Source organism: Amblyomma americanum, chromosome 2, assembly GCF_052857255.1.
Source record: "Amblyomma americanum isolate KBUSLIRL-KWMA chromosome 2, ASM5285725v1, whole genome shotgun sequence".
In the NCBI taxonomy this organism is placed as follows: domain Eukaryota; kingdom Metazoa; phylum Arthropoda; class Arachnida; order Ixodida; family Ixodidae; genus Amblyomma; species Amblyomma americanum.
In genome coordinates, this window is record NC_135498.1 from 14453265 (window position 1) to 14597443 (window position 144179).

Below are 144179 nucleotides of genomic sequence, written 5' to 3' on the forward strand. Positions count from 1 at the left end.
GCAGCGCGAGTGTCCCGTAAAAAAAATCAGAGACACACTGCTATGTTAGACTCGCAACGCTATTTTGGCCTCTCAGAAGGCTCTTGCTCCATTGACAGGTGTGCGATCTCCTACGCTGTGTCGTTAGTCGCGCTCCGGTCAATGTCACCTGGGCTGTGTGTGAGAAGCAATTAATTAAAAGCCAAAACTACATATAAATACGATCGTACTGAATAAACCGTCTTGACTGGCGGGTACATATGGTCTGGATATTGATGGGAGGGCTCGAAAAAAAACGGTAACTTAGGAAACAAAAATATTTTTGATTTTTTTCCACAAGAGACGGAAAACAGGCAAAAGATTTGCAGACGATTACACGATAGTCGGTAACGCGAAGTTTGAGCGCAGCTCTTCAGTCGCAGATGGCGTGTTACGCTGCTAGCCACCCTCAGGAATCTTCCCGTAGCAGCAATCCTCCAGGTGGCGCTTCGCTCTGCTAATTGGACAACCGGTTACGCCGACAACGCCAACGCCGATTACGACGCGGAAAGCAAGAATGGGCAGCTGAGAGCTGCGCTCTAAAAACCGGACGTCGTTTAGAGGGCCCGTGAATGAGGTGTTATCACTTACTCGAGTGAACATTCAAGCTGCGGTGGAAGCCCATCTGAAAAAAAAAGCGCAAATAATTTCGTTCACTTGATAATATGCTTCAGTTCTGAAATAATTCATGGCCGATCCCTTGCATCTGGCGCACCTTTCAGTTGGCAAAGAAAGGCTGAACGATATATGCTGCGCTATTATGTTCTACATGAAAATGCGGCTACCTGTGGTCGAAATTGTAAAACTGGGGTTTTTAAACAATTTCTCCATTCTGCCTTCTATCCTTTATTTCCGCTGCTCCAGCTCAGGTGCTTCAGTATCAATGGCACATGCCGGGACGAGCAAAAATCTTGTCCTTCCTTTATTATTATTACTTTTGATAAAACCACTTACTACTACTACTACTTATTTTTTAAACAGTTCCTGCTTCCTCGCTACAGCAGTGCCAAGCATGGTGATGAAAGCGAAAGAAGTGCGATTACACGAGTAACGTGTGCAGTATTCTTCTGCATTGTAACGTGTGCAGACACCGTGTGAGAGTTCCTTATAATCTTTTACGATTTTTTCTACTACCTTTCGTCATCATCCTGTCATAGTCAGCCGCCGAGGGTCGCTCGCTTAGCGAGTATAAGTGACGTAATGCGAGCCTTCGAAGCTCGAAGGCTTGAAGTCAGTGTAAGTTGTTAACAACAGAGCTGTCCCACAGACGTATACCGCCTGCATCAGCTACTCGTCAGATTCATGTTTATTAGTATGTCAAAATAATACAACATATTAATAATAAGCTTTCCCATAATAAAAAAATAATAACCTTTGCCATGATAAGAGCACTGGACGTTCCTAAACTCCGGTCCCCACAGTCGACGCTCTATAACCCGCCAAAGTCAAAGAAAGGATAGAAAGAGTACGCGAGTTCGAACCCTATCGTGGCGGCCGCGTTTCGATGGAGGCGAAACGCAAATGCGCCCGTGTGGTGTGCGATGTCAGTGCATGTTCAAAATTCCCAGGTGATCGAAATTATTCCGCCGCCCCCCACTACGGCACCTCTTTCTTCCTTTTTCCTCTAATTCCCTCCTTTATCCCTTCCCTTACGGCGCGGTCCAGGTGTCCGCCGAGATGTGAGACAGGTACTGCGCCATTTCCTTTTCCCTAAAAACCCAATTATCAATTTAAAAGATGCGCGCGCTTATCTTGAAAAGGTAAAGCGAACGAAAAGCGTCTGAAAAGAAAAGGCGCCAGATTCAGTGGGACAAGTTTCGGACGCTCGAGCAAGAAGAGGACCGAGCAGGGCACTCCGGACGGAGTCGCCCCTTCTGAGCGCAGAGTGGAAGAAAAGCACCGCTCTGATTGGTCTATCGATCCCGGCAGCGGGAGTCAGGAAATCGCGGCCGCGCGCCCCGCGTCAGTTGATTCTCGAAGGCGCACCGCGTAGAGCGCCAAGCGCGCGACGACGCCGCTGCACCTGCCGCTGTTGCTTCTGCTGCTGGCGGCCGCTCTCCTCGCGCAAGGTGTTGATTCCCAGGCCCCCCCGACACCGCGTGTCAGGCCGCGTGCCAGCGCCGGACGTCGAGCTTCGGGCGTCGCCAACACATCGCCTCTGACTCTCGTACGCGCCGGTATTGCGACCCCAGGCGCAAACATGCGGCGTGCGTCCGAGTCTCGGGTGAGTGCTGTCGTCTGCTCGAGCAGACGCTGTCGGCTGCGAGCGCGGATGTCTCCATGTCGTCATTCTCGCGCTGGCGAGAGCTACACTTTCGCGCCAGGATTGTAACTATCTGCAGATTGCACAGGAAGTGACGTCAGTAAATGCTGGCGCTAGTATCGAACACCAAACGCCAATTTCACAATAATTGTATGCGACGCCTCTCGAGTTTTTTTTTTTTTTCAAAATCAGTGCTACGAAATAGACGCTTGAAGGGACGTCATAACCGCAACCTTCCCTAAAGGTAACATGTTCAATGCAAACAGGAAGCTGTAACAAGTACAGCCTTCGACAAGAATATACAGGCCGCGATGTTAGCTTTTATATCGCTCCATGGGGCTTGCTTCAGGTTGACTAGCGTCCTCACCTCTCCACAGCTTAGGAGTTCTTAGAGTCCCACAATGTGGCCCTCATGCAAATCATGTGACCTACTAATTTCGCACAAGTGTCATTAGGGCCGCTTCGCAGTCACGTAGTTTGGAACACATAGGAGCGCATAACAGCTGAGGATATAAAAGAGTAATTGGTAGAATTTTCGGACGTATGCTGCCATAATCTGTCATGCAGAGTTAGTCATTCACATTCCACTTCTGACGATTTCCTCTTTCACGTACCAGCCTAACCTTGAACTAACTGTCGCAGAAAATTTGGACACGGTTCTAACTGCGAGGCTTGCATAAGAACAAAGTTGCAAGGTGCCTTGGCCTGTTTTTATTTATTGAAAGTATACAAAGAAAACATTTATCTCGCTTTAGTTTTTCCTATCGTATACTTTAAGTGTTTGTTACCGGCGAGAAAGACACTTTTTTCTATATTTATTTCTCATTGTCTGAGACTATTAAGAGGGCGCCAATGCAAAAAGCCAAGAAGCCTGACGTGGCCTTGTACATCGCCTCGTACAAGCTGTTCTCATTCAACGAACAATATTCACAGGTGTGAAAGCTCTGACAGCAGTTCGAATATTGACAAAACACAAACGAAAACATATAAAATGTGAAAATTGTATTGCTCCGTACAGAGACATCAGGCATAGGTGATGGAATTCGTAATCACTCAAAAGCAAAAAAGACGCGACATCTGGCAACACTTTTCAGATCCATGCACAAAGAGCAAAGGAACAAGCATAAGGAGGTGTGAAATCAACGCTACAAAGTGTTAAACGAAAACCAAAACATCAGGAGCGCAAAATCCGCATTAGACAAAGCAACAGTTTATTCAACGGCAAGTATTGACTACACCTGCCATATGCAAGCCTCGGACACATCAAATTTGGTGATCAAACGTATTTGATGTTCGAAGTCCTAACTATATAAGTCGTCACAGAGTTACAAATGAATAACCTAAATTTTCAAAAAGGTTTCTACATTCCTCCTAAAAACAGTGAAGGTCCTATTAAAGTTGATGGCTATTTCCGACCTGCTTAATAGTTTAGTAGGCTGAAAAGTTAGTCTCATGAATATAATTTGTTCTTATGGCAGGCATCCTCCTTTTATGATCGCGGATTGGGCATGTACCGTTTCTTTTATACATCCACTATCGTAGCTTGAGGCAAAAAAAAATCTGGTTTGCTTTTAGCGTATTTTATTTGGTGAACAGTGGCGAACAGTTCATAAGTTACCTATGACACATTTATTCTCACATATACGCAGTACCTCTTTTTGTGTGCCAATAATTTATGATAATTACAGGCTGTGGGGGTTCCCCAAAAATAACATTCCATAACTTAACCTAGACTAAAGAAGAGAGTATCATAGTACGTATTTTAATCACGCAGGAATGATGTTCTTGATTTTATATATGTTACCAGTTAATAATGCCGAATCAGTTTTCAGTTTAAAAACATGCTTGGTCTAATGAAAGTTCTCCGAACCACAAATAATGTACTTCGCTTTACTTGTATTTAATCTAAACTGGTTATTGAATAGCAATTGAAAGTGTTTAAGCAGGAATGCATTGGTAGTTTCTTCCAAATTTTCTTTATTTTAGCCAATAAATATGGCATGGCGGTGTCATCAGCACGCAACACTATGTCAGCAGAACCAGCTATTCAAGGAATCCCATTAATGTAGACTGTAAATAAAAAGGTCCCTAAAATTTAGCCTTAAAATGGAGCCCTGCGGACGCCGCATAATATTTTATTTTTCTGACGACATGCCACTAACGTTAACGTATTGAGAGCGATCACTCAGGTAATATTTAAATGCACTCAGTGCTATTCCACGTACGCCGTAAATGTCAAGATTTTTCAATGCGATATTAAGCTGCGCAGTAACAAATGCTTTTATGTCCAAAAATGAATTAAAGTTTGTTCTCCAGATTTTCACCATATTTTTTTATTATGAATCGCTGCCATTTCTGTGTTTTTTATTCTGGGGGGGGGGGGGGGGTGTATTGCGCAAGAGCAATTATCTGATGTTTTCTAAAAGAAAAAAAAAGAAATCAGTCGATTATTGACAACCCTCTCAAATATAAAAGCCAGGAGAACAGAAACTGGGCGGTAGTTACCCTTTCTACACAGGCGTGTTTATAGCAGTCATTAATTCATCAGTATATTCTCCAGACTCAAGCACTTGCCTTCCACTTTTCTGTTTCTTTTTGTTGACATTCAGTATTCTGTTCCTTATAAGTCTAATTAGTGAGAATTAATAATGGTGTGAGCTGGCAGACAATAGTCTCTGCGCTTGCAATCCGCACGTATTTTTCCACATTTCGACAAGCTTGCAATTGCATGCAGCATAAGTGCTTGTTTTTATACACGCTCGATGAGAAGAATCATTAAAACGCGGAGCAGCAGAAGTAACTTAACTGATTTGATATTGGCTTGAATATCTTCAAAATAACGGGCATTGTGGGAACGAGCTAAAAAAGAAGTGTGGTAAAGAAGTAAACACTGTTCTTTTCACTGCACTGCGCGCAGTTTACAAAACTGTCAGGACGGTGTCATACGTACTTTCTCATTTACGAGCCGGCCAAAACAATCTTCCGCTGCAACATCGTAAACATAAATTTTATATCGGTCCCCCTTCCCTAGTAATTAATCAAATACTTTTTATGTGGCAGCTAGTTGCTCGATCGACGCGCAATTTTCGTCGCGATCATGTCCCTCGGGAACGCATCTCGTAGTTTTCATAAACTTTTCATCAGGATTTCTGTTCGAGTCAGGCCGATGCTAAGTGGACATCGAGCAACTTTCGTAAAAAATGAAATTGTAAACTCTTCTTACGTAAGGAGTTTCGTTGCTTAATTCACTTCGTGGACTCCTGTGCAGGTTATATCCTTTCAAATCATTACTCGCGTTAACCTCTCTGCTTCGTGTCGTGCATGCCTTTCGCGCATCCGCTTGCGTAAGTGAAAAAATAACAATACGAAGACGGAGGTGAAATATAGAACTTCTGGAGGAAACTTACATAAGAGAAAAGCGTATTTTTAAAATATAGAGAAAATAACTTTTTACAATTTCGAGCACATAATTCGTTTTCGTTCTTTAAACCCAGTAACAGTCCGAAAAGGCTGACAGTGCCAGTAAGTGAAATTGTGATGGAAGTGACGCATCGAAAACGGTTACGTAAGGATAAAAGTTCGGGCGAGTTGGTTGTTCATGATCAGGGTAGACACAGCTGGAAAAAGGAAAGAGGCCGCAAGGGGTCCGAGCCCGGAATTGTTTTACTTTAGCATGACGTGCTTATTCTTTTGTGAAAGTGCGCACAACAGAACTTTCATTCACCGCTTGCAATACAATCAGCATAGAAAGAAACTATAGACGTCAGTTAAATGTACTACATTATCACCCAACATGATCTGCAAGTAACGGCATTCGGGTTATGGGCGGCATTTGCTCCTGGTGTGCAATTTTATTGTCTGGCGCTACTCTCGTGGTAGTGTAGTGTAGCGCGTACTGTTCACTGCATTTTACACACTTTGGATAGCGTATACAGCAACCGCTTCAGCGTGCTGCGTGTAGCCAGTGCGCATGCGTAGATTGCACTGAGATTCCAGGTTTCAGCAAACTTCAAGGCCACACATGCGTCAGTACCATCATTGCATGCATCCTGGCGGCTGGCGGTACGCGATAGCCGGTGGAAGTGGCTGCATACGCTATGCTAAATGAATCTACTAAGTGATCGCTGGTGACCACCGGTGCTCGCATTGGGTGTGGCCGTTACACCAAACACTAACCGGGAATCCTTCCTAACGGGCCGGAGCGCTGCCTTGGCACTGAAAATTTTATTTCCTATTGTTTATTAACTGAGGTAGGAGATCATTCCACCACGCTTCTGACTTCACCCGTGCCCTAACTTGCATGGTTACTGCTGTCCCTCGTTATATACGCCGAGCAATGCAGCCTATTCATCGAAAGCAGCATCAACACAAGCATAATAGTATTGACACATGTGCCCAAATGCAGTCACAACGCGATGGAGCTTTTTATGTTTACGGTTATCCCATTTAGGATTAGCGCTGCAGAAGCGAGAAAGAGCTTAAGGAAAAACTTGAGTGAGCCAGAAGTACAGGGGGCCCAAATGCGGTCAGTGGACGGATATACAGGATGTCCCAGCTAACTTTAGCCAGGGTATAAAAATACGCCAAGGCATTTTAAGACGACGAGAAAAAATGCATGCTGCTGGCTATTGTATGTAGCAAGTCACGATGTTTTTGTATTGTGTTTACTTGCATAGTTAGTCGAGATTAATTAACCAACTTCGCAAGCAACGAAGATAGGCGAAAAAGTCCAATGAGAAAGTTGTAGAACGGTCCGCGAAACGTCCAAATGAAGTTTCTAACGTTCCATCTATTACGTATCGGCTTTTTTTCTCACATTGCAGACGCCCGCGAAATACAAAAAAAAATACCACGTGACGTGTTCGTCTGCGCGCCGCGATTGCAGTGCTCTCGAACGTTTCGTGTAGGAACGACCAGATCATTTAGTCCGGTGTGCTGCCGCTTAAAAGGGGGCAGGACAGCGACGCAGCAACCGGCTCTGCGATATAGGCCAGCGGTATGCTTCCCGGTGCTTGATAGCGATAAGCAGACGCAGTCCTTATCGCTTGCGCTCGCGTTAATCGCGCAACCCGCGCTTGCGTCGCAGCCCTCTCAATTTTTTAAGCAGCATTACACCGGGCTAAATGATCTGTTCGTTCCTACGCGGGACGTTTGAGAGCACAGCAATCGCAGCGCGCAAGCAAACATGTCACGTGGTATTTTTCGTATTTCGCGGGCATCTGCAGAGAGCGAAAAAAGCCGATACGTAACAGAAAGTTGAAAACTGTTCAATCGGATGTTGCGTGGACCGTTCTACAAGTTTCTCATTGGGCTTTTTTGCCTATCTATCTTCATTGCTTTCGAAGCTGGTTAATTAATCTTGATTAATTATGCTATTAATTACGATAAAAATAGTGCGAGTATCTCCATACAATAGCCAGCAACATGCATTTGGTCGCGTCGTCTTAGAGTGCCATGGCATATTTTTGAACCCTGGTTAAAGTTAGCTGGGACACCCTGTATATGTCCGCCTCTTGCATAATAGTCAGGTTGACTGCTTGTTCTCTCGCTATACGGCTGCCATTAGGGCTGGGCATTGATTATTATCTGAATCTTGGTCAAATGTTTAGGGAATCCCCCAAGATGAAGCAGGTTTGTAATAAGAGAGTAATTGCCCACTGGCATGCACCCAAGCGCAGCCTTACAGCTACAAAGGAAAGCTCTGCAGCTTTATTGCAAAATTCGCCTTCGATTATTTCTTTATTCAACTTTTTCCCGATGCCGTTTACTCCTCAGATAGTTATTTTTGTTACCAACATTCGGTGGCGGCGAGGCTTGTCAAGCAGCGGTGGAACACTGCTTTTTCTCGCCGTCCTTAGTTTTTGGTATTGCGCGAAAAACTGGAATAAAGAAATGAAATGAATGTGCATTTGATTGGCCAGCACATCATGCCTTTCAACACACCATTTCCACGTTTACAGCCAGCTGCGTGATTTTTGTAGTTACAAAGGAAGGTCCGTAAGGAAGTACTTTCTCCAGGAAGAACGGCGTCATAATATTTCGTAACCTAGCGCTGCCGCATTCCCATGCAGTGCCCAAATAAAATGCTGCATCGTTTTCGTAGCGGAGTGTTGGCATGTGCCAGCTTGCCTAAAATAGTAACGTTTTTTAATGTTTTTCACCCGCTAGCTGAGAATGAACGCTAACTGCATTGCTTGGGTTCAAAAACTATGCTACGAAGAATATAAACAGGGTTGTTTAGAGGGCCTAGTAGGCCCGATTTCATCTCCAAATTAATTGGCTGTAAATTATACTTTCGATGGTTTATTAAATAACGTACCTTTGTATATGCCCTCTAGGCGCACATTGCACGTGGTATCGGCGCGACCGTGGGGCCCCACCATTGTCACGGCAGCCTTCACGGTTGCTAATCTGGCCGCACCGATCGCATGCTATTGTGATTTCGTAAACAATTATTTCGTGAAAAGGGTAAGAAACAAGTCACCCAACTGTAGGCTCCGTTGGCTTACCCAACCAACATGTTTCTTTTTTGCTTTTTGTTGAGTCCAACAGTTCAACACCTTAACTCGCGCAGCAGACTGTGCAAGCAAAGAAAGCCGTGAAAACTTCAAGCGTTCAAGGGTTCGTAGCAAACCAACGTGCGTAAAAGCTCTTTTTCGTCACGCAGGAAAGCTGTTCCGCAGAACAAAAATAAAATGCTTAGTTAAAAGGGAGAAGAAATAAAGGTGAAGTAACTTCGTCTTTTTCCTTGTCGATTTAATGCGCAGACATCGCCGGATAATCTCTTCAGAAAACAAGCGCGCTGCTCAGCCGTCGCGAAGTGTATAACAACGGCTGGGTGAAATTCGGCGTCGAGTGACACATCCCTGTTATTGTTCTTAGCTTTTGCATCGCGCCTGGAAGTATTAACTTCTTCAAAGTTTGCCGGGGATGGAAGAGGGAGAGAGGGGGGGGGGGCACTAAGAAGGTAAATTTGTGTTGCACGACACATCATGCGGTGGAACCTCCTTATCCATCGTGACAAGAAAAAAATAAGAGCAGGCGCTATTCAACGTGTGCAAGGGCACTTAATACGACATGGCAGAAAAATGCTTTGAGCTGTTATGGGCCCCTCTATCAGGTACCAAGAAATTGTCCCTCATCTTAGAAGCAGGGATTAATTTTATTCTCTCATTTCGCAGCCGAAAAGGCTCCAAGCTGATGAAAGGAAAGAGTCTATTACGTAACGAAGTGTTTTCTTTGTGCGTACGTTCATTCAAGCAAGTTCGAATTTTGGGGAGCAAGAAATATGAGTAGGCGCGTTATCGTGGGAGCTTCATGCGAGTCGTGAAAGCCTTCGAAATCAAATTTCGCGCCTTTGTAACGAGAACAAATTAATTTCATGCAATACTGGAACTTTATGTGAATTCTCTGTCTTTTTGTTTCGGGCTTTCCTTTTGTCTTTGAGCTCCGTCGTGCGCCGCGCATGATAGTGAAGGCGAGAAAAAAAAAGAGAACAGATCCCAGATATTTCTCATTGCCCAATGACGCAATGCGAGTATACCTGGACTATACAGGACGCATGGTCCATAAGAGCTTCGGATTGCAATAGGCCACCTTTGCTTGTATATTCTTTTTCTGAGGGCCTGAACCTCCCTGCACAATCGATTTGGCAGTTCGGCCGTACGAGGCAGAGCCGTCCCATCCGAGAATCTTGCAATAGCCTCAACCTGAGCCACCACTAACGGTTGCCCTCCTACAGACACGTTTTTAACGCGGCAGCGTTAGAGGCGCCGTTACCCAGAAGACCCGGCGTCGGCGTTGTGAGCGAAAAAAGGATGGCATAGGGTGGCCCATATGGCCACCCGCTGGAGAAGCAACCTAGGTGGGCCAACTAGATCACGTGACTTTGTGGCGTCATCACATCCTGCTCACCGGATTTTGAGCAAACTGACCACCGTGACAGGTGCTCGCGAAGAGCAACTTGGGTCGCACATGCCGCACCGGTGGCAGCACCTGCCATCGTAGGGCAGTGAAACAACCCTTAACCGCTGCGCCATTACGGAAGGAGTGATGTGAGGACTGCCAGTGACCTATGAATGTAAATTTGAGAACGACAGATTTCGCATATATGGGCATTAGCTCATTAACGCTATCACGTTATATCTTTAAGGCGGAGCATAAAATGTCCCATTCAATTTTTCTGCCAGTGGAGGTCTCAATACGCGTATAGCAGACGTAACTGGTGCATGCACACTGCTGCTTTAGAGTGATCATCGTCCATTAATTTTGTTGACCTTGTGAAGCAGACAGAACGTCACGGAGGTATGAACTTTGAACTTTGTTACGCAGGTGTACAGACATTAATTTTCGAGACCCAACAAGGCTGAATCAAGTGAACGAACTTTAACGGGTTGTCACACTGTAAAAACGTCGGTCCCACTGCGATGCGCTGCCTCGTTTCGCTACGCACTGCGCCCTCAGAAACTCTCAGGAGCTGAATGTTTTGCATACCGCATTTATTCGCATAATGAACGCACTAAACGAAATCCCTCAAAACTTGGGGGGTGCGTTCATTAAGCGTCGCAAAAGGTTCAAAAAAAATTTGAAGTAAAAACGAGAGAAAAAGTATGCTCGTGGAATAAATACGTACGACTCACCTGATGAATAACACAAAACGCACTCTTTAATACGGTTTTCGTGTTCGAGAGCATAGTAAACAACTTTTACCTGAAAGCTCTGCGTATAACTAACCTAGCGGCCCGTAATACTGTCTAAACATAGCACAACTAAAGTTCACTCTAGCAGAGCTCAGCATTCATCGTGAATCGTAACTACAACAAGTTGCTGCAATCCGGAGCGAAGAAAGAAAATCTTTGTGACCAGCATTGCTTTATATCGATTCTCGACTTCCTCGGGGAAAATTCTTAACGGCTGGTCTACCCTTGGATTGAGGTATGTATAAAAATCTGACATTCAATAGATGGCGTAGGTGTTTCGTTGTTCAAAAAATGGCGCCTTTAAGCGGACACTGTAACCATGATCAGACTACGCATCAAAAGAACGAGGTGCGTATATTACCCGAGAGAAAAAGTACTTTTTGACAGCCGAAATAGGGAGTGCGTACACTATTCGAAATCGTCTGTTACGCGAGTAGATGTGGTATTAGCTGCTGAGAGGGAAGAGCTGCTTATGATCTTGCTTGCTTCGCGTATAAACATCAGCGGCATGCACTTAAATCTTTGATTCCTTCAATTCAACGGACGCTGAATGCGTTTTCTGAAGTATCCATATATACAAGTGCACCTGCTGTTATGTGTACAGTTCTTGTATTCACAAGTGTTGTAAGACAGTGCATGCATCAATAATTGTAACACCGACACAAGGAATTGTTATGAGTTGCACAGGGCCGCCAGACCAACGGATAGCAGGCGGATGTAGCACCCAAAACTATGCAAAAGCGTTTTCCGAACTCTCCTAAATTTAGAGCTGGTTAAGCTAAGTTAGCCTAACTTAGGTTGTTAACAAACTAAAAGTGCAGCAGTTCTCTTACTCTTGCTGAACTGCTGAACCGCGCCGTGCGGAAAATGATTGCAAATCGAATGTTCCTCGAATCGACCTACCAGCATTTCTTCCATTTGTTCCCCATGCTTCTAGGCTGATAGGATGACATTTCCGAAACAGTACGCGCAGAACAATCGCTTTGATGTGTGTGTGTGTGTGTTTTGCGTATTACGTCAAATAAATGTGCCGTACGGAGAACCACTTCGTATGCGAAACTACTCTCAGTCCAGTTGGAGTCGCTTGAGTGCACAGGGCGGAACTTTTTTTTTTCTCGCGAGTCGAGGAAAGCCAGTGAGTGCAGAGTGTGTAAAAGCTGGGGCGACTACGAATGCGGACAGAGTCCAGAGAGGGAGAGAGAGCCGACAATCGAACTGCGCGCATTCGCGCGCGCACGCCAACTTATATCCGCTTACTGGGCGCTGCGCGCGCGCGCGGATTACCCGCGCTTTGCAACTCGCGGCCGTCACGCATCGTTTGGACGTGGAAAATGTACGATACTCGGGAAGAGACCGGCTCAGGGATTGGGCGCGGGATGGCGAATTTCCGGGGGTTTTACACAAATCGCTGTGGAAAAATCGCATATCACGGAGTGCGCGCGAAGATGGTGGCTGCGCATTCCCATCGCACATGCATACACACAAACAAAAATGTTTTTGCAGCGATAAACTTCCACGAGCTCTTGGAAGTTCTTTTAGACTATTGTTTCCTCTCGATGTATTGTCTTCATGAAAACTTTTATCCATTACTTTTTTACTGCGTAAGCAGCATGAGTGTCATTAGGCGAAAATATCGGTGTGTGTCTCTGCGTGGCCATCTAGTGAAGCCTCCAGCGTCTGCAGTGAGCCGACAGTTCCCATGCATTCCAATCGCACATGCACACGCACAAACAAAAGTGTTTTTGCACCGATAAACTTCCTCGAGCTTTTTTTAGTTCTTTAGATGTATCGTCTTTATGAAAACTTTTATTCATTATTTTTTTTTACTGCGTAAGCGGTATGAGTGCCATTAGGCGAAGATGTCGGTGTGTGTCTCTGCGTGGCCGTCGAGTGAAGCCTCCAGCGCTAGCAGCGAGCTGAGCGCCCCCCGACGAGAGGCGCGAGGGAAAATCTGCAGAGGTGGGCGCAGCGATGCCCCCAAGTGAGCGGCGAGTGCGGAAAGAGGGAAAGCGGCGCAGAAAGTGAGCGCGCGTCACCAGCTGACCCAACGCGGCGCACCAAGATAAGGCGAAATATACACAATGCAACAAACGTCAAAGCACAAAAGAATCGCTAGCGGACAATAAATCCAGCCAGAATAAAGAAAAATGTAAAAGCAGCAAATGTAAAACATAAAATCATTAGCAAGCCATAAAAGCCAAGCAAAGTACAGCGAAATTATTTGGCGCAGCTTTCAGGTAATGAGATGCTGCAATAAAGAAAATAGTCAAAAGCAACAGCGTTAAATAGAAAGGCATCATCCTAAAACCTCGTTCTGCTTACGCAGTTCATCGCGTCAAACCACCTAAGCGTCAGTCAGGTCTTTTTTAGCGTCTTTTTTCTTTCTTGCGTATGGCGCTGCAAGAGCTACAAGGCGCCTATGGAAAGCAGGACTAACTTCGCCAGTGTGGTATAACCACTGCGGATACGTTTGTGAAGGAAGGCGGCTCCACTTTAATTACGCGTTGAATATGGACAGTGGTGCGAGACTTGAAATTATTTCCTTTGTGCGAAGCTCGCGAAGCTAGCAAGTGGCAGTGACTTGATTAGAATTTAAATTGGTTTTGGGGGAAAGAAAATGGCGCAGTATTAGCCTCGCCAACTTCCGCGTTGGGCTAGGTAACAGAGAACGCGTCAAGCCTTTGCACTAGAGGACGTGCGTGCGGTCATCCAGGGCCATCTCCGAAAGCAGCACCCCAACCCACGCATCGCAGGAGGTGAGCGCATCGACAGCATCACCGGCTGTCGCGCACTTACGTGGTCGCAACCTGCGATGATCCTCCGCGCGGGCATTGGCTGCGTGTGGCCCGGGGAACGACGGGTGCGTCACGGAATCGCGACGAGTGATGTGTGTGACGATGCGGTGCAGTGGAAACGCTAGAACACCTGCTCCTTCACTGTACCGCTTTCGTCTGTGCTCTTCGCGATATGCTTGCGGCATATAGGGCGCTGGGTATACTACCACACTCCATCAAGACGCTGTTGTGGCCGCAGGGCAGTGCGCGCACCCGTGAGCGAACCTTGGTGAGCCTCTGTGCATTCCTCGAACAGACGGGCTTGACGTCCCGTCTGTTCTCCGCCAGGTAGTTACACGCAGTGACCGAACGCTCCGCGAGTTCTACCTTGGAGGATTAATAACTGGACGCCCCACTCCAGTTGTAGTCAACACAGTGCTGTGCGCGTGTGTGATTTAATTCCTCTAAAATGAACTAATCACGCGCACAACCTGGACACATTGCTTATTGTGTAAATAGTTTGTGTATATTAGCTCTTCCTCCTACCCTCCCTACCCGTCCCTTCACCTCTTTCATTTAATTTCTCCATTCTGCCTGTTATCTTTTGTTTCCGCTGCCCCAGCTCAGGTGATTAAGTATCGATGGCAGATGACGGGGCTAGCAAAAATTTTTTTCTTCCTTTTTATTATTATTTTAATAAAACCACTTACTACTACTACTTTGCTCCGCCGTGGTGGCTCAGTGGTTAGCGCATTCGGCTACTGATCCGGAGTTCCCGGCTTCGAACCCGACCGCGACGGCAGCGTTTCGATGGAGGCGGAACGCTCAGGCGCCCGTGTGCTGTGCGATATCAGTGCACGTTAAGGATCCCCAGGTGGTCGAAATTATTCCGCAGCCCACCACTACGGCAGTTCTTTCTTCCTTTCTTCTTTTACTCCCTCCTTTATCTCTTCCCTTACGGTGTGGTTCAGGTGTCCGCCGATATGTGAGGCAGACACTGTGCCATTTCCTTTACCCAAAAACCAATTTTCATTTTTTCTGCGCCTTTCCCTGCTCCTTTATCTCTCTTTTACTCTTCGTCTCTTCTTTATTAAAACAGCCCTAAACGAAAACGCTTACACCGTCAGCACAGAGTATCCTCGAAGCTGATAAGTTAATTGTCTGTGCTTGTCTCATAAGCAGTCCCGTTTTGAGTGCGTAGCCACTAATGCAGTATCTAAATACTGAATTACTGATAGACACAAAGGAACTTAACCTTATGGCGTCAGCGTGCATACAAATCGGAGCGGTACTTTTAAGTCACATCTTTGAAGCAAGCAAAGAATGCAGTTACACATTTCAAGCATGTAGGCGAAACGTCTTGAGCTGTCCGGGAAGTAGAGATTATTTAGTGATGCCAATGCGCTTCACCACACTTCTGTATATGCTCTACAGCAGGAGCATTTTCACGTCAAAGAGCGAAAACTCAAATCAGTCCTCATTGCACAGACTGCGAAGAAAGAAGGAAGCAAAAAAAAACTATCTAAACTCACATTGTTCAACAGTGAGCTAATAAACTTGCATTCATGCATTTCGATGTCTCAAGTGTGTGTAGCATCCATCGCTGGTGCGTAAGTGCAGTATTACGACAATGGCGAACGCAAGCAGATCGTCTAGTTAGAATTTATTTTTAGTTCACTATTGCATTGGTATTTTAACTGCACTCTTGTACGTTGCGCCTTATTAGCACCATCATAGAGCAGTAAGGTAATAAATATTCTGCACGCAATTGAAGAATCGAGGATTAACAAATCACCAAGACTTTTCTGCAAGCACGTATCTATGGATTTTTGCACAAGAGATATGATTTCCTTTTCGACGGCGACGTTAATTATAAATGCGGTCCACTATAGTATGACGTCAAAAAATAATAATGAACACGGAAACTCATTAGTGCGAGTTTTAGGGGGTGGTACTTCCTGAGAGAGCGTTTGTTTGTTAACAAGGTCCTTTAGAAGCTCGCATACAAGTTTCTCGGTCATTTTCATCTGCGCTTCCAATTTCCGGAAACATCCTGTAGCGCATACTGTTGCCTTTTGGCGACCGCAGTTCTAATTGTTGGACACAGTTTATAATGATCAAATGATTAACGGTTCTCTCGATTGATAATCAGCTATAGAAGAAACCTGAAAATCTCCATCGTATTGAGCTCCGCATGCAGCGTTGAGGGAGCAGCATAATGGAGTAGCTTTTGTAAGAGCACCCTCATTCTGGAAGCTTTCGTTTTTGTACGCACTGAACAAAGTTATTATCAAATGCTTCAAGGAAGAGAACTACTTATTCAGAAAATCTTGAGAGGCGAACTCCATCAAATATTCTGGCTGCTTCAGAATACTGTTGCTAATGACGCAAGCAAATAACTATCCAAAAATGTGAACCACTTACAAAAAAAAAAGAAAAATAGTAGAACGCTGTATGTGCAATTTTTACACTGCGAACAAGAGCTACACAATTTACACCATGTGCACTATACACTATACAAACCGGACGTAGAAATGAAGCACGCGTGCTAGCTCGAGTGCGCGTCTGCGATTGCGCGAAAAGTATGGCGCTAAGACAACATCCAGTGAAAGGTGCAATCACCAGGCGGTCACACGATAAAATATATATTTGAATTTGGCGCTCTTTTTTCGGTTCTCTGGACATCCCGCTTGGAAACTGCACGGACGTTCCTCCTTGCTTTCTTTTTTTATATTGCTCCCTACAAAATAATGTAAGCAAAGGTTCGCATAAATTCACTAACCAGAGAGTACGGTCATGACAAGCGCACCACATTATTGTTAATTTGACCTGCAAGGTTTACGACGTATCACGATAGGAAAAATCGCACGTAAAAGGTAATATATATATATATATATATATATATATATATATATATATATATATATATATATATATATATATATATATATATATATATATATATATATATATATATATATATATATATATATATATATATATATATATATATATATATATATATATATATATATATATATATATATAGAGCTCTAACCGCCCTATATGTCAACGTGTGCTCAGATAGCGCATGCAGACAAAGTATCGGTCAAAGTTTAACAACGGTAGTTACGAAAATGCTAAGCTTGCAGACTTTTATCCTTTAAATAACTGCAATGGAAAACGAAATATCAACTTGGTGCTCGGGCAAAATAGCGGACCGTTCATTAGCTTGTTAAACATGATTTTTTTTCTCATCCTTTCTCACTACAGAAGCAGAAGAAATGTAGTGAACAGTTTACACAGTCTAAAGGTTTTCACGACGCACATTTCAAAAGAACACCAGACACTGCTGCAATGGTCGCTCATTGTACACAGAAATGTATGGTCTTTATCCGTTTTATCGAAAAAGCGCTTGAATGCCGCTGATTACTTTGCGCAATCAATGCGCGAGTATCTCAACCTGTCATTGAAGTAAACAGAAAATTTTTGATGCTGTGTTGGGTTGTTTTCAAAAGCAAGGGCCACACAGTTATAAGTTTAGGTCAAAGTTCTGTACCTCGCGATATTGCCTCAAAGTTAATACTTGTTCCGGTCTGGTTTATCCTATTAAATAAAATTTGGGCCCTGAAATAAAAGACGAGCATTTTTTTCCGAACCTATGAAGTGCAGGGGAAGCGGCAGAAAAAAAATTAAGCCCCTTTGTCCCATCTGAGCTGGGTGTATTTTTTTTTTGTAAGATGAACGCTGACTAAGCTGATTCTCTTCAGTTTTTGAAGACTATGCCAGCTCTTAGAGCAAACACTGGACAAAATGTAAAAAAAAATCGCAGTTCTTTCCGCTCGGTTGTACTTGCCGACTTCCACAATGATTCAATTCGCAGCAAAGCCGAAAAAAAAAACTTTTTACTGTCGCTGGTTTCTGTAAAACTTCTACTACATTACCGGATTTCATCCTTTTATCTTTGGACCGCACGAAATGCGTACACACAGGCTCTTTAAAATCAGGATTGCTTTCTCCTTTGACGAGACTACGCGGAGCACACTGTTATCAGCGATGGTGCATTCTCAGCTTGATGTTCATGCCAGATCTGTGCTATTTTTGTTGCACTACTAGGGAATTGTCTCATTTCCCACTTGGTCTGAACATCCACTTCCAAAATGTTTATGCTAAAGCTATTAATAAAGATTTTCAAGAGCAGAAAGTCCGTCGCTTCTTTGTGACGGCGGAGCTCTTGCTAGTAATCCGTTGCTCACAGTTCTCAGAGCTGGAACTGGCACTGCTGTCTACACACCATAAGAGCCAACGCTGAGTAATTATTAATTATAACCTCCAATATGACCCTCAGAATTTCAACTTCCACTTCCATCTGTGCTGACACGTCGTGTTGGTATAACAGTAGAGGGCAACGCAAAGGTAAAAAATAACCTGACGTCATTCAGTTTCACCGTTATCCATGGCAAACTTCGTTCCTCTTTAGGACGCATGAACTTTTGCCGGCCTTTAGCTTCTCGTTGGGGAAACAGGTGAAACCACCAACCAGCAGCATTGGCAGTAAAATAGTAATCTGTAATATATAATTATTTTGAATATGTCGCTCGATTTAACAAAGATGTCTTTCTGAGTGAAACTTCTGTCTGTTGCAAATTGTTCTGACCAGCGGCCGCCAGCACAAGCGTGGTAGGAAGCTTTAAAGCTGCTGAACCTTGCACCAATTCAAACTTTGTGGACGGTACGAATCGCTTGCATCATAAGCCTTGCAGTTAGGATATTTTCCGTCCTGCCCGCTATTTTACTCGTTTGTGCCCAGTACCTTCGACTTCGTTTTCTAGGCCTATTATCACGATGATGAAAACGAAAGTGTTCCTTCGAAGCGTGCTTTGTTTCGAGCAGCAAAGATGTGCGGCAAAGCGGTATTGCTCTCTGTGTTTTTGGAAAGAAGCGTGGTATTAATTGGAATAGAGAGAGGCTGCAAACCCCCCCCCCCCCCCCTCCAAAAAAAAGAAGAAAGAAGGAAAACAGAAATGAAGAGGTGGTTTAGATTCAGTCTCGATAGTGTCGATAGTTTAAAAAACGCGGAGAATAATACCGGCGTCATACCTCACCTTCGAATTCTGGAGCGACATTCAACACTGAGTTCAAATTTAAGCTGGCCCTTTTTGATAGACCATGACAGTCTAACGACAAAGAGACCACTCTCACCGCCGCCGCGGTGGCTCAGTGGTTATGGCGCTCGGCTGCTGACCCGAAAAACGCGGGTTCGATCCCGGCTGCGGCTGTAGAATTTCGATGGAGGCGAAATTCTAGAGGCCCGTGTACTGTGCAATGTCAGTGCACGTTAAAGAACCTCAGGTGGTCGAAATTTCCGGAGACCTTCACTACGGCGTCCCTCATAGCCTGAGTTGCTTTGGGACGTTAAACCCCATTAACCATAACCACACTCACCAAAAGCAGAGCTTTTATAAGCTACAAAAGGGCGAAAAACGAAATGCAGGTGTCGCCGTCACCGGCTGATTTCACAAGCGAAGTGCGTGCTTCGGCACCGAATTTCTTCGGCAGATCTCAGAGGCTATGCTACACCGCCAATTCACTTCTCTGTATGGACGTCAAAATTTTGAACCAAGTGGCGGGGGAAAAAAGTTTAAAATCAATTTTATTAGTCACAATTCCTTCTTCTGCCGAAAAAACGTTAATTGGATGATGTCATCATTTTCTCTTTCACATGAAAATGACAGAACCAGTGGAACAGAAAAGAACTGTACAAATTGTAATGCTACCTACAATCAGGGTTATCTATAGCAGATCTATAGTATACTAACCTCAGAAAGAAGTCTCTGGTCGTTCTGGCTGAAGGTCGTCCTCAACGTGAGGCGCCGAAACGGGGACAAAGGTGGAGGGCGTGCTTGATGGCAGACGTTCTTCCTCTGTCGTGCTTGCCTCTAAAATGAGCCCGACTAGATACGGACTATTCTGCTGTTCTTGGCTGAACTGAGTTCGGGCACGAAGCTGCCAAGACATTAGTAACTACATAAACAGAGAATATTGCACATGTACAAAATATACGCACATACCTTCACTAAATCACTCTAGACGGACGTTTTTAGCCAGGTAGGTACTTTGCCAGAAGGTCCCAAAACCTCTATTCTCAGTTCTTGACTCCTGCTTCCCAGCATGAACAGCGATTTATACAAGACTGGCCATTCTTCGAAACAAACGGCAAAACCCAAAAATTGATAGCAAGTCAACTAACGAACTTCAGATAGCAAAACTTATAACTTTGACAGTGAAGTTTTAGGAGACACTGCATAACACGAAGGTACACCTGGTAGAGACATAAGACTCCACATCGTGTTGTGCGTCAGTCTGGAGAACGCTTCTTTCGGTGTGGTAGTTGGACTACGCAGCCTACTCCGTCACGCATTCATCTGGTGCCGATGCTGCAGCTAACACGGTCGAATCCTCGAAGCTCTGGAATATACACGAGGCGGGAACAGCTACACGAGGCTGGAACAGCTACACGAGGCTGGAACAGCTACACGAGGCTAAAGCAGCTACACGAGAGGGCGCACAAGAGAGGTAAATACATTACAAAAGCTGATAGCAGGGCGCGTTTTCACCAACATAGCTGGCCTTCTGTGGCGCGTGAATGTGCAGTGAAGCATCACACGTGGCTTACAGCCGTTCGCTTCCGGTTCACTGCTAAGGCTTTGGAATAACCTTCAGCAACACTATAGAGGTGGTGCCGCGCCGCTCCTAAGCCTAGACAGGGCACCGTGATTTAGGGCTTTAATCCCAGAGTCAAGGAATCCGCTAATTGAGAAACAGCGAGGTGCGTTGAAGTATTGAACCGCACTGACCGGAAGAAGACAAGCGCAGCACAAGTAATCACGTATAATATAGTGTCGCATGTCGGACGGCAACATCGAACCGGATTCTTATTAACTGCTTCAGATTCGTTCTTTTTTTTGTTGCTATCTTCTTTTTTTGTCAGCCGTTCTAGGCATGAAAGAGAACATGATAGCTTACTGTAATGGGGGCGCGATTGTGCTGTTTTCGTTTTAATATTCTCGACTAATCTACATGGTTAAAAATGCTGCTAATCAGTGCTTAAACATGGGATTCGGATTGAAGCGTGCGCTCAATATTTCCTCGCTGTTGAACTTCTTACAAAAAATGCTATTGAACGTAAAGTGCCTTTTGCTGCTGCGTCGACAGTCAGCCTGTTCTTCGAAGGGTTTAGAGAAAACAAAGAAAAAATACGAAAAGAAAACGCGGTGGAGACTAAGTAATCATCGGAAGATTTCCAGAGAACATGATGTCTTAAGAGAGAGAGAGAGAGAGTTTATTGACTTGAAAGGCAGAGAGGTGTTAAAGCAAGCAAGAAATGAGCAAAGTTCGCGACCGAAAGTGTCGCCACAGAGAAGAGCAATTAAGGAAAACACTCGTGCCGTGTAATGTTTATTCAGAGCCGTGCGACAGCATAACCCCCGTGATGTCAATCCGCGCAAAAAAAAAAAGAGAGGGAAAAACGCAAACCCGACGTTGTGTGTTGCGCAGCAAGCGCGATGCGAGAAAGGTTTTTTTTTTCTTGTGCCACTGACAAGAGTCGAGTCTTCACTCTGCCTCGTGTTTCGTTTTTTGTTGTTGCTTCCAGCTGGAACAGATCGTGCAAAGTGTGCTCAACAATGTCCCCTGACATGTAACGTTTCTTTCAAATAAGGAAACTGAAAGTTGTCACATTAAACTGAAAGTTAGAGTTTGAAAATTTTAGAGCTTAAAAAAACAGCACAAATTAATGAGCTTTCTGATAAGGCAGTTTTATTCTTAGCATTCCTTCTCTCTTTTGTGTGCAGTGAAACGTCGACACGAAATTTTGGGCCCGGATAATCTAACGACTCTATTACAACTGTGATCCTTTGTGCTTTTCGTCATTGACGAAGATGCCGCCGGGATTTCGTTATCGCCACGATCAGCCAGTAGGCGCAGCGGACGGTTGCACTCTGGAATAGAATCGAGTGAGAATAAATACTACGTTATTCGCAGATTTACGATTTTTTTGGCACCTGGTGCGTGCTTAAAGCCACTGCAAACTGCTGAAGCCGAAGAAGATGATGATGATGATTCTGGTAACGGCGCAAAGACACCTTGGCCAAAGAGTTGCTTGGGTAATCTGGAGGTCGAATCGAAGACTCATTTTCTTTTACTTTCTTTTTAATCATCTCACTGTGCAGATGAGCCGAGCACTAAGCCCTAAGCCGAGCACTAAGTTGTACAGACCGGAAAAGCCGTTGGGTATTCAGCGGCACTAAGGATAGGACGCGACACGTCCCGGATAGGAGACGGATGCTCAAGCCACAAGGCCACCGCTGCGATGAAATTCATCAGAATCATCACCAGCTTAGCTGCGTCCACTGCAAAGCAAGGGGCCTCCCCCTTATCCTTTCAATGAGCCCTGTTCAGTGCCAACTGCGATCACGTTATCCGCGCAAGCTTCTTAATCTCATCTGACCTCCTAAATTTCTGCTTCCCCTACTATGCTTGCCTTCTCTTGGAATCCAGTTCGTTACCCCTATACGACTATCGGTTATCTTGCCTTTGCACTACATTACCGCCCAAGCGCATTAATTCTTCTAGATTTCAAGAATGATTTCACTAACTCGCATTTTTTTCTTTGACCCACTTTGCTCCCTTCCTGCCTCTTAATGTTGCACCTATCACTGTGTTGTCCTTAAACCTAATTTCATGTTTTTTCGTTAGCCTCCAGGCTTCCGCCCCCATAGGCTAGTACCGGTAAGATAACAGCTGTTATATACTTTCCTCTTCAGGGATACTGGCAAGCTTCTATTCATAATCGGAGACTGCCTGCCAAATACACTCCTTCTGATTCTTGTCCCTATAGTTATTTCGCTGACATAGTCCGGATCAGCGGTGACTGCTGCCTACTCAAAGGAAATGTATCCCCTTACCAATTCCAATGTGGCGCTGCCTACCGCGCACTGTTTTTTCTCTGCTTCTGAGGAGTTATTGCTTTAGTTTCCATCACATTAATTTCCAGAGCCAACGTACTACTTTCTCTGTTTATTCCTCGTCAAGATCCTTTGCATGGCCAAGTCCTCTGAAAATTCTCTTCCTCTCCTTCCTTCCATTCATTAAATTGCGCTCTCTCTCTCTCTCTGCAAATCTTCCCTGAATTGGGTTTGAAATCGACTCAGGCTATGAAGGGACGCCGTAGTGGAGGGTTTCAGGTAATTTCGAACACCTGGGGTTCCTTAACGTGCACTGACATTGCGCAGTACACGAGTCTCTAGTATTTCGCTTCTATCGAAATGTGACCGCCACGGCTGGATTCCAACCCGCGACTTTCGGGGTCAGCGTTTCAAGCACCTTAACCGCTGAGCTACCGCCGTGGCCCGTCTTCCTGATCCTTAGTTTAGGCGACGTCGCCAGAAAATCTGAGATTACTAAGGTTTTCTACATTAACTTTAACTGACACCTCTACGAAGAGGCGAAGCTATTGCGCCGCATGTCGCTGGATTTTTAAACCATGTTCTGGAGCTGCAAACAATTTGACAATGCTGTCGTGCTGGCAAGTAGACAAAACAAAACAAAAAATTCGCAATTCAGATGGGCAGTGCTGGTGATGGTGCCGACTACTAATTCGAGCGACTTGCCACTACATTGCTTAAACAAACGAGAAGAACTCAGTAACAAAATTCAGGCATACTGTAACGCAAACGCATACGCTATATAATGCAAAAAATACAGCGCAGTCTGGCCGCTGCATGAAGCACACAGTGAAGTTACGAATGAATTCGGCGTTCACAACACAAGCGAACAGGAATAAAGGCAGCGGAGTAAAAAAAAAAAAACGCGACTTCCGCTGTCTTCCAAATTCGCTTCGAATATTTGCTTTGTCCCATTACGCCGGCATATTGCGAGATACGCGTCAGGGTCTCCACCCCAAGGCTGTTGATTTTAAGTAATGAATGCCGGGACCAATGCCTGTTTGTTTCCGGACCACAAAACAGAAGAGACTTGATAATACTCGCACCCTGCGAAAGTTTAATTTCGGAGGCGCCGCAGGAAGAACGCAGAGCAATGTAAAAGCGCAGAGTGACGTTTAATTTAACGGCCTCATGGTTCGTTGCCAGCGAATCTCGTTTTATTCATTACTTTCTCTTCCTCCTCTTCATTTTCTTTCTACCGGCTTATGTGCTTCGGTTTTTAATGTGTCACATGCTGGTTTTCTTTTTTGGCTGAAACTGGAGCGTTTTTTGTCCCCTCAAAGCGACGCATGTGCTCCTGTCTTGATGTCGTCACAGGCGACGTCTTTTTTTCTTCTCTTTTTTAGTAATTGTAGAAACACGCTGTGCTAATTAGATTACGGCATAAATTCGCCTCACTGCGGCTGAAGATGGTGGATGTATCATTAAGTATATATGCTCGTTTCTGATGTTTTGGAGAAAAAAATGTGGTCACAATGCTCGTCTTCAGTGAGCATCAAATTAAGTTACTATTGACCTGCAGCGCCGACTCGGCGAATATTTGGCTTTCTCGTACTGAGCACGATGCTGTGGTTTCGATTTCTGGCCACGGAGGCCGCATTTTGATGAGCGAAAAAGCACAGGGAGAGTATTAATTAACGTCCATCAAAGATTTTGCTGCAATTTCAAAAAACAGGGCCCTCGAGAAAAGGAGTGCCTTCTCTGCTGGAGCCCGTTCGTGAATGCGAACGAAGCCAATCCCTTCAGGAGAGAGACGGTTAGTATTAGGGAAATAGGAAAAGGCAATGGCACAATTACATGTGTATAGAATGCATTCTGTACCTGCCCTGGTCTTTATACAGCTGACAGTAAGAACCGTTACATGCCTTCCAAAGCTGCATAACATTAGTCAGGCGAGGAGAAGGTTATTCTGAAATTTCCGAAGGATGCCTGCTTGTTCGGTGTTGAAAATCGGAGACTTCCACTCCAGAATGCCTGACTGCTCCTCCCTTTAGACTTCTGAAAGAAACAATTCTTAAATTTTTATTACATTTTTAACGGGGATAATAATCGCACGTTGTGTCCGTTAATCAGAACCAGAGTAACGTTTATTGTTTACTTTATTATTTGTCATGCGATTCAATCATATTTCAACAATTCACAAAAAAAAATCAGCATTTCTTTTTTTTAACAGAGCGAAGGGCTCAGTGGATAGTAGCCATAAACTCACTTTTTAATGCCAGCTGACTCGCCAGCTTATGTGCTAAATTCGCAGAGAGCATCCCTAGATTGTACTGCACTCTAAAGACGAATACACCTATATGGGAGACGCAGGGGAGTAAGCTGTCTTGTAGCACACTCTCCCTTTTATGAAAGGGAATGCGCTAGAGGATAGCTTACTTCCTTTTCACTACTTTCTGTTTAGAGTGTACATTCACAAGAAGCATACCCAGATTGTGAATTAAGCACACTGTCTCTGCTTTTTCTTTCCCTTCTGCGACCCTGAAAAAAAAAGAGAACTATCCGTCAAGTGACCTTCACTCGCGAGTTCTACCACTGGCCGACTCGTGCGCGAGTTCTCAAGGACGTGACCGATAGCGGTCGTCGTACAAAGGCGACGAAGGCGCTCGCTTCGATGGGCGCCAAAGGAAACTGCCGAGAGAACGAGAAAAATAGGGAAACATGGAAATATGTCGCCAGTTGTGCGAGCGCAGTCGAATGGAAACTCCCGGCCATATCCATTGTGGGGCCGCAAAAATAACATCGCTCTTCCCCCACGCGCGAGTCGTCCTCGAGGAAGCGGACGAGCACGCCTCATCGCGTCGCTGCGGCGAAGCGCGCTCGAGCAGCTCGAGCACGTACCGCTTCGGAGCGCTAGCATGCTTTCCCGGATCGCTTTATGAAGGCGCAACATTTATGGACGGCCGAGTGCGAGATACGAATCTTTCTTCCCATCTCTAACTTTCTCTTTTTTGTCTGTTTGATATCGCCCGTGAAAAAACAGCGCGACGGGACATTCCGGCGTGCAGATAAGTGAGTCTCGGCGCTTCGCGCGCGAGCCCCGACTCCGCGCCAAGCGTCCTTGGCCGCAGTGTACACGGCGACTTCGGTGCGTGACGCCATACCGACGTGACCCTATCGCCTTGCGCGCCTGACTGCAAGACGAACGTCTCCGGAGCTGCGTTGCCAGCCGTGCTTTATGAGCGACGCGCGTGGACTTCGAGGCATCGGCAACAAGATGGCGGCCAGCGATTAGAGATATTTTTCGCTCTGGTTTACGTCGTTTTGGTCCGGGACCCCTGCGAGGTATAATCCCGCAGGAAAACTACGTGTGCGAAGCCAAGTGCGTGGCCTGCCAGGGAAACCATCCCACGGGAGACAAGGTCTGCAAGCAGTGTTTCAGGACAGACACCGGATCCAACAACAACAACAAGTACAAAGCCAACGAAAAGAACTACTACAACAGAATCCTCTCAATCAATACGTCAGCAGGCGAGATCAGCAGATCGAGCCGATGGAGTACCGCTCGTTCCCGGCAGAGGCAGCGGAGTGGCAGCCGACGGGGAAACCGGGATCCCAGTCCCGGTCGAGATCCAGGCCCAGGTTCAGGAGCAGATCCAGCTCCAGTGGCTCGAGGAAGGAGGTCTACCTGCCAGCCTTCCATCCTCAACAGAATAAACATCCGATTAAACCCAACCACCAGGGGTACACAACCTCCCGAAGGACGACGTCAAACCACAAGGCGACAAAAGGGTAAGCTGGGGCTCAAGCTGCCTCTCGCGCTGCTCTAAACGAGTATGGCCCATGTCAGGATTGCGCAAGGCGCGAAGAGCTAAACAAACAACTAAAAATCAAACTATCAGAACAACGCGAAAGCCTTCGTAAGGTATAACAACTACAACAGCTCTTACAAGCTGGTCAGACGCAGACTACCCTTTCGCCCTCACCACTAGTTGTACCGGTAAAGTCAAAAGTGGAACAAAAAACACAGCCAACACCTACACAACTCCGCCTCAACAGGCCAGCGTAACCAAAACGCAAAAGCAGAAACCGCTAACGCCAATATCCGCACTTCTAACTAAGGAAAGCACACAAAACATTCGTACTCAAGTTCAACAGATTATCAGTCAAACTCAATTGACCATGACACAAAAACTAACCGAACAACTCCAAGGCCGACGGATGGCCAGACTGGCTCAATTTGTGGCTGTCAAAGAATAATTCAACTTGAAATTCCAAATAATAACTCGAGGGGTGCGACAACGCACTGGAATCATCGACAACTCACGCCTGGAGGCCCACCGAAGGTCTGCTGGCATGACTGATCTCAGCGACTGCAAATCAGTGACAAACAACGCTGATGGCCACCGCTCCAAATTGGCAACCAGAACACCAACAAATCTGGCAGTAGAACTGCCGCTCTTTCAAGAGGAACATCAGCTCCCAGCAGATGTTTATTCTAAGTCAACTGATATCCACGAACGTCCTCTGCCTCCAAGAAACGGGATGGCCTAGACGGAAGAGAGGTAGTGAATGATCTAGCCCAAGCTGTCACAAACCGGGCGGATCCCCATTCCTACTCCACCGCCATTTTAGGACCTTTACTGTGACAGGCTTGAACACACCAGGCTACGAAGAAGTCATTTCTCATCACCACGCAAACTATCCTCCTCGGACGCCATAGACTGGAGGAGAATACAAACTAACACATTTCCTAATCATCACATTTTAAACAAGATTAATCCCAAAAAATACCCGTGGTACTGTCCTTGGTGCGGAGCAAGGCGCACGCCTTATCATACCTCTTGGATATGCCGGAACAAACCGGACCCAACGTGAAATGTGCCATACCCGACACACGAGCAGTGGAAGATAATAATACAGATGATCTATGTGCGCAAAACAGTAGACGAACCACGTACTCGAGAGAAACACAAGGACAGCCGCGACACTAACAAGTATAGTTATTGTTGCGCCTGTCCTTGTGTTTCTCTCGTGCACGTGGTTCGTCTACTGTTTTACGCGTGTTGCGCCTGTCCTTGTGTTTCTCTCGTGCACGTGGTTCGTCTACTGCTTTGCGCGTGTTGCGCCTGTCCTTGTGTTTCTCTCGTGTACGTGGTTCGGCTAATGTATTGCGCACATCGATAATCTGTATCATTATCATGCACTAACCAGGCCCAACAGAAGTTTATATTGGAGCGGTGGAAGGCGGTCCTAACCAGTAACATGTACCAGCAAGCGCCTAAATCATCTAGCAAGCCCGCAAGTCAGCTGCCGCCAGTGAAGCCCTGGACACACAGCTTCTGCGAATTCTTCTTTCGGATAAAAGTTTTCTCTCTCTCTCTCTGAATGTGTGAGGCCTACAGTGGCGACACCTGCAGAGACAAGGAAACAAAAACAATATCATGCTAGAATATTTTTCGGGCTAGTAGGCGCATGCTTAGATGGGAAGGTTTTGCCATAAGGAGACACGGACTACTGAAGAAACAGTGCAAATGGGACACAATGCCCCCAAGCTCTCTGGTCTTGCGTGACACTAAGCCGATGACAGGGCTAAGGCTACATAGATCAGAGGTGTCGCCTAGTTTATTTGTTCGTTGCCATTCACATGAGTGCCTCAGGTGAGCCGAGGTGCGAGCTTCCGCTGAAGCCATGTAAGCTCTTGCTTAGTTAGCTTCACCCGAAGTGTTTAATTGCTCTCTTGAGCTGTACATGTTTCGCTACTGAACACGCAATGCCTTGAGGGAAATAGAACGACAAATAATTAGTGGAGGTCGGTCAGGGTAGCCACGCGCACATTTTGTTTGGTTTTGCGACTTCTGACGATTAACATTCGACAGCGTCAAAACCAAAACGATCCTGCAGAAAAGCGCTTTCGAACGAGCCAAAAGGTGGCGGTATGCTCTCTTCTTTGTGATCGGCGAGCCTATAGCTGCACTCTTTCGTCCGCAGTAACGTTTTATGACCTGACCTGTCAGTCATTCACCGCTTTGTTCCATGCTTCCAAACCTGCATCTCCACTGTTCACGTGTGCTGATACGCGTTCCCTATTTCGAATTGAGAACGGAATCCAAATTCCTCTCAACGTCTCTCCGTGAATGTCTGCCCCTTTTACTGCGATTCGCAAAGTGCTTTCAAAGACTTGATTATTGTCTGCAAGTGTCTGTGGCGTGGATCCCAACGGAATGAGCCGAGGGGAAAGGAGGGGTGCCTATAGTGGTGGACAAGAAGGGGGTGCAATCGAAGCCCATACAGAAAAGACAACGTGTCGTATTTCAGCTGGCTGCTGTACTGCCTCATGTTGGCCCTTCTTTTCTCTTGCTTCTCGCAAAGAGCCCGCTCTTCTTACCCCCTTCCCCGCGCCTGTGAGCGCGGCGATAACGGCTACGTAACAGCGCCGACATTTTTATGCGCTTTTGCCAAATAGCCCGGCGCGCCTTTACACAAGTACGTTCTCGCGCGCCTTAAGCTTCTCTACGGTCGTTGGAGGCTTCGTTTCTCGCCAGCTTGCATGTGATTTGAATTGGGACGCCTCTTATCTTATTTGTATATTTTGCTGGGAGTCTTCGCCCTCCGCTGTACTATTTCACATGTTGCAAATGAGCAGAGCTTTATTAATTCGTATACAAACCAGTGAAATCCTTGGGGGTGGTGTGGATCGCTTTTCTTAGATCTCACTTTCTGTAATGAATAACACTGCAGGCTCAGAAAACGCGCCCGCAGTGGCATGCGCATTTGTCTAGGTTTTTTTTTTTTGCAGAACATAGGCACAAGCTCGGCTGTTATTCTGTCCTGAATTTTTATGATGAATATAAACTGTACACCAAACAAAACTGCATTCAGGATTGCGATTTTTTTTTCAGATTATTCTGTTAAGCTTCCTGTTGTTTTCCTATATCATGAAAAAAATATATTCGTATACATAGTCTAACCTGTAGCCTCAATGAAATTAGGCAGGAGACAGTCATGCGCCTATAGCCATGTTAGATTTGGCGCCATAACTCTATGTTCTTTGCTACTGAATTTAAAACTGGATTGGCGACTAGTTCCTCCTGCGAGATTTTCAATGCGTGCAGGATGCAAAAGATTTGAAAAGTGCAAGCATTTTAGAGAGGTCTTGGCTACCATCTGTGAAAAAGAGAGATTTCAGAAGCCAGCTTATCCGTAGAAGCAGGGTGCCTACGGGGCGGAACGTTGGTTTATAGAGGCTTGTCTCAACATGCGGTAGATGTGAATATTACGTAGTCCAGTATGTCTTGTATGATGGAAATATCCCTTGATAAATACAGGGGATTTCAATGCTCAGATACAGTCGAACCCGGGTATATGAAAATCGAAGTGCATCGCGAAGCAGTTCGATATATCGGTAATTCGACACATAAGAAATCATTATAGATAAGTTTATTTCTAAACTAGAGAAAGTACACTGCACCCACGCGCGCGCGCTTCTTTAAGCGGCGTGCCGTCCGCCGGTGCAACGCAGCGCAACGCTCGCTTAGCGTCACTAATCCTAACCTACTCGGCATCCAACCCGCAGCAGACGGTGCTTTGTTACTAGCCGCTGCCTATCAGAAGATATCTGATATTGTCACCAGTACACTATAATTAGAACATCATCAAAATTAACGTGCAGTTGGTTTCCGCAACGCCTTCAGCAGCGAAGCACGATAGGCGAAGACCACCGTTAGGCTTTAGTTTGTTAAGTTGTCTACACCGCATGGCAGCGCTGCGGCGTGGAAAATGAGTACATGCTACCGAAGGCCATCCTCCGGCACACGCCGCGTTCACCTAGTCACGCGGTTTCAAAGTGTTAGCGCTCCCAGCTGCTGCCCAAGGTCGTGCAGCCGAGCCGCCTGGTCGGGCGAAAAATTGTCGAAGAGCGCCGTTAAAAGAAGCGCCGCTTGATATATCTTTATATCGAAGGCGCCACTGAACACTGGCTAGGCTAGCGCGTACAGTAGTGCTATACTTTCGTTTGCGATTTTCAATGGAGTGTTCTCGAGCGAAGGAAAATAAGCGTACCCGAGCAAAATAAAGTAAACGTAAGCTCTATGCAGCAATCAACTTGAATTCGTACCTTCGGCGTCGGTCCTGACTGTGTGCTGTCTTCGCGTCTAAGCTTGCGTCGATTTCGATTGTATCTGCTGGTTTTTGTTTGTTTTCTTTTGTTATCTATAAATCGCTTGTTTATTTGTTTATTTATTTATTTATTTGCTTGTTTGCTTGTTTGTTTGTTTATTTGTTAGCAGAGTTCGAACTTCACCAAGAAAACAGCTACGGATTTTCGACCTTTCGAGAGCGTTTCCAGCCCCTCAGATTGTACCGAAATTTATTCACATTACTTCTTGCACGTTCGGTGTTGTTTGGCGTCGCCAGTGGTCCTTTCGTTCCAGGTCCTCCCTCTGCCGCACAGATGCATGCCGTCACTTACGACAAAAACGCAATAGGGCACACGTCAGATATCATCATTGGGAAGCGCCGTCATCTCCACTGTTTTGCGCCTCTCGTTCCTTATCCATTTTCTCGTTCTGCCACAAAATAAAACACTTGACCAGGTAAACCTTGTTTCGCACGCGTCTGTCCTCTTTGGCTATGCGGCAGGTTTTTGTGCCCCTCCTGCGAGTCTTATTTGTGACGCCCCCCGTCAGAGGACCTGAAATTGCGCATGGGCGCGCTCTTCTTACGCGGCAATTCCCCCTCCCCATCTCCCATCGTCTGTCCTTTTCATCTATTTCCTATTTCTGCCTCACGCTCTTTCCTTCCAATCGGCTCCGTCCGCACAAGTCACGACGAGGCGAAATGTTTTCGCGCCCATCGCGTCTTCGAACGTCTTCCGATTCTCTTTTTTTTTTCTTTAGTCTTTAGCTTCGTAACCGCAGCAAACAGAAGCACTGGAAGCGTAAGCCCCGAAGTCCCTGGGAGTTGCAACGAGCGTACGTAAGCATGCGCTGACGTACTGCATATACGGACGGGCAAGTAAGTACGCGCGACATACATTACATATATATGCTTCCATACGCGCACTTAAAAAAAACAAGAAAAAGACGTCATGTACGAGAATTCACACGTCGTAATCTCTCCTACCTCATCTTTTCCGCATTCTGCGTCTCTTTTTTGTTTGTTTGTTTGTTTGTTTTACGGAGCAGCACCCTTCGCTGGCGGCTTTCTCAAATATGAGAATCCGGCTCCATCATAATAAAAAAAGAGGAGGAGAGAGGAGGAGGACAAATACGTAGCGCGGAACAGATCGGCAAAAGAAAAAAAAAGTAAGAAAGAAAGAAATGGTTTGGCACAACAACAGGAAAGAAGCCAAAGCAGAATCGCGCCCGGCTCCACTTCGCTCCGTAGCTTGCCACGTAGGAATACTTGCGAAGAAGCACTGCAGAAAACATTAAACTCTCTTGGGGAAAAAAAACAGCAGCGAATTCAGAAGAGTCAGATAGAGAGAGAGGGAGAGAAAGGTGCCGCGATGCAGGGAGCCGTTATCGCCGGCTCCAAGAGCGCTTCTCGCCGAAAGGTTCTCGAAGGGAGCCTCTTGCTGCTTCCAGCGCCCTCCCGCGCCGCTCTCTTTGGTAACCGCTCGGCGGCGGTGGTTGTGTTGCTTCGCCAGCCGTTGAGATGCAGAGAGAGTTTTAGAAACCAGCAGCAGTGCGCCTTTTGAAAGGAAATCGGGATGGGAAAAAAAGACTCGCAGCAGACTGGAGAGACGCAGTACAGCGTGGAAGACTTAATATTGCTCCTCTTTGCTTTTCTCCCCGAGAGACGGCGCAGCGAACGGCGAAGTACGACCGTGAAGGTGTGCGACGCGACGACGCTTACAATGCAAGTGATTTGGAGAGAATAAGATAAGAGCTCCGAAATAAACTGCGCGCCGGAAAGGGAGCACTGCGCCGTCGAAGGGTCTTTTCTTCGCACATGTAATCGCTGCTTCACCGCCAGCGGACACGCAAAAGCAGAGCAAAAAAAAAAAAGTAGACAAGAAAGGAAAAGAAAATATGAAGTTAAGTTCGGATAAACTTAGGTGCGACAGTTTTGGTCCAAGTGCCAACGTAAGGCAATAAAGTCGAAATCTCAGTCATCCTTTATCGTCCGCGCGTTATGAAGGTCTTCACCAGAGGCTAAGCGCATCGGCTGAGGCTTAGCAGGTCTAGGAGCTGCAGATAGGGAAAAATTGAGGAATTATCCGTGGTTGCGGTTACAGCTTGTGCTGAGACGGACGTTAGTCGTCCTTAACCGCGACAGTAGGTATGCCATCGCGTTTAGAATTACCATTATAACACAAAAATAAGACGTAACTGACTGCGGGAGAGCTGGAAGTCGAAACAATTTTTTCGTCGTACTGTTGTGGACGCGAGCGAACGCAACATTTGCTGACAGCACGAATATTATTTGCCAAATGCCCACTTTTGTTATCACCGCTATATAAATGAGTACATGCGCTGAAGTCACATCGTAAAGTAGCCAACTTTTTAAGCGACATTTATTGCTTCCAAGGCGGGGTCTTACAAGAGTGCCAATCGTGGAATGACATTCGGCGCGAAGCCAAGTACGAATCTCCTCAGCGCTCAGCAGCTGGCCAACCAAGGCCTCGTTCGCTTGATCGCCTGACGACACCCTCGACTTCCATGGGGAGACGGGACGTGTCTCCCGGTTGGTATTCCCAGGATAACGGTGTGTTTTGTGGGCTGGCTTCCAGATTTTCAGCCGGAGGCGATGTATTCCTCGCGTCCCTCTGAGTGCCGTTAACCATGTCCGAAGCTGCTGTGTTTTGTCTCCTCTTCCTCCTTACTCCCTTTCTTCCCCTTTCCACTCCTGGCATAAGCGCTTACCGATGTTCAGAAGCTAACCTTGCACCTGACACTAGCATTGCACTCATCCCGCTTTTCGTAACCTTATTCTGTCGTTCTGGCGGCCAGAATCAGTCTACATTATTCATTATCTGTAAGCTCCAATTCTTGACGGATCAATTAATCTCTGTCTCGATAGCCTACATTGCCAATGTAACAACGGCGAGTAACGACTCCTCTGCGATGCCACGTATTTTCTTTTTTTTTTCTGCACAAATTCACTCCAATGCTTGCACGCCATTGTTTCTTCTTTTAGGGCCCGCACTGCGGAGCTCTCGTGAATGACAATAAAAGCTACCCGCGCACTTAAACGCCCACGCCGTCCATATCGCCATCTGTACGGTTTGTATACATGACGGCGTAGGTAAACGAGGCTAGAGTATCTGTGTTACTCGGATGGAGCTGGAAGAACAGGAAGAGGAATTAGTAGCCGACGAAGAAGAAGGAGGAGGTAGCCAGCATGTCTCACCCAGCTGCAGTGATCCGTTGCTCACAGCACTAAAAGTACCCCTGGATTGTCCGGTCGTGTAAAGCAAGGCTGTGTTAGGTGTCAATGGCGCTTTCTCGTGTTCTCTAGGACAAACATTTGTTGCACATGCGAGGAAGTTGAAACAATAGAACATTTTATCCTCTCTTTCCGGCGGTTCGCACTTCAGAGAAAGACTTATCTGGAGGTCCCTCTCTCGGGGTTAGTTCTCTCTGTGTCATTTCCAGTTCTTCTCTCGTTCGGTGCGAGTGTCAAAGGATTCGTGTCAAGTGGAGTTTGAGGATACCTTCACGGCTACATTATTACAACTGCAAGGTTCCCTTGTTAACTGCATTCTAAATTATTTCATCATCATCATCAGCCTGACTGCGCCCACTACAGGACAAAGGCCTCTCCCATATCTCTCCAATTAATCCTGTCCTGTGCCAGCTGCGGTCACCCTATCCCCACAAACTATCTCATCCGCCGACCTTTCTGCCGCCCCCTTCCCTTGGAATCCAGTCTATTACCCTTAAGGGCCAACGGCTGCCTTGTCTTTGAATTACATGCTTTGATCAAGTTCATTTCTTCTTTCTCTTTTCGACTAGTATGTCGTTAACCCGTATTCGATCCCTCGCCCATTCTTCCCTCTTCCTGTCCCTGAACGTTACACCTATAATTTTCCTCTCCATAGCTCGCTGCGCTGTCCTTAACTTAAGCTGAACCCTTTTCGTATGCATTTTCTTTTTGCCTCGTACTTCGAAATTGTTACATTTATCTTTACGTTTCCTCCAATTATTCCTTTTATAGTCTGAATCATTTCACTATTCTACTTCTCTGCCTCATGCCTCTCTTTTCATCACAATCGCCGGTGTGATTTTCCTTGAAATTAATCATCAAACCCTGGCCAATCCCTCCGCGTGGGCATGTGCCATGTACACTGAGGTCAACAACAACAACAACATACAAGAGATTCTATGGACGTTGCATGAGAATGTATTTCTGCAGCAGATGCTTCCGACGTTTAGCGTGTGCATCTCCAATTTTTCTTTCTAACCGGCGTAAACTGCCCGCGCAAGATCTTGGAGCTAAAGTTCGGAGTCGTCTTCCACTGCCTCGCGCGGCGACTTGCAAACGAGGGACGGGGGGAGGAGTCGTTCTTCCCGAACCTCTCAAGGACGGAAGACTTGTCCGGCAGAAGTCCCATTCGGAAATGAGTCTCTGCGCTGCGAATCTGCGCGCATAGGCGCGGCGCGGATGCAGCGAGCAACGTTGCGTAAGAACGCTGAGACGAGCGGGAGGAAGAGTCGCTCCTCCCCATCGCCGACTGTATACAAAGCAGCCTCAACTCTGCGAACCAACGCGCGACTGCGACCCCCAGCGCGCTCTCCTCGCTGGCCGCCGGGAACCGGTCATTTGCGAGGAGCCGCCGCCCGGAAGAAGACAGAGGGAGAGGAGGAGCAGACGAAAAGTGGAGAGGAGGAGGATCAGGATCGGAGAGAGGGCGTTAATTAGAACCGACTAGAGAGAACAAGTGGCTCGAAAATCCCTCGGTTTGACTCCGCGTCGGCGCACGCGCTGTGTGGTGTGTCCCCCGTGGCGGAGAGTGCGCGACTAATTACATACGAAACGTCGAGCTAGCTCTCGCATTGCATCTCCGGAACCGCTATTTGGCGTTCGCTGAGGCTTTGCTTTTCGGCCAGCTCTCGCGAAAGGATCAGTTGTTCTCAGCGAGCCTGGAAGGCTCAGCTAACACCAGCGCTTGTCGGACGCGCGCCTTTTTCGTTGGTTCATCCCCTGAAGCCTCGGAACCCTTAAGCACGCCTCTAAAGACAGAAAGGCACAAGAACCACGTGCAGTATACGAAGTGAGTATAGAAGATCGCATAAGAAAAGGCACCGTAAACAAGACAGAGAGGATGACCCATTAGGCAGTTCTGGCCGTGTGTTATATGGTGTCCCCTGCAGGCTTCCGTGGCTGTATACAAGGTTGATTGTCTGCACTGAACGGCGGGTCATTCATGCGCACACCGAGGCAGCCACGCGGTTAATTTCGCGGCACTCCCGTTTCGTTTAAATCCGAAGGCGAAAACTTGCTACGATTTAAAGTGCGCAAGCAGTTCTTGCAACGGGCAAGCCGATGTGAACAATTTGTAACTAGGCAACGTCTTGCGGCAGAATGTCAGGCTTGAATTACGCAGCGGCTTTGGACGCGATGTTGCGGCCATACAGAGTTGCAGCGGTTGGCTCAGCGCTCCGCTGCACGATAAGCTCTGCAGGCCACAAGTCCGGCGCACAGTCTTCACACTAGCCGCAACCTATATCCCATAGGCTCTTTTTGAAGCACCCACCGCTTTTGAGTAATAGACCTGAAATAAGGCCTCTCTGCCTTAAATGCTTTACTCCCTCTAGTCTCAAACTTCTAGGCGTTAGAAGCTAAAGAGGCGGGCCAGGCGTCGTGTGGCCAACGGGCGCAATTTTCTGGCCGTTTATGACTTGATGGGGGACGTCTTTTCACGACAGCTGTCGAGAAGACGTGGAGACGACCTTGCTTGCTCGAGCTGTGGGCAGGAATTCCGGAGTCTGGCATCGAAGAAAACAAAGTAATGGAGTGCGTAGTACTGGCGGATTTGGCGGGGGGGGGGGGGGGGGGGGGGGGGACTGAAATCATTTCACCATTTCTTTTTTATGAGCGTACGCTCGTGAACATGTTGTCGTCTCTCTTTTGTGCCTGCCAAAAGTATACAGCATAGTTTAGTCGGTGAAGCGCTATTAGCCGTCCTGACGCAGAGTCATGTACTACGAATAATGACAAGCCGTTGAAAAACATAACGGGCAAACAAGCGTGTTTGCTGACATAAGTCAGTAAAGCGTTTCAGGCAAGCGCGGGGAGACTCGGCGCCGCACTGTGCCAGTAGCGTGTGCAGAGTGAGGAGACAGCGGTTGCGCGGCATATGGACGCCGCGCAACCAATGACCAATGCTCCCGACCGGTCCCCTTAACCAACTAATACCGGCAGTTGGCATTTTACCTTGCAGTTGAGCCTGCAATGTTCCCTGTCACCATAGAAAATTCTCTTATTTAAGCTGAAAATTTCTAATTTAGACACACTTTCCCAGTACTAATTTGGAAAGCCTGTGTATTTTCCCTGATGAATTATAAAATATATTTTTTTCATCTTTGCCGTTCGTACGAATTATTGAACGCCAAAGTTCAGGATTTCGAAAAGTACTGCGCTTTGTGTGTTTGTATTCCTTTTCCCCAGCTCCACCACGTATCTGTAGCCGGGGCGACTCGTGAGAAGTGTTGGCTTCTATCCCCACCCAAAGTTACATGTTCAAAAAGAAAAAGTTAAGAATCCATTTTCAAGCCTAATTAAATCTGAATGAACTTCTTAAAAAACTGAAGGAAACAAGCGTTTATATGACTAGCTTGAGCTCTTGTCTTGTAGATGACTTTTACAACTACAGCTAGTGTGTCAGCTCCAACATGAGTTCTGTACTTGCTCTCAAACTGGTCGACCCGTCGTGGTCATCGACGTCCCACTATAGAGAACTGAAAAAAAAAAGTGGAGATTGGAACGTAGGATATAGGTCGCCCAACGAAAGCTCTGAGTCGCACAGTTTCCAGGCAGAGCGTATCGTATAGCCCTGATGCGGCGACGATGTGAGAAACGCTCCGCCAGAAACAGCGCTGTATTGGGGTCCGCGCAGAATACGCGAAGCGGCAGTACCTCCTTTTCGTTCTATTAGTGCTCGGCAGAGAACACAAACGTCCGCTTTACCTTAGTAATATGTCCAGCAATGAAACAGCCATAGTGAGTACGCGCTATAGGGAAGAAGACGGTACGGCGGTGTTCTGTGCCGATCACCGTGCACCATCTTATCTCGGAATCATTTGCGTGGTTCTACTGAAAATAGAGGGCGCTTGAACCTCTCGGAACTGGCAATGGTAGCGACTGCCGAACCTTGAGAAGCCTCAAGGCGACCGCCAAGAAGGGCTTTTCGCGCTGGCATGGATTTGCACTCTTCTCCCGCTTCCTTTTCTGCGTTTCAAAACGGGTTTGGGCCTTTCCCTGGTTGTGATCTTTGTTATTAGCCTAAAATATCTTCGACTGCAAAAAAAAAAAACACCTCATCATCTGCTAATTCTTATAATTTCTTGAAAACCCATGAAGATTCCTTTTCTCATTGGGCCTATTTTTAGTTCGAGAATTCAGTGAAAAAAAAAAGTGAAAATCTTGGACTGGAATCGTAGAAGCGTAGCCTTTTGGGCCAGTTGGTGCATGGTAGCTGGTAGAGAAACCAGCAGAACAGGATGCGTACACTATTCTCTACGTGTTCTCGGACTGGAGCATTGCTTGGTTGAGCTCTAAAATCCGTATTCTTTTGCGATAAGACCGCCAGTTTGTGTTTCGTCTGCCACAAGTCAAGTGATTACAATTACCCGCGAAACGTTAGGTTAGAAGTGATTATTTTGTCGTACACGAAGCAGGTCCGCATTTTAGTAGTAATCTCAAACTGGAAGACAAATGCCGTTGGCTTCACCCTACAGTTACGGCATACGTGTTGTAATGAATCAACGGTTTGTACTGCGCACGGGAATCTACCACAGCGCACTCAAATGTTTAATAATATCAAATCCAAAATTATTTTTTACTATTTATTTTCAGAGAGCACAACACGTTGCGGGAGCGAGCTCGCGCATAAGTTTATTAAGCATGAAAGCAGTGAACAGTGTTTACTTTGAAGTACGACCACGATGAACCCATGAGCCGACCCGTCTGCTTACAGCGAGCAACACTGCAAACGGCTGGCACTGACTAATATCTCCCGACTACAAAGGAACTGTACACACACTTCTTACACACAAACCTCGTAGCTGAAGAAAACTTTGTCCTGGTTCGCGGGGTCGAACTCGGCTCCGCCGCCTGTCCGGGGCAATCGCTCTACCAAATTAGCTAGCCGAGACGGTTAGCAGACGGCAGGGCGAGACTAAACTAATGCTGCTCAGAAGCAAACCATGCACCAGGGACTTTTGACCAAGGCTGTACATGAGGTTGTCCATGAAGAACTTAAGTTCAGTTGGAAGCATCGCTTGTGTGCGTGTCTTCCCCGTTACCGTGTTCGTCTTGCGCTCCCCAAGCAGTTATTTGCCAATAGAGAGAGAAAAAAAAAACTTTACTGCGACTCGGCACTAATAGCTGAGTATATCCTGCACCAGGTATGGAGTTTTTCAATATTACCTGTAGATGGAAAGCTGGCGCCACCATTTTAGCGAGTTTCTCGAACAGCACTATTCACCGTGGGAATGCTGGGAAGGCGAGGTTTTTCATAGTAGGTTAGAACATTGATTCTGCCTCGGAATCGGCAGCTGCGGTGCGATTTCCTCCTCTGTGCCCTGATTAAATTATTTTAATTCTGTTTTTTTTTCACTTTTTCAATGAATTTAACCTATGTGAAAGCTATATGTGTTACCCTGGTGTAAAAAATCTCACATCATATCCTCAAGGTTTGTCTCGTGAAAAGTCACACTGTGACGGATGAATGCACATTTCCGCTACGTCGGGAGAGAGGGGTACGTATAGCGGGGGAATGGAATGGCGGCGGGGCATGAGAAATAAATGTTCCAAATTAGAATTACAGGGCACTTGCAGCATGCAGGTGAGGGTACGAAGACGGTAGAGGAAATAGAGGGCAGGAAAAAGAGCGCGTGTCAGGAAGGGTACTAAGAACTTTAACGTTGTGATAGTGTAAATTCATTTGGTAATTGGGATGGATAGTAGTGTCCCACCGTTGTGTTCCACGTCGGTGTATAAGGCCAGGGGATTCCCCGCTGCTCTTGCGCAGTGCAACTGACCCAGTGCCGGCCTGACCCTGGAGTGGAGCGAGGCGTCCACGACGGTCCTTCGGCTGGAGCAGGGTCCGCTGCCGGACATGGCGTCGCCCGAGGACCCGGTGGCCGTCAGCTTCCGCACCTCGCCCAGCGGGGGAGGGGGAGAGCGCATGCCCAACGGCCTCACCTACCAGGCGACCCAGGCCGGCCTCAAGGTCACCGTGCACGAGAACCCGCTCAGCACGGTGCTCGAGTACCGCAGGACGCCCTCGCCCGTCACTCCGGTTCGTCTCTGATCTTTTACAGTCGCGCTGCGTTTGGGAAACGCCTTGGGTCCTTCAAGAGAGAGTGGCAGTAACACGTTACGAATAATATTTTGCCTTTGCTGAAACAGGGGCTAAGCAAGATATTCTAGGACGAGAATCAGAACAGCGCATGCAGTGAGCGACTGAAAGCCAACTGATAGCTGTAAGGTTAACAGACAGAAAGAGACCAGAGGGGGTTAGAGGATCAACATGAGTTGATGACTGAGGCAAAGAAGACGGTTTTTGTGGGGCATGTAGTATAACCGGAGGTCTTTTGCAGTGATATAGTGGATACCGAAGGAAGGGTAACATAGTCAAGGGCAGTGGAAGACAAGCTAAGCGATTAGAGAGAGAGATAAAAATGTTTTACATTTAGAAATGAGGTGTGGTGGATTGAGTTCGGGCCACAGCCTATGTTGGCCGATGGTGGTTGAGTCTGCCCCCTACGCCTCCTAAATAGTTTGGGCAGAAAGGTGTCAAGAGGGGAGCCGTGGGAAGCGCACAGGGACAATGAGGTGCGAAATAGGGTGGGACAGTCCCTGCAATGCGAGTTACAAGACGTGCGCGGGTAACGTCGGGGAAGAGAGAGAGGAAAAGAAAGGGCGGGTAGGGGGGGGGGGGGGGTGATCAGAACAGGGTTACAATTGGCTTCCCCGCGCCGGGAGGAAGAGAAGAGGCGATGTAAAAGGGGGAAGAGAGGGATGGGGTAAGGATCAAGGGTGTTGAAGTCGTGAGAGCAGAAAGGCTGGAATAAAGATGACCACAGGGTGTAGCAGGCCACGGGTATCTACAAATCTCCAGAGGCGCAGCAGTTCGCTTTCTTTTGGTGTCGTTGACCATGAGTCTATAAGGACACGCTGCAAGCATTGGAAAGTGAGCATCATCGCGGCGACCCCCCTGGCTCCACGTGCAGTACCAGGACGCCAGCCGTCCGGACGCCGTGCTCAGCCTGCCCATCCTGTCGACGGCAGGCCGAGACCTGGCCGCGCTGTCCAGCAAGAAGCCGTCACGCGACGAGTCGTGCGCCAGCTTCCCCGGGGGCGCCCAGCGGCTCAGCGACTGCCACGCCAAGCCACCGGCGGCCTCCGCAGCGCCCTCGGCTGGCCAGCGCGCCCGGGACCTGTCCTTGCTGGCGTTCGTCACCCTCCTGGCGGCCGCGTGCTGCGTGCTCGCCTACCTGGCCTTCGTGGCCCCCAGGATGCCCGCCGACAGGCTCGTCTTCCACGGTGGGTCAAACCGAGGAGTGACTGCCATTAGCATTTGCCCGAACGCAACCATGTCTGCTACGAAGGGAACGTATGCAAGTTTCAGGATCTGCGAGGCTGAAGAAAAATCCGTCCTGGTCCGGAGCCCGGACCTGAGACTGTGCGCGGCTGCGGTTCTGTCAGCTAAGCTAGCTGTTATAAAAAATACTGTTAGGCCAGTTGTTTGAACGTAGCTAACGTAGCTCGCATTTAGCGACGCAAGTCGAAATCATCACTCACAGCCAGACGAAAAACACAACAAAAAAGTTTCTGTCGTCACAACAGATTTTATGAGATGTTTTTGACCAAGAACTTGTTAAAACAATGAAAATTTTTGTAGTGACAACAGAACTTTGTGTGCAGTTACTACGGAAAAGAACCTCAGACTACAGAAAAGTACTACAGAAAAAAAGATACAGTACTGCGGAAAAATTCTCTGGTTAAGACAAAACTAGAAAACATTTTGTCGTATTTTCGACATAATTTTTTAGTTTCTTTACTGTGCATTTATACCTCACCTCTACATAACCTAAGGACCACCTTCTTTATATTACTAAATTGTACCACCATGTTGAAAAAGGGAAATAAATTTATTTCAGTTTGATTTGAACTCAATGGGATCATAGATAGAGGATTCATCCCGTTGCGACCTGCTCTATTCGAACCATATGCCGACAACAAGTTTTATCCTCCTCCTCCTCGAAGTGGAAACTCTATTTGTCCAATGTGCTTCAGAGGAAAGCCCCCATTGTGGTGTACATTTGAAAGAACCGAATGATTTCCACTACTATCCACTGGGAGCATCCACTCGGCTACGGAGGAACGCTATTTCGTGCGGAACGCATCCTGCTCACTGCAGCAAAGTGTGAATTGGGATTACGAAAAATGTGTGGAGATCGCGAACACGGTGACCCTTCGACAAGAAGCTTGTCACAGAATGCAACCTGCAAGCCACATTTATGGCGTGCACGGGTCATTGCTTTAGAGGCAGGATTTCGTTTTACCTGAGAGTGAACACCTTATTTGCATTCGGTCGCTTCTAATTATATAATTGTTTTTGGAAAAGTGTCAAGAGGTGTGCGACACTTATTGGTTCAAGACAAGCCGAACCTTCCACAGTGGGCGTGTCCTCAAAATGTCCAGTTCTAACCTCGAATTCCGCGGTGGAAAATCGTTTACCTGCCATCACCACAGCATTCAGTGCCAGAACTGTTGATAAACTGGTGATAATTTTTTTTCGAGCCGCGTTTGCTATGACTCATTTGTAGAGATATCGAGCACTAGTTCTGCTGAGAACATTCTGTGGAGTAGATGGCGCGGGCATCGCCGTTGTTTGTAGTAACCAAAAACTGGAGCGTTGACGTGCTGCCCAAATTAAATGTTTCTTAAGTGATCCTGTGATCTCAGGTGAAGTCTGGAAACGGCGATGTCGGTTCCCTTCCTCACGAGCCAACATTCTTCAGTTGCATTCAGCTCCTGTGGTTTGTGCGTGTGCTCGTAATAACTAGATAGTTTGAGATAATATTACTAATTGGAAACGAGTGGTAAGTATCCCACTGAGCTGATTTCTTCTGCTATTTTTTTCAGACCCCGCCGCCAGAATCTGCCTGACCCCAGAGTGCGTAAAAACAGGTGAGAAGATACATTAAAAATTAGTTCATTTTTATGGAAACATTTATTTGATACGCAAAAAAAACCCTCAGATATTAGGCGATATTATAATAGGCAAAGTGCGCCCCGCTCGCAGTCATGATTTTGCTTCCTCAACAAGAAACTAACAATGATGCATAGCTAACGTCAGCTACGAAAAACGAGTTACTCGACCATGTCATGCGTATTGAGCAGTTCGAAAAAAAAAATTACGCTGGTGAAGTAATTCATTCATTTATTTCAAAAATACTGCAACACAATCGCTAAGCAGAGAGGGTAACTATAACAACAACAAAAAGCTGGCGTGATTATAATGCGAAACAAAAAATAAATTCTGTACAAAATTCATATAAGTCACGAGATTTTCCAATATTTAGCTATTAAATGTCATGTAAGATAACACCTTTTCGTACATAAATTCACAATCCCGAAAAAAAAAAGATGCACAATTGCACCCGGAAAATAATTATTCAATCACGTACTTAAACACTTCTGTGGGCATGTAGTTGTTTAACTGCCTCTTCAAGTAAAAATAAATAGCTGGAAAATTGAGATATTCTTCCCTTCTTCTGACTTTGCTGAGAAAACAGCAACCATAAAACCTTTCCGTCGACATGTCGCTTGACGTCTGAAGTTCCGGCATCCAGTGCAGACTTCGGTTGCGGTCCAGAATTGGCAGGTCATTTGCTGACGAAAAAAATACCGTTTTATTTTACAGCTTGTTCTGCCCTCGATAAAAGGCCTGGCAACAACATCGGGCTTGCGTTTCCTCACACTTTGCTATAAAATGTGTGGCATGCCTCTTTTCAGCTGGGTCCCCTTACAGCGAGGATTATTCAGATGGTTACCTTCACTGGATAGAGTAAAAGAAACAGTGTCAAAAGGATAATTGAGTAATGGAACGCAATTTTCCCTAATAAGGAAGGCAAATCAGTCCCACATTTCTTTTCCGCTCAAGTGCCACTCCATCCGTTTCATCGCGAAAAGAAAGGGGAATAAACAAAAAAGAGGTCTATCTGTCCTCGTGGCTGGGCCTGAGGAGAACGTCGCGACAAATGAAAGAAGACGCCACCTGTCGCACGCCCTGTCGCCCACGAGAAAACAGCTCGCTGTCGCCCATGGATGCAAGCACACGACAGCACTGGCACCTACCGTTTCTCGCTGCTTGTTTACTTACTTACATCTTACCGTTATTCTTCCGACAGCACCTTGTTTCTCTTCGCTCCACCCAGAGCCAGATGCCAAACGAATACGAGAAAGAGAGAGGGAAGAATGGTCCTCGCCTCTCTCCACACTGTGCTTTCCCCACGCCTTCTCCGTTACTCTTTGCACACCTCTTCCAGGTCCTCGCAACAACCCATTCACTCTCTTTCCCTCCATCTTTGTGCTTCTGTCCATACAAAAGCACCCAAGCCAGGACAGCAGACGGGAACAAGACGACGCCCAGAGCGACTCGCATTCCTTTTCTTCCCGTTGGCGCACCTTCTCCCGTTTCCTTTCCGTCGCGTCACTCCGCAAGACTCAAGCGGAGTAAAAGAAAGCATGCGAACAATAACAGCCCCACTAGGGAAGAAAATGGGGGAAAAAGGAAGATAGTTTGGGGAGCGTTGGCGCAGGAATAGGAATCGCAGAGTGGGGAGAGAAGCGTTCCTCTTATGCCCCGTCAGCTCGCTGCGCCCGCTCCCCACTTCCCGGGCCGCGGCGACCGAGTCACGCGAGCGTGGTGGACGCACGCTAGAGACCCCGTTCGCGCTCCATTGGCGCGCGCCTCCCCAATCGCATCGGCGAAGCCGGCCAGGAGGCAGCACCATCGCCCCCTGGCCGCTCGCTTCATTTGCGCGCGAACGGGCCGGAAAAGAGGGGGGGGGGGGGGGGGGGGGGGGGGGACGCGCGCTGGCTGTCCGAAGAAGCACGTCGGAGCCGTAGCCGCGTCGAAGATATGGGTGCGCAGGACGCCAATAGCCGCCAGCCGGGCAAAACGCCACGATCAGGCCCAGCCAAGTCAAGCAGGACACACTCCGATCAGAGCCCCTCTTTTTCTCTGCGCACAACCTTCTCTTCGCACTAATCCAATTGCGTTCTCTCTTTTCAAGACTGCCTTTAGCACGTAGCCTGTCTCTCTCTCCTCCCCATCGAGCACCCAGCTCAGAAGAGGCAAACAAACGCCACGTTCGGGCTCGTCGTATTGCGAAAGTCCGCGGCGTGTTCGAATCACGGTCCGGTGGCTGCTGTGCTCGAAGCATCGGGTTCGACGTGCGACGCCCTGCAGAGGAATGGGTGTCGGCCGCTTCCATTTTCTGAGCCGTCACGGAATGGACGCCGTAGGCGATTAGTGGAAGTAACTTGGCCTTCAAGACGGAAGACTTGCCTGCGCCTGCAGATGGCCTGGGCTGTATAGTGTTCAGTATTTATTTATCGACACCTGGCTGGAACGCATTTCCTGTAAACTGGTAATCCGTAGAAAGCGTTGAAATATTTTTTTCAAGTAAAACAGCCGCACACTGATCTATTTGTCATAGCGGACAAATGCAGCAAGAGCTCCAATATTCAAGTCACTCTTCCTAGTCCGACCGATGTGCAACGTGCACCTTTCTTTCAGCCTGCCTGCAAGAACCAGAACAAGTGGTTTGGGCCCTCTGACCTCGAAATTTTTCACCTGTAACGCTTTCCAGGCCTGCGAATTACTACAAGGAATGAAGTGCGCAGCTTGCAGCGATTGGCCTGACCTCAACAAGCCACAGATATACTTGAGCAAACCTGAGTCAGACCCTGATACAGTTCCTCACTAAATGCGTTACTATAGCCGGATACAACTCACGAACGAAGCGGCAAGTGCACCTCAAAGGAGGCCTTCGAGCCAATAGCGTCAACCGATTCTCATGACGTCGTTGTTAATCCCCTTTGACCTTCTAGCGTCAAATCACAGGGGGTGTCAGATGAAAACAGATTAACCACGGCTTAGTCGGAATAGCCGCAGCGTCATGAAAATCGGTCAACGCTATTGGCTGGAGGGCCTCCTTTGAGGGGGCATCTGCCGCTTTGTTCTGGAGTTGTATCCTACTAAAGCAGTGATGCACACTGGAAAGGATGAGTGCCTCCTTGTTTTCATGCGTGTCGCATTGCAAACTTGCGCATAGAAAAAAAAAAGGCATGCGCGTAAGGAATTGAGTGCTGCCTTTTGTTATACCAAATCGTTCGGAAATCCCTCTCAACTAAGGAGGAAAATAAGCGCTGCATCATGTAACACCAAGAAGCTCATCTGCTCTTCAGCATTCGAAAGTCCGTGAGATTCTTAACTACAGAACATGCAGCAGTCGCAACCGCAGCACTTCTCGATAAGAGTGCAGGGCGGAGGCAGCATGCACTTTGCTTTCGGATCCCTGCGTTTTAACAGGGCGCCAACGCCATCATAACGCGGCCTCGAAGTAGGACGTGCAGATTTACTCGACTCAGAAGCAAGAGTCCCAGGTGCCTTTGCACCTGGAGTTGGTGACGGCTGGCTACAAGAAAATAAAGAGGCAATTACATCTGTCTGCTAAGCGCACAACTGCACACAACGCCAAAAGAAAGCTGCAGCACTGCGCCAAGTATGAAGTTGCTTCTCACTAAGTTGCCATCCTGGCTGCCGGCTCTCGTAGCTTCCCTCCTTCGTCATTGACGATCTCGCAGTTTCCAGAGAACAACGCGAAAAGTATAAAAAAAGCTAATAAAAATGCTGCATCACGTTGGTAAAAATTTCAATTTCGGTTCTCGTATGTAGTATTTGAGACGTGAAGCCCATTCGAGGCTCAGCTACGGAATCAATCTCTAAGGCGGGGAAAGCTCTGGCTGAAACAGACGGTTTTCTTCGTCATTATTATCTTTTTTTAGACAGTGACGCAGGCCTCCAAACTCCTTTCTCTCTGATCAGAGCCGAAAGTTGGACCAGTTGTTTAACATGCGCTGAAGACAGCAGCGAGTCAAGACAAAGGATAGGAGTTGAGTGAGGAGGACAAGCGCTAACTCACAACTCCCTCAATTCGTTTTTCTCCTTTGCATTTGAGCGATTTATGCCGGACCTGTGACCATGAAGGCTTTCAGTACGAAGGATGAAATTGCTCTTGATTCTAGAAACGGCGCTGGCCACCTTCCTTATAATGATGGTCGAGCATTACCCCTCCACTCCCACCCCTCCTCCCCCTTCCAGCCTCTTCCCGCGATGACACGTAGAATGTCACCGTCCTGTATCACCCCTCCCCCGCCCTCCTTCCCACTCATCTTGTTTCGTCCTTAAAGTGTCGTCAGCCTCTTCCCACGGTGACACGTAGAATATCACCGTCCTGTATCAGGAACGAACGTGCCAGCTTAGTGTTGTAAAATGCTCCAAACCCTAGCCGTCAACAGGTTGGAAGTGCAAACGCGTCTACTTCACATCCAGGAGGCACGAAGCACACACGCCCCGCACCCTTGGGAGTCGGTGGATCGTGTCCTCCCCGAGCCGCGGGGAAAGAGGGAACCGCCTTCGGTTTAATTATTGCCCCTGCTTCGGCAGCTGCAGACCAATCTGCATGCGAATGGCGTGGCTCCGCACTCGTCGTAATCCTTATGTAAGGCAGACCGGAGCCAGCGAGCAGCCTGCGCGGCCGAGCGTACGCTACGCCAGCGGGAAAAGCTATAGCGCTGTACGGACGTGGTAATCGTGGCGCTGGACATTATCAGTTGAGGCTGTATTTCTGTTCGCCTCAGTGCGGTTCATGGCTCCCTGAACATTCATGAGCACTGCCTTTCGTCAAGTGGTCGTCTTTTAAGACACGGTGCGTGGAAGCTACGTGCCTTCAGTGCCCAGAAGCAAAGTCTGGGCGATGCCAGCCTATATTCAACCGCCCACTGAACATTCATGAGCTCGTTCCTACGCTGAACGCTCTTTGAAGACGCCGCGTAGCAGTTGCATAGCCTGTGGTATCGAGTGCAGCTGTAATAATCACCGGCTGTACGGCAGTATATTCATGAGAAAGGTATGTCGACCTGCGAGCTGCTCCTTAATTATTGGTCCTCGTCTGATCTTTAACGAAAATCGTCTATATATAGTATACACGGCTCTTTTAAGTCTATTGCCTTCCTATATATATTTTTGTCTATTCATAGTCTATAGACTGTCCATAGACAAAAGTTTACTAAAATTGTACGGCAATAAATCCATAGATTGTCTATAGACTGTGTATAGGATTTGTATTGCCTATAGACTATTCTCTACCATTTGTCCATTGCAAATCTATAGATTTTATAGACAGAAGTCTATGAACAGTCTGTAGGCTGTCTAAAGAAATCTTTGTAAGGGATGAGCGATGTCATATCTGCAGCAAGAAGGTAAGGAAAAGCGGGACCCTCGTTAAATACCCGCTTGGCCTCGGGTATACCTTTGGGGAGCGGATGCGGGTGTCGCGAACGCCGTCTGGTGGCGGCGCTTGTGTCGTCCGCAGCGTCGTCCCTGCTCAACGGCATGGACCAGAGTGCGGACCCGTGCGCCGACTTCTTCCAGTACGCGTGCGGCTCGTGGAACAAGCGGCACCAGATTCCCGAGGACCGGCCCAGCGTCTCCACCTTCGAGGTGCTCTCCGACGAGCTGCAGATCATACTCAAAGGTCTCTCCGCTTTTCTTAGTATGTTTTCTTTTCCTTTTTGTAGTGAGAGCTACACTGTAATATCAGTCGAGCATTTCGCGGTGCATTGGAGTGGCCAGTTGTGCGCATGCGCCGTTACCATGGCAACCGGGGAGGAGCTGCAGGTGCGGCGTGCGCTTCGCCGTCGCTTCGCATACGCAGCATCGCGTGTAAAAGATGGAGATGTAATGGGCGGCTGTATCAGAACGCTTGGCATGGATTAGTCCGTATTTATTGACAACTATCCGGTATTCGACAAATACCGAATTTTGCCACTTTATTAAAGGTGGCATCGAAATAAAAAAAAAATATGTTCACACACTTGTATTTCCGTAATTACTGCAATAGCATCCGAAGCAAAATTGTGCTTTCGTTATGTCGGAAATTTGCAATAAATGTGGACACGCCACAAAATTACGCAAACAAGCTCGCATCCGCATCCATGAAAAAAATAACACTACTTTCTTTGAATTAACAATATGCTACTTCTTCCGCAGTATAAATACCCATGTCATTTTTCATCCTAGCAAGAAAGAGGTAATGGGAGATCACTAAAGGAGTCCTCGGCCAGCAGTGGGGACAAGGTTGCTGATTGGACATATGAGCGACGAATACTGGATATGAGTATTTCTTAGGTACTTAGTATTATCAGTTAGTACGACAACTGCGTCGGTGTACCATCTTTGGTATTGAAATTTAAAAAAAAATTGCGTTCTGTGACGAAATGTGTCAGTGGCGTGCGTGTCAAGAACGTGTGACAAACGCATATCGAAACTTCTCATAACATTCAATGCTTCCTCGACTGCTTTTTCTTCTTTATGCAGCAAATTTAAATTTAAGTCCTGCGTTCATACTGTATGGGCATTTGACGCGTTGCGTATAAATATTAACTAACTCAAAATAAACTAACCCATTCGAGCAAAGCAGCCGCACAGGAGAGTGATTCAAGAAATAATAACCCTCGTACTGCAGTTTCAGTGAACATTATATTTCTGATGGTGTTAAATGAGGTTGTATTGGTGGAGTTATATGCAACACTTTAGGTAAGGCCGACAGGACGCAGGCAACCCTGTGAGCTTACCAGATGGTCACATGTTGATCAGTATATTTCCGACTTTGTTTAACGCAAAATAAGCTGCCGCCCGGCCTATAACGAACGCTTCATTCTCCCTCGCAGACCTGCTTGAAGAACCACCCAACCCTTACGACAACAGCGCCACCATCAAGGCAAAAACGCTTTACAACTCGTGCATGAAACTGAGTAAGACTGTTGTTCCTGCTCTTTTTCTTTCCCTTTGTGTTTGTGCTCTAACGTTGGTAGGCCACTTGCATTTCATTTCATTTCATTTGAATATCTTAAAGACCCGGTGAGGGGTATAACATAAGGGGTGGGTACAAATAACATGGGGGATCAGTATTTAACACAGCGAAAGCGTATTACCGGTGTATTTATCAATCAATCAATCCATCAATCAATAAATCAATTTTATTTATAACACAGCAAAAATGTGCCCGATATATGGGTCATAAATATATGAGCCACCAGTTTCAGATAATGAGAACGCTTTTCGACGGTGTTAAAGAGGTGCTTTATAATTACAGAGTACGTTGTTAAAACAGTGTTCGTAATTTACAAATTGTCGTGAAAGAAACGCATGCAATCGCTTTTTTTTTTCGTAGTGTTTTATGATGCCATTCAAGATACAGCTGATACATTTTGTCTTCTGGGAGGACACGGTTTGGTTGACTTAGAGGAAGTAATAAGAGTATAAAATTATCGATCGCACCTTGATTCCGGCGATATGTGTGAAGATATCAACGAACACAATCGAGAACGTGTGCAGCAGAATGCCGCGACTCTTTTCTGCGCCTATGGCTAATTGCCCTCCGCCGCAGCATCTACAAGGAAACTGAGCAGCTCCTCAACCGTACTATGCAGTTACGAAACTCTCAAGGCCTCAGCGCAGTTCAAATTCCGCAAATTGTCGCGTCGCTAGTGGCTGCCCAATTTACTGCTCAGGAACGAACAAACGTTTTTCAAGGCAGCGAAGATAGTTGACGCACGTGCTCATAAGTGATTTGCATCCGCTGGTTTTCACTTTTGAACGAAAGCTTCATGCACTTGGAGGCATTCAGTATTCTGCACTCAAAGCGGTCGCATGCTGTTCAGTCTGGGCGTACGGACGGACGAATGAGCGGACCAGAGGCGTGCTCGATGGGTGGGCGCATGCGCAGATGTGATCGAGGAGATCGGCGACCAACCCTTGCGCGTGGTCCTCAAGAGCCTGGGCGGCTGGCCGGTGACGGAACCCAACTGGACGGCGCCGCCGTGGGGCATCGAGCGGCTGCTGGGAGACCTACGCGGCCGTTTCGACCAGGGCGTCGTGGTCGAGCAGTGGGTCGGCCCCGACGACAAGAACTCCTCCGTCAACATCATACAGGTGGGAACACACCCTCCGCGCATCACCATCATCAGCCTGACTACGCCCGCTGCAGGGCAAATGCCTCTTTCATGTCTCTCCAATTAACCCTGTCCTTTGCCAGCTGCACCACCATCCTCAAGCGGTCCGCTGACTGCCCGGAGGCGATCGCAAGCCTTCCACACAAGAAAGGGGAGGGGGGTGCACCAAAACTTGGATGTACAAAGTGAATGACCAGACGCATTCATGGACGCTTTGCCTTGTCCGGCTCTTGGCGCGTTCCTATTCGAAAATTACATGGAGCCAACCCGATAATAAGGTTCAACCGATTCGCACGCTTCGAACATTTGGGTTGGTCAGTGGTAAAGATTTAGCACTCAAGCAGAAAGAGTGACTCTGCTTACCACGAAGCTCGCGGGCGTCAGAGTCAGCCTCAAGTTGCGCCCCTGTATTGAAAGAGAGAATTAATTTATTTTCGGTTGCCGTTTGTGCGTGCACCGTCACGACGCCGGACGTAGGGTCGAAGCCGACGGTAGCGAAAAACAGCGAGGCGTTAAAAAAGCATGAAGGCGAGGCGCTCTCGTAGGCGAACTGGAGTGAATTTATTTACATCTTTGAGGTTGAGGTTTCAGAAGAATGCCCCCCCCCCTTCCCCCACCAAGCTGAAACCCCGGATGTTAAGCCATGTAGTGTCCCTAGATCCCTAGGCAGGTATTCAATTGTCCTTGGGCGCGCAACAATAGAACACCACAAATTGCCATTTTCTGCACACGGCACCACAGAGGACAGCGCCCGAATTCCTGCACGTAAACACACACACCACCAGCCTTCCGCAGGCAACCACGGTTTCTCACGCTGCGAAACGGAATAATAATAATAATAATAATAATAATAATAATAATAATGATAATAATAATAATAATAATAATAATAATAATAATAATAATAATAATAATTGGTTTTGGGGGAAAGGAAATGGCACGTTAAAGATCCCCAGGTGGTCGAAATTATTAATCCGGAGCCCTCCACTACGGCACCTCTTTCTTCTTTCACTCCCTCCTTTATCTCTTCCCTTATGGCGCGGTTCAGGTGTCCGCTGCGAAACGGAAGATTGTGTTCTCGGCGTGTCCGTTCGTCCTGGCGTATGTCTGTACGCCTCCTTCTCAGCGACGAATGTGTTGTTTTTTCAACCGCCGTGTTACAGAAACCCGACTCCCGCGCTGACCGGGCGATGCTTTCACATTGCCATTCCGCCGCACCTTGGTGAGGTCGCCGTTTCAAGGGTAGCCGCTTGTAGCTTCTACCTTATTCGGATATCCAATACGACGCGAACTGGAGCTCAGTATACGGTCACGCGCGACGGCAACCCCCGTCGACGAGTGCTTGTTGCGAGGTCAGGGTTCCGATCCACTTCTAAGCTCACCAAGGTGCCCTTGGCATCAATGAGACGCACCGGCGCCTTCGAAGGCGCACAGCTCAGACATAACAGCACCTTCAGCTCAAGTTAACAGTGATACGGAGTTACGTGAGACTTGAGCCGTAATGCTGCTGATGGCGATGATTTATGATGACAACCATGGCCGCGTTTTCACTGCGGTGCACAACTTTCATCTAAGCGTGGTCCATTATCCAACGGCTGGACTACGTGCATGCGCGCTTCGCATACACGAGGATATTTAATGCAAGGCAAATACTTTATCATTAGAAGGGCCGCGCTGCTTTGGGTGTTACTCCGAGAGCTACTCAGAGGGCTACTCAGAGGGCTACCCCGAGAGGAGATGATACAAATACGAAGACGCTTGTAAACGCAGCTTCTGGGTGGCGCAGCGAGTAAAAAAAACAAAACGTGGCATTCCGTCCGTCACCACATCACAGCGCGGCTGCTCCATGCTCCCATGTATGCGTCACCACTGGCGGCACTTGGGACTTCCTAACCAGCACAAACCAACACAGACACAAGGGAGGACACGACAAAAATTTCCTCTCCCCCTTCCTTACATCTGTGCGTTTTTCTTCTTTTTTTTGCTCTAATTAGCATGCCTTAAATGTCGGCAATGTCGGCAAAACTAGCCCTATACTAAAGGTTTTACCACCGGCGGGCTCAGTCGAGGAGACCTAAAGGGGTGTGGATGGCACCGTTTCGGAACTGAACGGGAGACTCACGTAGCTTCCTAATCTCAGCGCCTCAGGCCTCTTCTTCTGCAGCAGCAGCAGCAACTCCTATAGAGCGTCTGACGGCTGGCGATGCATGTGCGCGCTCCGCCATCTCATCGAAGCCCACACACCTTAGCGGCCAAACGGTGGAAAAGGTGGGGGGGGGGGGGGGGGGGGGGCGTAATGTATTCATCTTCTTCGACTCTCAGGGACTCGCTCTCGCCTTTCACAGCCTAAAAGTTATCGCTTCATTTCTCTTGCCTCTTTTCTTTTAAACTGCCCCGCCTCCATTTTTCGCGCCGCCCTCGCAGTGGGAGAGTCCTCGCAGCGTGGGCTTATCGCGCGGTATACCTGTCAACCAGGCGCGAATTTACGCGCGCCGTCGCTCGCAGGTGAAGGGGGGGAAACGTCGGGGCCATTTACTTCCGTCTCAATGGCCGCATTACCCCTTCGCGACTGCTCCTCTTTCCCCACTGCCTCCCTGGCTCCCGAGCACGTTCGATATATACGGGCTCCTTAGTTTCTCCTCGGCTCCCTTCACGATTTCCCATCCCCTCTCCCCTCCCTCTCTGCCCGTGCGACCCAAGTCCGGCGCCCTTTTAATGCCTCGATCTCCACCTGTACGCTCGCGATATATGAGGCGGCTGCCTGCCAAGGCAATCTTTTCCGCGCCGATACGTCACAGACCCGCCTTTTTCCACTGCTTCAAGAAAAGCGTGTGAATATAGCATACACCCGCACACACTCGGTTGCCCCTGGCTTACAGCTGGAGAGGCAGGGTTGGATGCGTCTGCACTTCTGTGATTTCGTTATGTCACTGCTGTTTTGACGACCTGTTCTGCCAGCGTGTCGATTGTTTTACTTTTTCTGGCATACACACATTGCAGCCCCCCCCCCCCCCCCCCCCACCCCCTGGAATTTTATGAATACAGCCCCGTGTCGTCGTTGCCGTTTAGGAGCCATGCGTATGAGTGCTTCATTCCGTTGGCCTCTTTTTGCGTTTTCTTTCCAAATGAACGCCGAGACGGTTCCGTGGTTCTTAGGCAGTGATTTTCATTGCGACCGTAATTCGGTAGTAGTTGCATACGGCGCTCATTTTTGTTTTGCGTTATTCTCTTATGTTTTCACGCCCAAATTACTGGAAACCGCTATGAGTGGTCGTTATGCGGCATCGACCTTGCTGTGGTATTTCTCTGCTACTATCGTGACCTTTTTTTTTTTGTCGTGCTTTATCTGTTTTCGGCAAAAACAAACAAAAAAACAAACTGCCTGTCGTCTCGGTACCTCTTAAAGGTGTTTTAAGAGTCCGTAATTCAAAGGTCCTCGTGGAACTCCATTTATAAGAGAAACTGCCGGATATGAGGCTTAACGGCCAAAGGCGAAGTACAAGCAGCTCCGATATGAAAGGGGACATTCAGTTCAAAGATAACAAGTGGGACTTCTGGAGTTTGGAGCTTGAGGGTTCTCGCTTGGGCTAGAGGCTTCACTTCTGCAGACACCAGATTTCCGCGATGTGACAGTAGCACTGATTTCGCAGTAAGAGTGTGCTTACACCATACTTATAGAGTAATCATTTATTTTTCATTGATCTTTCATTTGGAGCTACCTCTACGCCTTGCATCAGCTACCTTTTGCCTCCTTACAAGCATGCACTGTGCTAGTGCAGTGTGGTGTGATATGCTGCGACTCTTTCATCCCACGTACCGGCATGCGTTGCTTACCCGTACACCTGTTATTATGTTGAGCACAGATCGACCAGCAGCTGGCGTTCGGGCTGCCCAGCCGCGAGTACTACCTGAAGGAGAGCAGTGAGAAGGACCGGCGCGCCTACCACCGGCTCATGGTCGAGGTGGCCCAGCTGCTGGGCGCGGAGCCGCACGAGGCCCACCCGCAGATGGAGCAGGTGCTCGCCCTCGAGACCAAGCTCGCAAACGTATGCACAATGCCTTCGAAAGCGTTCTCGTGGTCCATGCACACACGCGTCCAGACAGGGTGCCTCGCTGCGCCGCTCTTGGTCGCTGGCTTCGTTCCTCTTGCCTCCCACAGCGGCCTTTATGATCTTTTTCTTTCGAAATTCGTCTCAACCTGTTTCTTTTTTCCTCTCCCAGCGGTTCTCAAAGCTGAGCTTTATCTTTTGTACTTTGTTTCTTTCCCCTTCATTAAGTTTTCCCTGACAGTCACGCTGTAGCCGACCGGCGAGCACAATGAGCGCTACTCCGAGCAGCCATGCACGAACGAAATATTGTCAATTTTAGTTATTTTTTATTGTATACACCCAGGGGCGATTTGTTAAATGCCTTCATCAAGGCCCGTAAAAAATTAGGATTGATTACCAGGCTGGCGTATCGGTGGCACGCCGCGCACGTTTCCAGTAAGAAGCATTTATAGGTTTCCACAGGAAGACTACGCATTTTCAACTTGCTCTGCTGAAACAAAAACTGAAAAAAATGGACACATAAAAAGATTGCATCAGTATTGTCTTCTTTGTATCGTCTCTTCAACTTTTTCTCAAAAAAGGCTTTCTCGTCTTCAAAAGTGTGTAATGTGGGCCAAATGAACCAGTCCAGAGTTTTGTTGAACACGACGTCTTCGCAGTTCGCCCATAACTTCAAAGTGCGCGCGGTGATATATGTGCGTGTTTTCCTTTCTTCTTTTTTTTTCCAGATATCGGTACCCGAAGCTGATCGACACGACACGGGCTCCATTTACAACAAGATGACACTGCGACTTCTGTCCGAAATGGTGCCCGTGGTAAGACCCTGCATACAGTTTCGCATTTTATCCGCTCGCATTATGACTTGAGCCGCAAGTGTTGTATTGCCGTTGTATTGGAAGTGCGTTGGCACTCTTCTCATTAGTAAACACGGAAGCTAGGTACAGCGCTCGTCGTTTATAATAAGGGAGTAATTACAACACATTAGCAACCACTTAAGCGCAGCCATACTGCTCCTATACAGCTAACTCACTGTACAACTGTACGGAAATTCTATACAGCTTCTACATAAATTTCGTAGTCGAAAATTCGTCCTAGTCCGACGTTCGAACCCTGGGCCACCGCCTGTCCGGACAGTCGTTCTACCAACTTAGCTAACCAGGTCGGCTAGCAGATGGTAGGGCGAGAGAGAATTGATCAACAACTCGAAGTGGTAACGGTATTGGTCCAATATTTAGGGGAATCCGCCAATTTTGAGTAGATTTGTAACAAGGGAGTAATTACTCACGAGCATCCAGGACTTCTGTCTGAAGACACGACAAAGTCTTCGTTCTTCGTCTTTTTCGCGTTGTGGTTTCCGCCACTTGGATATGCACCAACCAGCCCAGACAAAAGTCCTTATTCAACGTATTTCTCCTACATTGGGGTCTTTTCTATGTTGTCGAGCTGAGCACGATCCAGCCATCACCATTGTTAACCTCATTGCCTTAATCATCTGTCAGTCGAGAGTTCAGCGCCCTTCCTGTCTTGTGCGTTCCTTCTTGTCTTCGCTCTTTTCACGCTGTGGTTTCTTTCATTTACTCTCGTTCCCCTTCCCACGGGTAGGGTAGCATACTGGGGGACACGAAAGAGCAGCACACGCCAAAATAGCATGCGTCAAAACAGCGCACAGAAAACAGCACAGCGACAAAAAAAGTACAGTGACAAAACAGACAGCAGAGTGACAAAATAACACAGGGAAAAAACGACACAGCGACAAAATGGCTCCGGGAAAAAACAGCACGCGTCAAAACAGCACGCCGGACAAAATGGCACAGCGACAAAACAGCACAGCGCCGCATACTGGGCATCGTCAAGTTAACCTTCCTGCCTTTCCGTTAATTTCTCTCTCTCTCTCTCTCTCTCTCTCTCTCTCTCTCACACACACACACACACACACACACACACACACACACACACACACACACACACACACACACACACACACACACACACACACACACACACACACACACACACACACACACACACACACACACACACACACACACACACACACACACACACACACACACACACACACACACACACACACACACACACACACACACACTCTCTCTCTCTCTCTCTCTCTCTCTCTCTCATTTATTCCTCAATTTAACTAAAAAAAAAAGAAAAAGGTCCCGAATGGAATATCATTGAATTACAGCGATTAAGCAGCGCCGCACAAACAGAAGGGAAAAACACATCATTGTATTCACGGTGTGCTCTTCGTTTTGCTATTTTCTCCCTTCAACATGCCCGATCTGATCCGTTGGACGACACATACGGGTGCGCAGTTCAACTGGACCGAGTACCTGGCGGTGTTCCTGCCCGTGGAAGTGACGCCAGACGAGCCGCTGGTCGTCTACTCGGTGCCCTACCTGCAGCAAGTCGGCAAGATACTCACCGACACCGACAAAAGGCGAGGCAGGCTTTCAAAGCACACGTATGCACGCCGGACTGCACGCTTGCTTAGAACTGTTCCCAGATGCTTCGAAGGTGTCGTCAAAATTTGGACCTTAAATACACACAAATTTTAGACAAGCGCATTTTTCAGCGGGAAATAGTTTATGAACGGTATTTTTCGTACACCGTAAGATTTCAGAGTAACAATCAATATATGCTCAGATATCCTCTCTGCAGAGTTGCATTTTTTTGCTATTAACGTTTTCGCTATCGTCAAAAACCTTGCCCATTGGTTTTCTACGGCACCTTTAACTTGTCTATGCGAGACATGGATAAAATTAAAACGTAAGATTTTGCGACGCATCGGGAAAATGGACCATTACCTTCAATATCTTCATAACAATACCTTGCAATTGATGTGCAAGATTCCCAGACTTAAAAATCTCGCTTATATCAGGCACGAAAGGCATAGGGAGTGGGCATGATTCACCGTATGCCACACGATGTCGCTGTCTTGTCAATCAAAGCTGCCATGTGCACGGGTTAGTGGTAGTAACGCATTACGTATGTATCGGAAATATTATCGTTGCTAAGGATGCATTCGGGAAACCTTGCAAGCTTTGAATATATCATGAGTCGAAACTACTGCGCAAGCAGGCGGCATTTCCTGAAACTTTCCACTAAACAGGAAATGAAAGCCTATTTGTGAGGTGGTACCGCTTTACACTTGGTTCAGAGGCGATACGAAAGGAAGCTGCGGGTGCTGTGGCTATGCTGCTCAAAGCATATAGACAGCAGTGCTCCCTGCAGGGGGTCCACATGCCTTTACTTCACTCTGAACACTGCACATACTAAGTTTCACTAAACTACGTTTAAGGGACTATGCATAATTTTGTTAACCAACAAACGAACTAACGAAGATGCTAGAGTGGTTTGTGATTGACGAACACTGAGTCTGTCGTTACACTTGCTTTGGTAATCGCCTAGAGCACACGCACCGCTCAGCCTCGAACCGTACTCCCGTGGGGAGCTACTGGAGTAAAAATTGGCAGTGGCTTAGCTCGGCTATGCCAGGATATACGTAGCGAAAGCTAAGGCATAGCTTGGTTAGCCTACGTTGATCTTGATTGCAAGTCCAGGTTAGTCCAGATGGCGAAGAAGTGGCGCCGTGGCTGATCACGTGGTTCGTCACGTGGCCAGTCACGTGGTTGGTCACGTGACCACGGTGGGAATGCGAGCACGGCGAAACTGCGAGTTCGTGGCCAATGTAGCTTTCGCTACAAAATAACTCCCTTAGGAGTCTTATTACGCGGAGACTAAAAGAACTTCCGTAGGGAGTAGTCTGGGGCAAAACAGAGTGAAGTGGGGACGTATGCTGCGCAGGACGCTGCACAACTTCGCCGTGTGGCGCCTGGTGAACTACCTGCTGTCGTACCTGGACGGCGAGTACGCGCACAAGCGCAACGCCTTCCGCAAGGTGATGCTGGGCGTGTCGGCCGACAAGGTGCGCTGGAACCACTGCGTCGAGCTGGCCAACAAGAAGATGGGCATGGCCGTCGGAGCGCTCTTCATACGCGACAACTTCGACCCGCACAGCAAGGAGACCGTACGCACAAACCCCCCTTTGCCTTTCTCTCTTGTTCACAAAAAAATTTCTGTGGCCGTCATTTTGTGGCAGGAATTGACAAGTGTTCGGTGAACCGGGGCCTCTTGGCCAAGCTAAGGGTCGTGTAACACCACATAGACATGGAATTGGTTCCCAGAAACAGATATGTTACTTTCGGGAAATTTGTGAGGTAAAATTTGGCGAAAAAGGAACTTTTATAAAGTTTCAATGAATTTTAAGACGTGAAATTGTCTTACTTTCTCTAAATTGGCGGAGTTTTCTAGCTTCTGCGAGGAAAAAAACTGCCTGAGATGGAGAATTTTCGCCAAGTTGAGGAAATTTTTTATTACGGCTTTGATTATCCCTGCTCAGAAAAGAATCCATTTAGAATACATGAGAACCACGGTAGCTAATTTGTTCTTGAAATGAATTAGGAATGCATCAGAACAGTCACCCCAAAATCATTACACAGCAAAATGAGCGTATAGAGAAGATAAATTAAATTTTGATATTCACTGGTTAGGTTTTTTCTTGAAGGCGACTTTCGTGCCTGGGGTCGTTTTTCTAACACCTTGATACAGGTCTGGTCGGTCGCCGTGTTTGGCCAGCTCAGGTGTGCCAGACAATCACAGCCTGCCTTGGTCATGACAAGCTTTGTGCATTCGACATGTGCGAGATTCGTTAAAGGTTATTGTATCTGAAGGTACCCTCCGTTTAACAACGTTTACCCGGTGCATTTAACATAGCCTGCTATGTTACTTTCGGAGGTTCCAGGTTTAGTTGCTGCTACTACGATTGCATTGAATAAATCGGCTCTTCCGAAGACTTCACTAAATTCCCAGTTCGTTTAGTGCAGTTAGAAAAAAGTCATGCCACTGCTGAGTCTTTCTGTTCTGCAGGCACTGGAGATGATCCACAACATCCGTGAGGCCTTCAACGAGCTACTCAAAGAGAACGACTGGATGGACACCGAGACCCGCAAAGTGGCCGAAGAGAAGGTGCGTCCCATGCCTCTGACCAGCGCTTTGCAACCTGAGGTTATCGATTTCCGAACAGAGCAGTTTACTTGTATTCCAACGACGAAAAACGAAGCACCTCGCGCGTACTTTTCAAGGCTTGCATTGCAGCGTGATGACTAAAGGATCTGCGCCTTTGTTCCTGTCTGCCCAGGCCAACGCCATGAATGAGAGGATCGGCTATCCGGAGCTTCTCACCAATCCGTACGAGCTGTCCAAGGAGTACGACTCGGTAAGCCGCCTCTATCAGCGAATGTCAGTCGCTTCCTAGGCAGCCCGAGGAGACAGAGAGCGTTATGGATTAGAATAACCGAGCTTAGTGTTTTATGAAGTCGAAGAGGAATGTATTTACGACTCCCGTTTCGAGGTGTGAGACGGGTGCTTGTTACGAGTAATTGGTGGCGAGTGTTGGAAACATTGCAAGCATGTTGCGCATGTTATCCTATGATATCTGAGGATCTAGAAAAGGAATTTTGTGTCCCATTACAAAAAAAAAATGGGGAGCATGGCAGAAGATCCTGCTTCTTTGGATTGATATAGAGACTATATGACACACGAAGTGAAGAATTGACGATGCAATGCAGACACTTCAAGGATACGATCGCAGGGGTAGAGGGGTTAGGTTTATAGAAGACAAGGCACAAGAGGGTGAGAAATGTTGATCATAGCCACGTAACATGAACCTGGCTAATTTTCTTTGAATGCTCTTCAATCCATCTGAAACCTTATATGAAAGCTTGCTATCTTATCGTGCCTTACCGTTTCTCGTCTTTGTGTTTTGTTATTGCAGTCTTAATTTTTTCCTCCTTTATACCGCGGTCACAGTTTGGTCGCGCAGTCTTTTCGCATGGTCTCGCTTCGCTCGGCACCATTGGATCGACCAAGCGCTTTCAGCTGCCAGTGATCGATGACGTCATCTCTGCGCTCTCTCACAGCTGGTGGTGCACGAGGACCTGTACCTGGACAACGTGTTCAACATCCTGCAGTTCGAGGCCACCCGCAATCAGCTCAAGCTACGGCAACCTGTCAACAAGGAGAAGTGAGTTGTGCGTAGCGATGTCTCAAGCTGCGATTGCAGCCACGCGCACATCACAGGCACCTAGTCTACAAGCTGAACTCCAACTGCTCGTCTCCTAGGCTCTCGCTGTTGAGCCTAATGTGCTTTCAAAGCCAACGCCCCATTAAAAAAAACGTATAAAATACCTGATTCCATACAAAACGCGGCTTTTGGGCAATCGTATAAGTTAAAAATCAACAGTTCAAAAAATGCAAACAAATAATAGCACTGCGATTGCATCCTAAATTGATTAGATAAGAAAATAATTTTTAAGGAAGCTTAAAATTTCTGGAAAGCTTTAATTTTATTGGCACTGCATTGCAGGCCTTCATTCCAACGGATTCAATTAATATTTCACCGTATATATTGTTATGGCTCGGAAGGTTTTCATTGGCCCGTCACCGTATATACTTTATGCTCTTTAATGAGCATAATTTTGGTCGCAGTGAATAATCTACAGCCCCCCCCCCCCCCCCCCCCATTTGTCGATGGGAGGTGTAAGCATAAAATTCTTTGCGGAAGGAAATGTGTTGCCAATTCTAAGACAACTCATAGATGATGGCAGCTGTACTAGGGTAGGGGCCAGGTCCCCTGGCTGCTGGACATGCCACCACATTCGCTCACTTCCGTTCATTAAGCTTGGCAGCACGCTCTGTCTTCCTGGCAGCCTTCGCGGCTTAAAGAGCCGCCGCGCTCAGCCGCTTCACTTTTTTTAGTGCTGGGCAGCGCGATAGGGGTCACCCGCTGCTTTCGCTGATTGATCCGACGTAGCACTCGTCCACTGTTCGTGAGCCTCAGAGACACGTTCGGCCGCCTTGGACACCTTCTCAGCTTTGTGTGCGAGCCTTCCTGTCTTTTGGCTCAACCGGCTCCTCTCCACAGACCCGGTGGCAGCACTAATAGCACCGAGCATTTGGCAGCACAGAAAGAACGAATCAAGTCACGAGCAGGTGTTGCGGGCATTACCGAGTGGTGGTCAGAGTCGCCGCTAAACGAAGCTTATATCCTCCGGTTCCGGTGCTGGTTCGAATCCCGCTCGGAAAAGTTTTCTTCTGCTAGATAATGTTCGGGCGGAAAACTTTGCAATGTTTCGGAAAGGTTCGGCCTCAGATTCGGCTTCAAGTTATGGGCGACGTTCGCCTGAATTTTGCTGAGAGTAGGAGCTGAAAGCATTTCGCGCTCAAATCATAAAATATACAATTTTGGAAAGCGAGCTTTTTTGCAGAGCAGTAGGTAGTGTGAAGAAGCGCACTAGCAGGCTTTCAGGAAGACGAATGTGCATTAGCACACGCAATTTGCTTCTGTTTTCTTCCCAGCGCAAGGCAACCAACCGGAAAACCCTGTGCTTAACTTCTGTGCCTTCCCTATTCCTTTTTCTTTCTCTTCTGACGCAACTTTGCCAGCACTTTTTATTAATCTCTTATGCGCTACCTGCAGGAAAGAACAACCTGTCGAATTTAATAAATTGTCATTTTATGTACTTGTTGAGACACCAATAAGTCTTAGGATTTTGTCTTTGTTTATTATGCTGCGATGTAACTTAACTATCTTATTCATCGCACAGTTATTGAAATCACTTGTCTTTAGGCAACGGCGACACAGTGAGCATTAATCTGAACAATTTTTTGCAAAGAAGCTTCTCGAGACAAGACGTCGAAAAATTTTGCGCCATCCTAAAATTGCTTGCCTATCCACCTACATCTTGAAAAAACGAAGCAGCACGAAAAAACGGGGACGAAAAAGACACACATACGACAGGACGAATGCTGCACTTCCAACTGATTTTTATTGAGAATACCAAAGCTTAAGTACAGCGCTACTATCGCCTCGTGGCAATCAACCGCAATGATTCAAAAACGCCATTTCATTATCAAGAAGAGACAAGGAAGCGGTGCTGACACACTGACCACCTGCTTTTCTGAAGTGATATGCTTCAATAATTTCTCTTTCCATCCGATCTCTTCCACGCCCAAGAATTTTAGCTTTCCGAAATATGGGTTTACACTTACAATCCGCTTCCTGGTCTCTTCTTGATAATGAAATGGCGTTTTTGAATCATTGCGATTGATTGCCACGAGGCGATATTAGCGCTGTAGTTAAGCTTTGGTATTCTCAATAAAAATCAGTTGGAAGTGCAGCCTACGTCCTGTCGTATGTGTGTCTTTTTCGTCCCCGTTTTTTCGTGCTGCTTCGTTTTCTCAAGATGGATCACTACCAACTGGCCCAAACTTCGGTGCTTTTGCATAGTATCCACCTACAGCGCGCACGCTGCTGGTCATAAGTCTTCATGTCAAGTGGCTGTAGGATCAGCTGCGTAGCGCTGCACTTAAGATAACCTTTAGATCCGGGCCCCGGGTGCGCTGAGGAGTACTTAAGCACATACCACAACACGTGAGCCAGCTTCGTCACGGGACGTTATGCTTCATATGTGACACCGCTGGAATTGTTTTAGCAGCCAGCTAAGCTTATAGGTTGTTGTAGTTTACCTCAGTAAGCAACAACAACCTGGCACGCACTCTTCCTTCACGTTTTCCGCTCTTCAGCACTACAGCTTTAGCATTCCATAGGCACCGCAAAACTTTTTATCAAGCCTCTCTGCGAGGTCTTGATACCTAACCCACTGCCGCCTCTGTCCAAGATGAGGACAAGTACGCCTTGGGCCGAGAAATGGCGTCGGTCAACCACAGAACAATGAATGTGTTCACCACGAACGGGCGAGCTGGCTTCGAGACTAATTCACAGCACTCCGGAATGCTCTAAACCAACTTAAACGGGAAAAAAATATCGGTTGCCCTTAAAGCAGATGCTGTTTTTGTTATGACTCCGTGCGCGGTGCATTAGGGCACAATAGGCAAGGGGACCCTTTTTAGTAAAGGGTAACGGTAACGTACTCTCGTTTTTTTTAAACGTGTCACGAAAAGCGTGAAGCGCGAAGCCTACTTTTCCCGCGTGGTAATGTGTGCCGTAGTGATTCGTTCTCCGACTACGGTGCATTCCAGGCACGCGTAGTAAGACTGGGCTTCCCTTTCTGCGCGTGCAGATGGACGACCGAGCCTGCAGTGGTGAACGCCTTTTACAATCCGAACAAGAACGACATCGTATTCCCCGCCGGCATTCTGCAGCCGCTCTTCTACAGCCACCACTTTCCGAAGTGAGCCGTCTGTCTTCTTTTCTTTGCCAGCGAGCACTCCGTAACGTCGGCAAGTACAGGGGACAAGTGTAGGGCTGGAAAGACGCGGCAAGGGATAAATGGGCGCTGTCGCTGCGTTTCACTGATATGAGCGTAAAACACTTTTACAGAGTCAACAATCCCCAGACTTTGGCTTACACTTCGCAAAGCCGAAAATCCGCACAGGCGCTAGACCAGGGGCACAATGAGGCACGATTTAGCGAGAAGTTTGGAGTGAGCACCATTGCGATGATTCTTACGAATGCTGTTTGCGAACAAACAACATTTCCTTTAATGCACGCGACGAGTGGAAGTGAAAATAATCATCACTTCAAAGTAGTTGGGCGGGCTTCATGGTCTCCGCTGCTATGGAAGTATGGTTTTATAGGTAAGATGTTAAGAAAATTGCTTCGCGTAGTTCACGGTCATTTACTGTTGTCCATAGTAGCACGTACGTTTTGTTAGTTTTGCTATAAAGCTGTTTTTTCTCTTGTTTCAATTTCTAAGTCACGCTCTGCTGTGAACTGCACGGGGGTCAGCGGCTTCATCGGACCTTACCGCCTTTTGCCACAATTTCCTCTTTCTTTGAACGCAGAAAGCAACCTGAGCTTCAACTTCGAATTCCAGCAGCGGTGGAAGAGTTCTTGATTTCTCTTTAATTTTTTTCTTGTTCTTTTTTTTTCCTTCTTCATGTGTGCCGCAGGTCCCTCAACTACGGAGGCATAGGAGTCGTCATAGGGCACGAAATCACCCACGGCTTTGACGATAAAGGTAAGACATGCCGCCATACCTACACGTTCTGCTAATGGTTTTGTCTATAGCTGCTGGAATATTTAGGCGGAATTCTTGCGTCCCGTTCCGGTCCGCGCCGTTCACCACTGCGCCGGGCCGACTCGCACAAGGCCCCTGTTTTTGAGGAATTAAATACGCTGTACCAAGCAGAATTCGTTAAACGCTAACAACTCGGAGAAGCAAAATTTTGATTTAGGCCCTCATGTTGAAATTTTTGTAATTAATTGTTTGAAATTCCTAAATTTGAAAATGGTGAATTTTTGCTTTTTGCATCTCGGCAGTTTCCCCGCCGCGGTGGCTCAGTGGTTAGGGCGCTCGACTACTGATCCGGAGTTCCCGGGTTCGAACCCGACCGCGGCGGCTGCGTTTTTATGGAGGAAAAACGCTAAGGCGCCCGTGTGCTGTGCGATGTCAGCGCACGTTAAAGATCCCCAGGTGATCGAAATTATTCCGGAGCCCTCCACTACGGCACCTAATTCTTCCTTTCCTCTTTCACTCCCTCCTTTATCCCTTCCCTTACGGCGCGGTTCAGGTGTCCACCGAATATATGAGACAGATATTGAGCCATTTCCTTTCCCCCCAAAACCAATTATTATTATTATTGTTATTATTACTCGGCAGTTAAGTAACAGAAGATATAAAATCTGCAAGGTACGGCTGTTAGACCGTTTAAACAGGCAACATCAGCGTCCTAAATCTGCACGCATGTAATACAAATATAGGTGTGTGCTCTAGTGTGAAGAAAACTTAACGAAGACCTTTATACAGTCGGAACAGTTTCACTTACTACGTAGTTTAAAAACTCAAATATATCTGCGTTAAGCTCTCTAGCACTCGTAGTTAGCATAGGTTCCCAAATAAAAATGCGCACGAAGTTCACAATGAATAAATAAGGCGCAGCATGAAGCGAAGAGGGTGACTTTGCAGTAAGCCACTTATTTTTCGCGAGCTCAGTATTTGGGGATTCACCTAAACTCCAAGTTTAAGAATATTTCATGGGCACTAAATTTCGCGAAGTAGACATGGCAGCACGCCTGGTTCTGGCGTCTTACCTGAAGTTCGCCACTCTCGCGCAACCCGTGCTGGCAAAAAATTCACGGGGACACCACATTACCTTATGCGTTGGCAGTGCGACATCAGAAGCTGTTGATCTCTTTACCGGAAGTTACGTCGCCTCCATCCAGCCAATGGTATTATCCGCTCTGGTGACGTTACATTTTATCCAGCCAATGGGAATTACCCGGTCTGGGGACGTCATTTCTCACCAACCAATGGGCGAATGACACATTTTTTTTCGCGATAAGGCTTTTAATTCTATCGCATCAAAACTTGGTAGTAGACATAAACAAAACACACTGAGTGCTGTTGTGCCCCAAGGAGTACGTTTTGGGAAATACTTAACTAGAACGCGGACCGTGTTCCGCAGCCTTAGCTAGAACGTAAACATGCCTTCCAAAGCTACACGGCGACTCCGGTGCTCGTCGCTGGGAACAAGGTATTTCACGAAGAGGAGAGAGTCTACGCAAAGAACCAAAAGAACCGAAGGCGAACGAACTCTGCCGACGGGTTAGGAATTCCTTATTTCCCTTTGAACACTTCCCTTTCACGGGAATGGAGAGATGGGGGTAGAATAGAGATGTCTCCGCACTTTCCAGTTCAAGTTGCAGCTAGGAGCAATGCACTGATCCCGGAGGTTTTTCGCCGAATAGTAACGAGATGTTTTGTCGAAATGGGACCTATTTTTCACCACCTTCACGCGATTCGCGAAAAATGCAAGAGATTAAGTGGTTACAGTACCCACAAAGAAATGCAAGGATATTGGCCAGAGGTATGATACTCTGGTTCACTTCCCTAGTGTGTGCAAGCACACTGCTACCCGATGTCTGCACCTTACTAAGTGTTCGCACGCCTGCACCACTTGGTTCAGGCCGACAGTTCGACAAGGACGGCAACCTGCAGCCCTGGTGGAACAACAAGACGGTGCAGACATTTCGCGAGAGGGCCCAATGCATGGTCGACCAGTATTCCAGCTACGTCCTCGAAGACGTCAACCTGAACGTGAGTGCACCCACTGTATAATGCACTTCACGTTCGCAGCTATAGTAAACGAATCTGATGTACACAGGACCTGTGGAGCCTGCGCCTTAAACACTGGAAAACTATAATGTTGACTAACTCTAAAGTCGACAGAAAAGGCCTAGGAGGTGTGTATTCTCGATAACCAAATGTACTGTAGAGCTTCTTCGAGGCCCAGTCGCCTGGTCACGTTGCTATACCAGCGAATGGATTGCGTACGTCCTCTCAGGCTTTCAGGCATTTCATGGTGTGATTAGCTTGCATGACAACGCCGAAATAATTTTTTATTTAGCACACCCGCGTCCCGTAAACTTTTGCTGGTGACTGTACACGCTCGAACGCCAAGCGAATGGCCCCATTACTGAAGCCAGGACAATCTTATTTTCTCACTTTAATCAGCACTCTTACACTTAGATCACGAATTGAGCACAGGATTAGCAGGAGTAGAAAGATAATCCAGCCACCACACTGAGCAAAGGATATGACACCAAAATATGCAATAACAATGACCTGTCACTGAATCGCAGATCAACGGCAAGATGACACAGGGTGAGAACATCGCGGACAATGGAGGACTCAAGCAGGCGTACAGGGTGGGTGACCTCACTTTTTTGTTTCTTTTGCTTTACAACGATAGCTATTAAGGTCATGGTTCCCGGTTCCATGGCTTCGACTTCCGCGTAGCACGGAGCCACACCGATTTCTCAGCACGCAGTGGCGTCACGCATGACGTCACCACAATGAGCCACGATAGTAGATCCGCATGCACTGACGTCACGCATTATGTATATGCAACGCGCAATGGCAACGCACCACGTTGAGTGTTCCGAAAACAGGGAAAACAGTGACGTTGCGCGCGATGTTCCAAAGAAGAACGCAAATACTAACGAATAAACGACACTATAGTCATCCTTGCAAACAACTGTAGCTGGATCTCACGTTACACAGTGGTAACCGTCCTGTCAGTTTTCTGTCTCATCTTTGAATCGCCTGACTTCACCTTCAATTTTGGATGAAATCCAACTAGGGAATATTCCGAGCAAAGAAGAGTGCATAGAAGCTCACGGCGTAGGGGGCTAAGTGCCCTTGAACTGGAGGAAGGCAAGAAAAGAAAAAAAACATAAAAAGTAGGTGCAAGACATAATGATTTGCCAAATGAACATCTACTAAGGTTTCTGGAGGAAACCAATGCCACAAAGATAAGAAAAGAGAAAGTTCAAGGTACTATCGGCAAGAAATGAAATGCGAACAAGACAAGCGGGCCACGAACAGCAAAATGAGATGCTGTTAGCCAGGAGAAGCCCAACACTAGCGGAGGGTAATTTCACTTCGAAAGCGCGAAGACTATTCTTCAGAAGTGATTATTACCTTCGTTTTTATTTCCTCTCCAGGAGCTAATATGTCGGTGTTTTTGTGTTGCCACCTCAGTTTTCTTGTTCGCGTTTCGTTCGTTGCTGGTAGTACGTCGCCTCTTCGAAGCGCAGGGTAAGGCACCCAAGATACTTTCAGTGCGAGTGTGCGGTGGCACAGTGGTTAGGGCTCTCGGCACCTGAGCCCGAGGACACGGGATCAATCCCCTTCACGGCGGCCGAAAGAAACGCCCGTGTGCTGTGCGATGTCAGTGCACGTTAAAGATCCCCAAGTGGTCGAAATTATTCCAGAGCACTCCACTAAGTGTCCTCTTTCTCTCTTTTCCTTTTATCTCTTTACCTCAGAGCGCGGTTGAGGTGTCCACAAAAAAGTGAGACTGAGGTCCGGTGACCTCGGAGCGGATAATAGTATCTGAGCGACAGCTGTTAATACCGCATTTACCTTTTCAGCGCCGTCGTTGTCAGCGTTCTAACGCACCAGCAGCGTCGCGTCAGGCTGATTGCTCAAAACGAAATGACGCCACGCATGAAGTCGTGACAACGCGCCAAGCCGATAGGTCAGAATGGAATGACGTCATACATGATGTTATAACAACGCGCTGCGCTGACTGGTCACTCAAAAGCAGCAAAAAGCGCTACTCAGAGACACTCCGACTGGCATCGGCGTTTCGCACCAGACCAGCCGTCACTGAAATTCGCCTATCCCAAGTGCCATTTTTTTTTCTAATCAATGATGGAACCCTGGGAACCAGTGCAAAATAGCCTTGCACCACTAGTCAACACCATCGAGTGTGTAGTGCATTCGTCGCACTTTTCCTCCATCTCCAGGCGTACAAGAAGTGGGTCAAGCACCACGGCGAAGAGCCCCTGCTGCCGGGCATCAACCTGACGCACGACCAGCTCTTCTTCCTCAACTACGCTCAGGTACATACTGCGCTCTGGCGGTATAAAATCAGCCGGAGCAGACTGTTAGCTACATTCTCAGAAGAGAAAAGAATGCGAAAAGTAGCAGAAAACTGCTTATAGCATGAGAGTGAAGAAAGACGTGCGCGTAAACAGCACTGTAGTCTACCCACTTCCCATGATATATGGTTTATGTCAGTTTATGCTGCCGACAGCCCTGCCTGTGAAAGCTGTGGTTGTGAGGAGACTATCGCTAATCTTCTCTATGAGTGCCCTGCATTTGCGAGTGCAAGACATACACTGTGTTGTGCCCTGGACCGCCTCGATCCTCGCCCATTAACAGAGCAAAAGATCCTCAATCCGTGGCCACAGCAGTCGACTGCCCTGAAGGCATACAAGGCACTCTTTGCCTACTTGAGAGCGACTGGATTGAGTGACAAATTGTGACAGCGTTGTGCGTGTGTTATGCCTTTTCCCCCCTTCTCTCTTCCTCCTTTTAGTCCCCTAATTCCTCTTCCCCAGTGCAGGGTAGCCAACCGGAACCCCCTTTCTGGTTAACATCCCTGCCTTTCCCTCCTCCTCTTTATTTATCTATCTATCTATCTATCTATGCTGCCTGTACATATGCGTGCCCCGCAGCCTTGGCGGCGTTGCGGAACAACGTGCTGACAAGGTGCATACAACAAAAAACATCCGTCCACCACTGGCGTGGTCAGCGCATGGTTGTCTGTTAAGCTTCGCTCCTTGCTGATCACTCGAAATCAAATTCTACACGCTCAGCATGAGAAGAGACCACTGGGATATCGCGACAGGGTGCTCTACCTCCGCCGTACGCTAAAGTCAACGGAAAGACTTTAGTCAATCGCCTTCTGCTGCTTCGCCCGACAAAGAGCGAAGCATTATGTTTCGGGCCGTCTTTACCGCAGTATTTTTTAATGCATTAGAACTCCCATTATTGTAGAGAGTGTCCCGCGTTGAATTGTGAAGCCTTGGTGGAGAAGAAAAATATCCCTCTCCGCTTGCAGGGCAGAGGAGGGGTAGAGAGGGAAGACGGAGAGAGTGTGGGATGTGGTGGGAGAGAGTGTGGTCGCCAATCAGAATCGATGAGTTTGGAATTTGAGAGGGGATACGACTTGTTACACTGTGATTGCTGGATTGGATCCCATTACTTACAACCTTTAGGGGAGAACACTAATGCTAACGCGTACTTTGCAGCATGGATCTGATTGATCGTCTGCAATTTCTTTTCTTTTTCGCTACAATGTATAAGAAAACTTACACGTGTGCTTTCATGTTCACTGCTGCATGCAAGCTTTTTTCTTTACTGTATTTTTTCTTTCGCGTTTAGGTTTCAACGTGATCGCGTTTGGTCTTTGTTAGTGTCTCTGTACAGTTCCTTTCACTTCGTCCATTCGCCATCTTAGCTGCATGTCAACTACGTAGAACAAGTGCCTTCCTCATGCCTGTCCTCCTTCCTTCGCAGATATGGTGCGGCTCGATGAGACCAGAGGAAGCACTGAACAAGATCAGGACGTCAGTTCACAGCCCGGGAACTATCAGGTTGAACCAGCGTTCTCACAACGCGCATAGGTCACTCCGAACAGCAACAAAACACTTCTCTACCCCCCCCCCCCCCCAATGTTTTTTTTAAGCTACTTATTTCATCTTCCCCAGTATAAAGTGCACTGAACTGCTCTCTAATGAAACTCACATGCGCGCGTTTTATTTAGAAACGAGAAATGGCTGACTCATTCCTGCTTCATTTTGTGCAGTGCAAAGAGAACAGGGCGAAAGATATCTTGCGTCTTCCGTCTAAACTATCAGTAAAAAGATCCCACTGATTGTTTTGCAACCTTAACTTCGGCTTAAACTCGGATTAAGTGATTGTAAATGCGTTGGATTCAGCGTGGACTCTGTTAAGCTTTCTCTCCTCACGCTCTTACTGAGCTCATCACTTGCGCATCTTCACTCCTTCCTACTTCAGTGCTCACTCACACATCGCAGAGTTTCTATTCACAGTTCTTACTCTCTCTCTCTCTCTAACATGGTACGACTTGACTGTGATATCATCGCCAACTCGTTGCTCGACTGGCGGGAAGTCAAAAGCACGCTTCTCCATGAAGCATCATGTTTGATGGCGTTGGGTTAACGTCTTATTACATATACAAACCTTAGGGAAAAAGCACGACTCGTCCCATGCGTTAAGCGATCACGTCAGTGCAGTGACTTTCGGTCTGCCTGTGTGGCAGGATTCGCAGTCTAAAGAATGCAGACAGTTAAAAGCAATTGAAAATTTAATTAAATTTCTTGTTTTACTACGTTTCAAGCAACTGGCTGTTCTCGCTCCTGGTTGGCACACATGGTTTCGCACTTATCTGGAAAAAAAGAAACAGAAACCTTGGCTCCTGGGCCGTAAACCTTCTGGTAGTGTATTATAAGGGCTTAGGAACATTTCGGGATTTTTCATTTGTCCCTCTGTCTCTTCTGCCCCGGTTTTCTCAGGGTGCTGGGCCCGCTTTCCAACTCCTACGACTTCTCGCGAGCCTACAACTGCCCCAACATGAGCCGCATGAACCCTGCCAAGAAGTGCTCCGTCTGGTGAGAGGTCAGCAGAGTGCTGCGAGCGGGCCGCTACTCAGGACGACGGTGCGCAACTCTGCTGCGCAGCATCCGCAGCGCCACCACAGACGGAGTTGTGGACAGCACTCACCGGCCGACGTTGGCGCTGACAACGGGCCAGTGCGTCGTAAGACGAAGCGAGTGCCAAGCTTTAGTGACGGAGTGTGCCGACACGGCTGCAGTGACTTCCGCAAGACGATCAACCAGTGCCAAAGTACGAAACTAGCGTAGCGGGCGTCTCGTGCCGTCTGTGCATACCTAAAGGTCAACCCCAACGTCGAATCAACGAGAACTCTGGCTGTGCTTATCAAACTTTGTGGAGGGTTGCGACAAGCACTGGCTGTGCGCAGCCGATGCAGTGGTGTCGTCGGCCATCGTACGCTTCCGCCATTTTGCTGCTCAGGGCGGCGGCGTCACGTCCTAAAAAAAAAAAAAGGAGCTAACGCGTTGAGACGCATTTTTGTTTACGTACCTCATAACCCTGTTTGACGTGAGCTCCTTCGCGAGCGTGAAAACTGCTGGCGACGTTGTTGTTAAGAAGCAACAAAAAAAAGTTTTTACTGATGCGCCTTTCGAAGCATATTAAATGTGTGGTAACAAGAATGTAGTCAGAGCAGTGCTCTTCTGACTGCTCCAAGGCGTCGCCCTTTGACCTGTTTCGCTATTTCCCTTTTCCTCTCTCTGCTTGTATGCCTTCGCTGCCGAACGCGAACATGTGTGTAATCGTCCTGCCAGCACAGCGGTCGTGTGGAACGACTGTCTGGGACGAGCTGTTTTTCATTCAATAAAGACTCTTTGTCTGAAGAACATTTAAGCCTTGGACTGTAGAAGAACTGTAGAACCCTTCACATTGTGAAAGGGAGAAGCGCTACTCGGCTGCCTCACTTGACCGTGCACTGTAGAAATGTAGCTAATTTCGCTACAGAGGGCTTTGCGAGACTGCGTAGTTCGCGCGAGCGTAGGTCCACAGTGCGCATGCGTAGAAAGGTATACCGCAGGCTGCGCGCAGTTGTAATGAACGCAGAGAATACATGCTCTTACACCGGAAAGTTTGATTAGCCGAAAATTAAACACGCAAGTTACTTTCTCAACACGGCATGTTTAGCGGACTACAGAAATACGTCGTATAGGTTGTGTATTTCTTATCTTGAGAAGCATCGAATGACATCGCCACCGCCACCATCATCATAATAAGCTGTATAACATTTGTATACTTCTTTTGCACACCTCTAGTGTACGCACAAACAAGCGGGAAAATGAAAGTAGCTTAATTAAAACAGAAACGCATATAAAATCGATTTTGTGCTAATCGTGGACGTACAGCCTTTATCAAAAGTCTGTATAGCCCAGGGCTATTTGCTTCTAAGTGGTGTTGAGCTGCTGTCGCAGCACCCGCGGGAGTCTTAACCCTCGGAGCGAGAAGGTCCAGAGCTCTTACTACATTCAAGAAGTTTGGCACTCTTGGAATGCATAATGAGCCACAAGGTATGGTCCACAAGCAAATCCGGCTCTCATACTTCCGACAAAATGTGCATGTATACGTCTTATCTTACCAGTTCAGAGATTCAAAATCAGAGCGCATCCGTTCCGTTCGGTTACAGTCAAACACCTGGCTAAAGCCGAGATATTTCGAGAAGGGAGCTTAACGCCTTACAGCCTAATAAAACACGTTGCGGGGCTAGTTGGTGATGTATTTTTCTTTTCTTGAAATTAAACAGCGTTACATACATGGAAAAATATAAAGACATGACAGGACGGGAGCTGACTCCAACTATGTTTATTAACAAGTATGTTCGTTGAACATACAATAAAGACGATAGTGAGCGCATGCGCAACTATGCCCACAGAACGAAAAGGTCAAGACAACGGGGGGGGGTGTCGCAAAACAATTTTCCCAAGATGACAGCAATAAAGTACTGCGGATTCAATTGCTGCCCGTACTCTGCGGCGTCCCAGGTAACAACCACATGGACGAAGCAGCTCGATCTTCCCCTAACGAAGGTGTCCACGTAACCATTCCTATCTTCAAAGTTGTCACTGTTAATAGGCTTCGCATGCTTGCGCATGAGCTCGCACTGCGGCACGCAGCTGGGGCCAGATTTTCAACCACCGTATAAATTCTCTAGACCCGTGACTGGAGCCCCGTCCTCCGCCCTGTTTATTGCGACGCGAGAAAACTTGTTTGCCTTTGGCTCGATCAGTGCTGCGTTCACAAACCGGTACTCATTCCCCAATGACCTGGCGACAGCCCCGCCCGTGGACAGGACGGGGGCAGGCGGAGGACTGGGCAGAGCCCCGCACGGGGCGACATCCCATGAGGGCGACATCATGTGACACTGTGCATTTAATGCGATACCGTGCGGGGTACACAATATGGACTTGCCAAAGCATGCAGGCCTGGCCGAAAATTCCAAACACAAAACCTGATCAGTAGGAGGCCGTGCTGCCAGTTCAAGCCTAGAAGACTAGGCAGCTGGTTCAGTGGGCGCAGCAAAGAGCTGAGGCCATAGGAGTCCCGAAGTAATGGCCTCTCCCGGTTCGGGGGGCGCAAAGCTTTTTACTGAATAAAGCCTACCAGCACCACCACACCTAGTGCATATAATATAGCTCATGCCTTGCGCATCACTCTATAGTTCATCGAAAAGGAAAACAAGAAAGCAGAGCGAAGGTTTCCCGGTGAGACATGTTTGTGTTCGACGCATTCGGGTCCTTGCAGCCGAGCATGACCGGTGGGAAGGGAGACAGCGACCTTGCACGGCAAGCGTATACCGCACGGGCTGCGTCTTTCTCTACGTAACCATCAGCGCATGCCAGCTGGTGCTGGTTTTGTGCATTGTCAGTTATGTAATCGCCATTCATTCTTTTTTATTACCTGCTCCTTTATTTTCTCCCTTTCTTTAATTCCCTCCTCCTTGGTATGGTCAAACAGCCCACCCATGCAGTGTAAGATTGCTACCGCGCATTACCTTTTAAAGCGAAAGCTTTACTACTCCCTTCCGTAGCTTGTTCGGCGCGTTTTTCATATGGCCCTGAACCGAGGAGAACCACGTGACGTCGCCGATCCGCAGCTGTGCCGAGCCGCCATCACGTGACCACCATGACCATGGATGAGCCAGTAAAGACGCCCCGCGAAGTGACTGCTACGCAGGGGATCTTGAAAAGTCGTCAGCAAGCGACATCTGACCACCCCGCGGATATCGCCCGCTTTCGCTTTGTATAACTAGGTTTAGAAGAGTTAAACCTTCTTTTTTTAACTATAGATAACCTCTACATAGGCTCGCACAAAGTATCTGAGGGGCGTTCTGATGTGTCTGACGGCGTCTCGCGACAGCCCGTCCCACCGGATGGCAGTGCGGGGTCTGCCGAGGCGCGAGGCACAGCACGTGGTGGTCGTTGATCTGCGCATGCGCGCTGCGCGATGTGTGATCAGGCGTGAGCGCGACGCCCAGGTTTGTACCTGCCGGTTATACATCCTGTGTAGCTTGTATACAGTGGTGAGCAAAGTGAGAGGAAACAAACTGCACAAAACAAGATTGTCTCGTTAGTTCTCCAATAAATTTGGGAATGACTTTTGGATATTGTACGCCAAGATGAAGACTACTTAGAAAACAGAACAAGCTGTGCTTGTCTCGCATAATCACGGAGTAATCAAACTAACTTTCCTCTCAGATTGCTCACGACTGTACACATCCGCGGATGTAGAATCATTATGCCGCCACGCTTCGGAGGCCACCTGAATGCTCTCCAAATATAGCCTGGGTGGAGGCCCAGCAGAGCTTTGAGCCGTGCCCTCTGCACCTGTAGCTAGCAAGTCTGCATTCGCTAACCTGTGCAGCTTGCGTGAGCGTCTTCTGCTGCCCCGACCAAATTCACCGCCACCCTCTGCGTGCAGCGAACGTAGAGCGAAAAAAAAGCGAACGTAGAGACGTATATAGCGTCTGGCCGTTTGGATTCATAATGCACAACTCTCTCCTTTTGCAAAGCAACAAAGACGTTTCATTCACGCTGCGGAAGTAGAACCCATTAAGTCTTTGAAATAAAACGCAAGGACGCGAAAATGATCTCCATGCTTACAGTCCGCTTGTTAGAAGTGCAAGAAATAAGGGTAACGAAAAACGTCGCCCAAGCTCTACCACACGCGTGCGTGGCAAAACCTGCGCTTCTAAATCGAGATCTTGATACCATTTCATCCAGACGGGCGAGAGGCAGACAACGAAAACATAACAAAAAAAGTCTGGCCGCAGGAGACGCCACGACGGCCGTCTGCCCATAGAAGCAGTGAAGCGACGGTGAAGTGCCCTGTCACCCAGCGTCATCACCCACGGGAAATTTTCTATCGCTGATAAGTCCGCATCGCAGAACGCCTTAAAAAAAAAGCCCTGTAGGCGACAATAACGCGCATGCGCAAGCAGAAGGAAGTGGCCACATAGGTGACGATTCCGGTCAGACCTTAGTCAGCCTTCAGAGCGAGTGGCTGCGCTATTCGTGCGCTCCGCACGCCTCGCAAGACAGTCATTCTCGTCCCAGCTTCCGTGAAGTGAGCTCGTGCGTGCGCCTGCTCTCCGGCGCTAGCCGCCGCCGGTCGCGTCGCTGTCTGGGCCGGCGGCGGAGTGTTTCGCCTGCCGGGGTTTAACCTCACTGACATCGCCTGCCTGGAACATTGCCCGCCTTCCCATGGACTTTCCTGTCACTCGCATTTGTTCCTACCACGTCCTTGCAAGTTTTCGCCTCTGCAGCCGCGGTCGTCGTGCCCCTACCAAGAGCAGCAGCGGGACTCTGTACGGCCGCCCTGGACTGCTCTGACTGCGGAGAGTCAAAAAGCAAAAAGCCCTTCTGCACGCGGCTTAGCTTGGCCCACCCCAACAGCCAAGTCGCCAGTCCAGTCGGGCCCCGCTGCTCTTGGTTGGTCGAGTTGTGCGGCAAGCCACGGGAACTTCCTTTCGCCGTGCTAGTGGCAGTGCTTCTGGACGTGACTTCGTGCCCGTTGCCAGTGGGTTGCCGTCGTCTTCACCTTCCCACGGAGATGCCTACACTCACGACTGACAGACGACCTCCGAGCCAGGCCGCCGGCATCGAAGGTGAGTGCGAGGCAAAGCCTCGCGGCGAGGGCGACATGTGTCCGTGGAACCTTCTCTGTGCTGTTAGAGAAAACTTAAGCTTCACTTGCGCTGTTTCCGCAAGCATATTGGCTAATGACAAGCAACATGCAGCATTCGAAAGGTTTCATGTTCCGTCGCCACCGGGTTTTTTGTCTGTGACGGAAGCGCGGTGAGCTAGGACTCGGGGTGCGCATAGCTTTAGGCTTAGCTCTCGTCATACAGGTCAGCTGTAGAGGATTTAGATATGCGAGCCCACTGCCGTTTGCGTCACTGGACAAAAACTCGTTCCGAACGGCGTTGCGACCCAGCCACTATGCGCCCTTGAGCGGCATGTGGTTTGTGGCCGTACACGGCGCTCGGAAATTCTCGCCAGCCTCGTCGAGCAACTCTGAAGAACGGACGCTGCCTGCGGTCTGTGGCACATCGTGTTTCCGCTGCAGCCAAGGTAGTTCGCTTTCCATATACTTGTTTCAGCTGCGCGGCTCGAGGCATCAGTCGCGCACCCTTTGCTGCCACGGTGAGTACGCTTGCTGTGCGCTATGCCTGCTTGTCTGTCACTTTTTTTTTCTTTGCAGATATGTCCACTCAGGGTAACCTTTGCACACGGAAAGCACGGAGCCGACTCAGCAAGTGCAAGCTCGGATGTCTGGTCTTGGTTTGGCATCCATGCACCGCGGAAGATACTCCCTTCTCGCCTTGCACATGCTGCTGCCTCCTGCCGGAAACGCTGTACTGTCGAAAGCTTCGACTGCACTGCATCGCATCGTAAGGTTTTCTGCGTTTTCGATAAGCAGGACCGCGACCTATTGAAACGAGAAAACTAGCATGGCTGCAGATGAAACCGGCACCCCCCTAAGACTGTATCGACACCAATTTGTGTCGATGTAATAGGGCGGAGGATGCAGCTTTCGAAGTTAAAGTGGTATACGCCACATTTGCTCTCGACAGTACAGCCAGTGTGCAGCGTGACCCTCGGGCGCCTCCGAATGTTCACGACATCCACGGTTACCTTTGGTGAAGCTTCTCTTTCATCTTTGCAGGTATGCCCACTTATATTTGGGTCTCCCTTGCACACGGAAAGCACGGAGCCGACTCAGCAAGTGCAAGCTCGGATCTATGGTCTTGTGCGGTACATGGATGCCGAACCAAGATACTCCCTTCTCGCCTTGCACATGCTGCTGCCTCCTGCAGGAAACGTACTGTCGAACGCTTCGACTGCACTGCATCGCATCGTAAGGTTTTCTGCGTTTTCGATAAGCAGGACCGCGACTTATTGAAACGAGAAAACTAGCATGGCTGCAAATGAAACAGGCACCCCCGTAAGACTGTATCGACACCAATTGGTGTCGATGTAATGGGACGGAGGATGCAGCTTTCGAAGTTAACGTGGTATACGCCACATTTGCTCTCGACAGTACAGCCAGTGTGCAGCGTGACCTTCGGGCGTCTAAGAATGTTCACGACATCCACAGTTGCCTTTGGTGAAGCTTCTCTTTCCTCTTTGCAGGTATGCCCACTTATATTTGGGTCTCCCTTGCACACGGAAAGCACGGAGCCGACTCAGCAAGTGCAAGCTCGGATCTCTGGTCTTGTGCGGTACATGGATGCCGAACCAAGATACTCCCTTCTCGCCTTGCACATGCTGCTGCCTCCTGCCGGAAACGCTGTACTGTCGAAAGCTTCGACTGCACTGCATCGCATCGTAAGGTTTTCTGCGTTTTCGATAAGCAGGACCGCGACTTATTGAAACGAGAAAACTAGCATGGCTGCAAATGAAACAGGCACCCCCGTAAGACTGTATCGACACCAATTGGTGTCGATGTAATGGGACGGAGGATGCAGCTTTCGAAGTTAACGTGGTATACGCCACATTTGCTCTCGACAGTACAGCCAGTGTGCAGCGTGACCTTCGGGCGTCTAAGAATGTTCACGACATCCACAGTTGCCTTTGGTGAAGCTTCTCTTTCCTCTTTGCAGGTATGCCCACTTATATTTGGGTCTCCCTTGCACACGGAAAGCACGGAGCCGACTCAGCAAGTGCAAGCTCGGATCTCTGGTCTTGTGCGGTACATGGATGCCGAACCAAGATACTCCCTTCTCGCCTTGCACATGCTGCTGCCTCCTGCCGGAAACGCTGTACTGTCGAAAGCTTCGACTGCACTGCATCGCATCGTAAGGTTTTCTGCGTTTTCGATAAGCAGGACCGCGACTTATTGAAACGAGAAAACTAGCATGGCTGCAGATGAGACAGGCACCCCCGTAAGACTGTATCGACACCAATTGGTGTCGATGTAATGGGGCGGAGGATGCAGCTTTCGAAGTTAACGTGGTATACGCCACATTTGCTCTCGACTGTACAGCCAGTGTGCAGCGTGACCCTCCGAATGTTCGACATCCACGGTTGCCTTTGGTGAAGCTTCTCTTTCATCTTTGCAGGCATGCCCACTTATATTTGGGTCTCCCTTGCACACGGAAAGCACGGAGCCGACTCGGCAAGTGCAAGCTCGGATCTCTGGTCTTGGCTCGGCATCCATGCACCACGCAAGATGTTCCCTTCTTGCCTCGCGTATGATGCCGCCTGTACTTCCGTGAACTTCAACTGTAAGTTTTCTGTGTTTTCTATAAGGACTGTGATTTACGGGAACGAGAAAAACATGCCGGGGTGGCTTAGTGCTTTTGACGTTCCGCACCTGGTCCCAAGGCGCCCGTATTTAGATGGAGGCGAAATACAAAAACGCCCATGTTCTGTGCAGTACCATCGCAACCCCAGCCCTCCACTACGGTGTCTAAAGTGACATGGATCCAGACGAAAACGCCGCCCTCAGTTTCCCCATGACACCATCAATGCCTCGACACCAGCAATGTGGTGGTGAGTCGAAGCTCGCATGGCGTGCGTGACTTTCACTCCCAGCAGTTCAGGAAGTGTACAAGATGTCCGTCAGAGGCCTCTATAGCATGCGCACGACAGCCGTTCTTTCAACTTGTCTTTGCAGATGCGCCGGCTCGGGTTCTCGGAGCTCGCTCTTTAAGTACGAACTCGAATCTCCGTCCTTGTCCGGCATCCGTGCACCATGTCGGATATTCCCTACTTGCCTCGCGTATGGTGGCGTCTCACTCCATGAGAGCTTTATCTAAGAGTGCAAATCTGCGTTATGAGTCTGCAACAGTTAAGGGCCCACATAACGCTTGTACTGTTCACCCTTCATTCAAATATAAATTAGTTGTTTCGTGCTGCTTTCTGTCTCTTGCTTAGTGTCTTCCTCGCATATGTCTTCCTCGTGTCGTCGTCTTTCATTGCACTGTACATTTTCATCATCATTCACCAACATGTCAAGACTGCCACCTTAGTTAACATGCCCAGACTGCCATCTTATTACTTACTCATCTTGCTACCTATTTAACTATGTTTACACTAATTTAGCCCAATTCAGCTGCACATATTGCATTTATTTATGGGCACACACTTTAGAACTTTACACCTCACAAAATTTGTAGAAGACTTACATGTATTGCACCTGCATTGCACCTGCATTGCAGTCAGTTATGTGTGCATAATTCACACACCAAGCATTGTTTTTGTCCACATAATATTTCTGATATCTGCAAATACTTTCCTCCCAGCAAACCTGTTGTTAGCATTCTTACGGGTTAAAGGAAGTTCCCTTTTTATTTTCTAGATTTTGCCTTTCATAGTAGTTTGTGCGCATATGGTCAAATGCCCAGATGTTTGTCGTTACCTTAAAAACTGCTCATCGATTTGGTCCAAATGGCTCATTCTCAGTCATTTATTGAAAATTGTGTTACTGGTACCTGCAATTCAGAAACAAACGAGCCTTTGCATTGGTCGAGTCATTCGTGATCACCTGTATTTGCTAATTGGCTACCTTTGCATACTTTCAAGGGGGCCTCTTGACCAGGCAAGGTGGACGCCAGTCCGGCTCTTTTGCTGTGTGCAAGGTTATCCCTTCTTTAAAATACTTGTCTCTATTTGTACGCTTCGCATCTTCTTTCCCTGTCTGTCTTATTCCGCGTTTCGCTATTACATTCGCAATTTAGCAATTGTTTTTTACTGAAGTGCATAGAGATGGTCATTGTGCTTCTTTGTGTCGTGAGTTAGTGCACAAGGTCGGATGAAATAGGAAAGACTGGAAAAAGAAACCAAGGCTACTTGAGGAATGAGCTAAGAGAAAAACGACTCAATGATTGTAAAGCAAAATCCCGACATTTGCGACTCACCTCTTCACGCCTCCAGTATATATAGTATTTCTTAGTTAACCTGCAGGCTTTTTTTTAACGCCGCCTGGTCTCATTTGCATACTCCGCAGATATGTTTCGTGCAGTCTCTCCTTGATCCCTTAAACATTCATTTAACAGATGTCCGCCTAATGTATAACATCTCTCCTTCTGTCCAGATTGCATTTGATGACATTTTCACATAGAATGCAAAGCTTCAGCCATTTCCTCTCCTTCACGGTTTGTTGCAGGACCGCCTCAGGTCCTTTCCTTCTGACATTCTTGTTGCTACCGATGGCTTTTAGGATCGCGAAAAGGCAGGCTTGGGCATTTTTTCGTCTTCACTGGGTTGGTCCTTTTCTGTCCGTCTTCCTGACTTCACTCCAGTTTACATGACCGAATTATTAGCAGTAATCTTAGCCTTACGTAAATTGGACACGACCGTTTCCCAAGTCATGGTTGTGATAGACTCCATTTCCTGTTCATTATCCTCACCCACTGAGTGTCGGACATTACGCCTCTTTAAGTTCCTGATCCCGCTCCATCTAAATTTGGTAAGGTTGCTTTGAGTACCGGGGTACATGGGCTTTCACTTAACAGGGGTTGCAGATTCTTTAGCTATAGGGCCTCTCTGTGCGGCCTCATTATTGCTGTCCTACCAACCTGTGCATATACACCTGCAGTAAGGTTTCGGAGCTACACAATATTTCAAGCATTTGGTGCCTCGGCTCTTACATCTTCTGCCAAATATCAGCATCTTCTGCATCCTTGGAGTAGCAAAGACTGGAGATCTTTCACTCGTTTGCGTTGCTGGGTTCCTCTGCTGAATTTCTACCTTCACAGGTCTGGTCTGGTGGTTTCCCCACTGTGCCCTTTTTGTGCCGAACTTGAGACAATAGATCACTTCCTGCTGTTCTGCCACCAGTTCTCTTCTTTGAGGAGGTGCCCATTACAAATTCTGTTTCAGCAGTTATGTCTGCCTGTGTCCGCTGTGGTTGTTCTTTTCATTGGTGCTTCTTTGCTTGCACGAAACAGGAGTATACGCTCTGCTGCCAAATTTCCTTCTACAGACGCAGCGACTCCAATTCTGGATTTTCTTTTCCTTCTCGCTTTGTCAGTGCAAAATTGAAACATTACATGCGTTGTATACGAATATGTACATAAATCCATTGTCCCGTCTTTGATCTCCCGTTTAACAGAACCCCTGTCGTTCCGTCGTCCAATCTGTCCGCCTGTGTCACTGCCAGTGTCTTGGCCACTCCTCCCTAGTGGGCATGTGCCATCTTTATTTGAGGCCAACCAACAAACCCAACGTGACACATCGACTTGGCACATGTGCACAACGTTCTAATTAATCGTCGTCAGTGCAACGCGGCAAGCGAGCTTCGTCGTCTGCTTCCCACCGGCTGGACACACCGACGGTCTCTACGCTGCTCCTCCCCGCCAACACGAGGGCCCCCAGTCAGCGCGCCTGGTGCGTCAACGCGGTGGCCTGCTGCTCCTGGGCCGTCGTACCGGCGTGCGAGCGCTCCAGTGTTCCAGCTCGGAGCTTCTGCCGACGTGGCGTATGGAGCTGCCGCCATCAACGACGCCAGGCTGCGCGTCGAGGACTTGATGTGTCTGCCTCGAGTGAGCAAACAGCTTTTGGACTTTGCTTTTCTGCGTTAGGCCAAACTGGTTAGCTGTACCTTACCAGTACTCACCTGCGGGGCAGAAACGCGGAGGCTAACGAAAGGGGTTCAGCTAAGTTAAGGACAATGCAGCGAGCTATGGAAAGAAAAATGATAGGTGTAACGTTAAGAGACCGGAAGAGGGCAGAGTGGGTGCGGGAACAAACGCGGGTTAATGACATCCTAGTCGAAATCAAGAGGCAGAAATGGGCTTCGGCAAGCCATGTAATGCGAAGGCAAGATAACCGCTGGCCCTTAAGGGTAATGGAATGGATTCCGAGAAGGCAAGCGTAGCAGGGGGCGTCAGAAGGTTAGGGGGGCGGATGAGATTAAGAAGATTGCCAGCTGCGCCCACCGTATGCCCGCGAACAACAGGGTTAATTGGAGACACATGGGAGAGGCCCTTGCACTGCAGTGGGCGTAGCGAGGCTGATGATAATGATGATTAGCTATTGATAGGACTCATCCTCTATTCTGTTTGCCATGAATGTGTCATGAATTCTGCCTTGTGTAAAATGTTTTCAACCGCCTTTGTGACACTTTTACGCCTTCCATGTATTCATTAGTTTTCACTCTGTTGTTCAATTTTGTTAATTTTGCTTTATTCTTTTTATTGTTTGTTTGTTTGTTTGTTTTTTGCAGTCTGCTGCCGCGCCTTCGTCTCCTTGAGGCTGTCTCCCCCTTGAAGCTGGCTCGTCAGGATCGAGGCCTCAACTTTCGCGTTCGAGTGCGTTTTTTCACACCTTATCTCTCACTTTTGTTTTGCTCATCTAAAAATTACTTTTGACCTATTGCTCCATTTCATTATCGGATATTTATTTTATTGTGGAGCAGGCCTGCTGCAGGGTACTTTTACTTCCGTGTCTTATATTTTACAGGGTATATTATAATTACAGGGTATATTATATATACAGGGTATATTTATATTTACATGATATAATTATAATTACAAGGTATAGGGTGTCGTTCTGTGAGGTCGTGTCGTCGACGTACGCACACGCCCCTGAAGCCCTGTAACGTGAGCCTTCACAGCCACCGCACTAAACCGAAAGGTCAAGCTGAGGTGCAACATGTACTGTACTTATGTACCTTAAAACATTCACCCTAGGCTAGACGCCTATCACCACCACTCCTCCACACGCACGCACACGCATACACATTCCGTCACATACGCGCCCACACTTCGCCGTACCGCTACCCTTAGCATCACGTTAAGTGTCCAGTCACTTGTCGACTACACAGGACAGCTAAAGATCAAATTCGCCTTGCCACAATTAGGGTAAACGTCCAGGCATTCTTTTTCGGTGTTTTGCGGCCGAATAAATATTCTGGGCCTAGCAGCGTTGGTTGGATGCTTTCAGAGTGGGCGCGCGAATTCCATGTTTGCATCATTTTGTTTATATCTCCCGTTATATCTGCAGGTGCGCTGGCTTTATCGCACTACACCTATTTGGACTGTGTTATTTCGTGCACCGTGGCATGGCAGCTGCACCATCGGCAGTACACGCCACGACCCCGGGTACGGAGCAGCCCCAAGCGCTTGCAAACACCAACGGTACTGGGGCTATGGAGGGGACCGCAAGGACAGACAAGGGTTTACCCGATGGTCGAGACTCTGTGACAAGTGTTGAAAGTGGAGTGCAAAGTCCAGTAGGACAGGAAAACCACCGCTCAGGAGAACACACCTTGCGAGGCAAACAAATGTCCATCGAAAACGAGCGAACAACAACAGCAGCAGCAGACAATGTGCATTGACTAGGCGCAACATTCCAATCGTCGGCAGTGCAACGCGGCAAGCTAGCTTCGTTGTCTCCTTCCCACCGCCTGGACACCGACGGTATACGCTGCTCCTTTCCGTCGACACGAGGGCCCCCAGTCTGCGCGTCTGGTGCGTTAGCGCAGTGACCTGCTGCTCCCAGACCGTCGTTGCCGCTGCGAGGGCTCCAGTGTGCCAGCTCGGAGCTTCTGCTGACGTGGCGTATGGAGCTGCCGCCATCAACGACGCCAGGCTGCGCGTCGAGGACTTGATGTGTCTGCCTCGAGTGAGCAAACAGCTTTTGGACTTTGCTTTTCTGCGTTAGGCCGAACTGGTTAGCTGTATCTTACCGGAACTCACCTACGGGGCAGAAACGCGGAGGCTAACGAAAGGGGGTTCGGCTTAAGTTAAGGACAATGCAGTGAGCTATGGAAACAGAAATGATAGGTGTAACGTTAAGAGACCGCAAATGGGCATAGTGGGTGAGGGAAAAAACTCGGGTTAATTATATCCTAGTCGAAATCAAGAGGAAGAAACGTGCTTGGGCAGGGCATGTGATACGAAGGCAACACCACCGCTGGTCCTTAAGGGTAGCGATTCCAAGAGAAGGCAAGCGTATAGCAGGGGGCGGCAGAAAGTTAGGTGGGCGGATGAGATTAAGATTGCCAGCTGCGCCCACCGTATGCGCGCAAAAAACAGGGTTAATTGGAGACACATGGGAGAGGCCCTTGCACTGCAGTGGGCGTAGCGAGGCTGATGATAATGATGATTAGCTATTGATAGGACTCATCCTCTGTTCTGTTTGCCATGAATGTTTCATGAATTCTGCCTTGTGTAAAATGTTTTCAACCGCCTTTGTGACACTTTTACGCCTTTCATATTTTCATTAGTTTTCACTCTGTTGTTCAATTTTGTTAGTCTTGCTTGCTTTATTGTTTTTTTTTTATTTTCTTTCTTTGCAGACTGCTGCCGCGCCTTCGTCTCCTTGAGGCTGTCTCCCCCTTGAAGCTGGCTCTTCAGGATCGAAACCTCAACTTTCGCGTCCTTGAGTGCGTTTTTTCACACATTATCTCTCACTTTTGTTTTGCTCATCTAAATGTTACTTTTGACCTATTGCTTTATTTCATTGTCTGATATTTATTTTATTGCGGAGTAGGCCTGCTGCAGGGGACTTTTACTTCCATGTCTTAGAATTTACATTTTACAGCGATAGGGTGTAGGTGTCGTTCTGTGAGGTCGTATCATCGTCGTACGCGCATGCCCCTACAGCCCTGTAATGTGAGCCTTAACAGCGACCGCACTAAACCGAAAGGTCAAGCTAAGGTGCAACATGTGCTGTACTTATGTATCTTAACACCCACCCTAGGCCAGAGGCCCATCACCACCACTCCTCCACACGCACTCACGTGCACACACATTCCGTCACACATGCGCACGCATTCCGTCGTACCCCTACCCTTAGCATCACGTTAAATGCCCAGTCACTTGTCGACCACGCACGCCTGCTAAAGAATAAATTCGGCTTTCCGCAAGGATAAATGCCCAGAGATTCTTCTTTAGTGTTTTTCGGCTAAATAAATATTCTGGGCCTAGCAGCGTTGGTTGGATGCTGTCAGAGTGGGTGCGCCAATTCCATGTTTGTGCCATTTTGTTTATATCGCCCGTTGTGTCTGCAGGTGCGCTGGCTTTACCGCACTACACCCATTTGGACGTATTTCGTGCACGACGGCATGGCATCTGCACCATCGGCAGCACACACCACGACCCCGGATACGGAGCAGCCCCAAGCCATGGAGCTTGCAAACACGAAGAATGCTGGAGCTATGTGGAGGGGACCTCAAGAACACAAAAGGGTTTATCCGATGGTCGAGACTCCGTGACAAGTGTTGAAGGTGGAGCATAAAGTCCGGTAGGACAGGAAAGCCACCGGCCAAGTGGACACACCCTGCTAGGCAAACAAATCTCCAGCGAGAACGAGCGAACAGCAGCAGCGGAGAATTGCGACACCGAGATCGAATGCCACGCTCCCCTGGACGACACCGGCTTCCGCTACAAACAAATTATAATAGAAGAGCCTCGCTAGTAGGTGAGATGTTGTGCAGCTGTCGAAGGGGTAACACAAAATCGAATTCCGACTGACGAGCCACGGCTTTAGAGCGGGATATTTCGAGCCCAGCGACTACATACTATCCCTGGTGAAGTAATGACGTACAACGGCGACACGCTCGTCGCGGTAAAATTTATCTCAAACATAATAATAGTCCGGACCGGGTGGAGCAAAGGCGGAAGCACTAAAAAAGGAGAGGAAGCTGTGCCTCGGAGACAAATCGCTTTCAATGCCTGTAGCTTGACGGCCTAGGAGTGGTACACGTAGTCATTACCAGCACCCCGCAAGACAATTTATTGAACCGCGTCCAAATAGCAACGCCGGGAGTGCGCGCGGTCTACGCAAGAATGCTCGGGAAATCGGAGTCGGCACTCATCGCATTCGACGGACCGAGGCAGCGGTGGAGTACTGTACAGAGTGTACCGTTACCAGCCAACAAAGCAGGTGTGCTTCAGGTGCCTCTGCAGGGACACCGGCAAGACGTCTGCCTGGAACTACAGCCCATTCCACAGTACCCGGCGCACAAACGTTGGAAGGTCTAGAATCTCGAAGGCTGCGATCCCAGGTGCGAATGGTGCGGTGAAGCTCACTGCACAGGCGAAATAGGATGCAACAGACGTCTCAATAGGGTCAGCAATATCAACAAGGCAAGAAAAGAAGACACCAAAGCAACTATAACAAGACAGCTATTACCACGGGAGGCCGCTGTGGATAAACAGCGAAGAAGCCGAAACAAGAGGAAAGAAGACATTTCAGTGATCCAAGTCTCGGGAACAGGGACAACAGCATGTACATGCCGAACGACGCTCTTCAAGGAAGCCAACTTTCCGGGTCTACCACGTGCGAGCTATACGCCGGGCACGGTGGGGGAACGCCTGGAGCCAAGGGAACACTCCCGACACTTCCGCGACCAAAAAGAAGCCCAAGAAGGTGAGTCGGTCTAGGAGCGAGTCTCCCGTCTGTCGCACTGCTCTAGACTATTCCATACAGGCTAGATTCTAAGCCCTAGAAAAGACGAACAGGTTAACTCGGGAGAACGAACGACTCTAGTTTATAGAAACGAAACAAAGGGAAGCAAACAATAGCTTCGATCAAACTCAGGAGAAGCTCGAAAGCACGATATTGTTGGACGGGTTTGTTTTGCATGATGGAAGTGAAACAGTGCAACGGCACGCGGCCTAGAAAGAGATGAAATGGACACATTACAGCGCTGAAAGAAGCACACAGGGTAGAATATCCCACAGGAAGACCAAAAACGCAGATGCAAGTAGCCATACCACCACAGGTTACGGAAGGTAGAGGTACTCAGCAACCGCTACATCAAGATACAGGAGCTGCAGAACACGGTGATGACGGCTCTACAACTGATCATGAGGAGGTTGAACATGGCAGGTCTGAGAACGGAAGAACTGTTCAGAAAAGAGAAGACAGACCCGAACCGGCCACCCTTAGTTGAATTGCGAAGATCTTAACCACGCAGAACTTGGCACAGGAGAATACAATCTCAGCATGGATAATACAAATGAACTTACAATGTGGCAATAGAATTGCAGGGGATTTAGGGTGATGACCGATTTTAATATACACGTACTGCAGCATAAACACCCATTCATGATAACAGCGCTGCAGGAAACACTTCGCCGAAGACGACACTGTAGCAGGCGACAGATTTCAAAAAGGGGCCATCGTATGTCAGAAGGGGGTCACTATACGCACAAGCATATACGGCGGAAGAAGACATAGAACGCGTTTTAATGAACGTGGTACCTAAGAAACGCGGGTAGAATAGCGTATTCGTACTTATTCACCACCGCGGAAAAAGGCAATTTAGCGAAATCATTAGAGCGGTTGTCGGCCTGGCAAAAGACAACTGCCTCGTGATTGTACGAGACTTCAGTGCTCCGCACAAGGAGCGAGGTTACAAGCTCGGTACGAAGAAAGAAAAAACGATCTTAGACGGAGCAGACAGACAAGGGCTGGAGATCATCACCGATATCAGATACCCCCTTAAAGGGGGGAAACAGCGCGTCAAGACACACTAGCCCTAATTCGATCTTCATAAGAAATATCGCAAAATACGAGTGGTACGACACTGTGGAAAACCTCCGAAGAGACCATTACGCGATTCGCACGCAAATAACGCCCACAAGGTTTAGCAGAATGCAGAGAAAGGCGACAGTCAGATTCAGAAAATTTTCCGAAAAGTGAACCAAACGTAGACGGGAGATCCACGGGGACAACACAAAAAAAGTAACCAGAGGTAAGGACGAGTTTCCACTGGTGAAGAAGTGTTTTCTACATCTATGGGAGGCTCGTAGAGGAAAACCAAAAGATGGATGGCCAAAACCAAAAGATGACCAAAAGATGGAAGAAGCAAAAACACTACAGGAAGCCGAGAATCGGAATAGCTCAAATCAACAAGGAGATAGACCGCGCCGCAAACTTGAGGATAATTCGAACCAAATTTGCGATGGACTAAATGGGAACCTGGGAAGCGCCAAAACATGCGCGCTGTTCAAGCCCCTCATAGACTTGAGGAAACGAAGAGGGAAACAGCAAGACGTTAGAGCGTGTAACACACAACTGAACGAACGTCCAGATTACAGCATTTCGTCCAAGTACGTTGGGAACGCGCAGGTGCCGTCCTGCGCCTTGCGTCCTGCACCCAGGGTCAAGGAACTCTAAGCTGGATGAACCGATAACTGGAGGTATACATGGCTGTCAAGTCGTTCGCGAGGAATGCAGCACTGAGCAAAGATCAAGTGACAAATTCCATGATCAGAAACCTCAGTGACGACCAGATAGAGAGCGTGACTAGACTAATAAACGAGTACTTGGAAAAGGGCACGTTCCCATCGTAGTAGAAATATGCCGAGATTGTGGTGCTAGCTACACCAGGGAAGACGCCGAGCTTAGAAAATCTCAGGCCCATCTCATAACCTCGTGTCTCGGAAAGCTACGAGAAAGTGATCAGTACTCGGCTGAGCAAATACACTGATGACAACGGTCTGTTTCCGGACACTGTGTTCTGGTTCAGAACGCTGCTCTCCATGCAAGACGTTATGCTCCAATTAAGGGACACTGTACTAAGGAAAATAACGAACTCAAAAAGGCGCAATCTTCATCGTGGAACTGAAAGGGGCATTTTACAACATCGGCCAAAGCGCTATTCTCGCCAACGAACCGCGGGGACAGGGTCGTTTCCCTCCTCGTGTCCTCGTCCTGTGGGCTCTGTTCTATCCTGCCATGCGATGCCAACATGCCCAAACTGCCACGTTAGATATGCAGGACGCGCAGCAGGGATACGAAAAAGAGAAAAGGGTGAATGAGCGGGAGTCGTTGCGAATCACTTCGGCTCTGATCATACCGAGGATTATGTACGCGCTTCCTTACTACATAACACCCAACAAAGGGGAAACGAATATGGAAACATGCGTCAGAGAGGCGCATAAGCAAGCCTTAGGAGTGATCAACTGGGCCTCGACCGAGAAGCTGATGCACATGGAGGCGTACGGCACGTATGAGGATCACAGCGAGACCATGCACGCTCAGATTTAAGCTGGAAAGACTGAAAAGAACGACCGCTGGTAGAGCACCACTGGTAGAGCTGGAGCACCAGGCGGAAGACTGGGTCGAAGACAAGATAGACATTGACAGCAAAACGAGGAGCATTTTCGAGGCAAAACCAGTGCACAGAAACAGACCCGAAGAAAACCACGAGGGAAGAAGTGTGGCAAGATCGTCGGAGTTCCTCAAGAAACAGCTGGTTTTGTATGTGGACGCGTTCGTGTACAGAACGGAGGAAGACTTGAAGGTGGTAGGACGTCACAAGAAAGACAATCACCCGTGCGTCAGAATCGAGACCACACAGGCAGCGGAAGAAGTGGCCATAGCCCTGGCTCTGATGGAGGCCAACCGTCGGGTACTGAGCTGCTGTGTATCGACGGATTCTCAGGCTGCGACGAGGGCCTAGAGAGACAGAAGGATCGGCTGCAAAGCTGCGAGGATCCTCTCCAAACAAAAAACACACAAAACTAACACAAACATTCAACACACCATTTAGGTCCTCGACACTTTGGAGTTGAGGAAAATGTCACATTATAGACACCCTTTGTTCGAGGGTTTACGAACCGAAGGGAGAGTTTGCCGGTCAAACCATTCAGTATGCTACTACCTTACGGGGAGGCAATGAAGACGTTGTTGAGAGCGCGTAAAAAGAACTCTTCGCTGGCAGAAAACCTCTGAAGAGAACAGGCCACTTCACTCACACAATTGCAAATAGATACATGAAAGAGTGGACGCGATGACCGCGCATTCTTGGGCTGCGAAAAGAGCCCTTTATTACCCAATATTAATAGCCCTAGTCTAGAGCAGTGGGAGGCCCTCCTGACCGACTCCGACCCAGGCAGACAGCTCATGCTGGTGACGAAAGCCAAGGTGGAGGCCAACGGGATCCTGGGCTAAGTAAAACCGACCACCTCCCGCTCCCGCCCCCGCCCCCCCCCCCCCCTCTCTCCCCCAAACTCTATGCCCCTAATTCTTTTTTACTGACACGTTTTTTTTACTACTACCACTACTACATCCCCTTCGCTACGGCGCTCAGCATGTTCGTCAAAAAATGTACTCCATCTTCTCCTCACGATACCTGATTCTGGAACAAAAAAAGTGTCATGTGCCTTCTAGCGCGGTCTCTCTCCTAGCAACTCCCAATAAATGATTTGCACCGCAGCCTCGTATGAGCTTTTTGTCCCCATTGTGTGCTCGCCGGCGCCAGCCGGCTTGAGCGCATTGTGGTTGACGCAACCGTCGCGCTTCTCAGTCCTTCCTGGCGCTGCATCCACAAAGGTAAGATGCTCTCTCATCTTCGTAGCAAATCTATTCCACAACTCCGACATCCAGAAGATGTATGTCCAAAAAGAGCGTCTTTCCAAAGGCCAGCGACTTTCTATTTCGTAGTGTTTTGCCCAGAAGAGAAATGTTTGATTATTCTTCCGGAGACGAAAGAAGTGGACATGGAAGAGCCCCAAAGGTGAGACTAAAAATGAAGTGCACCATGCTATGCGCTCACCCTGGTATCGTGCAGGATGCGGAGGTCGTCGGAAAGGTGTGTTGTAGCGACCACAGAATCGTAAGGTCTCGAATTGGCTTAGACGTGAAGAGGGAACGGAAGAAATTAGTGAAGCGGAAGCCCATTAAAAAACACATTGGGGTGCTAGCTGGTGCATGTCAACAGAAAAAAAAAACGCGCCAAATCACACAACACAAAGCAAAAAAGACTGGACAGACGCAGACTGGACAGGGTCCTCCTTACCCTCTTAATATTCCTACCTATATTCACTTGCTCACGCTGTCAATAATCAGTTGCAAGTTGCGCTTGTCCAGTCTTTCTTGCTGTGTGCTGTCTGATTTGACGCCAGTTTTATCTGTTGAAATGTCCATTAATGTTAGCGGTAAGAGGGAAAGTAGAATTAAGGATATCGCTGCAGAACAGGTGCTCGGCTCTAAATGAGGAAGGTGATCTTAATGTACAATGGACGATAATCTCGCACCTATCATTACGAAGTGCGCGTTAGAAGTAAGCGGTAGAATGGCTCGACGGGACACTGGCAAGATCTCGGGAAACGAAAAATCTGATTAGGAAACTTAGAGCATGAAAGCGTCTAACCCGACGGACAGAATAGAACTGGCAGAGCTATCGAAGTTAATAAGCGCAAGGTAGCCGACATAAGAAAATATAGTATAGATCGAGCGAAACTCGATTAATTCATTTAAGTGTTCCACTTAAATTCAGGACAAAGTATAGCGTGCTACGGAAAGGAACAGGAAGAGGGCACGGTGGGTCAGGGGTTAAGCACGGCCTGATGACATCTATAGTCTAAATCGAAAGGAATGAATTGGCTTGGGCAGGGGATGTAACGCGAAGCCTAGATAACCGATGGTCGTTAAGGGCAATGGACTGGATACCAAGAGAAGGCAAGCGTAGCAGAACGCGGCTTTGAGTTAGGTGGGCGAATGAGTAGTTTGCGTAAATAAGGTGGCCGACGTTGCCAAATAACAGGGTTAATTACAGAGGTATGGCTTTGGTTTATGGGGGTTTAGCGCCCCAAAGGGACTGAAGCTATGAGGGACGCCGTAGTAAAGGGCTCTTAAAATTTCAACCACCCGGGGTTCTTTAACGTGCACCTACATCGCACATCTCAGCCAGTTCTTCCTGAAGATTAAGCGTCGCTGACCGGTAAAATGCTTCGTCTGCTGCTGCTGCAAAACAAGCTGCCCAAGCAGAGGCTCAGCAACTTCGCCGAGGGGAACCTGCCGTTCGCGCTGCCGAAGCTTAAGATCTTCTCCGCCTCCGGGAGGACCCATGAGTTAGCGGTGACGCAGTCGAGACAGAGAAGAAACCTTTATTTGACCGGATAGTTATACAGGGTCGGGTTACATTGCCCTACAGGATGGCCAGAAGGTTAGGCCTACTATACCTCGTAGGCACGCTTGAGGATATCTTGTATGTTCGGGTCCCACCTCCGCAGCAGGGTCTCCCATTCCCAGTTGTCTGGAAGCAGGATGTGCCCTAATTCTGGAGGTGGGGGGGGGGGGGGGGGTCTCACTCTGCCGTTCGCGCCGCCGAAGCAGACAGAGCCGCGATCAAATTTCAGATTAGAGAGTATCGTAATCGTCCTTAGATTTTTTTAATATATTTCGCTGACCGATCTGCCAAAGCTGAAGTGCTGTCCATAAAATCTCCCATTTTGAATAGAAATTCCAGTGATATTTGCTCTCTACTGATGTTGAAACCTGTACATGTATTTTGAGTTACTGCCCTGTTTTTAAGCCAGCAATCAGCCAATCTTTCATACTAAAGCCTACCGCAGATGCATTCGCCTTGCCTGCGTTCTCTGTAAGACCACTGGCTACACTTCTGTAGCCAGTGTAGGTGAAAAAAAAAGCCCCTTATTAATGGTGCCTGCGTCGACATCTGGATAGATACTGCCCCATTCCAGCAATATATGCTCGACTGCTTGTTTTTTTTTTTTTAGATTTGCCACCGACTGCACGTGCCATCATCATGGTTAGATATACAGATATATTTGTGTAGCCTCGCGCTCGAGATGCCCTGTTCTCGCTTCAAAGACAGCGCCTATATCGTTAGGATGCCCTACATTGCGCTGTCTCGATGCCGCGTTCCTTTACACAGTGGCGACCGCAACTGGTCGATCATTTTGGGGAGCAAGGATTGCGAGGACCCCTACAATTGCGAGAAAGCTGTAATAAACTTCAGTGTCTGGAAGCTGTAATTGACGCTCTCATGTGTCAAAGACGCGAAAACGCCTATTTCTACAAATATTTTGATGTGGCTAAATGAGCCCATGCCCCAAAGTCATCTCACCTCCTGAAAAGCCACCTTAACGCCCACACCTTTCTTACTCCAGCACGTCTTGCAACCCCGGAACGTAATCGCCGGTTTGCCGCTTATGTGACAGCTTATGTGACAACGTCCGTATTTTTGCCGATGGCTGTGTCATCTATCTCACAATCAATAACGCTTCTGATCAGTTCGCCCTCCAGAATGACTTAATCAGCATACAGGACTGGTGTAAACAATGGCTCATGGAATTAAGCCCCAATAAATGTAAACTCGTGTCATTTAACCGAAAACGTAATCCTCTCCTCTTCTCGTATAAAATCTCGCACGTCACGGTAGAATTAACTCAGACTTATAAATACCTCGGCGTAACATTGTCCAATGATCTAACCTGGAACGCGCATGTGACAAAACTCATATCATCCGCTAACAGAAGCCTTGGATTCTTAAAACGACATCTACGCCATGCGCCACAAAACATAAAATTACTTGCCTACAAATCACTTGCCCGTTCTAAATTAGAATACGCCTCTGCTATTTGGAGTCCTAACCAAAATTATCTAACAAATTTCCTAGAATCAGTACATATTAAGTCGAGCCACAAGATTCATATAATCGTGCTATTCATATAATGTTAGAATATCGTCATTAAAAGCAGAGGCAGGCTTAACATCTCTAGCTTGTAGACGTCGTATCACTAGTATGTGCTTGTTTCATAAATTTTATTACAGCTCACTTCTTCATCCGCCCTACATCAATCCGCCGGCACGCATTTCCCCCCGCATTGGTCATCCCCTTCAAGTTGCCCAGTCTCGTACCCCAGTCAAAAAGCGCACTACTACATTTGCATCGTCATTCTTTCCACGTTCAGCCACGGACTGGAACAGCCTTCCACACGGCATCGCCGCAATCACCTGTCCAACAGCATTTGTGAATTGTTTAGAGACTATATTTAACAGCGAATAATTTATGTACCTTACGTGTTTTCTTTGTTTATTAAATATGTTTTATACATGTAACCCACCCCTTATGTAACACCCCCAATCCCTGGGGCCTTTAAGGTAATAAAGTGAAGTGAAGCTCAAAAGCCGACTACGTACGCTCATATCTTATTCTCCTGCCCCGGCACAATTGCCCCCTGCCTCTCGACACCTGAACAGTCCGCAGCAGTGGGAGGCTGCTTTGTCCAGCACCTGTAGCCGCCGGATCTCCAACTTTCGCTGATGACCTGGACAGAGGACATCGCGACAAGGCACAGTCTGGACGCCACAACCGGCAGCCTGAAGGCCGCCCGCAATGCTGGTGCGTAATTTTCCTTATTTTAGGCCTTCATGTCAATAAAAGTTTTTCACCACCTGAAAAAAAAAAAACGCTGCATCGAGGCTACAAAGCTAACGGCCTCGATGCGCGCACGCTCCCCCACGCCGCCGCGCAAGGGACACGTTCGAAGCACCCTAACCGGCGCTAAAAAAAAAAATGGATAATTGGTTTTTGGGGAAAGGAAATGGCGCAGTATCTGTCTCACATATCGGCGGACACCTGAACCGCGCCGTAAGAAAGTGAAAGAAGAAATGAAGAAAGAGGTATCGAAACCCGGCCGCGACGCCCGCGTTTAGGGTGCCTCGATGCGCGCGCCCTCTCCGCCGCTCGATGCGCGCGCCCTCTCCGCCGCTCCGTGCGGCGGAGAGGGCGCGCGCATCGAGGCACCCTACCCGCGTTTCGATATCAGCGCCAAAAAAGGCGCCCGTGCTGTGCGATGTCAGTGCACGTTGAAGATCCCCAGGTGGTCGAAATTATTTCGGAGCCGTGGCACCTATTTTTCTCTTTCTTCTTTCACTCCCACCTTCCTCTCTTCTCTTACGGCGCGGTTCGGCTGTCCACCAAGATGTGAGACAATTACTGCGCCATTTCTGTTCCTCAAAAACCGATTTAACACAGGGCAGCCCGCGCCAAAGCCCTACACAGACCCTACGGCAACAGTTCGGAGGTAGCCTACGTGAACGCGGCAGCGTACTCGTCGGGCTCCCGCATGGTTCTCGCCGTCGCTAATAATCAGGCCCGATTAATTGCATCAGGATCCGTCACCACAGACTCATCGGAAATTGCAGAGAAATTGCACTCGCTGTCATCTCCACCTCTGTCGCTCTCATGATTCTCCACCTCTGCCACCAAAATTAAATAAAATGATTGGTTTTGAGGGGAAAGGAAATGGCGCAGTATCTCTCATATATCGTTGGACACCTGAACCGCGCCGTAAGGGAAGGGTAAAGGAGGGAGTGAAAGGAGAAAGGAGAGGTGCCGTAGTGGAGGGCTCCGGAATAATTTCGACCACTTGGGGATCTTTAACGTGCACTGACATCGCACAGCACACGGGCGCCTTACCGTTTAATTTTTCTCCATAAAAACGCAGCCGCCGCGGTCGGGTTCGAACCCGGGAACTCCGGATCAGTAGTCGAGCGCCCTAACCACTGAGCCACCGTGGCGGGGTCCACCAAAATTCTCTGCGACTCAAAATCCGCCCTAACCAATTTCGCCAAAGGCCCGATATCCCGCACCGTGGCTCGGCTTCTACGCTTCTGGCACCCAAACCATCCCGTAACCCTTATCTGGACCCCCGCACACGCAGGCCGCCCGGGCAACGAGGAGGTCCACTCCTTCGCCCGAGGTCTCACTTGTTGGACCTTCTCCTCCATCCCAGGAGTGCCTGCTTTTACGTTCAGATATTCTTACCTACTGCCGAGATACCCGGCGCGTTTACACACCGCCGGCTCCCCCCTTATCTCCACCTACGGAAACAAGAGGAGGACGCCCTTGAGGTCATCCTTCGCAAAATTGTTAAACGTGCCCTTGACCTCCCCATCACTACTTCAAACAGCCGGCTTATGGCTCTTGGGGTGGTGAACACTTTCCGGGAGCTCCGGGAGGCGCACCTTACAAACCAGTACACGCGCCTGTCGCTAACGGAGTCGGGTCGCCGCCTTCTTGCTCGACTCCATATCCAACACACCCCTCCAATGGAAGACAGGTTTCGCATCCCGGAACTGTGGAGACGTGCGGCCTCTTCCAGCAAACATGTCACACGAAGACCATAATGGTCGGCGCCTGGCACGAGCGGAAGCGCTAGCCCGATATTATGGCAACAAAACAGGTGTCTACTACGTGGACGCCTCCGGCCCTCACCACGGGGGATGGTACACGGCCGCGGTAGTTCACAACAGCAACACAGTTAACGGCCTAACTTTCAGAGCCCGCAGTGCAACACAAGCAGAAGAGGTCGCGATTGCTCTCGCGGCCTCACATTCCAATTCAAAATACATAATCACCGACTCGCGAGGGGCCTGTCGGAACGTCGAACAAGGCTGCACTCCCTTCCTAGCCTATCGAATATACCAAAATTGCATACGGGATACGGACCCCGCACACCGTTACCTCATATGGGCCCCTGCTCATCAGGGGTTGGCAGGAAACGAGGCAGCAGACGCAGCCGCCCGCGCGCTCTCTCACCGGGCTGTTTTCTCCTCCCCATCCGATCAGGAACCCGATTTTAATCCGGTCTATACATTCAAAGATATTACAACATATTATCAAAATTGTCATCGCCTTTACCCTAGTCCATGTAAAGGCCTGAAGAAGGCGAATGAGCGGCTCCTTCTCCGCCTTCTCACCAATACATTGCTGTGCCCGGCAGCACTAAAACATTTTGACCCCTCCTTTAGTGGCAGCTGCCCACACTGTAGTGCAGTGTCCTCTGACACCTATCACATGGTTTGGGCCTGCCCCTCCAACCCCGCTATTCCCCCCATCCCCAACCCAACCCGGGAGGGCTGGGAGGCGACCCTGCTCGGATGCCACGACTTACAGGCCCAACAAGCCTTAGTCGGGCGCGCCCGGGCGGCGGCAACCGCCACTGGGGTCCCATACTAGGGACCTCCACCTAGTGCTTGTACGGATCGGTCCCTTACGGGCTGATCCAAACATACCTCCTATTCATCCGTAATAAATGTTTTCACCACCACCACCACCCCCCATAACCTTAACCCAGGCCTTCCACTGGCGCCGACTCCAGACCCAGTTATATTTCGTTTTTTTTTTTTACCTATAATTACTTTTGAATTTCACTGGTTCTTCACCTTTTTTTTTGTCCCACCTTCTTCTTATTTATCTTGATTCACTTTCCTCTTTCCCCATTTTTTGTATATCCCTTCTACTATCTGAGGCCCATTTATCTCCCGTTTTTTTTCTCTCGTTTTCTTTTCTCCTCTTCCTTCCTGCAGATCCTCCTCCTGGTCCTCCTCCTCCTCACCTTTGAGAACACCTGAAGCTCTTGGGCACACTGGACCTAACCGTTCTTTTTCTCGTTCTTAATTATCAATACTTTTGGGGCCTCTCTGCCTAAAGCTCTGCCCTACGAACCACCTTTGTTGTTGTTTGCGTCATAAAAGAGCGCATACCCACAAGGGGGACTGGCCATAACCGGGCGGTGACTACCTGTATTGCAAATTGCATGCGGCAAACATGGGATGATCTAAAGAATTTGGGCAACTCAGCTTTCATGACAGAGGTGATTGAGGATGGTAAGGGGGTCATTTGTGCTTTTTTTTTTCTTCTTCCCTAATAGATTTTTCTTATATTTTCTCTTGGGCGTTGGCCGCTTTTCTTTTATTTTCAATTGGTTTTGCCTGCGATAACTTCTGGTTTGGTGCAGACTTCCTCTCGTATTTATTCTTTTATTTTTTTTATGCATTTATTGATAGTTTTACAATAAAGGGAGGATATCGGGATGCTCGGAAGTCTGAGCAGCAACTAAATGCCAATCTAACTTCCAGTGTTCATACGACATGCCTCTCACCACACCAAACGAGCTCGATATTTGATGGGTCCATTTCTCAGGTAGTCCAACAGACAGTCAAATTACTCGTTAACACAAAGCATTGTCTATGATGACAGAGGAGCCAAGCCTAATTTGCTCAGTCATGCATTGTATACCTAAAGAACCAGATCCTTGTGCAAGTGCATGGGAAGTATATTCTGCACTCATTTTCTCAAAATCTGGGACTACACCCCCCCCCCCCCCCCCCCCCCCCCAATGATAAAAAATTTGAAAAATGCCATTTGAGAAACACTGCTGCATTGAATGTCTTCAGCTGAGCAGTCCCCTCAGGAAGTGAATGGCTACACTGCAGCAAAGACGGGTCCTTTATTATTGCATCTTGCATTTGCACAATCTGGCATAAAATAATTCATGTTACACAGGAACTGCCAAACAGTGATGCCAACACAAGCAACGTGAAAAAGTGCACAGCAAAAAGTACTGCTTGCTTGCATGGCGCCCGGCACTGCAGATCATCCAAAGCTTTCATCAACAGAACAACAGGCATATAATAATGTGCAGCTGTACCACAGCTGCTGCTTCCAGGTAAAAAGTGAAGACCACTGCTGGAAAACACATAAATAGAAAACGATGTTGTCTAGGCAGTTATACTGGCGCCAATACGAAGGTAATAATCGCTGCATTAAGCCAACACTAATTACTGGCTGTATCACAGCAGTTGACTTGGAATGAGGAAAATGTTTCAAGATTTGAGCTGGTGCACGTCAAAGAAACGGAGCAAAGCAAAACGATGCTATCTGGTCAGCTCTAGAAAATAAAGATTTACTGTAAAAAAAATTTTTTCTAATCACCTGACTGAAGAAAGAAACATATACATCTGAAAGAGGAAGTTCAACTTCACCTAGCCGCACTGCCTCAAAACGCAAGCACAGTGCTCCAACCAGCAAGCTTAAGGAGGGCCAACAATTTTGTAGATGAGAAAAGGCAAGTGGTGTGCTGTTCAGACTAACATGGATCATCTTTGGCTGGCCACAAATGGGCAGAAAAAAAGTGGCATCAACATCTATCCACATGTGCATGCACTGCTTAGTAAACGTCACTCGCTGCAACATTTAACAGATCCACCAGAGGAGCTAGCTTGTCCCTGCCAGTCTGGTAGTATACCAGTGCTAGCAAGCACTAGAGCTCGACGTGATAAAAGTGATATTACAACACTATGTACAGGCCGCGGCCAGAATAATACGGAGCACAGGAATGGTTGCAGAACTGCGGAGAACTGCTTATACGCGCTACCTAGCATGAGCGTCGGGAACTATGCGTTTCGGCACGCACAGAGGGGAGCTGGGGCACGGACCCACTTTTTTGACGCAGGCCTATCGGCATCACTGCTTAATGCATAGTCTGCACGCCTGCAGCAAAGGATAAGCTTAAAGCTTCTTGGCGCAACACAGCTTGGCGCTCGGCGCGCGACATCGACGATAAACTCAGCACGCTTGAGAAGGAAAGCATCACCTGGTGGAATTGCTCGGAACAGCTCAGAATCTTTCGAGCAGAGATAACGCCATGGTTGAAGCAAAGAGCGGGGCTCGGTGGCGGGTACTCTTGCTGCTCGTGGAGAGCTAAGTGTTTCTGTCGTTGATAGGTGGCGCTTAGATGCAGTTTCTCCTTGATGCGTCGCCTGTTGCGTGCTCCGTATTATTCTGGCCGCGCCTGTACGCACATCTTCCTTTGTGACACAACCTAGTACGTTGCATTTGCCACAAGGCATGCACATTAGGAACATGCACTTGCTTCTTTAGCATCCCTTTTCTATTTTATCGGGTGCAGTTTGCTCACAGACAACAGCAGAAATACTTCACACAGTGGATTACTGACTTCAGCAATGAGATGGAAAGTAAGGTCTTTGGTAAAATCCAGGCAAAAAGAAAGCCTGCCTTTAAAGCTCCCTTTAGGATGTGCCAATGAGGCATAAAACTTGCAGCCTGCTACTCACTGTCTACAACAGTAAGCAGACAATAAAACAGCGAGCCTGTGTTCATGCCACAGGCCAGCACCAGCTATTTCCGCCCCATGCCTTAGATTCTTTGAAAGTACTATACTTAGGCAGCGCCTAAAAACACAGGACAATTCTCACACTTCTAACAAACCCTAGTGCATTGGCACATATCTCTAGATAAAGCATTCAAAAAAAAGCAACTGGCATTCCAACATAAGATAAAATCACTTCCATATTTCACGGGAAGTTTTGCTTACATGTGAATAAAAGATAATAAGAACTGAGGACAGTACAAAATGTCACAGATGCACAACAAAAGAAGCCTATAACACAACTTACGAGGGGATGCCAATAAGTATGGAGTCTTACCCAAATAAAAAAATTGAGCTCTAAAGCTGTAAATTGCTCGATGAACTTCTGTTTTTCTGTATTCAACGGAGCAAAACTCAACTAGCTTTGATTTTAACTTTTTTTTTTCCCCCTCAAAAGTGAACGTGGCAAAAACTCCAAACACGTTCAGTATGGAAGAGCACAGGACCATAATCATGTCCTTGTTTCTCCAAGGGAAAGATGCAAAGCAGCTATGCAACAAACGTTACATTTTAACATGGGCCATTTCAGTGTTGAGAGTGAGAAACCCAGTGGAAGGCCTGTCTCCGTCCTGTCGTCTACAAATGTGAAAAGACATCCATGACAATATCATTGAGGACTGCCGAATATTAGCCAAAAGTACTGCCACATATATGGGGATATCACGCGAGAAGTTGGTACCATTATCCACGACGACTTGGAATGAAAAAGTTTACATACAAGTGAATCCCGAAACTTTTGACAACAGAAAAGAAGAGACAGGTGGAGACAAGTGGCTGTTTTGAAGCATTTTGCAACAAATGAGTCGGACTTCATGGACAAACTGGTAACCGGTGATAAGATAAGGAACTAATGTTTTGATCCAGAGACAAAGGAACAGTAAGGAATGGAGGTGCAGTGGTTCCCTCAGGCCAAAGAAGTTCTGTGTGCAAAGATCAGTGAAGAAGCAAATGGCAACAATTTTTTAAGATAAGGAGCTACCTCCCAAAGGACCCAACCATCAGTGTAACATACCCCTGTACATTACTGCAAAGCTGAGGCAAAATATTAAGAAAAAACTCTCCAAAGGTGTCATTCTGTTGCATGGTAATGCTCAGTTACACCATGCAGGTGCCAGTACTACAAAAATGACCTTCTTGGGCTTTCAATCGATGCCTCATCCACCCTTTTCACCCAATCTTGCTCCGTCTGACTACCATCTGTTCCGCAATCTCAAAAAACATCTCAAGGAACAGTGGTGCGGGAGTGCTTTGGACGCAACTAATGCTGCAAATGAGTAGCCTGACCAGCAGTTGGAAGAATTATATTTGCAGGGACTTAAAAAAAAAAGATGCAGGAGAGATGTCGCAAGTGCACTGACATCGTGAGGGAACATGTAGAATAGTGTGACAGTTTAAGCTTCCTAGCTGCACTTTCTCTGGGTAAGGCTAAATACTTATCAGCAACTCCTCATATTGCTCAAACACAAAACACTGCCCAGAGGCTACATTACATGGCTTAAGGTGCAATAAAAAAAAAGACAGTGAAAATGCAATGATGGCTTTTGTGAGAAGAGCACACGCAACGACTACAATGAAATATGAATCATATAGTACTTGCCCCAAAATTGTACATAAGACTATGCAACAAGAACAAATTGGTACACTTTAGCATAGACTAGGACTTCAAATAAACAACCAACATGGCTTTGTCATTTCTGCTGCCAAACCTCAGAACAATTTTCCTAGATCTAAACGAATGTATTGTAGTCTTGACACTTAACAAGGACAGGCAGACAACACACCTAGAACACATACAAGAACTTCGTTGTGCAACCAAAAGAACTAAACTGCAGAGGATAATGATAATGCAGTATGATTCGTGACAGTAGCAGCATTTACGATAATGTTCTACTACGATATCAAGCTAGGTTAATATTACAAGTCTGAAATGATTGCAGGAAAGCTCAGAGCTTGCAAGTCTAGAACAACTCAGTTTCCTTAGCCTATCAGTCAACTTTACACACCAACATCAAGCCAGGTCTTGCCAAGAAGAAAAATAACAAAGAAGGAGGTTGTACATACATCACACTTCCAACATATTTTACATGTGTACTGATCACAGCATTTAAACACTTGACAACAGAACTTGACAGGACTGATGCATTACATTTACTTGCATCAGGCACTCACTTCATATGTCTTCGTTTGTGACTTCCATTAGCTGCATACGCACCTGGTAAGTCTAGTTTACTAACCTCATAAAGATCAGTGCCCTGGCAAAATAGTCACTAATAATGATTGCACATGAACTTTGATGTATTTAGCCAATGCATTCATGATGTGCTTTCACAGGACAGAAAAAGATACACAGTAACTGCTAAGTAGAGGAGACCAGGCATTGCATAACTCGCCACTTAATCAGTCACAATGTGCATTAGTTTGCATGCTTTTCCTCATCAAATATCATCACGCACCAACTGGCCCAAAAGTTAGTCGACCTGCTGCACCCTGCACGAGTGCGTAGATCACAACATTGCCTTACAAGAACTATGGAAGGGCAGGACTGCACTAGGCAACCACCAGGAACCATAATTGTTGTTGCCACCCATTTTATCACAGCCAAGCAACACACGGGACTTTGCAAAAGATAAGGCCACTGTGCACCTAGCCCAAAAGCACTACAGCTGTCGACAACAGTTCCGCAGGGCACAGAGATGTGATCAAACGTAAGAAAGGCTGGAAGTAGTTGACACTTTTCAGCGGATACTTCCTCAAGATAATACAATGAATAACGATCCTCTTCTACTAAGCCCTGCTGGTAACCACAAGCAGCTGCACATTGAATACACACATAGAGTTTGCTGTTTTGATCAACTTGTATCAAGTAAACAATTTTAGCAATTCGATATTTCTAGCAGCACTAACGTCTGAAATAACTACTTGTTTCGGCCACAAAAACCAACGTATGCAGCAGGGCAGCAATGAAGTATTTCACATGCAAGTTTACACAAGAGAAATGAGTGTTTACAAAACGAACAATTATTTTCACTGCAGAGATCAGGATTCTAAATCAATGAAAGGGGTACCTTTGTGTGCGCACATGCATTATAACAGACACCCATATTGCACTGCACACTGCACTAATGCTCCTTCGAGATGAAACACAACATTACAAAGAAACCTCTGTGATCAAGCTTCCGTGTGACCTGAAGAGCAACCACTTCAACTGTCAAGGCAAAATGCTTTGGAGTGAGTTAGCCTGGCTTCAAGCTGAGAGGCCCGTTCCAAGCAGTGTTTCTTCAGGGTGCCATTGGCCAATGGTGCAATTTCAAGCGGGACCTAAGCAGGTGACAAAAACACAAACTGTGAAATGACAGGAAAAAGATAGGATAACATATTTCCAAAAGCTCAGTGTCATGCAGCCATAGGAGCACACTTCCAGAAGTGTGCAGAAAGCCAGGCTAAACAAATAGTACTGGAAGTAATAAAAGAAGATGCTAGTACAAAACAGAAGACTCCCAACAAACCTGAAGGGAGCATGAAAATTTGTTTGTCTCATTAGAAGTTTGTCTCATCATAAGCACCACAAAATAGGATATATGACCATGCTAGTTGTGTCATAATATCTGTTACATGGGAAGAATGAATAAAATTACCTTGCAGTGATAAGGTAATGGCAAAGAGCATTATACTAGGTGTCCCAGGTACCGTAAACCTAACATTAAAAACAAGCCGAGGCAAGATAAGCGGAGACAACCTCAAACATGTTGTCGACCACTGTATGTAATTTTCCTCAGAGTATTTTGTTTTCTTTTTCAATTAAAGAATTGAATGAATTTTAAAAATTAACTTTTTAACAATTACTGTATTTACTCGATTTCAATGTGCCCTCAATCGTAATGCACATCGGATTTTCATGCTACAATAAAGAAATACGCACATGAGGCCGCCAGACTGCCACTTGCCTCTGTACATAAGTACTCCTTATTTTAAAGCGTTAGCATTTCTAAGCTCGCTCCCTCGCGCCCTCTTCGGCATCCATGCGGACCTTGGCAGCGCGCCAAGATGCTGCTTTCGAAGCATCATGGCGCGTTTATCTTTTGAAGGGAGCTCTGGCAGAGATGGCATGCTCGGCAAACTTTTCAGAGTGCCAAGACACTTGTGCGCCCTGGATGAGAGCATCGGTGGCATTTGTGCACTCAGTGGAGGGCTGTGTGCTTTGAAAGATTCCGCAAGCAAGGGCGACTTTTTTTTCTTTTTTTTTTCTCCTGGCATCCTAGTGAACTCGGCACGGCATGGAACGGCACGTCTTTGCAACTGATGCTACACCAAGTTGCCTCAAGTCCAGGTCAACGCCTTGCTGATCGGACACGTCAGGTGTTTGCAAGGACTCTCAGTATCCAAGACTGCCACAGGTGACATCGACGCATGTGCAAGTACCAAGTTGCCATATTTGTGATGCCTATTTTTTGGGACACTTCCATGCTAAAGTGTGCGAGGCTACCTAGAAACGTACTTTCCTGTATGCCTTCCATGTAGGAACGTTGCACAGACTTTCTAGAGGGTTGACTTTTTTTTCAGTCTATTGGCCTAATATCTATTAAATAATAGGCGCTCAATGCAATGTCAAGGTATGAGGTAGTGTGACCAAGCTGGTATCGTGTTGGCAACTTGCAACGCACATATAATAAGGCTCCTTTCTCTTTCTTGCACGTAAAACTAGCCAAGTCACACAAACCTTGAACATTTCTTGCCACAAAGTGGACACGATGCCCAAGAACTCATTCTTCTCTTCCTCGGTGGCAAACCAGAAGATCCAGTTGTAGGCACAACTATCGGCCTCACCACCATCAAACTCCTGCATGCAGAAAAAACAGAGTTGCACAAAGATGTTGAGAAAAAGAAAAACTGAACAAAAAAACAATAAAGAAAAGGCAGCCCACCATAACACAGAAGTTGTCTTCACTCCGCACTGCACTCAGATCGATGACCACTCCGACACCCAAGACCCTTGACCCTTCGACTAGGGTGAGCACAAGGTCACCCACCAACACCAGGCAGCAGGCCACCAGACCACCCATGGATCCAGACTGTGAGAGAAATAACAGCACATCTTTCACCAGCTAACAAACTTGCATCACTAGCGTGCGTTACACAAGGTACAATCTTACAAATGGTTAAAGCACTCAAGAAGTACAAGGTTGATTTATCAAAATAAAGAGAGAAGGACAAATCACAAAGGCACTATGCGCCTCACTATGCATTAATACTGGCGTGTGGTCAGAGCAGTTAAAACAATCTATAGAAACCAGCACTTTAAAGAACTAACATTGCAAATCCAACTTGCATAATAACTACCAAAGATTTTGCATGTTTTGGTCAAAGGTTTACTATCTTTTTAAATGTTTCAGTTAATTCAGTTGGAAATGTCTTCTGGTCAAAAGCTACCTACACAGCTTTTGCAAAGAAAGTTGCATGTAGAAAATAGCCAACCCATCTTCTTTTAACCAAAAATTTCACATCAGTAAAAACTGCCAGCCTCTCCCAGCAGCAACAGCACATCTAAGGCATCAAGTGCCTTCTCCCTGTGTCACCAACACCCTTTGCAGAAGCAGCAGAACTTAGCCTGGCATCACAACATACTGCATTACCTCACATACAGGTCTACCTGAATGCTTCAAAGTCGTGCTATCCAAACGTGGGGTTGACCAATACGTGAATCCCGGCCAGAGCGTGACGCAAATTCACTTACAAATGCCGAAAAAGAAGAGAGAAAATGACACCGGGGGCTTCTGCTGAAAGCCTTGCCTTTAAGGTGCCTTTCAGCCTTCACAAAGCACGGCAGTTGCTAGCACCGGTGAAGCGTAAAGGCAGCACACACCTCATCGTTTTCAACAGAGACGTGCAAGACTCCCAGATCTGGATGATAAGCAGATAAGCATGAAGTGATACCACACTGACTGTGGCCTTGTGATCAAAACGAAACTTCTCCCAGCTGCTCAGCCACGCAGCGAGTCCTACCACCTGAACGTCGATGGGCATTCTCGGCAGCACATAAGCACGCTATCATGAATGCGCTGAGAGAACTGCTCGGGAGCATAAAAGTTTTATGTAGCCGAAATGTGCAGCAGATACTGGTGAAAGCAGCGAGAGCACCCTTTAGAATGTAGAAACAATGCCAAACTTGCCGTGCTCCTATGGAGGACAGCTGCCATTTACATACATCAGTGACACTATGCACGTTGAATGTGTCACCTGGACTCTAGTAGAACGATATGACTGCATTTATGCCTTGCATGTTCCACAATGCATTTGCCCGAATGATGTGTCGAAGTTGTGCTTGGTATGCAAGCGAATTGAGATACATTGTGCCAGTCGATACCCAATGTTGGCAATTTGGGCTTCAGTTGATCCACCTACACAACAACGTATACCCATTTCTGTGGATCCCAAAGTTCGAGATCGACCTAAGCGGCGTATCGACCAATATGCGAGTAAACATGCTGACTGCTGGCACCCAGTGCCACTGCTCCAGCTAAAAGAACATCAATGATGACTTGCACACACTCAACATTATACGGTGACAAATCCACCTCCACATGCTCTTGCATGAAAAGCAGGTTCCTGATGTCAAGCCAACTGCCTACAGCAGGAATGTTGCACATTTTCTGCACAATGACTTAACAAACCCTGATAAAGCTGCAGCCAGTGACTGGTATGCACTCTCCTTTTTTTGGGGGGGGGGGGTCAAGGCACACAGAAATGCTTAAACAACCATTTCAAAGACTGCAACGAAGGCTTCAATGCAGAGCCTTCAACACACAGTTTGAAGGAAACGAGCAATGGCAGCATTCCACGCTTAAAACACACCGCATGGTAGGAGGCCTGCCCTGCCTCTGAGAGGGCGTTGACCCAGCGCTGCATCTCTGCTTCATTGGAAGCTGCCAGCTGAAGGCAGGCACCGCCAGAGGGAGCCAGGTTCAGCTGCAGGGCGTGCGGGCGGCCCACATTTGACACGACCTGGCAAGAACCACACTGGACGCCGCTAAACGGGAAAGAGAAAAAAGTGCCTCCAGATTCTGTTGTGTCAAATAGAAGCACTAGCAATACTATGCATGTATACAGTAAAACCCCTTCATAGTAAAGTGACTTGGACAACCAGCAAAAATGTTTACTATATCAGGGTCTTTACTATATCAGTTGTTGTTTGACGGCATGGCTATGAGGATGCTCTCTGGTTATTCATTGGCTACTTTATTAATAAACACTCACAAATACCTTCCATCCTGCTCTTGTTGTCCCTTTATGTGATAATTATTTGAGTTATCGCATTTCATGTTATCACTTTTTCGATTCTGTTTATGTCTTGACGAACTATCGCATTTGCACAAATCCAATGTGGCTACGAAAAAAACTCGAGTTTGATTTCATGTGAAAACAAAAGTTTAGTATAACCATGGCATCATTTTCAGCAGCCTTAGAGTAGTTTAAGAGGCAACAGTCATACGCGCGGCACTGTCGAGGCGCGGTGATACCACTCACGCAGTGCCGCCAGCCGCCCGTTTCTTGCCACCGCTTCCCTGTTGTTCGCGCTTCCGTTCTGCGGATGTGCGCCCTTTTCTTCCCTTCGCTCCATTTTTACTGTATTTCCTTTTTAAGCGACCCTCGCCTCCTTCCTTCTGCGTTCATAACCCGCTTTACTTTTTTTTTTTTTTTCGTGCGCACCGCGCGCTTTGCCTCACGGCCCCAAGGCGCTAAGAAGTTGGCTTCTCCTAAAGCTTCCGAGCTTGGTGGTGAAGCTATCTCAAAGAGCGCCGTTTCATCGTCCTTGGTATGGATTTACCTCCGAATATCGGCCTCGCGCGTGCCGCGTTGTCATCAATCCGCGGGAGGTACGTTGCCACGGCTAGACCCTCTTTACTATAGCCGTTTTAGTCGAAATAAATCTTTACTGTAATCGAACAAAAAAATGTACAGTCGTCTATGGGAGCTGAAGTGGGGCCGCAGCTTCACTTTACTATGTCCGAGTTTTTACTATATCCGAATTTACTGTAGCGGGGTTCTACTGTATATTATAACCTACCGAGTTCTCATAATCACTACCGCGAATGTTTAATGGTGCAGGAAAACATGGAACTGAACTCTATGCTCAAAATAATAAAAGCTGCCACTATATTTTCTACAAAGAGAATTTACTTTTTTTTACTGAAATTATTTCCCTGTTTGATGCCCTATATATGTGTATTGTGAAAAAAATAAACGTCATTCTACCCGTTACAGCTTTTTTTCTTCTTATTTTTCATGTTGGATGCTATATGGTCTTTAACTGATGCTGACAGGGACTTCTTCCCTGCCACACTATAGCACGCAACTTATTCTCACCTGATGAGATAGGTGGCGCTCGGTATGGTATCTCCTTGGTTTGAAAACCTATACAGGACTCCAGCCCTGCAGCAAAAAAAAAAAATATGGAAGCAGACAGGGTGCTTAAAAGATTAAGAGTTTTGTATGCCAGCAAACCAGAAAAGCTAAAGCTACAGGAAACATGATCAATGTCACTCCCAATGTTGTCACGAAAAAAGCCATCAACTCTTTCGTGTATTCTAAGGATAAATAATAGCAACAGCTTTACCGGATAGGGTTCTCATCTGCCAGAACGTAAATGCAAGCCTTTAGATATTGCATTTTATGCCAGTGATAACAACAACATCATAAACCAATGCTACACACACCAACTTTCGTGTGGAGCACCATCCCTCATGTGAACACTCAGCTGTCGCTTTGGAACTTCAAAAATGGAAGGGACACATAAGCTTCGCCTAAGGGTATGACGAGATGGCGTGAATGAGTTAATGCCCATATATGGGGAAATGGTCCTTCTCGGCTTCACATTTATAGGTCCCTGGGACCCTGGGAGTCCTCATACCACTCCTGGCCAGTGGTGCAGCAGTTAAAGGAACCATGGAATGATTTCGATGCGTATATTCTAGTGCAACAGATCTGTAGAGGTGGTCTTTCTGGGTATTTGAATCAAATTTCAAAGCTCTGTGTGGACCCCATAATTTAGAAATATTTTTAAAAAATCGCTGCTCGCAGTAGCTCACAACCGATTAGGGCGAAACCTCAATGTCGGCACGTCCCCTGCCTGGATGATGTCAGTGCGCAGCCTTGGGTCACCGACCTCAGTCTAATCGGTTGGGAGCTACTGCGAGCAGCCATTTTTAAAAAAGATTTGTACATTATAGGGTCCACGCAGAGCTTTGAAATTTGATTCGAATACACAAAAAGACCACCTCAACAGATCTGTTGCACTAGAATATGACCATCAAAGTCATTTCAGGGTCCATTTAAGTGATGCGCCATTGCCCTGCAAAGGAAGATGCTGCCACCTGTGGGGCTTGTGCGACCCAGGTTGCTCATCCCAAGCAACCTCTCACAACCAATCACTAATTTAACTGCCACCTCCCACGGTGGTCAGTTTTCTCCCAATCTGGTGGGCAGGTTGTGATGACACTACAACGTCACATTACCTAGGTGGCCCACCTAGGTTGCTTCTCCAGGGATTTTTCACTCACAGCGCCGACAGCGGATTTTCTGCAGAGCAGGAGCCGCAACGCTAACGCATTAAAATTGCAGCTACAAAACAAAGAGCCCCAGCTCCGAAAGCTCACGATAAACTTTGATCCGGCGTGCAACCACACCACAGGCCAAGGCCACCTACCGCAACAGGAAGTAGCCGGGCTGCCAGTGCTTCTTTCTCTCCCGCCTGGTGTCCCCCTCGAGGAACCTCCACATGAGGGGACCGCCGACACTCGGCCCGCATGAGTATTCGCCCGGCAGGGCCTCGATGCACTTCTCCCAGTGCACCAGGCGGTAGTCCTTGACCACCAGCCCATCGACCTGATGTCACAGCAGTGCGCAAGAATTAAGGGCCATGCAAATAGAAGCTCAATTAGCACGGTCATATTTACCAGCTCTATTATCTTACTGAGAGCAGCTACAATTTCCACCTATGCAGCCACACTGTGAGTGACATGGAGCAAAAAAATGCTTATCATTCAAGGTTTTGATGCCTGTTAGAGAGTCCCAGTTGTAACTGAAGTTAGTGGGAAACCGTCAATTGAGGGGCGCCTCAAAACCAGGCTATAAAATTGGCCATTAAAAATCAATAAGTGAAAACTTTTCTCTTCTTGCTCTACCACTATTTCATCAACTTTTGTGCAACAGAAAAATTATCTATATGTGACCCCGAAGCTTTTGCTTGAAGTGCAGTGCCAGCATTCTGGCTGAAAGCTTTACCTTGTACATACATCAAGAAAAATACTCAACAGTTTAAATCTGTGACTGTTCGTAACCACTCCAAACATCCTGTAAAACTGTTTTTCGAAATTATAACATTTTTTATAACGTAACAAAAATCTATGCTGCTTTACAAACAGCACAAACTGAAAAGCAGCATTAGGCACACCCAAAAAAGAAAAAATATTTTCGGACAAGACCTCAAGCCAAAAAGGATAATCTGATACAACACAATAATGGGTACTAAGTTAACTAAGAAAACTGGAAGAGCCCCTAAAGAAAAATTAAAAGCCCCAAACGTTCTCCGCAACACAGCAAATCTGCAGTACACAAGATGTTTTCTACTTTTCGTAGCAATGAGCTGCACCCATTGTGCAAAAGGCTCAAGCTCCTGAATCAAAGCGTACTAATGCACTTCGAAAAAAAGCGAGATTTTACTATCACAGCAATAACAGTGACAAGTGGCAAAAATGCCGGCATTATATTGTGAAGACAAAAAAATGTTCTCTGCGAGGTGAAGCTTCTGCAAGTGACGCCTCCACCACCAGAGGAACCATCCACCAGCCACTTCCCACCCACTGACGCCTTCTATCCACCTCCCCACCCCACCCCACCTCCACTCTCCAGAAGCACCACAGACCAAATTCTACCCTCCACAAGTTCCACCTACCGCCGAACCACCTACCTCCACCAACTAGATGCCCATGCAGCAGTAGAAAGGGCGAAATCGAAATCAAAGATGCCATGGGAAAGCCAGCTACCCCCCAGATGCACCACCCACTAGCCACATCCCCACCCCACCCTTGACCCCCCTTCCCACTCATCCAGTAAAAGCATTAAAATATAATCATCAAAGGTAAATCCAACCGAGTTTTCTCACATCAGGTTTGGTGACCGCCCCGTCAGTTTTTTCACCTTAGCCAGTTTCACTACCCCTTCCCAGTTATGCAGCACTGATAGCTGTATTTTGGCATGGTAGACATTTCTGGGGTGCTTAACCACCTTAAAAATTATCTAATGAACATATCACTTCAGCAAGCGACAATGGTATTCAGAATTCCTTGGTAATAAAATATGCGAACTTTTCACGCTTTCTTGGGATGAGGATGTGACGTCTAAAATGTTTCGCCGATTGCCCGAAAGAGGGTCTCCTCCTCAAGCCTACATCGCACCAGCACACATAGATAACATGATCGCAGTAGCACATAATCATTGGTTAACATGTGCGCAACACGGTAATGCTCCATTCTCAATGGTGAGAAGATTATCATTTAACCTAAGTGTTGTGATATTATCAGGGCTTCCGTTACAACAGACATGTTGCTGCTTCTACTACTATACTATTACTACTAGTACTACTACTACTACTAGTGACTACTATGACAGCAAAACTGCTGTAAGCCCTGGAAAACCTCCCGGGTACAGGTAATGCTACAAAAACAGCCAAGCGCTTTAACACAATAAAGTGTCATTACCTCATCTGTCACCATGTTTCACAATCACGACAGCAACGTCGTGAGGCTTTATCAAACAAAAAAGGGTAAAAAGCAGTGTCGTAACTACAAAACATTTCTCTTTTTGAGGAACCACGCAAAGAAATGAGGGAAATACCAAGAAAGCACTGTAACAATGAAAAAATATGCGATGAGCAAAGAAACCACCTCAATCCTTTGTTTCTCACCTCTCGAGCCTTCAACTCACGGGCCAGAAGCTTCTTCATGGCATCTAGCTGTTCAGAGCAGTGACTCACAATAGATGGAAGGCATCTTATTCCTCTGTGAGTTCTCCGAATGGCTAGATCCAGACTAGAGAGAATGTTTCTGTGAAAACAAAAAAATGCGGCAATAAAAAACAAGAAACTTGGGCCCAAAACAAAACAGCTTCAGCAAACAGTAATTCTTGCAATGACCTCAAGGCAGCTGTTGATGAATAAATAGCATCGAATGGGTAAGCCAGTATCCTTTTTAAAATCTGAAATTTTATTTCATATCATCCGGGTTTTTCGGTTATCCCGCACAGCAAAAAAAAAGGGGGGGGAGAGACCCAGGCAAAAAGTTTTGTTGCTGGAATGCGCTGCCTTTATTGGAGGGACTTTGCTATTACCATATACTGCCACATAAAAGTCTACCCCACAACTCATAGCTCTTGCTAGCCAAAAATGAGTTGACTGCAAACAGAACTGAATGCATACACTGCCTCCCCCCCCCCCCCCCAACACCCCTTCGTCCTGCCGCCTCACTTAGTTTTGTAGTTTCCCATGGGATGGCAATGCGATGCATACACAACTCAAAGCAGCAAACATTTAACGATGCGATTAGAAGAACAGCAGTCTGAAGACAATACAGATCAAAAGCGAAAAAGCGGCACTCCACTCCCCTTTCCACACCCGTGCGTGGCCCAAATGAGTAGCGGAAAACTAGCTTCAGATACCGGCGCAATGCTGGCCTCAGATTATCAGAACTTTGCCCTCACACTGCTTATCGCTCGTCACAAGAAGAGACCACCAGTGCGAAAGAAAAATTAGACAACAAACAATTGAAATATTCTTTAGTGGAACTGATTTGCATACGAATGAACTTTTTTCATGCCTGGAGCCCCATGTGTCCTGACAGGAACAGGTGCCAGCACAGGGCAAGCAGAGCGCAGCATGTCCACAACTACCTTAGACATCATTTCTGCGTCACTGCTTGGCAAAGACAACTAATCCCAGAGGAGGGAATATACCAAGGTAATAACAATAAATGGCTTTCCAGGACTATGTCAAATTCTTGGCCTGTAGCATCACACGCTTAAATTAGCCTACTAAAGATGGCCCACAGTTAACTAGGCAGAAATCCCTCCTACCACAAAAAGGCACAGTTTAAGAAAAGTAAATTTTCTTTATTACAAGAGGTCAATGATGCTTCTGCCCCATGCATGGTTTCTAGCTTCCTTTGATTTTGAAAAGTATTCATTTACTAGATGCTGGTATGCTCCCCTCTGCCCCCTTTGCATGTAGAGAAGTTCAAACCGTGCCTTAAAAATTACAAGCATAAACATGCCAAAAACACCACCGCATGCAGAGCACTCTTTACGTACCTTGTAAGCTCTGCATAACCAGTGGCCACATCTATCTTCTGCTCAGAGCTAAATGTCAGGGAGAAACCCTGGTAGTTTACCCAGACCTAGAGACACATGAAATTATAGAGCACATTAATTTTTCTGAGTCAAACACACACAAAAATATTGCAAAGCAAAATACAGAAATAGTGGACATGGACAATGCATCTGCATAAAAAACCGTGAGCTTTGCCTGGCACTGTACACAGCCTGCCAACCAATACCACCACACCTACATTGGTACCCCATTCCCAAATTTCAAGATATGATTCAAGATTGAATGGGTGTAAACACTACAGAAATATTATAGCGCAAAAATGCCATTTAGAAAACTGTCAAGCATATATATGCATAATTAAAACTAGTGTAACCACTCCTTAGTAGTAGTGTGAACTACTACTATGGAGTATTCCACATGCATAAGTTTTTTTAGCATAGATTTCATATAAATCTGTGTTATACAGTGTCATGCCCCAGGAGCAATCATGTGGATTTAGCCCTCCATATTTCCTTGTATCCATCATGTATACAACATATGCGCATAATACTGGAATGAAACATTCAGAATCATCCTTACTAGCCATCTTTGCAGTACCATAATTAAGCATGCAGTGATAACCACTACAGCAATAACAATCCATCAACAAATGCATGCTATGTAGCCCAACACTAGCAAATCACCATGACACAGAGCAGAAAGCAGCAACATTGGTAGCATCAGCTATCAATATCACATCTCTCCTGACTTCTTAACTTCAGGGATGATATCGATGCAGTTACCATAATACAGCCCATGTACAAGCACAAAATTTGAACACAAAATTTGCAATATGTGAAAAAATTAGTCTATGCACCTGGAGCCAATCACTAATAAGCGCCAGCCAACATTATGATATTTGCAAGCTTTCGCAGGTCCTACCACATCCAAATGCATTAACAGCTTCCATAAATGCTGTACTCTACCTACTATGGTATTCAAACCTGCAGAGTTCTGTAAAGAAGCACTTCATGGCTCCATATCTTGCTAAATCAACGTAACTCCAACAATATGAGCAGTGCCATTACAATTAAACTAAACACACTAATAAAAGTAGGTACGCTAGCTTACAGGCATGTATTAGCCACTTAAATACCTTCATTTTCTGCAAAAGTAAAATAATTAATTAAATAAAAATTAATAAAACATTCCAGCCGTTGTGCTAACACAGCATTTGTCCTTTAAGCAAGTTAATCAGTTAGAAAATCGGTAAGTGCTGGTAACAAGCACATAAGCGCATGAAACAAGATTTTAATTAAAAGCTGGCCAGAAATCCAACAGAAATGAAACACTGCTTGAACACATTACAAGAATGACCAGTGAAGTGCTACTGTAGTACCCCAGTGTTTCACAATGAATGAATGAAAAAGCTGGTAAGTCTCGTGGGAAAAAGCCACGCACCGTGACAACTTTTACTTCACTGAGGCGCGCTGAGAACTCCTTGATGAATTGGTTCACCTCCACCCCTGGTCGAAGCATGTACAGAAAATGGTTGGTCATCAGGATGTAAACGGCCTCAAGCTTTCCTCTCCCATCGAAGCACTTCCATGCCAAGAACATCTGCACATACATACACAGCAGACAGCAATGAGAGACAATGAAAGCTATGTGAATAAAATGAATAAAAACCCTTATACATGTTATGTATAACATGTGAAGATGATGCGATGTTTCTGCGAAGATGAAACAGACTCCTTTAAAATAAGCTTTTCAGGGTATAGAGATGGCGTCTGCGGCATTGCAATACTGCTGCAACACTGTATCAGTGTTGGTGGACATCAGAAAACAAGTGAATCATGTTAACTAGTAGGATTGCTAACCAAATTACAATAATTATTTTTTTAATTACCGTAGCCAGGTGCCTAGCTGTAATCAGAGATTTGCAGCTGGCCATTAATAATAACCATACCACTTTTTAGAACTTCAAAAAACCAATCACCCTTGGTGCTGTATGTTAACAGGTTTTGGCTATTGCCATGTTTCAAACAATGCGCTTCTTTGACGTGCACTGCAATGCCCACCAGTTCTTCACATTACTCCGTGGTGCATGTGTCCTGTGACTTTTACGCTCCCGCCTGCTCTCGCGCAGCTCAGCGTGGCTGGAAAGGAAAAAGAAAGCCACATGGCACATGCGCCGCAGAGTGACATAAACTGATAGCCGTTGCAGCGAAAGTGGTTAACTGTAATAGTTAAAAATCAACTATTAGAAGTTAGTTCTCCAAACAAGATTCTCCTGTTTTCTGATGTCCACCAACATTGGCATTACAATGCTGCAGAAGGCCCCACTATTAGCTCAAAAAACCTATTTATAGAAATTCTTCTTCACATATGCACAAATAGCCTGTACATCAATATAAAAATGTAGATCAATCTCTAACACACCACTAAGAGCTACAGGTACTATCGGGGACAAAAGTGGTATACTCCACGCAGCGGGAGCCGGAGCAATGGAAAACGGCATTGTAATGCTATCTACAGGTGGCATCTAGGATCGAGTCAGCCAATGGGAGCCCTTTATTATCTGCAAGCAAGTCGCTTGACTCGTTTCAATGTTTCGTGCATGAGCTCGCCGAAATGCCGAGCGGCGCTGTGTGCGCCGGCTCTCAAGCCATATCTCGAACATGCGTGGAAAAAAAAAAGACACGACATGAAAAGAAGGCCACCAGATTGCTACTGCTGTGACGCCGCTCGGCATTTTGGCGAGCTGAAGCACGAAACACGGAAACAAGTCAAGAGACAAGCTTGCAGTTAATAAAGGGCTCCCATTAGCTGTCTCGATCCCAGAGGCCGCCTGTAGATGGCGTTGCGATGCAGTTTTCCATAGTTTTCTGTTGCTCCGGCTCCCGCTGCGTGGTGTATACTACTTTTGTCCCCGATAGTACATGTAGACTTGCAAACAGTAGCATAACCTGGCGCAAGAAGTCTTCGTCCTAGAAGGATAATGAAAAGCAAGTTAAGACAAAAGTTCACCAAAACAGCTAACTGCTAAGCCTGTTTAGGAGAGCAAGCATCACTACAACTTTCAGTGTGACCACTAATAAATGACACTGTTGTTGCACAACCCTCACTAAAAATGAAGCCAAATTTACCTGTCTGAGAGGACTATGACCAATGTGTTCACCTTCAGATGCTATTTGTTCATACCATTAGGATTAGGCCCACAACAAGGGGTGGGTGTGGAGTAATGCAAAAATTTCCACACGTAAAAATCAACTCAATCAGACAAAAGTGTGAAGTAGGCACGTAAATCCAGGAATTTGAACTTTACTCCATTTGACTAGAAGTGAAAGGAAAGCTGAATATGCACATACTGTACAAGCAAACTCTGATTATATACACCTTGAATTAATGCTTTTTAAGAGCCTTTTAGACATTTCTACACAGCTGTATTACAAAATTGACACACAGTAACTATTCCATTCTCTGATCACTTGCAGAAAGAAGAAATTAGCACGCATTATCATGTACAGATGTCTATAAGATAAACAAGTGGTGAGCATGGCACATTGTAACAATGCCTGCCAGGGGCCCATGACTAATGTACCTTTATTCCCAAGGAACCAGGCGAACCTCAATAAAGACATCAGCTAGGCACCTAACTGCTGCTTGCATACCCTGAAGAATTGTTTTTTTTTTAGAAACAGTATGCAAATCAATGCACAAGTAGTTTGAAACTCACTATCACTTCTAACTCAACCTGCCAAAGAGCTCATCAGCATGTGCCACCTATGTTAGAGATGTTTCAACAGCAGAAAGTAAGAAAAAAATAGAAAACAAAATGAAGGCCAGATGGGCTAAGTGCTCCTATGCCACCACTTTCAGGTGCTACGCTCACTTTCAATACCAGAACAAAACCTTCATAACCATGCAAAAAAAAAGCAGGAACTTTCCATACTATAAATTCCATGCATGAATTTTTCCATACTTTTATCAAGAAGTTAATCCTATCGCACGCGCTCATCATATTTCCCGTAATTGTCACCCTGACGCCGTCTACCCTGTGAAAGCCCGCACCGAAACCATATCACCAGTCTTTTCTCCTGAAAACAGCCCGAGACTGGAATGACCTTCCATCCGAAGTGGCAACCATCATCGACTACAGCAGATTCAAAACCGCCCTCGAACATCATTTGTATTCATGCTAATTGTCTTCTCAGCCCACCCCTCATGTAATGTCCCTCATGGACCTTTGAGGAACAAACAAATAAATAGTAAATTAATAAAACTAGGGCACTGTTAATGAGGTAAACTGAACAGGCCATGCCAAATGCTTTAAAACCTATTTTACACGAGCACCATTAATTACGAAGGACAAAAGCCATGGTCCCCTGAAAACACTGTCACTTGAGAAATCGACTAAATAGAGCTATCACTTCCTTACCTTGTACAACTTCTCATCGTCAGAGTCAAATATTTCTAGCGTCAAGAAGAGAAGCGCATTGTTTTCCACCCTGAAACAGTAACAGGGACAGTGTAATATCCAAGCAAAATAGCTCTAACCAGGTAAGTGAATAAGCGAATCCCACACATATGGCAAAGGTAAGATGTGGCAAGCAGAATTGCTCATTATAGTGCTCATTACAGGAATGACCAACAAAAAAGACATCAGCTACAGCCACGTACATTCCAGGGAAAACAGAAGCAATAAGAAAAGGTCTGCATGTAGTGTGTTGAGTAAGGGTCAGGCAGTTCCAAAAGACAACAAGGATGCCTTGATTTTTGCCATCCTTACCATGAAAGGGAGCACATTTCACACCAGGACTCATTGCAAGGTTGCATCCCATATTGAGATACAAAATAGCATTTTGTATGAAGTAGTTTACCTATAAGGCACATATCGTACAAGCATACTGTCATTAAACAGCGCTGATGAGACTGCTTATAGCAAAGGTACTGCTACTTCAATGCAGAATATTTACCCAGTTTTATCTTTTTGATCCCAAACATGCCTCCTATTTCAGAACACACTAACTAAATTAATTTATGATCAAAGAAAAACGGTACTCATACATGACGAATATATAGTTCACTTTAACTTTACATGTCATGCTACCCTTATCCACATAAGCTACAGCAATCAGATCTTTTTAAGTAGTATAGCTGATTTTTTCAAAAGTATAGAAGCACACATCAAATAGCATCCTGTATAAGGCAAGATAAGTATAAGTTAGGGGGTAAAACTATAACCTCTGCACTTAAAAACATGCCATCCACATTTTCTAGCTTTCATTTTTTACAGTCAATGCACTTGTTATCCCTTCATCATATGCAGTAAGACTGGCTCCAACTACCATTCGCAGCATGACTCCTCATTAAGAGCACAATGCAAAGAGGTCACAAGCTGAGTTCATGCCACCACTGCAGTGCTTTTCCTTAGCTGTCACTTAACATTTGTCTACATTTCAAAGCCTCAGCTTGCTACACCTCACTTATGCTTCTTTCATCGACAGCTGCAGGTGGCTTTTTCACATCTGACCACTAGCCAACTTCTTTCTAAAAACCGTGCTATTCCAGGACAGTTTTCGCAAACTAAGAGTAATCATACTAACTTTCCAGAACTATGAAAGCAAGCCGGCATACAGAAGACAAGGGCACAAAAGCTGCATCAACTGTGCAGCAGTCTGCATTCATTTGTTCTGCAATTCTGGTCCTCAAATACTGCAAACCTAGACACTACAAAAAACAAAGCCAAAAAAAAAGAAAACTTTCATTGCTTACTTGATATCAAGTCCTTCTTTTTTGCTTGTGTCCATGACGAGCTCTGCCTCAATGGATGCAGACCTTGGAGGCTCTGCCGCTTTTTCTTCTGCACCGGAACCACTTGCAGAGCTTACCTCCTCACAAATCACACTTGAGGTACACTTCTCCCTACGGTCGTAGATGGAAAACACTTCGTCCTTTTGCTCACACTCAACCATCGCCACCTCCTCCTCCTCCTTGACTTCGTCACCCTCACAACCGTCTGGGGCCCCTCTGTCCCCTTCCACAAATGCGTAACAACCAGAGTCCCTCATGGAACCAGCTGATTCAGCCATGGCTGCAAAACGCCCGACATCTGCCCCACCTTGCTCGCTGCACAGGGCACCTTGCAAGCAGGCTGCAGGACGATGCTCGGCACCGAGTTCCGTCCCGAAAGAAGTGCACACTTTGCTGTCCACCTCAACATTCTTTACTTCACTGGCTATCGAGAGCACGGTGCCTGCAGCTTCGTTGCTTTGCGTTGATGAATATGTCTTCCTTGTGCCGTTGTGGCCCGCTTTCTTGCGACGAGTCAGCACAACTCGCGTGACCTCAAGCTCTATGTCAGCATCCTCACTGCGGTCACCTGAGGGCGGTGGAACAACATCCATGTTGATGATGCGTCGGATGCGTTCCCGGTCCAGAAAGGCAGCACAGTCGGCACAGCCACAGGTGTCGGGAACATGCACTTCTTCTGCAGGTGAGGCCAAAGAAGACAGTGTGGCACAGGAGACGCGGGTGCTGTGGATGCCCGAGTCGTCCTCACGGGAGCTGGTTGAGCTGTCTGTTGACGAGATGGTCATTACGGACACCCCCTGCAGGCAAGAGATGAGGTCGATTACAAGACTGCAACCACAACGGCATTAACAGCAATTTCCTCCTCAGGAATGAACATAGGGATCCCTCTCACCACATGGAGCTGGCGTCAGGCCACCGATTAATTCTGGTAAAACCTGTCACATGCTAGCCATACTTCTTCGCTCTGTCAGCAAAGCAAGCCAAGAGTAATGTTCCTTATCTGCTTAAACCTGAAAAGGGTGCACAGCCTTTTTTCCTGCTGTTATGGTTCAATTCAGAGAGATGACATTTCTGCCACCTTGTGCCTCAAAGTATGAAAACAGCAAAATAGTAGCCCAGGTCAGCGATGAGTTTCAAGTTCAGTGCTGATTTCCTAAACTTGCAGTAACGTATATACTCATACAATGAACCCACTTTTTTCCAGAAAACTTTACATCAATGTGGGGGGAGGGTTCATCATGTGGGAAAAATGTCTAAAAGATTTTTTGCAAACCGTAATTTCACATCATATGTATGCCCGCCCGCCTACCCACCCGTTCGCCCATCCATCCATCATCAACAAAGGCACGTGTCGCCAGTATTTAGCATCATTCACTTTGAATGGGGTTTGCTGTATCATGGTACGATCCGACTGTTTTGTGATAACTGGCAGCGCTGGCCAGTCACGACGAGATAAAGCGAACATGCTGAACAGCAGCCCTGAAGTCAAATGCGCATTTTTTAAGCAAGGTTACAAAAACTCGCGGAACGGTTACAAGTGTGTAATGCAAATGCTTAAGCCTTAGCTGTGGTGAGGGGTTAAGCATTTTCCCTCCCGATCTCGAGCTCGCCAAATCACTTGGGGGATCTGAAATGAAGATCCTGGTTCCTTCATAGCATTTCAATGTAGAGGATGTTTTATGGTGTTGTGGTTCAAACTGCTACGCTCCTGTCCGATGCTCTAGCACTGGCCAGCTACTAAGCATACAGTAGCACAGCAAGGAGCATAGGAGCACGCCAAACAAGCTGCAGCAGGTGCATCTATCAAGGGTGCACAACGTCATGGCATTCCGCAAAGTTCGCCAAGCGCACCCCCGCACTCCTCCCCCCACAGGAGCTATTGTCAAAAGTTAAACACGTCGTGATATTATCGATGATCAGCGTGCACCATCTTCCCGAGCTGACAAGGTCTGCACTGCAAATAGTGTGAAACTGAGGAATGCACTACGAAAAGCTACCGGTTTTAAAAAATGTGAATTCTCAGCGATAAAATCAGGGGGGGGGGAAAATTATGCGAGTGGGTTCATTACACGAGTATATGCTGTACGTTTCAGACAATTATGCAAGGCCTAGTACAATTCCATTTTTTTTTACAGCTTTCAGAGCAATGCTATAGATAGGTTTCTAAACATTTCAGCTTTGGAAAACTACTACCTTTCAAGAAAAGAAAATAGCTGTTCTGCGCATGTCTGCCAAATTACACAGACATGCAGCTCCTCAATAAATATTTGCAATCAATGCAATCTGGCTGTAGCAACAAAATAATCTAAATCTGCAAATGTATACAATGAAGTTGGGAAGGAAAAATGGCATGCATCAATTTTTCTGACTCGGGAATTTAAAAACACAAAGAGACCTAAGAATTCCTTTAGGCACCATAGTAAAAATTTATTATTGCCACAAAAACATAGCCACAATAACACCAAAGAGCCTCTGCTCATGTACAAAACCAGTCTGCCGCTAATAAACCTATGTGCAGTGTACTGGTGCAAAATGATGCCACAGTATTAATAAACTTAAGTGCACCTCAGAATCGTGGCATTCATAGCTAGCTTTGAATGAAATACGCTATATCAGGGCATCTCATACTGCATAGATGTTTGGCATAAGCACAGCTAAATAACAACGCTTGGAATAACAATGCCACTTTCAATCCCTGTTGTGCTCAAAATTATTGTAACGCTTCCAAGCTCGGATACTCAAGATTGCCTAAAGAAAGACTATGCACAAAACACTGTGCAACATCTCTGGCACACACCTTTCGCGAAAGACTATCAATTCTGCACGCTGCACACCAAAGAAATATGTAGATATGCAAACCTCTCACCTGTGGCAGCGCCACAACGTCTTCACTTCCAGAACAAAGCAAAGAGTGCTGGCACACTGCAATCTTCTTCCAGGCATCGGTATCATCCAGAAGAGCATTATTCTGAGAGGAATAGAACAAACATGCATTTCTTACTGCACTACAAAACATGATGCAGAGAGTACTGCACGCTGTGCATTTGAGTATAGCTGGATTATTCTGTTTACTTCACAGCCAGGCACTGCAGCAGCAGAGAGTATGTCACTCAATCTATTTGCATCTACATATATATTTGAACCGAGTACAGGGTACACGTGGCGACCAAGGTCTAGGGGTATGCAAACAATGAGTTAAGTATGTTGCTGCACTGCTTAATTATGCACACCTTCTGCTGCAACTCTTGCTTTGCACAGACTTCATTTCTCTATATCTCTGCGCATGACTGTTGCCTTGCTTCTATCAGGCTTGCACCAAACAAGCGAAATAGACACAAGGTGCTTCTTCTCCAGTTGCAACACTTGACATCTATTTCCAACATTGGTGGTATAAAATGCAATTAAGTGAGCTCTCACAAGGAGGCATAATTCGCTGGACTTTTTTGCACAGCTCACCAATGCCAAAGAAAAGGTACACGTCCATTACAACTGCCTGCGCATCCTTTTATGACTCAAAACACAAAAAAATATAGACCCTCAGTCAATTCACCACCAAACTGTGGTAGCAACCAGCTAATATTTAATACATGCTAAATGGCTGCCTAATACTTTTCATAATACCACAGTCCTTCAATGCTTAATACTGCTCAGGATCAACCACTCGGGTAAATCTTTTGCCAGGCTTGCTGAAGAGAGATTTATGCAAGCACACCAATGTCAAATACCTGGTTCAACTTGAAAGGAACATATTCCAGTCCTGATACCAAGGTGGCAAGCAGCTCCAAGTACTGCAAAAAAAAAATTCAATGAACAATTTTCAGAACAGCATGGGCAAGTAATGCATCATCCTGTGCATTGGTGCCTCATGAGCAATATGTATAGTTACAGCTTTATAGCATGCTCTAGACTCTACTTTAAAAACTGGCCGCCAGTTACCAAGCCTGCACGTGTAACACACTCTGCGACAGCAGTTTTCGGGACCCCCTCCACTATGTTTCGGCTATCGTGGCCCAATAACGCGGTCTCCTCGATTTTTGTTCCGCTGCAACAATTTTGTGCAGCACAGGACATGACACGAATTTGGGGAGTGGTGATGCCGCACAAGCATTACTTTGCACTGCTGTGCCCAGAGGGCATCACGAATCCAGCCCATGGCCATGACCATGCAACGGCTGATCCAGTGGTGAGGTGTCGTGCGCGGACAGCCTGAGCCACAAAAGTAGCCTCCCTTTACGCCGTCGAGCAGCAACTGCAAGCATGCCAGGATGCACGTCTTCCTCTGCAGGCCACTGAGGGCACTACCCATCAGGGCGCCATTTCTCTCAGTAGGCGGAACGCTCTAGCAGTGTGCATGCATGGTCATGCCGGGGGTCTCACTCTGTTTCTCCTTTTTTAACCACGCTCTACCTTTTTTTTTTACTGCTGGGCTCAACTTTCCTCTTCTCCTTCCCTCGCACTCCTTTGTTTTCTACGCCAATGCGACCAACACCACAGAACCAGGAAATTTTCCAGCCTCCTTAGTACACCATACAGAGAGTCATGCCATGAACAGCTTGCCATGAACATAAGTCATTACAAAATGCAGCAGGCCAAGGCTGCAGAGCACATGGTACCTTTCGCTATTTAAATATGAACTGATCTGGCAGTGACACAGTCATAATGTGAGCAACTAGCCTGGATAATACTAAACAAAGCAGAGTGTGAACTGTACTGTAACTATTCCTACCTGTGGCTCTCTAAGGAGGGAGCTGTGTGAGTAGCCTTTTCGGAGCAGCCGCAAGTTCTGGCGAAATGACCGCATGTAGCTCTCCAAAAGTCCGCCATTTAGACTAGTCAGAAGCCAAGCACGCCCATATCCGAGATCTGTTGACACTGCTGGCAAGGAGGTGATGTCTTGCTGTGCTGCAGGGTGCGTGAATTTGCGCACCCAGGGCCAGTAGCCCCACTGAGGTTCTTGCAGGCTAGGCAGGAAAAAAAAGACGAAGTAAGGACAACTGGCCATGGATGGTAGGAAGGTTATGAAAAGCATCATTCAGAAACAAAAGCAACTATGAATGAGAGAGTGCACACAAGTTTTGGGTTCGGAACACGTGCAAAAAGAACAGTAAGCCATCACTGCAATTGGCATTATTTTCTTAAATATTGCTTTAAGGAGAGTACTACACAGTTTCAACAACATATGTAATCTTAATAAGGTTGTTTTCAAATGCAGTGACTACAAATTCCACTGGGCACAAGGCATGAAACTGATAGCTTTTCAAAATCTAAACGGAAAGTAGAACTTGCAATCCTGTTTCAATTCACCCAGAAAAGCAGGAAGGAAAGGACTGCATGGCAGCGATTGGCTGAGAGGAGGCTTGCCCTCATAAAGTGACTACTAAACCGGTCGTGCAGGACTCTGAAACATAGTTGACGGTGTGCGCACTACTGTGCAGACATTTTTGTTGATGCCCTACTGTGGACTATGAACAGCCCCTCCATTACGACATGCAGATCAAAATGCCCTGATGATAGACACAGAACATCAAGAGAGGTCTTGAGATACAAAAGAAGACTTCTTCACTGGAAAAAAAAAGTGCAGTGATGACAATAGCCTTACGCAGTGCCCAAAAAAAACTGCAGAAGGTGTAACTAGTCCCTAGCAAAAGGCCTGAGTAACACAACTCACTTGTATCTTTTGTGCATTGGTAAACATGCACCCAACTTACTCATAATGGCACATGTTTGTCTAGACATTTTTTTAAGGCTGCCACATTGCCCTTTCCAAACTTGGGTCAAGTCTTTGCGCCAACCCTGCCTGACTTCAACAACAGTGTCATAATTATGAAAATAGTATAACTTATCATGTAAGCGCCTGAAGGATCGAGAAAATAACTTCTATTCTGAAGGTGCACATTACACTTGAAATTGCGAAAGATTCGTTGGAGGCACTTAGATATCTCTTAAGTGTGGGAAGGCGATAGCTGCTCGCGACTCATTGCACTGATTTGAATTTGCTGCGCTAGAATTCATTATCATTCAATATCATTACTGTATACAAATCTTAACTAAACTTTGTACCAGCACCAGAGCTGTGTCGTAGTGATATAAGATAGCTTGGCATACGCGTGGGAGGTAGCAGGTGGGTTGGAATTCTGTGCAGTGCCACGTGTGATGCACTCCAGGTTGGCTGAAGCAACCATTCTTCAGCAGTTTTTCTCCTAACCTTATCAGTACCCGAGTTAAGACTTCCGGCACGTGCCAAGGTCCCAAGTTTACAGGTCCAGTTGTGACCACCTAGGTTTTTACCACCTAGGTGGGATGTAACGGACGGACACGGTCACGTGATCTAGGATGTAATGGACGGACACGATCATGTTATCTACGATGTAACGGACCGATGCGGTCACGTGACCTAGGATGTAATGGACGGACGCGAGCATGAGACATTAAAGGCTTTTTCCTTAAAAAAAAAAAATTATGATACTACTGGTGGTGAATGATGTCTCACAAATAGGTTTATGAAGGGCTTCGGGTAATTTCGAACACTTTCGGTTCATTAACGTGCACTGAGTACGCAGCCCTCTAGCATTTTGCTTCAATCAAAAAGCCACCGCTGCTGCCTGGATTGAACCCATGTCTTTGGGGTCAGCAGCCGAGCACTGTGACCATTGAGACACCACAGCAGCCCATTATCGCCAGTATAGCAAAATGCAATTTTCCTGCATGTACAACATCAAGCAAGACCTTTATAAAGTTAATACATCGATTTTGTGTTGTGCACTCCCTCGTGCAGATAAGTGTTGCATTTCTTGACTGCTACAGCCATAACTCTAAGTTAGCGCCGTACCTCAGCGACGTGACTAGCACTTCGATTCCCACAATCACTTCATAGGTATATCCTTGTGTGGATATATGCAAAGATATTTGATTTATATCTGATCTGGTTTTACCACTATTAGATTTGTATTTGATCCAATTTCCTACTACACTACTTGTATTCAAATTGGTAGCAAAGTGACATTAGTCATTATAGATACTGAAAAAGTATTATTCGCACATTCCTAACTATGAGTAAATAGTTTTACCACTGCTGCAGACAGCACAGCCATGTTGTCCCAAGCAAAACCATTACTATAGGCATTCTGCATCCTAACTATCGTCCTGCGAACGCCACAAGAAAAAATAGCTTGTAACAGGTGCCTAACGAGTGGTGGCTTACCCATAAAGAAAAACTCTGTCGAGATGTTCACATAAGCAGCACGCCTCTGGAGTGTCTTCAGTCAAACCGTCTGTGCGAGCAAGCTCTGCAATATTCTGCACCTACAAGCGGGAATGATCAACAGTTACATAGAGTAAACTCTTAACACGCAGCACTTTGTGGCTAGTTTCGTTTTGTACACAGCTAGCGAACTAAGCAAACTGGTAAAGCGTGTTCGGTTTATCGTCTGTGCAAGTAACAAAGGCACCAGTGCGACAAAAAAGAACAATACAGAGCCAAAGCGCACCGTTAAACGTACGGAGAAACCTGTGAATAGCCCTTTCTTTTTTGCAAACGCTGACACAAAGCACAATGGCATTAAAAATAAAAATTTTCGTGAGCTGACAAGCGCAGCTATCTTTTGGCTAGCAAAATCGAGATGAGTCAATCAAAAATCCTCATGAACTGCACTTCGCTATTCAAACGACACACAAGGTAATACTGCACCTTCCCACAGCGACACGAACGTAAAACGGTAGCGTACCGTAAGTAAGTACGCAGTACATACTAACCTGTTTTACGGCCTCCTGAAGCGTTGTCAGAAGGCGATTCTTCGAGTCGTGGTCGGAGGAACCAAGCTGTTTAACATCGAATACAGGAACTATGCCAAATCGCGACATCGCGATCATTTGACTGCTAACACTTCAACGAGCGCGTTCCCTGAGAACAACATCGGTGACAACCAGAGAACAACCGCGCGACTCCACGCTTGCGCGTACTACGGAAGCGAAGCGTTTGTGGAGTCACGCTCACTGGGCGAGACACCTCGTAAGGCCCACCACTTCACTGCCAATTCCTGCACCACTCTCGGCGACAGTTCTGGTCGAGTCACAGCCATAAACTTCATGACAGACGTTATCGGCGCTGGCAATGGCTTCGGAAATCGCGGAAACGTTTGAAGAGTGCATTTATAGATCTACAGTGGTTTTATCTCCAAGTCCTAAAGTGCGAGCAGCCGATGGTAGTCAACTTTCTATTTTCCGCATGTCACAAAACAAAACAAACAGCCGTAGTGCAGCAAATGTCCCTCTACCGACCTCTTTGCGCAAGCATGTGCAAGGTGCGCAAGGTACGCCATAGTTCTTTCGTGAGTTCACCATGCATTTCCCAACAGTTGAAGCAGTGACAATAAAATGAAGCTTCAACTGTTTGCGAATGGGCGGTTAATCAGCAGCAGTTGGCGCTTTCTATCTCCCTCGAGTTTTTGCTCTTGTAGCTGCGTAGCCGGCTTCATTGGCCATAGACGTCCGAGCCAAGTTTTAGCCACAGCCATAAAAAATGGTTCCGTTCCCTGTGCTGTGCGCTTGGAGTTGTTGAAGCGAACAGATTGTAGTTGGACTCGGCAGTTAAGAATATTCAGTCATTATGTCGGTGACTACGCTCTTCGTAACTTAACGTCTTGGACACAACATAAGAAACTTCGTGACATTTCCATTTCTCGGGAGCACGCAATGGGAATTCATGTGACGGTCAACCTCGATGTCGAACCACTGACAGCTGATCTTTTCTTTCCTCTCGGACTCACCGCTGGTACCTCTGTCGGTATTGCAATCGCTGCCCCACCTACATCAAAGGCCGACGAGCGTAAGGGCACCTTTTCCTTGTGTCATGCTCTCGTGTGCGGCAAGAAGGTTCCCATTGGGAGGAGCAACGTCGGCAGAGGCTGCGATACTCCCGATATTCCAAAAGGGCTACAGGTCCGCTCACCCTTGGTGAACGGAAAGCCGTTATGTCAGCTAAAAAATGTACGTAAAGGAGCTGTGGACCCACCGCCCCTACCACCGGTTACAAGGCCAGCAAAATCGGCGGCGCGCCCAATTTCGATACCACTGACGACGTCGGTCCCTAACGAGTCCAGTAGTACGGATACGATCATCGCGAACGATCCTGACGAATGTAAGAAGGCAATTGAAGACATCATTAAAACTTCAGAGCCTTCTACCAAAAATGTGTTTGAATGCACAGTGTGTTCCCACCGGACATTTGACAAGGAAGAGGCTGTGGAGCACTGCCAGTCACATCTTGTTTCCAGTGGTTCGGCAGGAGCGTCGAACAAAGTGACAGCGAGTGCCGCGACACCAGTTGTACAGAAGCCTGGGCGTCGTCCTACGAAGGAAAGGTTCCGCTGCAGCACATGTTCCATGTCGTTTGTCTCTGAGCAGAGTCTCCAGGCGCACCTTCGCACCCACACTACTCGTGGCGCTACGGTGGCCTTTGTGTCTGCAGCAAAGAATGGCAATGAAATTCAGCCCTGTGGTGAATCGGCGAAATGCGTGCCAAATTCCTTTGCAGACAGCAGTCCGTCTTCCCCACAAACTTGGCCCCCTCTTATTCCTGATACGATTTTAGATGAGTCATGTTCTGTCACTCCTGACATCCACGACAGTGAGATTTACCGCTGCCCTGGATGTACCCAAAGCTTTGCCTCAGCGGCTGAACTTGATACCCATCGCCAGTCAATGCACCAAGGATCATACTTTTGCCACCTCTGCGGTGAAGTGTATAATGAGCCCATCGACTTGGAATCCCATGTGACGGCAACTCATGGAAAGGGCATTTGCTTTTATTGCACTCTGTGCTTGACGGTTTTCGTTGGTGAAGAGTCCTTTAAAAGCCACCAAGCAGAGTGTGGCGTTGCGTGTGCTACTTCCAAGCAGAGAAGACGAGAATTCATCTGCTCCCGCTGCTCTTTCATTACGGACACTTATGCCAAGCTGTGCAATCATGTGGCCGAGAACCACCCCAACGTGCCTGTGCAGCGCTGTGATGAGTGTCATAAGCTGTTCCTTCATACTGCCATGCTTCAGCATCATTATGCAACAGCGCATTCAAATTCAAATGAAGAAGTCACCCAAGGAAACAAGAAAAGGACTGCAATACGTCTCTATCCGTGTACATTCTGCGACCGTGTGTTTAAAAGTCGCAACGGCATCCGAGCCCACACAAACATACACAAAAACTTTCGGCCCTATGAATGCCAGAAGTGTGGTGCTTCACTGTCATCACTGTCAAATCTTCAAGCACACATGATCAGCATTCATGGCAACCCTGGTGATAACGCTAAGTGTCCTCACTGCCCCAAGGTCTTTCATATTTTCTCTAATCACATATTGTGATGCTCAGACCTAAGAGGTACTGGCCATCAGTGGTTTTAATTTTTTGTGTGTTGAAAACCAATATGTCCTTGCATTTTGCGGCTATAGCACAGTTCTTGCATAAGGCCCTAAAAGGAATTTGTTATTGCATAGGCTGTTGAATCATATAGTAAACCCCTAGGTTGAAACCACCGAGCTTTTATTTGTTCCTAAAGTGCAAAAAGAAGTTTAAAAAGGGACCTGGCAATTTAATCAGCATTATAATAAGCTACTGTGCTTAATTAGCTGCATTCTATTTTTGGTTAGTTAGCTTAAAGGGATACTGAGGATAAGTTTGCCTGTATGAATAGATTACAGTGTTCTAATGACCAAGAGGCTACTTTCACATCAAACAGAACTTATAGTAGCTAGAAAAGGCCACAAAATAAAGTACAGCTAAAGCTTTACTGTAAAGTACAGTCAGTTTTGCAAGTAAACAGTATGCATAAACATTCTTTTTTTATAGATCTCTGAGGTTAGTCTACACTGCCATCCACTTCCAAAATGTGATCAAGAAGTCCATTTCAGTGTAGACGTCACAAGTTTGAATTGAGTGGCACGAAATTTTTGAATGAAATTTTTTCAGCTATAAATGCGACTTTTGCTGACAGAAAACCATGGACACACCCAGAAAGAGCCATGGAATCAATTTTTACGAAGAACCAATATTTGATGGTGACCTCCGTGAACCTTTAGGTGTGCCATCTTAGCCAGCAACCTATGCGATTAGCTAAGCCGACATGACGAAGCCAAACAGTTGGCTTTTCTCATATATGCTGCATGAATTAATACTTCGGTTTTGGTTAGCTCATTCTTGATGTTACATGTCACACAAAGAAGAAATGGACAAATGAGGAACTTGTGCATATGCTGCATGAAGCTTGCCTATTAATATTGAAGTAAGAACGTCATCACAGATGGTGTCAAGAGCCAACCTGAAAGAATACAGATGGCTCTATTAAAAATTCCTCTCCTAAAAAATGCGGCTAAACCTGCATGAAGTGCAGTAAACTTGGCTCTTGAACTGGCATTTCTGGATGTAGTCGAGTGTTTGAATGAAGCCGCATTTGTTCACCCTTTAGGTCTATCACCTTGCAGCTACAGCTGTTGAGCACTCATAATCGGTTCATTTTGCTGCAAAAGTATATGGCAAGTACAAGTACATGGCTAGAAAATTGGGACCATTTGGTTCTTTGGATTTTTAAACAAAGGCATTGAGGGCAGTTTTGCTCTAGTTGGATACAACTTAAGTCTTCAGGGAAGCTCCGCCCATATACAGTACCACCACAAAGAATTTCTCCACAACAGAAAAGTAGTTCATATTTACCTAAACTTTTGTTACCTAAACAAGAAGCTAACCTAAAAAAAAAAAATTATAAGCTCTAGAATTTTGATACCTGCCTTGTTTAAAATAGTCAAACATTGAAAATCTAATTTCGTTTACTGTTGTGGTTGGCCAGCGGAGTAATACAGGACGCCGCAGACCGTGGCCCAGTATTAATAACTGCTGTTTTTTTAAGTTATATCCTCTTATAGTGATCTGTATAAATACAGGGACGTGACCATCACTTGGACAGTTGGGATCACTGGTGCGGCAATAAGTCTGAGCATCACCTTGCAAAATGGAGACAGATTTCCACAGGGCAGGCACAAGGTTTTCTGCCAGCAAGGCTGGGACATTTGCAGAGGAATCCTTAGCACGCCTTTTATAAAGTGAAAAACCTCAAATCTAGTCGAGTCCAATAAGGAGAACAGATAACTTACGAGCAGCGTAGTTGATTCCAAGGGATGGAAACTATCCAGGGATGGCAGAGAGTCAGGTAAGGTCAGGAAATATGCGAGGATGGGTTGGCCACAATTGGCACAGGACACAATACCTAGAGGATTTTGCCTCTTTATTCTCCACCGGACAATAGCCGGGCTGATAATGGTGATGATGAGCAAAGAGCAGTGTTTTACTGCTTTATTGCCTTACATTAATAGAAATTTTTTCCTTGTTATGCCCAGGTTTTTAAGCTGATGCGGTCACTCAAGATTCACATCCGTGCCATCCACAGCCAGGAAAGCCGCAAGCAGTGCTCACTGTGCGGCAAGTTGCTAGCCACAGAGCGCAAGCTGCAGCTTCACATGGCCCTGACACATTTTGGGGATCCTGTTGACTGCCAGGACAACACCTTCTCACTGCTGCGCCCACAGAAATGTGAACAGTGTGATTTCAAGAGCTTCAGCTACGCACGGCTCGCAAGGCACAGGTGCGAGCCATTCCTTCCTCAGTTCGTCAGCACTGAGCATTGTTGGAATGTGTTGATAACTTATAGAATTTTCAGGCAGAAAGGGCTGCTATGATGCACAGGAAGGTTACTGCTAAATTTATACAGTGTATATGCTAATTTTTTTGTTCGTGAAACAGTCAGAAGACAGCAGCTCTGCTGTTTACAAACAGGCTTGCTTTGCTACCGAATCGAATAGAATAATTTGGTTAAAAACCAAACCCAATACGAATCGAATTGTGAAAGAACTGAATTGAATATTTGTATGCTTATTTGATACTTTTGTGAATATTCTTAGAATTCTAATGAATATTTATGTGAAACAGTGAAATGCTAGTGGCGGCACTATAAGTCATAAAATTAAAGCTGCAGTCATCGAAAGATGATCTCCACTATGGGACATGCCACATGAAATCAGTATAATAACAGTCATCTCATACGCACAGAATAATTACGTTTTGCTACTGATATCGACAGCTAACAAACTAGCACTAAATCTGAGCTGATGAGAGTGACGAGAGTTTAAGCCATGTCCTCCGATTCAGGCATGGAGGCAGCGTCTGCTGAACCCTTCTGCATCGCCTAATCTTGAAGGTCATATGCTAGAGCATTATGAATACAACCACAAGAATGGACTGCTTTGCAGCACTGAACCCTCTTTCTGCACAGACTGATCCGATTTAAACTTTGTTCCACTTATTTCACAATTAATCGAAAACTTTTAGAATGCAATTGATTCATTTCAAAATATTTTGAAAGTGCATTATTTAATTTATTTAGCAAATTGAATAGAAGGATATTTTATTCGCTATTAGAAACTTTTGAGTATTCAAGCACCCTCAAAAAATATATCGTACGATAGAGTCTGCGAGCATGTTTTCTAATCTTGGTGGCCTGCGATGACACACTCTTCTTTCAACAAGATAGCTCACTACTGGATCACATAGCTAATAATGCAAAGTTAGTTATTGACATCATCTTACTGTGTCAGAGCCACAGCTGGCATGCCAGCTGCTGAAGCCATGTGGTACCCAAAGTGAAACCATGACTTTCTTTTCTCCATGTTTCCTCCTTTGCAGCGATTGCACACATTATTGCGACATAGTACTTAGTCTGCTTGTGTGTAGCCCCAGCTTGTCCAGTCGATATAGAGTCAACTATGTTTCTTCCTCAGGTGTTGTGCTTTGCAGTGTCTTGGTTCAGTCACATTTACTAGTGTAAAACTTGCGAACAGACTTGGCACTCAGATTTCACTCAGATTTTACTCAGAATGTGACACTCAGAAGTTATTGGCACTGTGCAGAATCTAAAGGGGGCAGACAATTTGGGACAGCAGTGCATGGAATAATGCCGATGTGCCCGTTGTTGGCACAGACGTTCGTGACATGTCATCTGCTTTCGGCACTTTTGGCACTTTCGAAAGCATCTACTCAGTCGCAATGTCTATTACCAGACATAGAAAGCAGGGTTTCCATATGTTTCCAGCTAGATGTATTCAAAAGAAGAAATGAGGTAAAAAGGGAGACAGTTTGCCAAAGCAATAATGTTTCCGCTTCAATGCTTTAGTAGCCGCTCCCTGTGGCAGGCCCCTGGGATGCGCACTTTTTAACCCACATTTGTAAGCTCTTTTTATGTTTGGCTGTGCGCATCCTAGCTTATCGCGTTAGTGTATATGGCACTGCTTCAGTTTTCTACCAGCAAAACTGACGCGTTATATTCAAGCGAGGAAAACTGAAACCTTCAACACAATGTTGGTTGTTGTAAGTGTTGCCACTTTCACATGAAAACATTGTCGTTTGTGCCTCATGAGACTGTGGTGGAGCCTGTAGTGCTGTGTTAAGACCTTTGAATACTTTAATACAAAGTAGAATGGGCAAGCAAAAAGAAATTAAAATAAAATTGCTCAGCATGCATCGCCAATACTTTATTTAGTGAAACCCCACAACACTTGCTTAGTAATTATAGCATATGGCTGCCGGGTTGTAGGACGCGGAATGGAAATCCTGCCCATGGTGGCCATATTTCAGTAGAGACAAAAAGCAGAAACGCATGTGTGCTGTCAGTCTTGGTGCACATAAAGAACTGGTGGTGATCGTAATTAATCCAGACCCTCCACTATGGCATCTTTTACAGCCAACGTGCAGGTTTTGTTTCAGATGTTAAAATCTCAGGCCACTGCTAAATACAGCAAACGCAAGTCATCTGTGCACAATTGACATTATGTATATGATAGCAACTGCAAGCAGACACTAGACATTTTGATGTAGTATTCTTCCGCTTCCTGTTTCCTGTGTAGAATGGGTGAAGCCATTGACAAGAAAGCGAAAACAATGAAACATTTCTGCCTAGAACGCATCTTATGTTGTTCATCAAGAAAACACAGTTGTGTCTTCAAATCAAGTACCTTCAGAAAGACAACTGTACAAGTCATTCTTGCAAACAGCAATGAAAAGTTTTTGAAAGTTGTCGCAATGCTATGATTATTGAAAGCTGAATGGCACTGTTATGCGTTGTCTGGTGCAAATGTCACGCCAGATGTCACTCAAGCCTGCATTGTAGTGCCACCTCCTTAATGCACGTTCCCCATAGATGCAGCAATTTAAAGCATAAATGGTTAAGAAGTTAAGATCTATTTGTAAATGGGAACAGAGAGGACTTTTTGGGATGTTGTGGCATTCATATGGCACTGTTGGCATCCTGAAGCTTTAGGGAGCAGTGGGAACTCGCTTTCTAAGGGGAGGCACAGGTCTTGAAATGAACATTTTTATTACTAAAGATACCGCAATGAAATTCAGTGTGTTTATGTTTTTCTTCTTCCTGTTTTCAAAGATATAATTACTTTCAGTATATCTCAATTAGTTCCAATGTTATAGGAAAATAACTGAAGCCAAATTAGTTAAATTCTTATGGGTCGTTAAGACATCTTCTTTCTACGTTTTTTGTTTTCTATTGAAATGGGGCTGTAGTAAAAGACCTGCCATCTAGAGCTATGCTAATTGTATTGTTGTTGAAGTACATCATAATAAAAAAAATGTTAAACATTATCCAAGCACCATAATTATGAAGTATGGTTAGGTGACATAATGGTTCACAAAATTTGAAATGTTTGACTCTGGCAAAGAAAATCGCATAGCTTCATAGTTTAGTACTTTCTGAATTTAACGATATATGGTTAATTGAAATTGCATCATAAAAACATAATGAAAACTGCCTTAAGGCTAGTTATGTTGGCAAAAACGCGAAGCTGAGGAAATCGCATTTGAAGTGCACGCCAGCCATCCAGAGGTCATTGTAGAGGCTTCAGAAAACAGTGAAATGCAGACGTTCCAAAAATATTTCACAGTAGTGAGTAATACAGGGTAGTGGGGAAGGGGCCCAGCTTTCAAACAAAACCATGATGGCAACCATCAGGGACGTGGTCGTGGGAAGCGAAGGGCACGAATTCCTGCCACATTTCGCTCGAAATCGCCATTTCGGGGCTTTGTAGGTGCCAAATATATAGATATTTTAGTACTTGGAGGTCGCATTTAGACACTGACACTTTTTAGGTTGGAACTTTAGAGTGTATTGACCCTGAATATGCCATGTTTGCAAAATCAAAATTTTCGCTTTTTTTTTATCATTTTAACATCCACCTCTCCCCTTAAAGGGACCGACCACTGACCAAATCATGTCATGAGATTATGGTGGAAATGCAGAGGTCATGCTTCATACTAAAAGAATTGAGTGTTGCAGTATCAAAGAAAGAAGGGTTTATAATTTCAATTAGGCATTGAAAATCGTATAAAAAGGCATCCCGCGGTGAAAGCTGCTATTATCGGTATATTACATCGTGTGACCGCATCTAGGTAAAATTTCGCTGATTTGTTTTAAGTCCACAGTGTCTTTTTTTTAAGAAGTGTTTGTCACGTTTTAATATTTTTTATGCTCTCTCCATGCGCCCTTCGATGAAAAGCAGCTTTCCCTTTGCATTGCCGACCATGTGTTTTTAGCTTTTGTCACTGAAGAAAGAGAAGCAATTGCACCGAAAAATGATTGAGCTGGGACTCGAACCACTGCCCCTTGGTCCTGAGCCGTGTGCGCTACTCCTTGACTGCTGAGGAGTGTTCTTCTGACTTGGTTAAGAGGAGGCCTCGTGTCTGTTTTGTTTAATAAATAAATAAAAAGAATATAAGAATAATAAAAACAAAGAAAAGGAACATTGCACGTGTCTGTGAAGTGATATGCAAAAAAGGACGCCAGGCCACTGAAGGGACCCATTAATGCTATCACTTCATATCCTCCCTTAAGGCGGAGCCTAAATGTACCCTCAGTTTTTTCATTTTCCTTTGCTTTTTTCTTTGCTCTGTCTTCAGAATGAAGGTCAGCTTACAGTGCAACTTAGTTTATATTCTGAGCTCTATGCCAAAATACTGTTCTGTTTTGCTTCCTGCATAAAGCACAGAGATTTATTTTTTGATTAGCATTCAACATTTTAGTGGATTTCACTTTGTAACCTACTACATTTTTTCAAGGCTCATTTTATGCTCGTAGCAAGAATGCGAAAAGTGCATGAAATCGTGATGCCTACGTGTATCACAGGGCAGTGATGCATTCGCAGCATTCGATGAAGCAGTGAACAAATGAGTGAATGAAGGATAAGAAGCAGCACATGAGTGAGCGCATGCAACTTGTGGCAGTTCTGTGCATCCTCGTGTGATGTCACATCCCGCTGAACCTGGAACTTCTGGCAAAAAAACAGCGCTGTATTGAATACTATTGGGCATATCTGCTGCAGTTTTGTCACTCCCAAGACCCTGCGGAGCATTCTCAGGAAAGAAAATCGAACTTGAAAACTTGGTGTCCGTATTCCTTTAACTCCAGTCCACTGTTGCAGGTGAGGCAACCTTTATCATAAATATACAGTCCATTGGGTTTGCTTCTTGGCCATATCGCATGGCTTGTTTTGCACCGTCAGTGTTGAAAATCATCTGAAAGTGAGAGGAACTCTAGACTTCTTTCCTCACTGGAGTGCCTTGCGACATAGCTACCTTTGGGGCTATATATTTTGCACAAAGGCTGTACATATTTTGTCACAAGCTTTGGTGTGACCTTGGAATTTTATGCATGCAGGGTGACTCACACAGGCGTCTACAAGCACCAGTGCCCCGAGTGCGGCAAGAACTTTGTGGTCCGCGACCAGATGACACGACACATACAGATAGTCCATCGCAAGATGCACTTTGCCTGCCCTGATTGCCCACGCGTGTTCTACTCAGAGAAGCTCTTTCAGCACCACCACGATGCCCACCGCCTGGGGCAAGGTTTCCCATGCACGTGCGTCCTTTCTGCTTTTCAAGGACATACAAAATGTATCACATGGTTTGGGAAGTTGTCGGAAAATTTTACTGCTTGAAGAATGCTGTCTAAGTACTGTTTCGCAGTATAAGTTCTTCTTTGTTAAACAGTAAAAAGAAACTGTTGTACTCAAATAAACATTTTGTGTACCAGAGGCATTCTAATCAGCATTAAGAAAAAAAAAACTAGACACAAGTCATAAGCACATGGCATTCTCTTTAATACATAGTATGTGATCTTCGTCCGGAAGATTTTTTAAAAATTTCTCTGTGCAAACTAATGGCTAGTTGCACCCAAGTATCATGCGCAAAAAATGCGCACAAGAAGAAAGGCTGACACAGGACAAGCACTGTCCTTTGTCCGCGTTTCTTCTTGTGCGCCTTTACCAACTCGCCCAACTCAACATTCTTTAAGTACAATGCTCGAAGTAGTGTTTTACGGCCTGTATTGCTTGAAAAGTAATTTAACATGTTCACTCAGGCAGTGATTTTCGAAGTCCTAATCCCTGTATGCAACAACACGCAGAGATTTGCTTGGGCACGGTGTCACCCACCATTGAACTGCTGATGAAACTTGCTTTTTTTGTGATGCCAACAGATTGCAATAGCGACCTTTTTGCGCTGTGGTTTTTGCGAGCTGTTTGAAACTTTCTAAGCTATGCCGCAGCTTCGTCATATGATTCAGTGTCCACATAGCTTGCATACACAACGTGAGTGTCCAGTACCCAACAGACCACAACACAGTGAACATGTTAACATTTCCAAATGCCAGAATTGTTTGGTATTGTTGAGAGGTAGCAATAACGTGTAACTATCACTTGTAGAGAATCAATCCGAGTGGCTGATTTTACAGGTGGCACCACCTGCCAGGCAAGGAAGCAACCGAAGCTAAGAGGACCCAACCTCAATGGATGGGAAAGTTGCATGGTCCCTTCTTTGCCCAGCAGGTGGTGTTGCCTGTCAAGCCAGCTACTTGGCTTGCTTCTCTGTTAACAAGAGTTGCAGCTGACTGCAGTTTCTAAACGATTCTGGACAATCCAGGCAAATGCTGATGTTAAATTACTTCTGACGCAACATAGACCACAATATGCTACTTTGTGCATAGTGTTTAGGTGCAAATGTGCCAGTAGCTTGCACAGAAATTTTTCCGAATTATGCAGTGAAAAGGAACCCACAGAGTTAGGGATGACATTAAAGTGATAGCCTTGAAGGTTGCTCTTCCACAGCTATTAACGAGTCAGGTGCTGTTTCCAACCTTGGAGGTGATTTTATTGCCTATAGTATTGTTGGTTGCTTAATATAATAATTTTGCCTGCTTTTTTTTCTTTTTCAGCCTCTGCGATAACTTTTTCGAAACCAAGGCTGCATTTGACCATCACAGCCAAAGCCATGAAGCGAACCTCCCTCTTGAGTGCCATTTATGCAAGAAGCGCTTCAAGTTCCCGCAGGTAATGGTGGTCTGCCACAAGAAGCGCTACCACCTTAGCATACCACTGTCGTACATACCCTAGCTCCTCGCTCGTTACTACTAGTGCCATTAAAGTGCACAATGAATGCACGTTTTTTGTTAGAAGCATTCATCAACTGGCTGCTCAAGTGGATCTTCCTCTTGATGTGCACTCATTACTGTCTGAGGTTATTACTGGTGCAGCTTGTTAAGTCAAATCTAACTGAACCGCGACTTCATAATATAAAGTTGCTACCAAAATTCCTGCAGTGATTCTCATGAATGCAGCAGAATTTATCAGTTCATCATGGTGCTTATTGCTATGCAAAACTGAGCGCTAAAAGTGCAATGGCTTGCCAAGAGCACGCTTTGCAGCCTTCACTTTGTGGTGGTACTCCACATCTACGGTTTGGCTTCAGTTGCAGAAGGATGCTTTTGTCCAACTTCGGTGCACTAATGTGACAAGTCGTTTGCAAACACTGCAGTCTTCTTGTTTTCTTGTAAATATGAGCAAATGTGCAACCCCGGTAATAGCAATTTTGCATTATGAATGCTCTCTATTTATTTTATTTAATGTTATTTAAAACATACTGCAGTCATTGAATACCAAGCAGAAGGGTTATACACGATTAAATGCATGCATGCGATGCAGTGCTACCATGAGCAAGCAACAAAACAAAACAATCAAAAGTGCATTGGAACAAGAACATAGCAAAAAGAGAAGGAAATCATCAAATGGGCAATTCAAGACAATGCTTTCCGTGCACGTTCTTCAAATTTATTTGCATAAACAGCAGCAGTATTCTATTGGGAGCACATTCCACAGGGTGATAGTGCGTGGGCAAACGAGTTCTTAAAACTGTTAGTACCTGCAAAGTACGGCTCCAAGTTGTAAATATGGGTGTGTCAAGTTCGACGAACCACGCGATGATGAATGAACAGTTCCAAATCGACGCTTATTTGGTGATTGTACAGCAGAAACAGAAACTGTAGTCTAGCAGGAATTCTTCTGCCTTCTAATGTCTAAATGTTGTTTGCAGTCATAAGAGATGAGGCCGAATCTAGTTTGCGGTATGAATTGTATATCAATCGAATGGCTTTTCCCAGTATCATTTCTAGTCTATTCATGTAGTTTTTCAAGTTAGGGTTACATGCCACAGACCAATATTCCAGCTTTGGTCTCACAAGGTATTGTATGCGAGCAGCTTAACATGTGAAGGGGCTCTCTTTATGATGAAGGAAACCTAATTTTCGAAGGGCTGATATGCGTATTTTGTTAATGTGGCTTGTCCAGCTTAAGCGACTAGTGATCGTGACACCTAGGTATTTGTATTCATCAACCTGAACTATCGGGCATTCTTCAATTTAGTAGGCAAATTTAAATGATGTTTTCTTAGTTACCTGCAGGAGGACCGATTTTTCGCTGTTTAATTCCATCGACCAAAGTTTGCAGTAACAGTAAAGTTTTTGTTGAAAGAGATTTGGCCAGTGATACAACGAATAGTTTTAAATAGAACGCAGTCATTGGCGAACAGTCTCTTACCGACAGACGCAATGTCAACCGAGGCAGCGCTATCTTAAATATAAAATGGGTCCAAGGACATTTCCTTGGAGGACCCCTGAGCCAACACGTAGAATTCTAGAGCAGCCATTGACGTGAGCAAACTGTTTTCGATTAGAAAGGTAGGCTTGAATCTATTTCACTATCTGTACGGGAAGACCAATGTTTTGAAGCTTTTGCTGTGAGAGATACAGTCAAATGCTTTGCTGTAGACAAGAAATATCGTGTCTATTTGTTCGCCCGTATCCATTGAAGGTGCCACTTTGTGAATGGTAGTTACCAGCTGAGTGATAGCCGAAAGACCTTTGCAGAATCCATGCTGGAAACAAGACAAAACTTTGTTTTTGCCGAGAAATTCGAGCATTAAGTTGGATAAGACATGTTTCATTAGTTCACACATGGCCGACGTTAAGGAAATCGGTCGATAGTTAATGTTACTAACATTAAGACAGTCACCTTTCTTCAAAACCAGAATTACCCAGGCTATTCGCCAATCATTGGGAAGAACACAGTACCTCAGGGATAACTAGAATAAATGAGTTAGAATATGAGCCAAAGGTTCCGCATAATGGCGCAGGAATACGTTAGGTATGCTATCGGGTCCTACAGGGGTCTTCACCTTTCGGTTAAGAAGCATATTAAAAACACCTTCGTACCTTATGAAATCGGGTGACAGATCAGGGAGAGAATGAAAATACTGATTAAAATAGTCTGCGATGACTATCATGTCACTGGTGATGCTGTTCTAATGAAAACAACTATTCTAATGAAAGCGCTACATTATATTCTTCTTATTACTTAAAAATCTAAAACTAATTTGAAGGCAGAGATTCACATATGCCGGTATGCAACCTGAGAATGATCTGCTGCAAGGCATTTTTGAAGCACTGTGGTATTTTTCACTCGAAGCTAGCTCTGGCAAACTGAACATTGAATGATATCAGTCAAGAGACCAGAATGAATTCATAATGAGGTATCATATGTGAAACAGTTATTCTCAAAATTAGGACTTTTCGCATAGGTACTGAAAATACACAGTGTACACTTTTTCAGCGTGCTTTCAATGTGACTTATCTGCTCCTCTGACATTTGAAGACTTTGAATCACAATAATTACTTCAGAAAGTGGCACAGTCAGCAAAGACTAAGCAAGCAGTATTAAGAAATAATGTGCTTCCTATTACACCAGCAACCTTTCCATCTCTGACTTTTCTGGCAAAGCAGCTTTGTTTGTATTGCTGAAAGAGAGTATAAAAAAATGATGCTAATACTACTATCCACCAATTATGGGCAACATATTTGGGCATTCAGTTCTGCTTACCCACAGTTTAAGGATTGGAATTGTGCCATTTTAAATGTGTGGTATTGTTCATGTTTATATGAGTAGAGCTTTAAAGGAGTGGAGACTCCAAATTTTTTGTAGTGTGTAGTGTGTATATGATATTACTAAACATGAATCACTATGTGAAATTCATCAGCGCTGAATAAATAATTTGTCATTTATTTTTTTTGCTCTGTAATTAAAGTTTCGGTTTCAGTTTCCAGACTATGGTTGCAACGTCACGAGTGAGTGTGAGATCATGGGAAGCATAAAAAAGCTGCAATATAATTGCTGCTTTGTCATTTTAATCCATTCAAACTCTTACACTAAATTGCTCCAGGAGCTAAAATGGCAACAAGGGAACAAAGAGCCATTATATTGCAGTTTTTGTATGTCTCACGTGATCTGGTGCTCACTTGTGGCATCGCAGCTGTCTTTTGATTGCCGAAACCGAAACCAAAACTGCATAGAAGGATAAATTCAATTATGCCGCTGCGGTGGCTCAGTGGTTATGGCACTCGGCTGCTGACCTGAAAGACGCGGGTTCGACCCCGGCTACGGCGCTTGAATTTTGATGGAGGTGAAATTCTAGAGGCCCGTGTACTGTACAATGTCAGTGCACGTTAAAGAACCCCTGGTGGTCGAAATTTCCGGAGCCCTCATAGCCTGAGTCGCTTTGGGACTTTAAACCCCCATAAACCATAAACCAATAAATTCAATTATAAGGTAGGTACTGAGAGTAGGTGGGTTTAACATGGTAATCCATGTTTACCTATGTATTATGCATCATTCAAAAGCAAAAATTAGACACAAAAATTTTGGTGTCTCTACCCCTTTAAGGAAGCCACTTAATATTGAAAAAAATAAACAATTTTTTTAGTATTGGCAAAATTTTTCTTTTCTCTTGGAAGTATGTTGGAAATGTCATGAGGTCACATATTTTTTCACGTCTCCTGTGATGTCGCACGATTGTCACTTGCACTGGGTTCAGCAATAATAGAAACTCAGCTAATGCGACAACACTGTTATGAAATAATTATTGCATGTATGTGAAGTGCACGTTGGTATTTGTGAGCGATTTCATGTGCAATGTAGGGAATAAAAAAACAGTCGAAATTTGGTATGGGGCTGCTGCAAGTTTTCTGGAGTGTGTCTAATCTTGGGGGATCTCTCGACAGGGGCTGAGTATGCATCGGCGGTACCATCACGGCAGGGACACCGGGCACCCGAGGTCCTGGAACATTGGAGACCATACGTGGCGGTACAGCTG

The 144179-nt window shown here is 46.5% G+C and overlaps 3 protein-coding genes and 1 long non-coding RNA gene across 4 annotated transcripts in view; 3 read left to right on the plus strand and 1 right to left on the minus strand.

The window, feature by feature from the left end:
• The first annotated feature begins 1980 nt into the window (after positions 1–1980).
• On the plus strand, positions 1981–73450 carry LOC144118345 (neprilysin-1-like). Its single transcript, XM_077651296.1, has 21 exons — positions 1981–2242; positions 39900–40169; positions 41104–41416; positions 43022–43066; positions 48544–48705; positions 49901–49984; positions 50959–51164; positions 55048–55230; positions 55962–56048; positions 57570–57694; positions 59062–59284; positions 60184–60282; positions 60455–60532; positions 61236–61339; positions 64398–64508; positions 65230–65297; positions 67246–67376; positions 67922–67987; positions 69593–69688; positions 71151–71227; positions 72170–73450. Exons 2-21 carry the CDS (start codon positions 39987–39989, stop codon positions 72267–72269), a joined length of 2541 nt encoding a protein of 846 aa, XP_077507422.1. The 5' UTR covers positions 1981–2242; positions 39900–39986; the 3' UTR covers positions 72270–73450.
• An 11441-nt stretch (positions 73451–84891) lies between these two features.
• On the plus strand, positions 84892–89723 carry LOC144119550 (uncharacterized). Its single transcript, XR_013312392.1, has 4 exons — positions 84892–84905; positions 85186–85330; positions 86007–86093; positions 86721–89723. It is a non-coding gene; the product is annotated as an uncharacterized LOC144119550 (long non-coding RNA).
• Positions 89724–99689: 9966 nt separating this feature from the next.
• On the minus strand, positions 99690–128846 carry LOC144120623 (pleckstrin homology domain-containing family M member 2-like). Its single transcript, XM_077653220.1, has 16 exons — positions 128354–128846; positions 127803–127903; positions 125328–125562; positions 124327–124389; positions 123468–123569; positions 120563–121398; positions 119226–119295; positions 116246–116404; positions 114787–114872; positions 113390–113528; positions 111131–111309; positions 109792–109857; positions 108280–108454; positions 106353–106499; positions 106148–106267; positions 99690–104748 (listed from the first exon to the last, which is right to left on the minus strand). The coding sequence occupies exons 1-16, from the start codon at positions 128468–128470 to the stop codon at positions 104632–104634; spliced, it is 2712 nt and encodes a 903-aa protein (XP_077509346.1). The 5' UTR covers positions 128471–128846; the 3' UTR covers positions 99690–104631.
• Positions 128847–128854: 8 nt separating this feature from the next.
• Positions 128855–144179, plus strand: part of LOC144120622 (uncharacterized) — a 17038-nt gene continuing 1713 nt past the window's right edge. Inside the window, exons 1-5 of the mRNA XM_077653218.1 lie at positions 128855–130924; positions 132983–133227; positions 138358–138561; positions 139915–140029; positions 144088–144179. The exon at positions 144088–144179 is cut by the window's right edge and continues 1713 nt beyond it. Coding sequence (XP_077509344.1) covers positions 128975–130924; positions 132983–133227; positions 138358–138561; positions 139915–140029; positions 144088–144179 — 2606 coding nt within the window. The 5' untranslated portion in view covers positions 128855–128974. The remainder of the gene's footprint in view (positions 130925–132982; positions 133228–138357; positions 138562–139914; positions 140030–144087) is intronic.

Bases quoted from the DNA above. Each gene is read 5' to 3' on its own strand.
- LOC144118345 (XM_077651296.1), top strand. From the start codon at position 39,987: ATGGCGTCGCCCGAGGACCCGGTGGCCGTCAGCTTCCGCACCTCGCCC. The intron at 41,417-43,021 runs GTGGGTCAAACC...TATTTTTTTCAG, and splicing joins CGACAGGCTCGTCTTCCACG to ACCCCGCCGCCAGAATCTGC. The intron at 61,340-64,397 runs GTGAGTTGTGCG...CTGCGCGTGCAG, and splicing joins CAACCTGTCAACAAGGAGAA to ATGGACGACCGAGCCTGCAG.
- LOC144120623 (XM_077653220.1), bottom strand. From the start codon at position 128,470: ATGATCGCGATGTCGCGATTTGGCATAGTTCCTGTATTCGATGTTAAA. The intron at 121,399-123,467 runs GTGAGAGGTTTG...TCTTGCCTGCAG, and splicing joins ACGTTGTGGCGCTGCCACAG to GGGGTGTCCGTAATGACCAT. The intron at 109,858-111,130 runs GTAGGTGGCCTT...TTTTTGCTGCAG, and splicing joins CCCGGCTACTTCCTGTTGCG to GGCTGGAGTCCTGTATAGGT.